The 119193-nt window shown below is 41.9% G+C and overlaps 2 protein-coding genes and 1 pseudogene across 2 annotated transcripts; 1 reads left to right on the forward strand and 2 right to left on the reverse strand.

Moving 5' to 3' along the window:
• Positions 1-10221: 10221 nt before the first annotated feature.
• Cavin4 (caveolae associated protein 4) lies at positions 10222-20028 on the reverse strand. Its single transcript, XM_027403109.2, has 2 exons — positions 19416-20028; positions 10222-13686 (listed from the first exon to the last, which is right to left on the reverse strand). The coding sequence occupies exons 1-2, from the start codon at positions 19821-19823 to the stop codon at positions 13006-13008; spliced, it is 1089 nt and encodes a 362-aa protein (XP_027258910.1). The 5' UTR covers positions 19824-20028; the 3' UTR covers positions 10222-13005.
• Positions 20029-20313: 285 nt separating this feature from the next.
• Tmeff1 (transmembrane protein with EGF like and two follistatin like domains 1) lies at positions 20314-100264 on the reverse strand. The gene is made up of 10 exons (XM_027403108.2): positions 100042-100264; positions 81869-81978; positions 75978-76107; positions 71476-71502; positions 69266-69362; positions 47604-47752; positions 45824-45889; positions 32334-32457; positions 24575-24733; positions 20314-21464 (listed from the first exon to the last, which is right to left on the reverse strand). Exons 1-10 carry the CDS (start codon positions 100214-100216, stop codon positions 21380-21382), a joined length of 1122 nt encoding a protein of 373 aa, XP_027258909.1. The 5' UTR covers positions 100217-100264; the 3' UTR covers positions 20314-21379.
• On the forward strand, positions 63389-63847 carry LOC100758371 (annotated as a pseudogene).
• Positions 100265-119193: the final 18929 nt, after the last annotated feature.

A 119193-nucleotide genomic window follows, 5' to 3' on the forward strand; every position in this document is an offset into this window, starting at 1 on the left:
GATGAGCTTTTAAAGTATCTACTAATTGTACAAATTAATAGTTGATTGTGGCATTTTCATACATGTATATAAGGAAACCTTGGCCCTGTTCACTCCTTTATACTTCTTGCCTTACTGATTCTCCCAAGTGCTCTTCTTACTATATCCACATGTATGTATTTACGTCATGTTTAATTCTATATTCTCCACATGAAAGTATATGATCTTTGTCTTATTTTGTTCAGCACAATGACCTGCAGTTTCATCCATTTTCCTGAATCATGACTTTGCTTTACTTTACAACTGTATGTATAATGTTCCATCGTTCTACCACATTTCCCTTTGCTTGTTTTTTGTTTTGTTTTAGTTTTTTGTTTTGGTTTGGTTTTTTGAGACAGGGCTTCTCTGTGTAGCTTTGGAGCCTATCCTGACACTCACTCTGGAGACCAAGCTGGCCTCAAACTCACAGAGATCCACCTGCCTTTGCCTCCCAAGTGCTGGGATTAAAGGCGTGTGCCACCATGCTCGGCCACATTTCCCTTTCTATGCATCTGTTGGTGGACAGCTGGGCTACTGTAATAGTGCCAATGTACACAGACTCAGTGACTTTGAGTATACGCTGATTTCGATTCCTATGGTGGTTTGAATAAGAACAGCCCTCACAGGTTCATATATTTCTCTATTTGCTGATCAGGATGTAGCTCTCAGCGGCTTCCCCAGCACCACGCCTGCTGCCACCACACTCTCTGCCATGAAGATAATAGACTAAGCCTCTGAAACTGTAAACAAGCCCCCAGTTAAATACTTTTTTTTGTGATGGTTACTTTGGTAATGGTGTCTCCTCACAGCAATAGAGCAGTGACTAAAACAATTCCTTTAGTCACATTCCCAGAAGTGACGTATCTGGGTCATATGATTATTCTATTTTTAACTCTTTGAGAAACCTCCATACTTACTTCCATAGTAACTGGCCTAATTTGCATTCCCATTGACAGTGTGTGGTGATCTCCTGTCTCTACCTTCCACATCCTCACCAGCATTGCCATCCTTTGTTTTCTTGATGATAGCCCCTCCTAGTGGGAGTGAGATGGAATTGCAATGCAGTTTGGATTTGTATTTCCCAAATGGTAATGATGCCGAATACTTTTCATTAAGAGAGCACACATTTTTGGCCAGCACACCTTGGCCTGTACGTAGAGAGATTTCTGAAGGAGGAGCAAGAACTGCTGAACTGGCCAATTATGGATGTTGAAGCAGGCCAGGAGGGAACAGAGGAAGCAGTAACAATCCACAATCCAAAAATTAAATAAATAAATAAAACAGTAAACAAAAATACCCATCTACTCCAAGTCCTGCGTGGACTGAAAGAAGGACACCAAATAGCAAGGCTCATATGCTAATGTACCCGAGCTCACTGGACTTACAAAGAAGAGCTTCCTCATAAGGAATGGCTGAAGCAGCAAGCTGGGCCAGCTGTCACAACTCCTAAGACAAGCGATTGACAGCAACAGCTGTGCAGAGTCAATTCCTGGTATAGGAAGTGCACAGAACACAACAGCTCTGAGAGCTTAGCCAGCTTATCAAGGACATCAGGTGCAAGAAAACTGCATTCATTCCACACAAACACTGCCACAGCTAGCTTGGGGCTGGGGGCTTTGTGCCTTAAAATTTACCAAGGTAAAAACAGCTTGTGGCAATTTATCATGCTTTTAAACCTCTGCCATTTTTAAAAAGCCAGCCTGGCTTTCTGAAGCTTCATGATAGCCTTAATTCAGCAGCAGTTTCTAGATCATTTGGGAGCAGGGTCCAGATGAGGAGGTAAGTGACACTGTACATACTCCAAAGGACCCATCCCTACCTTCAAAACTGTGGTGTCACCAGTGGTAGAACTTGAATACCTCAGGGTTGAAGTAACTGTCAGCAACTACACTCACTACTTAAATACAAAACAGGCCATTAAAATGCTCCCTTGGGGCACTGGAACTGTAGATGGGGAGTAAAGCTGCTGCTGCTGTAGTGTGTGTATACATATGCATGCTTGCACACATGCTCATGCACTGTATATGCACATATGTTGTACATATGTAGAGAGCCCAAAGAAAGACATTAAGTGTCTGTTCTCTGACTCTTTGGTTTATTTCCTCAAGACAAGGGTCCCTCACTGAACTTAATCAGCAAGACCCACGAAATCCTCCTACCTGAACCCTTCCTAGCGTTGGGATTACAAACATGCATGGCCACATACAGCTTTTATGTGGGTGCTGGAGATTTGAACTTGGATCCTCATGCTTGTACAGCAAACACTCTTACCCGCTGAGCTATCTATTCCCCCAATGCCTGGCTGATGCTCTTTAAATAAACCCAAGATTTATTTATAATATTTTCTGTGCATAAGAAATTGCTGACAATGCCAGGTGGTGGTGGCTCCTGCCTTTAAGCCCAGCACCTGGAGGCAGAGGCAGGTGCATCTCTGAGTTCCAGGCCAGCCTGTTTTACAGAGTGGGTTCCAGGACATCCAGGGCTACACAGAGAAACTCTGTCTCATTTAAAAACAAAAAAGGGAATCGAGGGAGGGAAGGAGGGAGGGAGGGGGGAAAAGGAAGGAAGGAAGGAAGGAAACTGCTGAAAAGACCATTCCATTATTGGGGGGGGGGGCATGCTTGTATTCTAAATATGAGAAAGAAAATATCCAGAGGCATTTGGAAGAATCTGGAGTATATAAACTGACGACATGACTACTCCATGGTTATGGAGGAGGTTTTTATTGTAGATATTAGGGAGAGAACAGCAGAGGCATCTAGAAAAATCCACAGCAGAGACAGAAAATAGTACATGGCCAGCAGACTGGATCTAGCCAGAAGAGAATCGAAAGGAGAGGGCAGAGAGGGGGAGTGTGTAGGGGTAGGGAGTAGAGGGGAGGAGACAAAAAGAGGATCAAGAATGAATAGCCAAAACAGCAGGGTTATAAGGAGAGTGGATAGCTGCAGGGAGGGAAACCAGGAGCTGGAGAGGCTTAGGGTGGGAGGGGGGCAGCTGAGAAGAGCCAGGATACCAGCATGGATTCTGAAGTGTGTAGTGGGTACTTGTGATTACTGAGGGAGCCTGGAGGCCAGCATGTACTTTGGTATGCTAGTAGGGACCACAGGTAGCCATTTATTCCTTCTGCAATGCAAAGGGAAAAGACTCCTTTTGGTAGAGAGAAACCAGCTTCACAAGTTCCTGAGGAATGCTGGGTTTTGACTATCTATCAAAATTTGAAGAAATAGAGTTTCCTTTGGGCAAGACACAGAGAAGAGAAAAGGAAGTAGACTGGACATGGCCAAGGCTATATGTGAGAGAAACAGACACAGCAGGAGAGCAAATAGTGGAAACTGGGAGTGAGTGCAGTGTATAGGGAACAAGCAAGTATCTGGGAAGAGGGGAGCCTAGCAAGGTGAGAAGGGCCAGGAGGCTCATGCGGGGTCTTTGATATGTGTAACAAGTACTTGTGAGTAGGGACTGAGGGGGCTGAAGGCCAGCATGGGCTTTGATATGCAACCACAGGTATATGTCTATTTCTCTTCTGGTAGAGGAAAGGGAAATGACTCCTTTTGGGGTTGGAAACCCCATTTCACAAGTATCTGTGGAATGCTGGCTTTTATCTAACCACAAGAAATCCTCCTATAGTCCATAATGAGCTCATGGATAGACATATGGACTGTCTGTGACATAACATTTTCTAATCTGGTGGTGTGAATAATACGGCTGCTGTAGGCCCATAGGGAGTGGCACTATTAGGAGGTGTGGCCTTGTTGGAATAAGTGTGACTTTGTTGGAAGAGGTGTGTCACTAGGGAGTAGGCTTTGAGGTCTCAGAAGCTCAAGCCAGTTCACTTCTGCTGCTGCTCATCTGATCTCAGAACTCTCAGCTCTTCCCTTGGCTATGCAAAGGGGCAGTCTAGCCAGCTTCTCCCAACAAACTTTACTGCCAGGCATAAAACCTTGCCTGTCCCATCTGCAGCAGATCTGCTCTCTTGTCACTGGGAGTTCTAAGTCCACTCTGTCTCCTTAAATGTCCTGTCTGTTTGCTGTAACATGAGAATCAGAGATCACAATGATGTTCATAGCAACATTACTTGTAATAGCTAGATCTTGGGAACAGCCTAGGTGCCTGAAGAATGGATAAAGAAAATGTGGTATATTTACACAATGGAGTACTACTCAGTGGTAAGAAACAATGACATCCTAAAATTCACAGGCAAATGGATAGAACTAAAAAAAAAAATCCTGAGTGAGTTAACCCAAAACCAGACAAACAAATATAGTATGTACTCACTCATAAGTGGACATCAGACATAAACCAAAAGATACCCAGCCTACAATTCATAACCCCAGAGACACTTGAACCCTCTTTCAGATATAGATGGAAGCAAATGCAGAAAATCCACACTAACCAATGGACCAAGCTCCTGGAGTACAATGGAAGTAAGGGAGGAGTGATAATATGAACAAAGGAGTCAAGACTATGATGGGGAAACCCAGGGAATCAGCTGACCTGAGCTAGTGAGAGATCACTGACTCAGGTCGGACAAATGGGGAACCTACATAAGACCGAACCAGACTCCCTTAATATAAGTGACAATGGTATGACTGGGACAATATATGAGGTCACTGGCAGTGAGTCCAAGATCTAACTCTAAGGCACAAACTGACTTAGTGGATCCCATTCTATATGGAGAGATTCCTTATCCAACCTAGACACAGGGTTGTGGGTGTGGAGAGGTGCCTTGGTCCTGCCTCAACTAGATGATAGAACAGACTTAGTAGGCTTCCTAGGGGAGGCCTTACCCTCTCCGTGAAGCATATGGGAAAAGGGGGGGGAGTGCAGGGAGCAGGAAGAGAGGAGGGAGGGGGGAACTGGGATTGGAATGTTAAAAACAAATTAAACGCAAAAAACAGCTGGGCGGTGGTGGCACATGCCTTTGATGCCAAAACTGGAGAGGCAGAGGCAGGCAGATCTCTGTGAGTTAAATACCAGCCTGGTCTGGTATTTTGGGACAGCCTCCAAAGCCACAGAGAAACCCTGTCTTGGAAAAAAAAAAAAACAACAACAACATGGTCAATTAGGTCCACAGGGAGTGGCAATATTAGGAGGTGTGGCCTTGTTGGAGTAGGCGTGGTGTGTTGGAGCTCACAGTCTCTTCCTGCTGCCTGTAGATCAAGATGAGGAACTCTCAACTCCTTCTCCAGTACCATGTCTGCCTGCATACTGCCATGCATCCCCCACGATGACAATGAACTAAACCACTGAATTGTAAGCCAGCCCCAATTAAATGTTTTCCTTTATAAGAGTTGCAATGGTCATGGTGTCTCTTCACATCAGTGGAAACTCTAAGACAGTATGCTAATAGGCACCACAGATAGCCATTTGACCCTTCTGCCAGTGATAAGGACAATGGCTCCTTTTGGTGAGGTGAACAGGGTAACTTTACAAGTTCCTGAGGGATGCTGATCTTTATCTAACTGACAGAATTTGGGGAAACTGAGTTTCTTTGGACCTGACAGTTATGAAGACATAATGAACTATTTTTAAATCTCCAACTCCATGAACCAGAACTTCATTCGCTTGGTCTCTAGAGTTGATACCATCAATATTCTTCTCTAGAGCTGAGATACAATAGACCTGCACACAATGTCCACTAGATGTCAGACTTGAGTTGCATTGGCATTTCCTAGGACAGAGAAAGGCCCCAGCTCTCTAATTGAAAACATCTGAAGTCTGGGTTGTTTCCTTGAAAATACAAAAACAAAGCCAATTATGGCAGTTACCTTTCTGTATAAAGCAGAGTGATTTGTTTTTTAACAGTAAAAAGGCAATATAACAAGAGTATGTCACTGATCTTTCCAACATGCTCCAACCTGTCTCACTTCAGCCACCCCTCTTTGAAACACTTGAAACTCTTCATACATCCTTGCATGATTGACACAGACCTAAGACAAAATAGCCACCACATTTGAAAAACCTTCCAGATCCCATAAAACAGCTGTAGCCAGCTCTTTCTTCCCATAACACTCTACTTAAGTTTTCTTGGTAACACCTGGGAGTTCAGATACCCTCAAGTTATATTCACTTCCTGCTACTCCCTGGAATTAGTTATCTGGAAGTAATGTGTTGAGCCTCGAACAGTGTCTGAGTTATGGGTGTTTGTCCTGGTTTTCTTTCTGTTGCCAAGATAACAACTCTCACCAAGGGAGACTGCAGCCGGGGTGGGGGGTGGGGGTGGAAATCTTACATTTCCCTCAATGACAGAAGTCCAGACATGAACTCAGGGTAGGAACCTGAAGGCAGGGCTGCTTGTTATTTATTGCATGCAGCACTACCAGTCTAATCAACTGACACTCTATTTTGGCTGAATTATAAAGCTGACTTAAACAGAACTCAATGTCAATCAATCAATAAATAAAATAGTTAACTTTAACTCAAGATATTTACATAAGAAACTGTACTTTGACTGCTGGTCTTGGCCCACACCTTTAAGCCCAGTACTTGAGAGGCAGAAGCAGGTAGATTTCTGGGCATTCTAGGCCAGCCTGGTCTACAGAGTGAGTTCCAGAATAGCCAAGGCTACACAGAGAAACCTTGTCTTGAAAAACAAAAAGAAAATAGAATTCAGAATATTTATCTAAGAAATATTTTAAAAAGACATTGAACTCTGGGAAGTAGGAGACATGACCTGTGATAAACAATGCTTGCTCTTTCAGGGCCTCTTTTTCATTAACTATTGCTACATGCATATAATGAGGTAAGGTCTTCCAATGCACATTTGGAAGTATAATGTGGGTTTGGGTTTTGACTTTTTACTCTTTAAATGTGTTTTGCTTGCATGTATGTGTGTGCATAACTGCATTCCTGGTGCCCCAAGAATTCAAGAGGAGGGTGTCAGGTTCCCTGAAACTGAACATACAGGTAGTTGTGAGCCACTACATGGGTGTTAGAAACTGAACCTCAGGCACTTTGTAGGAGCAGCAAGCTGAGCCATTCCCCACCCCATATTTTCATGTCTGTGTATGAGTGAGTACAGATGTGTGTGTGTCGTGACATCCATGTGGCAGTCAGAGGACACCATCAGAGTTCTCACCTTCCTCCTTGTTGAGGCAGGTCTGTTTGCTGCTGCTGTGTTGTGCACTCTAGACTAGTTGGCCCACGGCTCTTAGGCAATGATCCTGTCTCTATCTCCCAGATTCCCACGGGAGTGCTGCTGTTCCCAGTGTGCACCACCACACCTGGCTTTGTGTGTAGGTCACCAGGCTGCTGCAGCAAGTAAATTTATCCAGAGATAGCTCCTGGCCCCAGATGGCTTTTTTTTTTTTTTTTAATATGGGAGCATCTTCTTGAATATTTACTCTTAAAAACAGATTTTCCTGAACTACTGGTGGTTTTTTATGTAAAAAAAGATGAATTTCAATTTCTGATGCATTTTCCTCATGAATTTACAATCTGTGGTTTTACTTGGGTATTTCCTATTAAAGATTTAGTCCTATAGTTTGACAGTTGACAATGTTCCCTTGTAAACCTTCCCTTTCACTTTGAACTATAACCAAGAATATGCCATGCTAATTCCACTGATTTATTTATTCTCCTTATGGAAATATTTCAAGTAAATGCAGCTACTTCAAAGGTGTTAACACAAAATTGTCACCCATTTCAACGAATTTTATTCTAAAATGATTATCTATGCAACCAAGGCTTGACAGTTGAAAGCTTGCTCTCATGAAAGGTCTAATGGGATCCTAATAAACAATGACTATTGGCTCCCAAGATTACTAGGAACCTGGCGGTTCAGCAATATGACATAGTGGGCAAACCTTGGTGGACTCAGCAAACCCTATCATTGTGACGCATATTTTTGTATGTCAGTTCCTCTGGAAGTAAATTGAGTTTGGGAGGGGGAACTGAGGAACAGGTGTCTGAGACTCCTTGCCCTTCCTGGTTAATGATGTTAAGAGTAACCAGTTTCCTTGAAAGAAGAGCTCAGTTTGGGATTTTATCAGCTATGAAAACTCCTCCTTTCCAACAGTCATTTTCTTATGAAAACACACCACTTCATCTATCTATATTTTAAGGAGGACATCAGGCTGGTCTTTAGCTTAGTTGGTATAGGGCTTACCTAGCAGTTATGAAGCTGTGGATGGAAGCAGGAAGATCAGAGGTTCAAGGTCATTCTTGGCTACATGCATAACAAGTTCCAGGCCAGTTGGGAATACACGAGATACTACCACTCTCCCAAAAACATGCACCTCTCAGTCTCTCTCTAAGCTATGATCTATAATGTCCAATTTGCCAGCCCTCCTCCATCGGTCCTCACTTAAGATCAGCACTGCAGTTCAGTGTGTCCAAAACAGACCTTAGTTCATTGGGTTACGTTAAAAAAAAATATTTTTCTAAGTGTGTGTGTTTTATCTATGTGTATATTCATATGTGTGCATACTTGGTGCCTAGAGAGTTCAGAAGGGAGTCCTGGATCTGGAGTTCGGGTCCAGCCACCTTTCGGGTGCTGGAAACCAAATAGTGAAATAGTACCATGGGGGCTCACCCACCAAGCCATCTCTCCAGCCCCATGGGCTAGCTACATTTTTAACTCTGCATATTAGGACCCCAAAACAAATAAGGCTGTACCTTCAAGCTGAACCTTACTTTCATATGTAGTGGATTCTGTGCCCTAGTTCCAGCCTCCCCACCGCCTGGTGGGGCTGGGGTAAGCCTGGGGGGGGGGTGTTTCCATGCCAGCTACTCTCAGTGGCTGTGACAGGCCTGTGCAGCTGATGAACTGGAACGCCCTGCTCCAAATCTTGTTTTCTTGCTGCTGTCACATTAGAGCAATGCACTTTCCCAGTTTGACACAAAGCCCTATCTCCTGTCATGGCTGCATGCTACCTTTACCAACAGAATTTGCCAGTTGCCTGCCCTCCTTTTGGGAGATTTCCTGCACACATGCAAAGCCTGTAATAAGGACCCAACTTTGGTCTCCAATGTGCTGTGAAACCTTGTATGGCGTTTCCATCAGCTAGAACTTAAAAGGGGGAGAATACATTGTACAAATGCATCTTAAATCCCTAATACAGTCTGATGTATTACGCTATGATTCAAATCCAAGGTGACAAGCACCAAAGGATCATGGTGAAATGAGGCTCTTATGTAACCAAGGCTGATCTGAACAGCTGAGCACCTGAGCATCCGACCTTGGCCTGTGTAGCAAGTTACAGCAGCTTTTATTGCAGTCTAAATGAAACAAAGTACTGCTTTAGCTGGAATTTTCAGGTGTCAAACGATACACAAGAAGAAAGCTACCCATGTTAAGAATCGGGAGTTGCTTCACTTTGGAACACACAAGAAGTAAGCAGAACTCTGGTCTTGAACAAAGAATAGAAGGGAGAGCGCACAGTGGATTTCAACCCACAAACAAGGCAGCTGTAGTTGTCAAGGTCGTGGATGTACTGAAGAGAGGGCAGCACAATGGGGAAGGAGGTCCTGCAGCAGCATGGGCAGGCAAGTCCTAAGAGACTCACAGCTATTCTAGATCTCCCGCACTGCCTGAGGCTGATCTGGGAGGGCTGTAAACACTGGGGCATCAGCTATTCAAGGGAGTCACAAGAGTGACCCAAAACTGAGCAGGAAGCTCCTTCACTATGGAGAGGGCACCAGCACACCAAAGTGAAAGATGAGGAAAACATGGTGATCCTCCCACTTATTTGGGTATCAAAAACTAAATTTTCTTACTAGAGTTCAAAACCAGAAGCTATGGAAAACCTGTCCAGGAATAAAAATAAAAGGGGTCCAGTGATTTTATTTAATCAAACCACAGTTAACATGGTTCTGGGGAATATTTTGCACAACATGACTCATGCTCTTTAGCAGATTAGAATCACAAAGAGGGGTTGGAGAGATGGCTCAGCAGTTATGAGTACTTGCTCTGTGACAGTGAGGATCAGAGTTCGAATCCCAGTACTCATAGAAGCAACTCACCTTTAAAGGTGATCAGAAATAGGAAGATGGCTGGAAATTGCTAGCATCTGGCCTAAATGAGAAAACAGAAACACTACCTCCAGGGAGAGACCCTGCCTCCAAAGAACAGTTGACTAGAGGGCAGAATGAGATGCTAGGGGTCACCTGATGGCCTCTTCTAGCCTACACACACATAAGTATATACTCACACACAGAGACACGAATAAATCTTTAATTAAAAGAATCACCATGACCACCAGACCTGTTCAAAAGCAACCCCTTTAATGTGTACGAAAAGCAAAGAATGAAGTCAAAATGGTTGTATTTTTCTTGGGCTTCTGTTTTTCATTCATGAAAATTTGCCTTGGGGGAACAAGTCCACTCACATTAATATTCCACATCATCTGTTTCTCTAACCTGTAAGCAGGAGCCAAGCCATTGCTCACTTGGGACACCTGGATCATCACATGCAGGAGATTGCCCCCCCTGTCACCCCTGGAAGAGCTTCAACACCAGCTCCCCAACCCTGGCACCTGAGACTGCTGTTCTGCTCTATCTCATGAGAAAGGTGGTAAGTCCTGCTAAGGGTTTGACTTGAGTAAATTATTTAATCCCTGATATCTGTGCCTCTGCATTACAGACGAGTAAATAACCCAGTGTTTCTGGAAACGTTTACAATAATGAACACCAACTAGAAAACCCCTTATGGTAAATGAATTCTGCAGCCCATTGTCATTGCACCAATAAAACAGGGTGGAGGTACAAGAAATCATGGATGTGGAATTTAGGAATGTCCTAAACATGGAAAGGCATGAACACATTTACGACATGGAGGGAAAATTCTGGTAGCAAAATTAAAATGAAGCACAGGATTACCATGAGCCCCAAGCGACATGAAGCATTCACAGTTTGTGCCTCACCAACCCAAGCAAGGTGCAGAGCTGGTCAGGGCTACACACGGGTGCAAAGCCTCCAATGATGTCAAGTCTGGGTCTGAGTCAGTAAACAAAAGCTCCAGATATTTGCAGAAAAGTATTTCAGCCCAACTGAAATAAACTGGAAACCAACAACTGTAACCTCTCCATATCCTTCCTACCTTCAATTTACTACTTCATCCTTCATTTGCATATTGCTGTCTCCATTCATCACTGGTTAAAAGATTTACAAGCACAACCCTGGCCTCACATTTCATAATAACATCATTTCACATTCAAATTTATTGTTGGGCACCCAACCTCCTTTTTTTTTGTTTTTTGTTTGTTTGGTTGGTTTTTGTTTTTTGTTTTTTTGTTTTTCGAGACAGGGTTTCTCTGTGGCTTTGGAGGCTGTCCTGGAACTAGCTCTTGTAGACCAGGCTGTCTTGAACTCACAAAGATCGGCCTGCCTCTGCCTCCCAAGTGCTGGGATTAAAGGCATGTGCCACCACCACCTGGCCCCAACCTCCTAAGCAGTTACAAAAATGTTTTTGGAATTATTCTTTCAGAGTTTTATTCAATGTTGTACATGCTTTAGTTTGCAATATAAAAAGATACCAAGATGCCTGGCAGTGGTGGCACACATACACTGGAGGCAGAGGCAGGCAGATCTCTGAGTTGGAGGCCAGCCTGGTCTAAAAAAAAAAAAAAAAAAAGCAAGATGAACATGTATTTAGGCCACTTGTGATCCTCCTGTCTCAGCCTTGTTGGTGCTGGGGCAGCAGGCATGCACTCACATGCCTGTATATTTTTAACTACTACATGATTATTCAAAACTAAGCTGAATGTGAGGGGAAAAAAATCCATCAAAAATTCTACCCTCTTTTCCACATCAAAAAAAAAAAAAAAAAAAAAAAAAAAAGATCCAAAGACTTCAGTGTGCAGGAAGTGCAGAATAGGTGTGATTTTCCTTCAGCAGCAATTTGTACTTCTTAACTGCACAGATGGAAATCTAGAGCCACCTGGAGTCTGAAGTCCTGCAAAGTCGCTGTGACAAATGCCCATGAGCACTGCATGTTAGTCCTAAAAGTTTCACTCTGCAAAATAGGAGTATCGGAGGTCATTTCTATGCCCACATCCTGGCAGACCTTAAAAAAACCACTTCACAGCGGAGCCCCAGACTTCCACCTCATGCTATGCACACAAAATCTGCACTAGTCTGCCCCACATCCAAATCTAAAGGCAATTAGAGGCAGATTTCTAAGGAATATGTTAGGACCCAGCTAAAAATCCAAGGTTAGTGTCAGCCTTTAATGAAAAATTGCTCCTCCAAGCATTTATTGTTCACTCTTCAAGCTATGAAAAGGCTTGCCAAGTACAACTTCAGTTTCTGCTCAACTCGGGCCTCAGTGCCTGGTGCCGAGGGCTTCTTCACAGATGTAACTGTTAAGTTCTGGCTTAGAAGCACCATGTGGTCTGTGCTTCTCCACTGGATGTGTGTCTTGTCCCCACACTTGATGACATCCCTCAGATCTCAAGTTTTCCAAGTGCGGGGCCATCAAGCCCTCCCCATATCCATCACTGGAAATTAATGGCAACCAGCCGATTGTCTCACTAGTAAGAACGTTATGATGCCACAGCTAAATGATGAAGCCCAAAAACTTCAATTATCTTCCCTCACACAAGAGCTTCATAAGGGGTATGGCTACTGATTCACTAATCAATCTCCCGTTGTGAACATCTGCATAATACAATACACTCATTAGCTACTCCCCTTTGTGACTGGACTTGTTGATCCTGACCCAAATCTAGTTTGCTAGTAAACGATGGGCACCGATTTGTCCCTCCTGTGTTACAGATGACCAAGCATCTAACTGACCTGAGCCATGCAACTATTTTCTAATTGGCTAAGAGCTGCCACAAAAAGGTGTGACACTTGAGAAAAAAAAGCTGTCAGAGTCATAGATTCTCGGGGGGATTAGAATTCCCATAAGAAAGTTGTACATGATGTTTCTATAATCTTTAGGATTTTAAAGAAATGAAGCTTTTGTACCATTTGCCTTTCTACTATGTATGACTAAAATGGCTTCACTATTGTGACTTGAGATTGATGCTCACACTTAATGCCTCTCTATGAGGACTGCTTTAAATCCAACAGGAGCGATTCATCGTCATCTACTCTCACCTGAGGCTTAAAGGTCACCTTCAAAGGCTCGGGAGTTGGGGGGTCCCCTCCTTCTTGGGGAATGTGCCCTACCTTGTCCACCTCCTTTTCTGTCTCACTGAACTCATCAGGATGGAACTCATGGATGGGCCCCAGGGCCAGGCTACCTGCGATGATGTCTACACCCATCCCTCTGTCTCCCTCGTGGCTCTCAGCCTTGGAATCCTTTGGTTTCCTAAGGCTGCGCATTTTAAAAGCCTCCTTTGAGGGGGCAGCATTTGAAATGGATTTCTTAAATCTCTCCCCTGACTGTCTGAGCCTCTCCCCTGACTGCCTGAGCCTCTCTCCTGACTGCCGCAGCCTCTCTCTCCTCTCAGGCGTGACTATTCTAGTTCTAATTCCACTCACTTTCTTGTCAAAATTCTGCCGTGTCTTCTGCATGTTTTCTTTGGAAAATGCCTTCTTGATATGATCAATGTGCTCCTTGCCTGACTTCCTAAACCTGGCAGATCTGCTTTCTTCAACAGAATATTCTTCATCTGATGAGAGATCTATCGGGGGATCAAAGATTTCTTCATCCTCCTCCTGGTTCTCAGGCAGGCTTCTGTCTTTAACCACAGCCAAGGATGAAGGGCACTGGATATTCTCCTGTAGGACAGAAGAGCGACAGGTGAGTGCTTCCTGTGTGGCAGGCTTCAGCTTTTACCTCTGGCAATACCTCCAAACCTCCTTCACAAATGTTTGTCCCCTTGGTCTTTTTCTCACAAATATTGTTTCTTTGCTTCTCCACTCCTAAGATGACAAACTTTTCTGTCTAGATACAGCAAAGCACCTTTCACTTAGAGGTGCAAGCCTCAAGGCCCACCCATGATGCTCTCCACTTGCATCTCCTTCCCTTTCTCTCTCAGCACCAGTGGCCATTTGGGTGCCACACAAAGCAGAGACCTCAGAATTATCACCTCCAAATACAACTTCTCCCTCTTGTTCCATGGTCAACTAGTCATCAAGTTCTACCAGTGACAGTACAAAATGATTTGTTTGCTTTTCACTCCTCCACCCACATCTTAATTCAGCTCCACATGACCTCAGGTCTGAACTTGGGCTGTCAATCTCCTCCAATCCCTCTCCTCCTAGACCATTATCCTTCTAGACCTTCTAGACCATTATCTGAGAATTTCCTGAGAACTGTTTTTATAGCACAGTCTGGTTATAACTCACTTAAGACTTCCAAGAGTACATCAGTGCTCAAAGAGAAAACCCCAACCTTGTAGGATGCTTAGGAAATCCTTGACCTAATCCTACTTTCCCTCTTCTCCAGCCCAGAAACACTAACCATTCTCAAGGTCCTCAAACACAAAATATTTTGAACCCTCTACAAGAGGAGTCCACCCTATGGCACCCTGGATGTAAATCCCAGGATGACTATGGATGTTGTCCAACATATCTGCAGATAGAAAAGTCATATCTCAGTGTCAAGTAGACACTCACCCTCTACACCTTCATATATGTGGCTGTTTCCATCTCCAATACCCCTTTTCCTTTTTTAGCTTTACAAATGATAGCTTTATTTAAGAATCAATTCAAATGTCCCACCTTGCCCCAAGAAGAGAGTTAAGGAGGCCAAGTCAAGAGAGGCCCCATGGCCAATAGTGAGGTCAGAATCTACTATTCTGACAGGAACACTTCTCAAGGTTTTGAGGACAGCAGGACCACGATTTGACCCATGTTGTCACTCTGCTGAAAGCAAGCCACAAGGGTAAGACAAGCAAGAAGAATGACAGGACAGTACTGAGTTTAGGCAAAGGGAAGGTAGATCAGGGAGGCTGAGTGTAAGCAGGGGAAGGTGTGAAAAGTCTTCTGACTGCAGATGTGCTTTGAAGGTCAGAACCCACAGGACCTGCTGCTACATCAACAGAGGGAGGGATCTACCATTAACTCAGACAGGTACAGAAGCAAAACAGGGGAGGGAAGGTGAGACACCATCTTTGGAATGGGCAGCGTGTATGCAGGCAGAAAGGGTGAGAAACTTCAAGTCAGGAGGGAGGTAAGGACTAGAAATATGCATTCAAGAACCATTAATACAGTGATGAAATTAAGAGTCATGAAACTCTTGCACTAGGGAGCTCTCAATTGGTGAAGTGTTTGCCACATGCTCAACCCCCAAAACCCACGTAAAAAAGCAAGGCATAGGGGAAGCATTTGGGCTCAGTAGGTAAAAAGTACTTGCCAAGCAAATACTTTTCAGATCCTGAGTTCAGATCCCAGGGAAGGACAAAATCAGTTCCCAAAAGTTTTCCTCTGGATTCCATACACATGCTGTAGCACACTTGTGCCCACACACACACACACACACCCCAAAGGCCAGAGATAAGAAGAGATAACAGACAACAGAGTGATGTTTCATTCAAAACTCCCCAGAGACAAAGTATTCGAGGGGTATCTCAAAATTCAGAATTAAACTGACTTTAGGAAACTATGATAGATGATATACCATTTCCAGAAAAACTTCAGGTCAAGCAAAGTCTCCTGCAAAATGATTCATTTTTAGTTTTATTTTGCTGCCATGGTGGTCCATGACTATACCCCAAATTCTCTGGAGGCTGAGGCAGAAGGACCACAAGTTCAATACCAGCCTGTTAGAAGAAACAAATGGGAGGCTGGGGGGAGAAAGGGGAGGGAGGCAATGTTTAGGTTTTGATTTTAGAACATTTGGAGATTTTGAACTTAGACATGAGGGAAGAAGACAGAACACCAGGAGAGCAGAACCCCAGAGGCTGAGGGCAAAGCAGTCTAGGAGAAAAACCATCTCTGCCAAGAGTGTCAGAAGATAATCAGCGAGAGGCAGGCCAGCACAGGGCACAGGAGGGTGCTTGCACACACCCTAAGATGTAACCAGCCCAACAGCCAGGAAGGCATCCTTAGAATCTTATTCCTTAGTTTAAATTACATTTTTGGCTACAGGATCTGAGTACCATGAGCCTCCCTCTACCCAACTAAAGAGGCAGAAGTGGGTGTCTCATAACTTTCTGATGAATCAGTGAGAGGCAGTGAAGTTATTCCTCTCCTTCCTGGCACCTGCTACGAGGAGCAGCCTCAGCAACCATGTGGGCTGGGCGAGCCTGAGACAGTATAATTAGACAAGGAAAGAGCCAAAGGGTATTGCTTGGTAGGTAGAAATCCCCACAATCCTGCAATGAAGGCATCAGACAGAGGGAGACGGGACTCACACACCCTTATCTTCAAACACACCACAGACAGTACAAAATCAGGCTTAAAGCCCAAGGTGAACAGAGGCAAAGATAGAAGACCTTGCCTGAGAGTCTATCACAGCTCCTATGAGTCCTTGCTACTGTGGGTTAAGGGCAAACACTCTGTACTAAAAATAGAAGGTTGTAGGGGTAAATTATAGTTGACTTCTGAATACAGTCACATTTCTGCATGAAAATCCAGGTAAAATTAGCTTATTGTTGTTTTTGAGACAGGGTCTTACATAGCTCAGGCATGCCTTAGACTCACTGTATATTTTAATTCCCAATCCTCCTGCCTCTCCCTCACAAGTGCAAGCACTATAGGTATACAGCACCACACCTGGTTTAAAGTACCATTTTTGTAACAGAATGAATACTGTGGGGCAAAGTAAAATAGAACTGAACTAATATGAAAGTAACACAGTTAGGGACATTTTGGACGCACAGAATTCTGGGACTTATCAAACTTCAAAAGTTACTCCGTAACCACTACCAAGTAACTGAAATCATGAGAAGGTATGCTGTGGCTCAGGCCATGCACAATGAGAGGGGTCACCAGTGTGAACAAGTGTTCAAGGAGAAATGACCTGTGTTAGAATGTCACACAATTTTCAAATGCCAACATGTAGAACTTGGCAAAAGCTTAGTTATATACAACTGCAGTGAATAGGACACTAATATTTTGTTTATCTGATACTGTTTTTATTATTATCCCTTGTTACCAAGTTAACCTTGATATCAATAAAAAAGATTATCAACAAAAGATATATCCAGGGGAAACTTAAGGAAAATCTCAAATGGAAATGAAGATATACTTTAGCTGAATGGCTAAAATTTCAAAATAATTTTAGAAGGGAAAATCTTTAAAAAAAAACTGAGAATTAATTATAGCTAAATTTGATCGTACAGATCTATATATACATTCTAACATATAACATAATAACAAGTATATGAGTCTAAGTCCTATGTCCATGAATCTTCATATTTTCCCTGTACACTTATAAAAGATAGCAAATGCTTTTTTTTCTGACAAACTCTTGCATAATTTGAACAACTAAATTTCACAGATGTTTCAAGATACTCTACCTTAAAAGAAAAGAGGTTTGTCACTAACTAGGGCCTCTTAGTTCCTTTATAGAACTATAGGATCCAAAGACGGGGAAAATACCAGTAAGTTTACAGGGAATAGATACAAATAGAAAAACAGAGATAGAATTACATCAGTATATGGGACCAGCTGTAATTTTTGTTTCCTTACTGTAGCTTCTGTCAATCCTGTGGGAAACCTGGTCCACTGCTTGGCAAACAAGTGGGACTCCAAGTGTACTTCCTGACATACCACATGCAAATGAAGGGTGAACACCCAAGGCAGTGGCTAACACCCCTGGAAGGTGAATGGATTTACTCTGCAGTTCCATGCCGAGCTCACCGCTGTCTGCTCCAACACTGGAATTGACAGCTGCAACCAGGTGACATTTTTAAGACCAGAGAAAGGCCTCCAGGAGACTAGAAGGATGATGGTAAAAGACACCAGCCCACTCTTCTCTCTTTGAAATAAGCACCTCATCCCTCTCCTCCCTATTTTTTCCTCAATAACCTGTGAACTCTTAAAAACAGATCCAGAAGCGCCTCTCTCCCTTTCCAGTGTAACTTGACCACTCAACAGAGAGAGCTCTGGGGCACTGACTAATGCACAAACACCGTGAAGGTTATGGGCCCTGATGTTACCACCAACTGTGTCCTTATTTCATTTTGGTTTTTATTCTTCTAGGGTTCATGTGCATGACCTTCACTTTTAAAAGCATATAGTTGGGCATACATTAATGGTTTTATGCTTAGAACAAATTATCTGACATGAAATTTGGGGGCCAGAAGACTTAAGAATTTTTAAAATTCATAATAACACACTATCAAAAATGCCTTCCAAAGTGTTGTGCCAGCTAATTCTCCCAATAACAGAACAGGGAAGGTCATTCTTCTCTAACATTCACACTCTGAATTTATAGTTTGGTAATGGCCATTGTTTAGATGGGTAAGAAAAATAGCTCTGTTCTCATCTACTTTGTATTCTATAAACTTTCATCTCATCATTATTTTCAATGTGGAAAAGAGTTTAACTTGTCCCTTTTAATTTACAGAAGCTTAAAAATAGACTGTCGACATTATGTATTGCCTTGGGTATGTTCCAATTTTTTTAAGTTTTGAGCAGTTATAGGAACTTAGCAAAAAAAATGCAATGATGCATGCAATTTATTAAATCAGTTAAGTAAAAAAGCTTTTCTACTGAGTAAGGAATTATCTATGGAACTTCTTTATCTGTATTATTGTAAGAATAATATAAAAAATAAAACTTAAGCTGGAGTGGTGGCTCATGTTTATAAGCCTAGTACTTGGGAAGCTGAGGCAGGAGGATTGCCACAGTTTGAGTCCAGCCTAGATTACTACAGAGTGAGGATTAGGTCAGCATGGGTTATAGGCAAGACTATCTCAAAATATCAGCAGAAACTTGAAGAATAAATAAATGGCCCAATTTTTTAATCAGAAACACGGTCTTACTGTGGCTAATACAAAAAAAAAAAAAAAATCCAATGGGCAAATATGTTCCGAGAAGTTTTTGGGTTTCTAGGCTCTCTATGATAAGAATAAAACCATGACTGTGGGAGTGTTAGTTCCTAATTTGTTTTCTTTTAGGGGGAAGTTGTATATCAAATGCAAGCCTCAGCCATGTGGTGAGTGTTTTACATCCTTTGCCCTTCCAAGTTTCTTCTTTTGTGTAACAAAGATGGTTTTTAAACTTGAGATTTCTTAGGGCCCTTTTTGGTCCCAGCATTCTAAAGTCTACTGGGTCACTGTGCTTAATAGGATTCAAACGACAGAAAGAAAACTGACAGTATTAAGTTTCAAAGGCAAGAAACAGGTTGAGCCACAAGCACAGTTCACATTACATGACCAGTAAGAAGCTCAAGACATGGTTGATAGGGCGTTGGTCAGCAAGAAATGGCTCTATTAGGTGGCAGCCACTCCATACCACAGACCGTGGCTGAGACTCGACACTGGAAACTGTGACTCGATGATGACAAAGAATGAAAGAGATTATAGTCACTAAACTGAACACAAGTGCAAGCTTACCTGGAATATTACCACACGGAATTTGTTTTTCTTCATTATTTCTTCTTGCTTGGTTTCTACTTTGGTTACATGAACCTGTTGCTTCTCCACCCGGGCTTTCACATCTTTAATGTGAGCGCTGACTTTCCGGGTCTTCTCAAACAGCTTGTTAACGATGTAGCCCGTGTTGCTGTGTGATTGTGAGAGCTTCAGCAGGTCAATCTGAACAGACTTTATAGCGTTTTCCATTTCCCTGTGTCTCTCTTCTATTCTCTTCTGGCTTGCCTGCACACGGTCTACGACAGTGGCCACCTTGTCCAGCACAGTCACAATCGTAAGAGCAGCATCTTGGTCTTCGTCTTCAGTCACACTTGACAATCGATTCTGGTGGATTTTGCTAGCATTGGAAGCAGACCCATTGTGTTCCATTTTACTTCTTTCTTAGCAAAAGATGTCCTACAGCAATCAATTCCTACACTCGAAGCCAAAAGTCAGCTTGGTAGCAGGCAAGGAAGCTGCTTTAAAGGGCTAAGAACCGCACCCTGGAGAGTGGTCAAGTATTTATAACTACAAATGCCCATCCGTGACTGCCCTGCAACACGAGCCCTTGCAAAGCACTGGGGCCAGTTCCAAACATGCTTGCAGACTGACTAAGGACCTCAAATAAGACTGTGTGGGTGGAAAGGGAAAGCTGTGTGAAGAAGTTCACTAAAGCCACTATGTTACTCATATGAAGCCTATAAGCCAAGTAGCTCCAAACACTCAGCAAAGTTTTTCTCTTTGGATCATTTCAAGCAATAGCATGTATAAGCAAAGAGAAATTTTGGACTGCAATCTTCTTTTCTGTTAATTTCACTTATTACACGTACTAATAGATCAATACCAAAGAATACAATAAATAAACACACAAAACCGACCATATAGTGAAAACATTATATTATAACATGCTTTTCCAAATCAAATTATTAAAATTAATATTTAAGTTTGAACATAGTCTTTAAATTCTACATGCATAATTTTGACTAGCCAAACTACACGACTAGCCAAACTACACGTTAAACACCTCAATACATTCTACTTACATTTCAGACCTTTAAACACCAACAATCTATTAATAGAGCTACTACAGGACAAATTTGAATTAGAGGTCTTAGGTCATTTTTAAACTCACTTCCAGAGCACCAATCATTAACAATTATTTCTGCATTGTATTCACAAACACTGATACAATTTGTATATTTATATTAAAACAAATACCATGTTTAAAAATGAATGTGTATTAAAGTAGTTTTAACTGATATGTAGGTTTTATTCCAATCTGCTCATTAAATAGCCTATCTTGACAATATCTAAATCTATTTTCAATGATCTGCTCCATCATTAATTCCCAGGTATCATTTCAAATTATTAGAATTACGTCTTCAAAGAGAGAAATTGTCAATTCCAGTCCATCCAGCTTATAAATATGTTACATCTAACACACACACACACAGCTTTGCAACTCATGCAATAGGGGCAGTGTCTAAAAAAATCAGGTACTAAATCTCAAAAACATTTAAATATCTATTTAAACACAGTGTCTTCTAGATTTTTATTTTTTGTAAGAAAAGTAATCTGTAAACATCTTTCCTTTTAGTTCATGCTTTGCCATTTGCTGTGGTCATTGGGGAAGAAGTATGACTTTATAGCCACTGTGAAGTGGGTCCATCCATCTTTGCAAAAATATTACATTCCATGAGTAAAGAACAATTCTTAATATTACCATGTGGTACAAATTGGTGAAATCAATTTCTGTATTTAAAAACATAAAACAGAGACTACTAAACAGTCCAAAACTGCTGTAGCTAAATATTCTAAATACGAGCCAACAGTACTACACTAAAAATGTCCAAAAATAAGGCCTCTGAAATAAATATTTCCGTTCTTTAAAAAAAGACATAATAAATGTACATCACATGGTCAGTGTGCATATAAAAGTCAGGAGTTCAAACCATTCTGGATGAAGTGTCTGAAGTAAAATGACCTAAGTTTTGCTTCTGTCGGCGTCCTCTATTGTTCTTGGGGCATTTTCTGTTGCATGAAAATACAGAAAGGAAAAAAAAAATTTAGTTAAGGATATTTAAACTATGTCAAAGCAACACACAGTTCACACTGTACCCGGTTAGGAAATGAAACAAGACACTGTTTAGTTCAAAGCAAGATGAGGACAGACATAATGGCTGTTTGTTCTTTGCTAAATAGCTGGGAGTTGGGAGGGATCACACTCATGAGTTAGGAACAGTGCCTGCACTGCTGATACACAAGTCTGAGAGGGACGTCTGCCTCTCTGGTCTGGCAGCTGCTCAGTTCGGGTGACAGATCGCTGTGATGGTAGAAAAGATGCTGACCTGGGTAGTTTTCAAATTGTTATCATGGTACCAAACAGCAAGAAAAGCTTAGCTAGAGACCAAGTAGCACTGCACTGATAATGTCAGGTGGGATGCACTGAAGTCTTCTAACTCAAGAAAAACATTCAAAAGGAGCTAGTTTGCACCCAGCTGCAGCATGCCACAGACGGCAGGTGCGAGATCCCTGAACTCTGCTCTTATATTACAGTAATTGTGGCCCTAATATGGAATGAATCTCCAGACAAGAGAATGCATTCATGGAGAGTAAAGGCAATGAAATGAATGCTGGTCGTTTTGAGTTTGGATCCTATGGTAGTGGTAGTAACTGCCTGTTGTGATTAGTAGCCACCTGTGCAAATTCAATGCTCCTTAGTAGAGACAGTGTCTGGGAATGAGTTCCTTTGCTCTAATGTTCAGTTTCATTAGAGCTTTTATTCAGTTTCAAAGAGGACTGATTTACCTTAACTTAAAAGCCTTAATGACAATGTTTCTGATGGTTTTCAAAGGATTTTCTCTCACTAATCCTTATAAAAATAGTCTGATGTAGACAGGGCTGGGATCATATCCATTTCATAAATGAAGGAGCTGGCTGACAGGCGGAGCAACAGGCTTTAACTACCACTAACCCACCATGACCGGGAGGAGTTCCAAGTTCCTGGGACCAAGGTTTTTTCTTCTATACACTAAAGAGTTTGGCTGAAACATGTTCAAAGTCCCTGCCAATCTGTCATTCTAGGAGTCTGAAAACATAAAAGAAGATTCCAAGCATAAAAGAAGAAAACATGACTCACAGATAAGTGGGCCAGAAGGAACATCCATTTAAAGGAAGATTCCTCACAAGCAATAGCCATTGTAGATGAACAGCTGTCCCTTAATGGACTACATGGGAGAGGCGTGCCTTAAAAATTCAGTGGTGTGGTCCAAGAACTGAATCACAATATTCCACATACAAGACAGCAAGCCATTTGGGAGCAGGGTGGGGAAAGGCTGTGTTCCTTATATCACAATAAATGTGGCCCTAATGTGGAACAAATGTCCGGACAATGTGTGGTCCTCTACCAATGCCCTAAGTGGTCTCCCCTTATCACACATCTTCCCTAGTCCCATCAGTTCTGCACATGAACTTTAATATGGTTCAAACACACTAAACCTTGACAAAAGCAAGTTTGGTTCTGTCCCCCTGCAGCAGTCAGATCTGGCTGACCTATTCCCAACAGGACTCAGCACAGCCCTGCCTCTACATAGTTCAGTTGAAAGAGGAATGACTGAAGAATCTCGAAGCACTGAATCCAAACCCAGGCACTTCCCCCTTTTGCTAGCTGAATGGCCACAGGCAAAGTAGTTAACCTCTGAGCCTGTATTAAATGGCCACATCTGGCTAGGCTGTTAAATATCCCTCCCCCCATCTTTTTTTCCTGTTGTCACTGTTTGTTATGCCATTATGTCCCTACTTTGATCTACTGCCCAATTTTATGCTCAGTAGTCTTGCCTAAAGGCAGATCATCTGTTCTGCAGAATATAGCACGCTGACTTTAGTACCTAAACTTCCTGAAAAACATCAGCTACTCAGAGAATATTTTTCCATCATTTCTAGATTTATCATTTTGGCCCCAGGGTTCTGGGACTACTTACAGGTCTCTTTCCAGGCCTTGCCTAGAAGGCCTGTGCATCCAATCAGCTTGTCAATACCTACTTGATATGCTATGACTCTCTGCCCCCACAAAAGCAGGAGAATACAAAGATAATGTTCATGTAACATGAGAACCAAAACTTAAAGGAGGTAGGAGGAGGCAAGGAAGAGGCTCAGACAGGAGATGGAAGAGCAGGGCACACTGCTCTGGCTTTTTAAGTTCCAGTTTGGTCTGACACATTTCTACTCAGTTTGAAAAACACCCATTTACTGTCAACTGCACTGCAAATAAATCTTTTGACATACAATAAATGCTTTTTTTTTTCTCACATTTACCGGTGTGTGTGTGTGTGTGTGTGTGTGTGTGTGTGTGTGTGTGTGTGTGTGTGTGTGTGTGTGTGTGTGTGTGTGTGTATCAGAGGACTACTTTGAGGAATTGATTCTCTCCTTCTACCACATGGGTCCTAGGTTTGGTGGCAAGAGTCTTTACCCGATAGCCATCTTGGCCCCTGTGCTTTTTATTTTTAACACAGCGTTTTTCAACCTTTTACTTACCACTGATATGAGGAATAGGAAGTGATGTTGAGTCAATGATGTAGTCAGAGGTCATCTTTAAAGCTGATGGTTGTTTTCTTACTACACTTACCACAGGTAATATCTCTCTCTCTCTCTCTCTCTCTCTCTATATATATATATATATATATATATATATATATATTATATATATATATATAAAACCTCAGACCATAAAACATAATCCTGCAATACTTAAAGCATTGCTACATAGTCCTTCCTTGAATGTATTCCAGAAACACTGCTACAACCACTGTCCTTGAATTCAGCGGTCCTAGTAGGTCCTAGTATACAGTTCAAAGATACCTACCCTCCTTGATTTCATGGACTGTTCTCACACCTTCTCTGCCAATAACCCAGTTATTTCCCTAACTCTGGTAATGAGTTCCTAAACACATTCTAAAGAAGCAAGACATGGAGAAGTCAGACCCACGTAGAAATTTTGTCCATTGGACCAGACACTGGAACTGTACCTGATGAACTGGCCAGCTTAAGGCCCCTAGCCCAGGGCATATGTTTTTTAAGGGTTCTCTCTGATTTACAACATCTAGTTAATAGTTTAAAGTCGACATTCTATGGTCATTACCTACCTTGTTATGCACATGACAATTGCTACTATAATGGCGATCTGTACAGCTCCAATAATGGCTGCGATAAGAACGTGAGTGAGCTTCTGCCTACTTGGTACTACATAGAGAATACTAAAGTCCGTCTTTTCACAGTGCTGTCCAGTGTAACCAGATTCACATCTGCAAGGGGGAAAAATAATCCCTATGAGAATTACATTTACTATAATATTTTTTATTCTTTGAAAATGTCACATATGCACATGATATAGTTTGATCATGTTCATCCTCCCTTAATTCCTAGGTCTACCCCCACCCCTCCCAACTTCATGTCCCATTTTTTCCCTTGTTCTTTATTGTTAACAACCCACTGGATTCAATTTGTATTGCCCATATACACATGGGTGTAAGACCATCCACTAGAACATGGCCAATTTACCAGGGACCATACACCCCTAAAGAAAATGGACTGTCCCTCTCCTAGCAGCCATCAATGTCAACAGTGCTCAGTTAGGGGTGATGGCTCGGTGCCCCTCCACTAGTTATACTGGAAAGTTGACTGGACTGATCTTACACAGGTCTTGTGCAGGTAACCACAGCTGCTGTGAGTTGACAAGTGCAATGGGCCTGCCATTTTTCACCTGTCTTCAGCAACCTCTAACTCTAATGATCTGTCCACCCTCTCTTCCACAATATTCCCTGAGCCTTGGAGAAAGAGGTGTGATACAGCTGTCTCATTTCTGAACACATCACATATACATGAGAAAAAAAATTTTTGAGACAAGGTCTCAGCATGACCTAAGCTGACCTAGAACTCTTGATTTTCCTGCTTGCACATCCCAGAAGGAGTGATTATTAGTGTGTACCACCATGCTGGAAGAAATCACAAACTTTTACATTGTCAGGTTTATCTTTTTTTTAATTAAATACAAAGAAACAAGACAGCCTACACAGGAGTAGAAAAATCACTTCACTACCATGGGGAAGGATGCTATATTTTTACATTTCTGTTTTGAGTGGTGATCCTATCATCTACACTTATCACATCAATTTTGAAGTTACTAAACTGTCCTTATCAGCACCATTTGAACTAGAATCGCAATTGTCTTAAGAACTAACTAATCCATTGTCAGGTTTCACACTTACAAATGAGATAAAGAATCTAATGAATGTCCACTTTTCCACTTAGTTATTCTTTAGGATAGGTACCTTGGAATAAGATTACTGAATTAAGAGAAGAAACATTCACAATTCTATGGACATAACACCAAATTATATTCAAGACAATTCTCAGTGTGAACAGCATAAATACTAAATATGCAGGGGAGATGAAAATGAGTTATTACACAAATAGAGTAAAGCAGTCAAGTGGATGCCAATCTTAGAAACTTTCTAATTCCAACCAAAGGTAAATACAAAGACACCACCGCCAGCTGGTGATGATAATTTGATAGGGAAACACTTAGGATATTTAACAGACAATTCCTGTTTTAAGCGGGCAGAAGTGAAATGGATAATAAGCAAGATTTCACCTGGAAGCCATGAATAAAGCAGATGACATTTGGGGCATACAGTTGTAAACTAATTTCTGTCATGTTGTAAACTCACTGGGCATGCGTGTGTGTGTTCACTGTTGCCCCCCACTTTGTTATGAAAGGATGTGAAGCAGTGCTATGGTAAAGTGCAAACAATAGAAAAGAAGCCTGGGTGCTGGGCAACACGTGGAGCCAGGGTGATGTGGGCTTGCTCATGCACTCTCTAGGGCTCTTGGACTCCTGTCAGGAGGTTCTGCACTGGGTTCTCAGCCTCAGGAAATTCAAACAAGTGAGCTGATACACTGGCCATGGTGTGGAGTTGAGAAGCCAGAAGTAAACCACACACCTGTGGTTAACCACCACTTGACAGCGTTAGAGTGAGTCAGGGATGAGGGAACAGTGTCTGCAAATCTGAGAAACTGAGGTAGCACATGTAGAAGAATGAAGCTGACCTTCTGCCTCCACACAACCTCTGAATTAACTAAAAGCAGGTGTGCTGATTAGCTTTGGTCAGCTTGACAGAAATTAGAGTCAGCTGAGAGGAGGGAGCCTCAATTGAGTGACTGCCTCCATCAGACTGGCCTGTCGGTTTGGCTTTCTTTTTTTTTTTTTAAATCCTTGATTGATGTGGGAGGTGCTTGCCCACCATGGGCAGTGCCATTCCTTGGCCGGTGGGTCTGGGGGATGTAAGAAAGGTAGCAGAAGCAATGTTCCCCGTGGCTTGTGCTTCATTCCTGCCTTAGCTCCTGCCTTGGTTTCCCTCAATGAGGGACTATAACACTTAGAGGCCTAAGGTGAGATAAACCCTTTCCTTCCAAGTTGCTTTTGGTCGTGGTGCTTTTATCATAGCAGTGCAAAGCAAAGTCAGACAACGGGTCACAGGTCTGAACATAGGAGCTAAAGCTGCAAAGAAAGATCTTAGAAAAACAAACATACAAGGTTTCGGGACCCCAGACTGCAGATTAAGCAATAATTCTTAGACATGACACCAAAACAAAAACAAAGATGAATTGGGCTAAATCAAACCTAAGATTTTCACAGTTAAGGGCATTATCAAGAAAGTGAAAAGGCAGCCTACACAAACAAAAAACACAATTACAAATTATGTATTTGACAAGAGGCTTCTACTCAGAACATGTAGAGAATAAGTAGCTGAGGAGGCAGGTGACCAGCTATAGCCCCACAAGCCTGACGATCCAGGTTTGATCCCTGGGGAAACTGTCAAAAGCAGTTGCTAACATCTGTAATCTGTAATCCAGGGAGATGAGGAAACAGGCAGTTGATGGGCAGTTAAGACAGACTGTCCTGAAGCTAGCCTGGAATATACAGCACAGCAGCAGCAGGAACAAGAGAGACCTTGCCTCACAAGGTGGATGTCAAGAACCAACTCCCTTCCACAAGTTGTCTGCTGACCTCCACAGGCACAAACACCCACACGCGCTCGCGCGCGCGCGCACACACACACACTCGCACGCACGCACACACACACAGAGTAACTGTTTTTAAAATAAAGAAAATATAACTTAAAACATACATCCAAAAAAAAAAAAACACTAATTAAGAAAGGGCAAAGGATCTAAACACCATTTTCTAAAGAAGATATACCTTGGTCAAATATAAAATCCTGAAATCCCAGCATTCAGGAAGTTAAGCCGGGGGTGGGGGAGGTGTTTCAAGTTCTAGAGCTACCTGAGAAACGCAAGACCCTGTCTCAAAAACAAAACAAAAGCAAGCACAGACAACAAGCTACCACCACACACCCACAGGCTACCTGGATCAGAAAGTAAGGTGACTACAAATGCTGGCGAAGGTCTTGCAGAGGATGGGAAATGGGAAATAATGCTTTGAAAACAAACTTGTAATCCTGGAGAAGTTAAACAGTTAGCATTTGACCTGTTAATTCCACTCTTAAGCATTAACCCAAGTAAACCAAAGCATATGCCCATACAAAAACAGAAGTGCTCAGGGCAGCATCACTCAAAACAGTCAAAACATGGGATCCAATCCTCACAGAAAACTGCTCTGTAGCCACAGGAAGGAACCAAGTGCAGACACATAGCAAGAATGCTGGTGAAGCTTAGAAACAGCTCCCTGACCCACCCCCGGTGTAAAAAGCCAGACATGGAAGACCATACTATATCATCAAAGTTACAAGAAATGTGCAGAATAGGGCTGAGAATGTGGCTCAGTTGGTAGAGCACTTGGCTAACATTCATTCGGCCATGAGTCTGATTCCTAGAACCACCTATACCAGGCACAGTGGAACACACTTGTCTTCCCAGCACTCAGAAGATAGAGGCAGGCAGATCAGGGATCAAAGACCAGTCTCTGCTACATAGTGACTTTAAGACCATCCTGGGATACATAAACCTTGACTCAAGAAAGAATAAGAAATGTCTAGAATAAATGACCTATAAAGACAGAAAATAGACTCCTGGTTCCTGGCGCTCAGGTCAATAAGCAGATTTGCAAACAAAGGGTAAAGGGCATGGGATTTCAAAACTGTGTTAAAAATTGTTGTGGTGGCACTGTATTAAAACTATTGGATTGGAAATGAGGGATAGAGAGGGAGAACAGGGGAGGCCAAGGAAAGGAAAAGTAAGGAGAGGAGAGGAACAAGAGGGGAGGGACAGAGGAGAGGGAAAGAGTACTGACACAAAAAGCAATCTCCATAAAATAAAATCAAACAAGTCATTTCAAAGGAGCAGTTACTACCGTTATGAAACTCAAGGGAACTTCCCTTCATGGTCCTCATGTAAAGAGGGTGACTTCTAACAGAGAGAATATCGTTCTCAACAACACAGCAGCAATAAATCCAATATTACAATGAAGACCCATGGGACTTTTAAAACAATGTCCTTCATGGTAGGCTAATGGCTCAAAGTCAAAGCTCAGTAAAATCAAAACAGCTCCACAGAGAGCTATAACAATACCCTAGATGTGCTGCTCTCAGACAGCCCAGCTTAATTCATAGATTAAAACCAGAATATCAAAAAGGACCTTTAGACCACACAGTAGTCACATCATCCCCCTGGATATTACTTTCCTCAAGTGACTCACACTCTCCAAACATCTAGAGCACAGAGTTCTAAGTTGCTATTGCTTCTTCTGTTACTGAAGACAGATCCAGGGGTTCAGCCCCACTGGTAATTCATTCACTCCCATGGCTTTGAACACTGATTCATCCACTCATCCACTGAGCACATTTACTGGGTAACTGCCAGGTTTCAGGTACTACAGCTTCCCATTCAGGGAAGCAAGGCAATAAAGGAACAGAATCCCAGGATCTGTAGATGCACTAATGGGTAAAGCACTTGCCATTCGAACGTGAGGACTGCATTCAGATCGGGAACAGTAAACTATGTTTCTCAGAGATCCCATGGGGAGATGGGAAGCAGAGACGGGAAAATCCCCAGAAGCTGCAGGTCACCTAGCCTGGTCTACCTTGTCTCAAAGGAAGTAAAAGATAAAGATATAAGATTTGAGATGATCCTCTGACTTCTACATGCAGGCCACAGCCTGCACATGCCTGCATTCCATACACATACAGACACAAATATTTTAAAAAAAGCTTATCCTCTAGCAGAAGTCCAAAGGCATAATAAGTAAACTAAAGGGTTATGTTAAATGTGTGTGTGTGTGTGTGTGTGTGTGTGTGTGTGTGTGTGTGTGTGTGTGCGCGCGCGCGCTCGCGGGCATGCTCGAGAGTGCACGTGCATGCACTTATATGTGAAATATGTGAGGGTGTGGCACCTGGACTGAGGATGGTATTGCAAGAAATTCTGGTTAAGATATATTCTGAAAGAGAATGCCTAAGAGGACTACCCAACTAATAAGGTGGGGAACATGAGATGGAGAGAGAAATCCCGTGGTATTCTGTCTGAACAATTAAAGAGACAGAGTTGGCTTCCACTGGGACAGAAAAAGTTATAGGTGGAACCAAGGCAGTAGAGGTTGGGGCAGGAGTGTAAATCAGGTTTAGTTCAGCTGACGCTGGGCCAGACATCCACTGGGAATGTAAAAAAGTCACAGACAAGAACCTCACATTCAAGAGAAAGGACTGGGATTTATGTAGATTAGATGACATCTACAAAAGACCCAAAGACTGGATCCAGTCACGTAGAAAGAGCACAAGATGGAATCAAGGTGCACTACCACATGGTGAGGTCAGAGGGCAAAGGGGAAATCAACCAAAAGTAGACAATCCTCGAGACAGGAGAAAACAAGAGAGCTTCATCTTAGAAGCCAAGTGAATAACACAAGACACCTGGGAAACGCTATCAACCACTTGAATGTGAATTTAACACTAAGACTTGACCACTGACTTCAGCCATAAGAACAGGCTCAGTAGGATGATGGAAACAAAAGCTTACTGGAGTGAGTTCAAGAGAGACCTGAAATGACAACTGGAGACAGACCACAGACAACTCAAGTTCTGTGAAAGAAAGGAATGTGATGGGTTTCTTCATGGAAGAGAAAAATAGTCATATTTATAAACGTGTAAAATACATTTACATTATGATATGGAAGAAAGAATTCTGCTTGGCAACAGTGACAGCCTGTGGAAGACCTCTTTGTAGCGCTGGTTTTTTCAGTTCACCTGGAAACAAGATCATCAGCTGCCTGCTGGGAAGAGAGAGGAAGTGCTGACCAGTACTCTGAGGAGAGGAGGCATCCCAGTGGAAGCTGGAATGGACTAGACTGCAGATGAAGCAAGAGAGGAACAGAGGCAATACAGGGATCAACTACAGGAAATGATGGACGCAGAAGGCCTAGTGGGTAGGGGGATATGCTAGAAATGAAATTATTCTCAAGCCTACTACTTCTACTTGTATCTCCCATGAGTTTTCAAATCAATTATATGAACAGCATCAATGGATACCCCATAGGCGTGGTATACCTGCAAGTGAAACTGAATATATCATTTCCTTAAAACCTTACTGCTCTGAAATTCTCTTCAGTTTTGCCATAGACAGAAGCCTAGGAGACTCTGCACCCTTCCTCCCTCTTCCCTCAGCTACCTCTATGTTTTGTTTTATAGTCCCAAACTGTCTCCCTCTATGTTTAGTTTTATAATCCCAAACTATATCATGTACATGTACAGATTATTGCACTGTTCATATTGCATTTTGGTTACTAAATATTTTCTGAAGATATCTTAAAAGATGTCCCATCTGAAGCCATCAGGATTGAACTTCTGTGAAGAGTTTTATAGCACTGTAGGACAAACAAAGAATCCATGTGTGCTTTACATTGTGTAGTCCATTTTCTTTTATATAGTTGCTGTTTTGAAATGTTTTGGGAGGGGGCCATATAGAGAAGCTGGCTCCTTCAAAGACAAAGAGAATGGTCAGTTTGGAAAAGGCCAATGGTTGTACACAGAGCTGTTCAACCATTAGCAGTGAAAGCACTTGCTCTGCCTTTCATCTTTATGCAGGAGGAAAGGGAAAGGGAGCTAAAGAAGAGGGACCCAGGGGTCCTCAGTGCCAATAGCTTCCTTTTACATCCAAGAAAGCAAAGAGTCACTACCCTGTAGGGTAAAGAAAAAGTAAAATTCAACATCTCCCCATGTTTTGAGGTTCTACCCAACTCTCAGGAGTGAATGGAATGACAGCAATGCCCCATCCCCTTGTCTGTGGAAACCTGGCCCAAGACAGCATGCAATTCCTGGCAGCAACAACAACACACAGAGAGAACAGTAAACAGCACCAAGATCCTTCTTGGGTGTCAGAGAATCTGAGGTCTAGTTTCTTCTAAGTTCTATTTCCAACTTGCTGTTGACCTTGAACAGGTTTTCTCTGGAATGCAAGAGTTGAATACTTATACTTTTTCCACTTCCCTCTCACAATTCACACCTGGTTCTTCACCCCCACTCCTTTATTTTTAGAAATCTATTTTAGTATACGTTTTATTTGAGTTATTTCTTCTCTATTCGTAATATATTCTTCAGCCATTCAACCACCTTGTGACAGATTGCCGGAAGATCAAAATAGTGTTGGAATATGGCATATTAATATTAAAATGTCATCATAAAGATGTTAAGCTCACAACCTCCAAACCCTAATTCAGCCTGTTCCTTATCTTTGCATGCCAAGGTTTTGAGAATATATGGATGATCTGTTGGTTTATTTTAAACTTATCTATTGCAGATAACACTACTTTTTTGGGTATTACTTAAGTCTATAAAGAAGCAACCACTGATGGGGCCAGGGGCGACTCTCACTCCTGATTATGAGCCGCCAACTTACCTACAAGAAGCCTTCTGAGTAGAGTAGATGAATTCACACTTCCCATGGATGCAGTACCCATTGAGGTTTTCAGGACAAGGCATGTGGCTTCCAATATAAACATCTTCCCTTTGATCACCAGCATCTTAAAAGAACATAAACCAGGTCACTAAATACTGAAAAGAAAAATGGAAAATGCAGACCTTTCCAAAAGCTCAGAAACAAAAGAATTCAATCTGTCAATCACCAAACTGGGCAATTTAGAAAGGAGACTTATCAGCTAGGGTAAGCAAGATCTAAGGTCCCTGTGAACCATGACTATATTAAAAACAATCTGAAAAAGACAAACATCTTTGCTAAACTGTAAATGCCAGCTCTTGAAGTAAGTTCACCCTGGGGCAGAGATGGTCTACACAATATTGGCTTTAGAGAGGTGAAGCTACTCACTTACCTAGCACCTATGAGGCACCTATGAGAACCATGGCATTGGCAGAGAGCAAGTTAAGGGATTCTAAAACTTTAGGGCAAAAGATTCAATTTTGAATGAAAACTACCAACCATGTGTATTCTCAAATAATAACAGTTGCAGTCAAGCACGGTAGCCCACACCTGTAATCTCAACACTCAAGGCTGATGCAGAATCAATCCAAGTTTGTTTGAGGCCAGCCTAGGCTACATGATAATACCTGGTCTTAGAAACAAAATAGGGAAGGAGAGAGGAAGGGACAACTGAGAAGAGGGTGGGATACCTTTGTCAACTTTTTCATATAGTATTTTTAAAGTGAATGTTCATTGTAAAAAAAAAAAAAAAACAAACTTCAAATAACAGAATGTGACAAAAATGTCTTGCAGACTCTGAACATGTTTGTTAACTGTGTCACCATTACCATTCTTTCTACTCTCTTTAGCCTTAGAATGCATGACTGTAAAATCAGGATAACAGCCTATACTTCATGCAGGTTTGAAAGGATTCCGTAAGATAAATAATGCCTTACAATGCCAATAAAATAGCCAGCAATCTGTATGAAACATCACATAACAGTAAGGGGCTTATCTCTGTAAAACACAAAGTATAATAAGATCTGAAGAATGTTAATGGAAACAGATCAGGAAGAATCAAACCAGGAGGGCTATAGGCACTTTCATCCCTATATTCTAATGTCTTTTGGTGCAGGAAGGTCCCCTGCAGGCTACCAAAAGAGAAATGAAAACAATACATCCATAAAACCTGCCTTAAAATATGCTAGGCAATGGTAGCATAGAAACCTGTGGGAGTAGCCACCAATGTCTGATTTGACTTAAGACCCATTCCATGAGTGGGAATCCATGCTCGACACTGCTAGGGTAACCAAGAACCAGAAACTAGACAGTCCAGAGACCTAGCATAAAACCAAGTACTACTGGTCTTAAAAAAATTAAAAAGTATCAATAAAATGACTCCTATAGATATTCTACTATACCCATAGACCAGGGACTTATTCAGTCATCAGAGGAGCTTCCCCAGCAGTAGATGGAAACAGAGGCAGAGATAACAGCCAGACACTATGTGGACAGAAGGTCTAAATGAGATGCCTCCTTCAAATTCCTCCCCTCAGTGCTCAGGGAACTCCATGAAAGAAGAATTGTAAAGAATTTTTGGATAGGAGCCAGAGGGGATGGAGCAAATCAACTAAGCAAGAAGCATATGAGCTCAGAGACCGAAGCAGCAGGCACAGGGACTACACAGATCTGGACCGGGTCCTCTGTGTGTATATCACAGCTTCCAGCTTAGATTTTTATGGGAATCCTGAGTGTGTGAACACACGGAGTCTCTGTTTCTTGTGCCTTACACTGTGACTCTTCTCTTGTTGGGTTGCCATATCCAACTTCAATATGATGGGTTTTTCTTTATCTTGTGTTTTATTTTGTCATGGTTTGTTGCTATATCATTAATTCTCTCCTCTGTATAGAAGACTTAGTAGTCTCTCTCATAGGATGCTGAGTACCAGAGTTCATAGATTATCCTGAAGCTCTTTGAATATACTTTCACAAATGAAGCTTAATAGCTGTGATAAAAAGGAAGACAGAAAGAAAGAAAGGAAGGAAGAAAGAAAGAGAGAGAGAGGAAGAGAGAGGAGGGAGGGAGGGAGGGAAGGAGGGAGGGAGGGAGGGAGGGAGGGATAAAGGAAAACAAAGAAATAGGGGCCGAAGAAAGACAGAAAGGAGGAAGTATAAAACAGAGAAAGAAAGGAAAAGACAGAGAGAAAGACAGACAGACAGTAAGGAAGACGGAAGGAAGGAAGGAAGGAAGGAAGGAAGGAAGGAAGGAAGGAAGGAAGGAAGGAAGGGGTTATACAAGTGTGGACACAGGAAGCTGAAGGGGGTAGTGCCAAGTGGGAAAACTAAGCTCACAATACAGATGGAAGGAGGAATTCTACATTATATTAATTTATGATAGAAAGAGAAATGAACTAGAATCCAGGCCACAAATCTTCAATCTTAAACTCATCTCTGTTGCTTTCTTTGTGACCTCGGTCACACAATTGGCCAAACATAATGTTACTAAGTCCTGGGCACACAAAAAAAGACCTATCTTGACCTGCAAGGAGTCCCACAACCTCCTTCAACTCCCAGATGACAGTTCTGCTGTGGCAGAAGCAAGCACCTCTTCAGGATGCTACAGCCTGAGCAGCCCTCCCCACTATATAATCATCACAGAGAGGAACACCTGTTTGGACTTTAAAATCATCCCGTAAGACTGAGCTCCTTGGGAATCTAGATATTCCTGCTGTTTGTCCCTGCATAATCTCCAACCTGAGAAGCAGTCTGTACAACATAGAAGGACATCTCAGGCATTAGGCGGTTTGGATCTGAACTCTGATTACAGTACTACCTAACTATGTGACCTAAAAGCACAGCTTTTCACTTCCTAATGTGGGTGAATTTGTACAGAGCTTTCAGTCTTCTTCTAGAGTTATTTATGAGTGTTTTACCGGCATGTATTCGTGAGCATCAAATGTGTGCTCTGGGGCTGGCAGAAGAGGGCACTGGGTCCCCTGGAACTGGAGTTACCTGGATGATCATGAGCTACCATGTGGGAACTAGGGACAGATTGTGCTCTACAATAGCAACAAGTATTCTTAACCACTGAGCCAACTCTCCAGCCCCTTGTACATAACTTTTAAAAATGGTCCTTGGCAAATACTAAGTGCCTAATACATATTACCAGCTGTTACTCTACACTTAATAAATGTTAAGGAATGAACGATGACTTTCACTTGTTGACACACTGTGGTATGAACACATCTGGCTTTGTGTGTTGGGAGTGTATGCCAGTAGGGGAGCCTCTGCTCCATAGGTTTGAAGTCCTAGGTTCAATTGCAGCAACAGAAAAGAAAAAAAATAAATAAATTTATGGATTTAATCATCTCTGCTTTCCATTTTAAAAACTATCCCAACAACAAAATAAAAGGTTTCCACATTGAAATTCCCATTCAGAAAGAAGCTGCTTTTAGCAGTCCTGCCCTGGGTCTCACAACACAGGCTGGAACTTAATTAACAGATTGCTTGTTTACAAACACTTGTGATCAAAGCAGAAGGCATGCCTCAAGCAATCAGCACTGATGAGAAGTAGTTGAACAGAAACCAACTAAACTAAAACAAATGTACTTTTCTTGCTTCAGTTTTAAACCAAAAGTGCCATTCGGCATTCCCACTCAACATGGAAGTAACAAGGAAGGCAGCCACTCCCCCACTTCATCGCACTTCTCAGAAGATGGAACTGAAGAGTGGGACACCATCAAAGTGTATAATCAAGAGACTACAGAGTGAGATTGCAAACCCAACTACTTAGTAAAATCCTGAAACATGTATAGCAATGGGACTGAGTGGCCCTGTAGAGGTCAGGTAGTGTCCTAATAGAATATAAGAAAATCCTATACACAGCAGGAAACTTCCAGGCATAATGAAGAAAAATTAATGTACAAAGATTTATTAAATGAATTCATAAGAGAAAGTGGTCCTAAGCTAAACACGATGTGAAGCTGTAGAAAACAAGACATAGCTAATAAAGCTGAGAGTCTGCCTGGCAGAGTCTAAACTCAGCATTGCACTCAAACCAAAAGTATTCAATACACTCTACCCCCATGCTATTCTGTACACAGGCTCAGGGAACGTAATGCATACATGGCCCTGACCCACAAGAACTTCCTTCCCATCAACTTAAGTAATCAGCATAGGCACGGAAAGACGACCAACAGCAGGCCCACTATGGCAGTTTACAATTAAGAGGAAATTCACAACCAAAGCTGCTGAAAAAGACCTGACTGGGCAGGACTGAAGATAGGACCTCAAAGTGTAGAGAGCTGTAGATAGCCAGATGGCAGACACAAAGAGAAGACACAGTCTGCACAGCATCTCAAGACTCAAGAGCAAGGACTGGATCAAACCACTGAAGAGTATAAATCAAAGCTGGGGAAACTGGCTGACACCAGATTATGGAAAAACTTGGATCTCATATAAGGCATGGTTTCTTAATCACACAGATTAAGAAATGCCCAAGACCTCTTAACTGGAGAACAGCTCAATGAAAGCTAGGTTAATGTAAAATAAAATTCACCTAAGAGTGGTTGCCAATGGCTAGTAGCAAGGGGGAATACCCAGTGACCAACTGCTAATGGACATGGTTTCTCTTAGAGCAGTGATTCTCAACATGTGGGTCACAACACCTTTAAGGGTCAAACAACCCTTTCACAGGGGCCATCTAAGATCATTGGAAAACAAAGATATTTACATTATGATTCATAACAGTAGCAAAATTGCTATATTAAAAGGTTGAAGCATTAGGAAGGTTGAGAATCAGTGTCACAGAGGGTAATGTAAATATTATCAAGTTAGATTATGGAAATATTCATACAACAGCATGAAGTTAAACTACTAAATTCTTCTATGTTTTAAAGGGGTGAATCTAATGTTTTATGTGAATTACATTTCAATAAAGCTATTTAAATAGCAACAAAGGGCAAAAGTATTAGAAGACAGGCAACTATTTAGAACAGCAGTCCTCAACCTGTGGGTTGCAACCCCTTTGGCAAACTTTTTAATCTCCAGAAATATTTACATTACTATTCATAACTGTGGCAAAATTAAAGTTAAGAAACAGCAACAAAAATAATTTTATGGTTGGCAATTCACCACAACATTATTAAAGAGTTGCAGCATTAGGAAGGTTGACAATCACTGAGCTACAAATTAATAAAAGCGAAATATAATAAATACCTGTAAACTCAGCACCTGTGAGGTTAAGGCAGAGTGATGGAGCGTTCGCATTCGAGGCCAGCCAGGGTTACACAGCAAAACCCTGCAAGCTAAGTAGCTGCTCAGAGCACTTACTTGGCATATACAGGCCTTCGATTCAATCTCCAGCAAAACACACACACACACACACACACACACACACACACACACACACACAAAGCTAAAGCTAAGCCAGAGCTGTCCAGGAGGAATAAAGAGTAGGGCACACCCCATAAATATACAAATGCATACACAAGTTAAGCAAGTAAGTAGTAAGTACATCTATCTGGAAGGTGTCCAGACTGTATGAACTCAGACTCCCAGACCTGAAGAGTCCATAGAGGACATTTGGCCTGATGCAGCAATTCTTTAGTTTAACCCTGAGAGCCTGTTTCTAGAGGACACTTCCAGAGAAGCTCATCATAATGCAGTAAATTCTGAGAGTGTTGAGTATTTCTTTTCTTTTTTTTTTTCTAGTGCTAATCTTTTTTTTTTCATTTTTATAATTGTAATTAGACCAATTTCAAATTAGAAACCTGTTTTACATATCAATCCCAGTTTCCTCTCCTTCCCATCCTCTCTTGCCCCCCAACCCCCTATCCCAACCCCTTTCTGCTCCCCAGGGAGGGTGAGGTCCTCCATGGGGGATCTTCAAAGTCTGTCATATAATTTGGAGCAGGACCTAGTCCCTCCCCCGTGTGTCTAGGCTGAGAGAGTATCCCTCTATGTGGAGAGGGCTCCCAAAGCCCATTCATGTACTAGGGATAAACACTGATCCACTACCAGAGGCCCCATGGATTAACCAGACCTCCAAACTGACATCCTCATTCAGGGGGTCTGGAACGGTCCTATGTTGGTTTCCCAGCTGTCAGTGTGGGGTCCATGAGCTCCCTCTTGTTCAGGTCAGATGTTTCTGTGAGTTTCTCCAGCCTGGTTTTGACCGTATTTCTCATGCAATCTCTAGCTTTGTACACACTTCCTAGTGTCAGCTCACTCACTTCCTACTGCCTGCCAGTATTGTATTCTGAAGGTCAAATGTCCCATTCCTATTTGAACATGTTTATTTTACAACTATCTTTAAGAGTTGTTTGTATACAGGGGCTGGAGAGATGGCTCAGTGATTAAAAGCACTTGCTGCTCTTGCAGAGGACCCAGGTTCAATTCCCAACACTCATGGTGGCTCAGAACGGTCGGTAACTCCAATTCCAGGGGATTCAATGCCCTCGTCTGAACTCCACGGGTACTGTACCCGTGAGGTACACAACATATGTTCAGGCAAAACAGTCATACCATAAAATATGAATAAATATTTTTTTAAAAATGGTACCCAGTACAGAACAGAGCCATCCTCTTCACTAAATGTTCTTAATAGAGCATCATGTAAATATCTCTAAATCTGAACCTAATGATGGGAAACCCAACAGAGAGATTAGAAACTGAATTAAAACTGAGATCTAAGGTCATCCAAAAGGTGCTTCTTAGGGCTAAAGAGATGATGGCTCAGGGGTTAAGAGCACTGGCTGTTCTTCCAAAGGTTTTGAGTTCAATTCCCAGAAACCACATGGTGGCTCACAACCATCTATAATGAAATCTGATGCCCTCTTCTGTCTTGCAGGCATGCATGCAGACTGTACACTGCATACATAATGAATAAATCTTTTTTAAAAAGTACTTTTTAGTATGGATTTTGGTTTATTGATACAAATTTAAGATCAATTTGTTATATGTTTTGTTTTTTTTTTTTTTTTTTAAGTGCTTTTTAGAGAGTACCATGCTCTGAGGACTATAGCAGATTCCTGGAGTTTGAGACAATGCCAGAATAAACAGAAAATAAGGACAAAGTCTCACTAAGCAGCTAAGTGAAAAGCATGTTCAGGGAAAGGGCAGCTAGACAGCAAGTTTCCCTGGGATTCAACTGAGAGTAGGGAAGGGTTCTGAAGGGGACTCAGGAAAGAGCAGCTGGAGAGCACAGGATTCTTACAGCTGTAAGACAAGGACAAGAGCACCAGGGCTCGGGACGCCAGCTTCCTTCTGCCACTCTACACGAATGAAACACTTAGTTTCAACTTTACCAAATGCAAAACGAGGACAGCATGACTGTTGTGAGGACTCGAAGATAACTCAAAGGCACAGGAGCACACAGTAGGAGAACACTTGCTTAGAAACTGCTAAATGGCTACTGGTGCTACTCGAGAGTCACAACAGGAATCAGGAAGACAGGTGAGCTCACAGATGTTGGAAAATTAAGCCCAGTCAGCAACCAACAGTGAAACTGCAAACTGCAGTAATAACCATGGATTCTAAAAAAAAAAAAAAAAAAAAAAAGAAGAAGAAGATCCAGGAAGCCAGGGTTTGATTTTTCAAACTGATCCCAACTGTCTCCCAGATGTGATCACTGAGGCTCAGAAAAATCGGGTCTCACAGCCCTAAGTGATGCTCAACTGACTTCACAACACAAGCTCTTGGCTATTAAACTATGACTTCACACGTTCCCTGGAAGATGTGTGGGAGATGGACAAAAGCATGATGTTCAAGCCCTGCTCTCTAGACTAAATAAACGAGATTGTTCCAAAAGGGAAAGATAAAAAAGCTTTGAAGACACGATAAAGCATGACTTCAGAAACCAAAGCAGAGATGCAGCCTTGGCACAGAGAAGTGGGCACAGAAGGATCCTGTCTGAACAATGCCCTTAGGCAAGTGGTGACAGGCTCCAAAAAACAACACTGTCAACTGCTGGTGTCTGAACAATGCTTGAAGTGTGTGCAGTATCCACAGTACATCTGGCCGCCCAGTGATTCATTCCACAAAGAAGCTTCGAAAACAAATCTGCCATCAACAGCCATATTTTGACACACAAAGGACAGTGAATTCTAAGTCATGATGTCATAAGAAACAAGTGGCCTATCTGCAGAGGACTGTTCTACCAGTCATCCCACCTGAGCCACAGTGGGCAACCCAGATAAAGCATGAGGAACTGAGACATGTACCTCCAGGGTAAGCTGCTGTGGCCACACCTCCATCAGCACTTCACCCAGTAACTCCAGGGCTCCCTGTCTCTACAGAGTTTAAAACTTTAAATGCTGCGTGTTGTTTCCCAAACTGTGCCACTCTATACCTTAACCTTTACAACACTTACATTTCTCTCTGCGGACTTCCCCATCCCAGTCTCCTCAAATCCCAAACTGAGGAATATCTATCTAGTAAATACACTCCTACCTTCCCTCTAAGACCTCTCACACTGCTATAAATCCACTGCTCTCCATCCCAACCGTGACCCTCCCTTCCCCAGCCATTATATAAACTCACCTACCTCCTCAACTGTTCCCTTAGGAAAAAAATCCTTCCATTCTCCTCATGTACCATGCCCACTCTACTTCCTAGATCCTCTTCCTGCCACTTCCCACCCTCCACCTTCCCCTGACATGCTGGTGACAGTTGCCTCCAGGCAGGCCTTCCAATCTTTCCCCACAAGAAATCTCCTCTTCTTAGGAGCCCTTGAACAGCCCCTAACAAGACTCTCCACCTGCTTCACAATACACACTCGGGATCCTATCAGGGAATCTAGCGCCTGTATCACTGGCTTACTGTCTTTAAAAGGGCATATCAAAAGAAGCTGGATTGAGGGCTGGAGAGATGGCTCAGAGGTTAAGAGCACCCGCTGCTCTTCCAGAGGACCTGAGTTTGATTCCCAGCAACCACATGGTGGCTCACAACCATCTGTAATGAGATCTCGTGTCCTCTTCTGACCTGCAGGAATATATGCAGGCAGAACACTGTATACAGAATAAATAAATAAATAAATAAATAAATAAATAAATAAATCTTTAAAAAAAAAGTTGGAGGCTAGCCTGGTCTCAAAAAAAAAAAAAAAAGTGTACTTCTAGCTTGGCGCATGCCTGTAATCCCAGCCCTCGGGAGGCAGAGGCAAGTGGATTGCTGTGAGTTCAAGGCTAGCCTGGTCTCCAGAGCGAGTGCCAGGATAGGCTCCGAAGCTACACAGAGAAACCCTGTCTTGAAAAACCAAAAACCAAAAAAGAACCACAACAACAAAAAAGACTAATGAGTCTCAAGAACAAGTTCAAAGATAAGGTGAAGGCTGGAATGAGAAGTGTGAGTGTCTTTCTAATTAAAGTGCCACAGTTCAATATCGGCTGTATGAAGGTCTCTTTGGGTTACAATGTCTGTATCATAAAGGAAATTCCTGGGTAACTGAAAATACTGTCAACCACAGTAGGGTCTGAATATACTGAGTATATTCATTTCAGGTTTGAAACTATCTCAAAAACTGTAAAATTAGAATCATGCTGATACTGTGTACTGAAGGTAAATAGAATAAAAATGGCAATGAAAACCAAAAGTGGGGCTGGGTGATGGCTCAGTGGTTAAGAACAAGTACTTCCCTTTGTAGAGGACCTGAATTTGGTTGCCAGCATCCACATTGGGGAGCTCACAACTTGAATTCCCGTGGGCATCTATACTCAAGTACACATATTCACACAGAGACACACGTAAAGGAAAAAACCCGCAAGGTTGGTATTGGGTACATATGGTTTGTTACATTACTTTCTTGACATTATCTATGAAAGTTTCTATAATAAAGTTTGCATTTATCCCCATATTCCTCATAATCATCACACCTGTATGATTTCAAGATCTTCTAATGCTTCTGTAAGCAACCCAATTAAACTCACTGAGTTGCCCCTCTCCAAAAGAAAAGAAAAAAAGATTTTTCCAATGGGCATTCCCCTCTAAGTTCATCATTCCTGTTGGTGCAGTGTTACTGCTTTCTTTAGCAGGCCCTGTAAAAGTACCTCCTACCTACTTGGTCTGGGCTGTGGAGTGCAGACACAAACATTCACTACAGGCTCCTATCAGTGCTTCGAGAACAGAAAACAAAAACAACCTTTTAAAATGTCTCCTTACTAAACACTCACAGCCTGCCATCCATCTTAACTATAGAAACTGTGGTCAAATCACCTGACTGTCTTCAGTTCAAGGTGATTGACGCCTCATCTTGGAATGCCTTCCTGTAGCATGTTAAACTTCTGGCCATCCTGTCCAGTTATCTACTCTTAACCAGAGGTTTGTCTCTAGATTTATGCTGAACAGTCTCCTGGACGAATTCCACATCACATCAAATTCCAAAATGCAACTGATCACCTTCACCAACGACTCCTTCACCTTACTTCAAATACCTCTCCCCTTTCCTACCCAGCATATCATTTCTATAAAAGGAACGAATCGTCTACGTCTTTATACTTAAGTCTCAATATTTTTAACTCTCTCAGTCCCACATCTAAGCAGATGCCTGTCCACTTTAAGTCTGCCAAATTCACCTCTCTGCCTTTGCCCGTGTACACAATAAGCATGGTGTTCCCTCAGGTATCACTCATTCAAGTGGTTAATGTTGGAGCCTTGTCTTTTACATTTATATTATACTAATGGTCTTTGTCTTAGATTTTGTTCTATTGCTGTGAAGAGACAACGTAACCACAGCACTCCTATAAAAGCAAGCATTTAATTGGGGCTGGCTTATAGTTTCAGTTTTAGACCATTTTCATCATGGCAGAGAACATGGAGGCTTGCAGGCAGACATGATGCTGAGAAATAGATGAGAGTTTTACATCTAGATCCACAAGCAGCAGAAAGGAGGAGCCACTGGGCCTGGCTTGGGAATTTGAAACCTCAAGGCCCACTCCCAGTGACACACTTCTTGCAACAAGGCCACACCCCCAAATCCTTCTCAAGTTGTGCCATCTAAATATATGTGCCTCTGAAAGCCATTCTTATTCAAACTACCACATCCCTATATTTCAAAATAAAGTCTCAGTTCTCCAACAGAACAAATCTGGCCAAGCTACTTTTCCCATCTACCTCCCCCTCCTTCCTCTACCTCCCTCAGCACTCTCCAATACATCCTGCCATAACATTTGAGTATCTCTTCTGATGTTCTTTTAGCCTCCTTAAACACCCTAGGAGTCCTGTTTAAGATCTAACTGTAGGTCAAAGTTTTGTTTAAATTCTATCTTCCCCATGGATTTTCTCACATCTTCATGGTCCCCCATCAAAGAGCATTCTGTCTTTTCTAAAGACCATTAACACTTTCCAACTCTAATACAATCATGACAGCATTTGATTTCTACATTGTCAGACACTGGTTAAGCACATGTCATACTATAGTGCACATCCTAAAAATTCATGCCCTATACTAAATTATCTTTCCTTCCACAAGTAATGTTGACAAAAGGACTGACATAAAATAAATCTATAATAAATAAATATCCTCTAATTTCATTTAAAGTTATATGGCATTTTTTATTTGCACAGAATTTTTAGTACCTCAAAAGTGGCACAGACAAGATTATTAATACGTAGTCATATTATTGTATGACTTTATGAATATTACACAGGTGTTTGGAATACACAAAATTTCCCAAATTGCCTTAAAAATGAGTTACTAACTACTGAAAAATGGTCTTCCTAGGGTATATATCAGTAGAGAGAATAAAACTAGAGCTGGTCTGCTATGGCTCTGGTGGGAACACAGCTGATTTCCTATTTTAAATACAGCACTTTGTATCAGCAGAGAAAACTGTTTTTCAGGCCCTCATGGGTTATAAGAAATTCAGCAATTCAAGTAAAGGAAGTAACATATTATTCAATTACATTAGTTACTATTTACTGAGCACTTACAACCATGTTAGATTCTATTCTAAGCATTGATGAATAATCTTATTTAACTTTGATAAATTCTATGCAACAGGGACACTTAAAAAATTAGACATATGGGCTGGAGAGATGGCTCAGCCGTTAAGAGAACTCACTGGCTGCTCTTCCAGAGGTCCTGAGTTCAATTCCCAGCAACCATATGGTGGCTCAGAACCATCTATAATGAGATCTGGTGCCCTCTTCTGGTATGCAGGCATACATGCAGGAATGTATACATAATAAATAAATCTCTTTTAAAAAATTAGACATATAACGAAGATCACATTATTTTTTTTCCTTATTGTGGTCTGTGGATCCAGCGAGGGTTCAAGGCTGCCAAGGTTGCTGCTGAGCCCTTGGTGTGTTGAGACAGGGTCTCTCTACATAGCTCAGGCTAGCCTTGATCTTGCTACACAGTCTCATGATTCCCCTTCCTCAGTCTCCCAAATGTCTTCCATATCACACACTTTTACATTCATTTTGTTAACATGTTTTAGAATTTCATACATGAGTGTTGTACTTACAACATCTCCACCCCTCTTGTCTCCTACAACTCTTCCATGCTCCCCATTCCCTCTCAAATTCATGACCTTTCCTTCTTTAATTACAAAGGAGTGGAAGGTGTGCTTGTGAGGGGGCAGTTATACACAAATGGTGATCTAGGAGTCCAGTGATGTAACTCCTCTTCCATTAACCAGATTAACATCACTGAGTCTCACACTTGTCATTGATTGAGTGCTCTTCATACTACTACTTGTAACAAACTATAAAAATGATCCCTGAAAGCACAGTCTTTGTACTACTACTTGTAAGAGTCAAATACACTAATGCATGTGGCCATAAGACAGGAAAGAGCAATGGAGCTTGAGCTCAAGGACCCTGGATTCTAGTCTCTGCTTTGATCTTTACTCATCATGAGACTTTGTCAAATAAATCATATGGCTTCTTTGAGTCACTCTGAGTTGCTACTGATTGCCAGACATTCTACTAGGGTTAGCAGCAGAAAGCAAAGATGGTTTCTGTACAATCCACACACAACACAGGATCTGAGCTATAGATGGAAAGGGGGGAAACTATAGTGGAGTAGGGTAAGTGCTCAGATGTGGGGGAGGGGTATGTAAAGGCATCTAATCCAGATGTAGGGGTCAAGGAGTGACTCTCAAAGGAAATGATTCCTACACTGAGACTAAAGAAGTTGAGCAGGGGTTAGTCAGACAAGGAAGTGGAGACTTCCAGATAGAAGGAATGAGGTTCAAAAATGTGGGCATGGAGGGGAAATGTCAACAGTAGATTCTAGAAAACTTCACATTGGAAGGAATAATTAACATCAATAAGAAGCATACATGGGAGTACTTCCTAAATGGAGAGGAACCTTAGCTGTTTCAATAAACACTAACAATCAATTGTGTCAAGTGTGTCACCACAGCAAGCTACGTTAAGGGGCTGCCACATGGAAACAGAACCACTAGGGACAGAGAATGGTCATATTTCAAAATTTGATTTGAACCTAAAAAATCATAACTCAGTACCTTTCACATCCGGTCGATATTGCAGCCCATCATCTTTCTTTCCCAATAAACTTGTATCATCTGTGTCTGCAAGAAAAAGCAGTTGTCACGTTAATAAATACATGATGCTGAAGTCACACCAAAGGACTCACAATTACCCCAGCTGCTCTGCCTCCTTTTTAACTGTACACCTACCTTGCTCCTGCATTTTTTTTAACATTTTACTCTTCTAACTGGCAGAAATACATTTATCATATACAAAACAGTATTTTACATCTATAACACTGTGGGAAAGTTTCCACCATTCTCATCATCAGTGGTCCCTTTTCTGTCTCAGATCTCAAATAAGCCCAGGTAGATCTCTGCATGATGAATGGATTTCATTTGGACTTCAGCTCAAATGACACCTACTTTAAAAATCATTGCTGTGTAAACTAAAATAACATACACCCCTTGGAGAACCTCTCTCCAGGGAACCACTGAGCTCAAGATTTATCTTTTCCTACCGTGTTTTTCTGGAAACATGAGATTACAATCGATATGGGATCTCTGCTATATTGTCAAACAACATTAAGACCCTTTTCATGTGAACTGGATTGGACTGTAAAGACTATAGGGAACCATAATAAACACCTGCTGAGAGACACAGGCTTCCACCTCCAACACCCGGTGAGAGAGGCAATGGGAGGTAGTAGTTAGGTATGGATAGAAATTATTGAGAGGAATAAAATAAACTTAAGGCTCCGCCACTCCAAAGCTGTATAAATTTCAATTAAAACCCTCTGGCTTGCCCATTGCTCTGAACTGAATGTTCCAGGAAGGAATTCAAGCATTCAAGCATCCCACCTAAGGTCCAAATGTACTGCATGAAATAAACTAAACTGTACCCCAAGACACAAGCCAAGAGGAATGTCTACCTATGGGATCTCTCTGCTAGGAAATGGCTTCCTCCATTATGCCCACGCCTACCCTACCTGGAAAGCCTCTGAGGACCTTCTTGGATCTGGAAACTGCTCAAAACAGATATGGGAAGTGTGTCACAATTCATTACTAAGACAAAGTAACAAACTCACTTTTACAACCTTGTTGCACTGGCTCAAATAAAAGCACATGAGTTTAGTAAGCCCCCCACCCCTGCCACCACCATCACCAAGAACAAGGGTAAAAGAAATTGAACAGAGCGAAGCAGGACAGTTTAGAACTGATCCAGTACCCCATCCCACAGGGTATGGGGACAGAAGCCTAAGCCACTGCTTCAAAGACTGTTAACATTCATAGTAGGAGAAGAAAACCCATTCTTAGTTCATGTTTGCTAAATCATAATAAAAAGGAAGAAGGGCAAATGGAATTTTTCCTTTACATTCTGTAACTTTACACTAAAAACTATAATTGTATATAATGTGTGAGGGGCGGGGAAAACAAAGGCAACTATGTGAACACAAAGGTAACTACTATGCTATGAGGGAAAGTGAGAATATATACAGCAAATGTATAGTTTTACTATAATTGAAATAATCTAACTTCTAGCTCTAACTGAATTTGAGATCACCTTAGAACTATAAATACATCTCACACTGATTCAAATACGCTCACATCAGGCAAGGATAAGTTTAGTAACCAACAAAGGCACATGGTTGATGTCTGGAGGGTGTGAAAACAAAATGTCTACACTATATCAGTTGAAGCTTTAAAATATATAGTAATAAGACCAAGCCTGAAGACTTACTCCTTTCAGGGTTAAGGTTAGAGTACCAATATGTGATATGCAAGACATGTTCCTGGTGGACAGAAGGGCTTTTACCTGTGCAGTGGCCAAGATGTCTTATGTCAATCTGTTCTTGCTTTATACAAGATGCTTCCCGAACAAAACAGGGATTGTTGTAGGAACTCCCGTCAGAAGCACACACTGGGTTAAAACTGTACCCACTGCAGTCTATATTACATACACACCTGTTGAGAAAGACAACAAAAGACACCTGTTGAGAAAGACAATAATGTCTGCATTGGTCAAAGAAAGGATTCACAGTACAGCAAGAGCAAATAGTGACTCCTGTCTTTCTCACTGCCTTCTGTAACACAGTAGGAATGATACTATGTCATTAACCAATCTTCAGTGACTTGGATGCCCAACTAAAAATGTGTCTCAGGTATGTATTGAGAGTATGTTAACCCAGTCAGGAGTCCTTAGAATTTTCATTTTTAGATCAACTGTCAACATTAGTAATAATAATAATAAAAGACAGCACCATGGAAAGAGCACAGAAGAGTGGGTCACAGTTTGAATCAGCATTTTCCTCAAAGTCTTATTTTACCCACCTATGTAATAGATGATAATATACCTACACCAAACAGTTGAGACAATTAAAAAGATAAGTATGAAGTATGCAGAAAGTGCTTTCCAGCAATACATCAAGGGTTCACAGAATCCAGATCCCACAGCACAGAAGCTAGGCACACCAGGCCATGGAACTCCTCCCACCAAGTACAATGAAGCCTACCAGTGGGGATGATACACAGTCTCTAAGCAACAATTCACTGCCCTTCTACAGAAAACAAATGCTGGATAAAGCACTTTAAAACTTCCTCTTGGGCCAGTTACAGAAGCAAATAGATCTCCTCTAGAGAAGCCCAACTTCATCCTAGGTCTTTGTGATTCTCCACAACACAAAAATAAGAAAAATAAGCACCCTTCCAAACATTCATGCACCTGTAGGTGTGCCTGTGTGCCTGTGTGTGTGTGCACACTCACACAACACTTCAAAAGAACTAAACACAACTTCTATGAATAAACTAGTACTAGTAAAAACAAAGATTTCAATAGCCAGAGTTAACACATCACAAACTAAAGGAGAACTGGAGAAACACAAGGCAGAGAATCGCTGAGACCACAACAGAGGCACATATGAAAAACAGATTAAAAAACATAGACAAGAGTCAAAAGAGGTGGAATTAGGGCATGGCAATATACCTAGTAATTTAGCTTTAAGCTTTCTAAAAATAAAAACCGAAATTTATCTACATACCTAAAAATCCCAAGCAGAATCTTAAAGTGGACAATCTATGCCCTCTTCTGGACTCCACAGGCACCTGCACTCACACATGCACACACCCACACAGACACCATATACAATGAAAGACAGATATGTTAAGACCTAATGATATAAAAATTGAGAAAAGAAAATGAACAGCGAAAGAGATGCACTTGGTGTGGGTAGAGTTAACATCACATACAAAAGACTTCAGGACAAAAGGGATCATAATACAGAAGTTAGGAGGTTCCTTTGTAATACCAAATCATTTTATTAACAGGAAGATTGTCTAATGTTTCAGGATAGTCTCAAAATCTACAAAGCAAATATTGACAAGACTACTGAGAAGAATACATAGCTCAGTAACTCAAAATGCCAGTGAAAATGAAATCACTGTCTGTCACAGAGTGAGAGAGAGAGAGAGAGAGAGAGAGAGAGAGAGAGAGAGAGAGAGAGAGACTCAATACTGATATTTGCTTAAAATACTTCCCCAAAAAAAGTTAAGACGAGAAGAAAAGATGAAACAAACTTAGCCTTTTGAAGATGAATGATGGTATATGGGGAAGGGTCCTCTTTAATATTTTTTCCTTTTCTGTGTGTTTGAAGATTCCTTTAATTCCTGATACTCTACAAGCCAGATGTGAAAAGTAAAACTAAAGACTAAAGGATTTGGAACATTAAAGAAAAAAAAAAAAAAACACTGGCAAATCTGACTTTGAAATAAAAAATTGATAACTATATCTCATATAACCAACAAAAAATAAGTATCCAGAACACATAAATATAAACCAGCTTCTTAAAGGATATATAGTTGATGGGAAGGAGGGAAGAGAAAACAAAAACACAAGATTATAAAGATGTGTAACCTAACAGGGTTTATTATTAATAACCATGAAGTTGGGAAGTAAGGCCACAATCACAATATCAAAGTCACGAGTTGATAAAAATGAAAACTGTATCAAGCATAGTAGAGGATGAGGAACAGGTGCTGGTGTGAGAGCCTATTGGAATAACCACCTTGGGAACTACTCATTCCCATGAATAGCTAGACTTGTATTTGTTCAACAATGTCACAATTCAGTGGATTTCAAAGTCTCTTACAGGTGTGCACCAGGAGACATTAAATACACAGCGGTTTTTCATGAGAAGACTGTAAGTGACCCAAATGACAACCTGAGATAAAATAGGGCCATAAAAAGATGTGGTACCATCAATCAAATTCGACACAATGAAAATGAATGGACTCCAGCTATGCAGAGTGCCCTAAATGAATCTCAAAAGCACTACTATTACATACAAAAGGTCAAGAATACATGTGTTATTTTGTCAACTTGATACAAGTCTCTGGGTCATCTGGACCCAGACAGGCCCATAGACAAGTCTGTGGAGCATTTTGTTGGTTAGAAATTGATGTGGGAGGACTCAAGGAAAGCCCAGCCAGCTATAGGCAGTACCACCCATGAGCAGGTCTTGGGTATATAAAAAAAGCAAGCTAAGCAAACCATGGGGAGTAAGCTGAGGCAGGAGCAGCACTCCTCTGTGGTCTCTGCTTCAGCTCCTGCCTCAGCTTCCTTCGATGATGGGCTGTGATAAAGACATGTAAAAGCTAAATAAATTAAACCCTTTCTTCCCCAAGGTACTTTTGGTCGTGGTGTTTATCACATCAATGGAAAGCAAGCTAGGACAATGCACATAGCATAAAAATGCACACAGTTTAAAAAAAATAATAACTGGAAACGGTGGGAGAGATGGCTCAATGGCTAAGAACACTGTCTGACCTTCCAGAGAACCTGGGTTCTACTCCTAGCACATACATGGTGGCTCACAGCCACCTATAACTCCAGTACCAGGGGATCTGATGCCCTCTTCTGCCTTCTGTAGGCACTGCACGTATGTGGTACACAGACATACATGTAGGCAAAAACACCAATACACACAAAAATAAAAATTTAAAGAGGAAAACAGTAAATAAATAAACAGCAAAGTAATATATATTTTAAGAGATATACCACATAGACTAAAATTATAAAGAAATCAAGGGAACATTTTACACATAAAGCAGGCTTTCAAGTAAATGGAAGAGTCAAAGGGAAGCTTGCAGTACTAGTAAATGTTACAGCTTGAATAGAAGGGATCTTCAAAACACTGTGTGTGAAGCCTTGGTTCCTAGTACAGTGGAATTCAGATTCATAATTTGACAGCACTACTGGGTTTCAGTGGGAGTTAGGAAGTAGGGACCATGTGGACCTTGTCCCTATCCCTTCCTGTCTCTCTGCTTCTCATCTACTGTAAGGTGAACTGCTCAGCTTCATTATGCCCTATCTGCCTGCTACTCACGTTCCCATAGCAACAGGGCCAAGTGACCATGAACTTCAACCTCTGAAGTAGTGAGCAAACAAAGCTTTCTAAGGTTTCTTTTCTCTGGTATTTTATCAGCCATGAGAGCAACACTGTAAATCTCTATTCCTTGGTTGGGAGGGAAAAGTCACAAAAGCTTGTTTTATTTTTGTGCTACTCCAAGTATATAAGCCTTCTTGAGAGAAAAAGGAAAAAATAAACTTATAAGAACAACATTGATGGCTGGACGTTGGTGGTTTATGCCTTTAATCCCAGCACTCTGGAGGCAGAGGCAGGCGGAACTGGCCAGCCTGGTGTACAGACTGAGTTCCAGGACAAGCTCCAAAGCTACACAGAGAAACCCTGTCTTGAAAAGCCAAAAAATAAAAGAAAAAGAAAAAAAGAAAATCACTAACAAGTAAAACAATAAATCTTGTTATTATTTAATTAAATTGAAATTAGTAATTATTCAATTTCTAGAATACAGAAGTTGGGAGAAGAACCAAAGACTGTGCCTAGAAGGTTAGCTAGCTAATCAGCAAAGGTTGAGTTGAGATGAGAAGAGGTACAGAAAAATCCAGAGAACTACTACCAACTTTCAAGAGTGAAAACATTTGCACAATCATTTAGCTCTCTATTTCTCCTCCCTCTCTCTCTTCTTTTCCTTCCCATCTCACTCTCCCTCCCTCACTGCCCCACCACCCACCCACCCACCCCACCCACCACCCCTGCCTCTATGGGCACTCTAGAAAGCAAAGGGCTTTAGGAAGCCATCTCCTCCCAATCTTGCATCCAATGCAGGGTCCCCCAGATCAAGATCTAATATGCTGTTCACACAGCCTACCAGTGCACTTGTAGTGATGGACAGCTTCATATCTCACCAGGCATACATTTCATGGTTGACTAGTTTCTCCCCCAGAATGGGCCCAAAAACTGCATGCCAATTTCTTCCCCCTATTGATATGGTTTGATTATGAAGTGACCTCCTGTGTTAAATGCTTGATCCCCAGATAATGGCACTATTTTAGATTTGAGGAATTGGTATTAACTTTGGGTTTGTGTGACCTTGCTGGAGGAAGTGGGATACTGGAGGCATGCATGTGATGACTTTAGCTCCTTCTCTCTGCCACTGTCTCTCCCTCTGTCTCTCACCCCTTCCTGGATGTCATGAAGGGAACATGCTCCTCCTCCACACGATCCTGCCACCATGATTTTCTACCTCAGAACAAGAGGCTAGGCAACTGTGGGCTAAAATCTCTGGCACTGTTAAGCTATGCAAGCCTTTCCTTCTCTAAACTGCTCTCTGGAGTTTACATCACAACTACAGAAAAGCAATGGATATGATTGAGGCTACATGTAATAATCTCAAAATATCTTCCAAGAACACCCTGTACATATTCATAAATAATCATAGTACATATAAGTTCTCATTTCTGTAAACTGGATCTCAAGATTATTCATCACACACCAATGTGATGGTTTCTAATTTGTAACATTTTTGTAATAAAGTTTAAAACTTTTAAAAGATTATTCAAAGATCACTCATTACTGTAGTATCCAACATCCCATCCCCCCACCCAGATTCAGTATCTTATGAGGCCACAAACAAAGCATGCATACAACATAGAAATGATTACCTTAATTATTCTAGCTACTGTAAGTAAACACAGGGAAGACAGCATCAATATTTCTTACGATTACATCTAACCTTGATCCGTATCAAGGTTCTTAAACATATTCACTTCTGCATGTAACTGTTATATTATGGAACCCAGGACTCCAAGGATCTCTATCAAATTTTAGGTTATCTCAGAATGTTAACATAGTTTGGGCTCTAATTCTATCATTTAATCTCTCCTTGACTGACGTCCATAAATTAGACAAGTATATTACACATTTTTTACTAAGTCATCAATAAAACACCGATGAAGATAGAATCACATATCCTACCATTAGAAAACTACCTTCAGAACTTCCAGAAAATTCAATCCACCACTGAATACCTATGGGGAAAAAAAACTGTGGGCTATGGATGTGGATCAGTTACTAGAGTGCTTGCCTGGCATCTACAAAGCCCTTGGTTTGAGTCCTAGTATGGCATCAATTAGAGTGATGGCACACGCCTGTAATGCCAGCACTGGGAGGAAGAAGCAGAAGGACCGAAAGCTCAATAGCATCCTCAGCTACAGCATCCTCAGGAACACGAAACCCTGTCTCAGAAAGAAGAGGAGTGGAGAGCTAGGACTACACCTACCATCTGCCTGCCTTTCTGACTCATGGGTACCTCAGGCTGGCAAACATCTCTTTCTAAGATTTTTAGATACTGCAATTAAGTCTCTGCTCAGTCCTGATACGGGAAATCTTATTGTACTACCACCACCACCATGCCCAAAAAAAGAAAGAAAATGAGGTTAGCTTGACTTGTTCCTGGTAAGCCCGTGCTGTTCCTAGAAATCTCAAAGTGTGCTGGGAAACAAAGTTAATGAAACAGAGGACTTAAAAGAAATCCAATGCTAAAAGTCACTGGGGCTCAAAGATCATGCCTCGACCAGAACCAAGCTTTTCCATTAAACAAATACCCAATGGCTTCTCCCACTACTCAGACAAAACCTGGTGTATTAAATTAATTTCGAAGCTATTTATCATGAAAAGGGTCCCATCCCCTGACCTCCTTTGTTCTTGTTTTCCTTTTCTTCTCCAGGAGGAGGATGCTGGGGAACATGGCATAAGAAAGATGCCTCACTGTTAGCACGAATGCAGAGCCTGATCTAACATCACTTTCTACCACAGCCCATGCTCCCTGCCATAGAAAGCACGTATTGGTCTATATGAAAATAAGACAAGCTTTTAAAATACTCTCCAAATTAAAAAACTCTTGTACATGTGTTTATCCCTCAAGGCAAAGTAACATTTGAGAGTGACTATTATGGGACCAAGGACAGTTGCTGCACACTGGGATGTAAAGAAGAGACAGTGAAAGACAAGAGGTCAAGCCACCAAGAGAACAGATGAAACCAATTTCAAAAAGCAATCTGGCAAAGTTAACAGACTTTCTGATAAATTCCTATTAGAAAAGGAAACAGAGTTAAAAGTAATAAAAGGACTGATCAAAAAAAAAAAAGGCGCACTCTCCCTTTTTTGCCACCCATCCCTACAGGAATGAGGGAGATTTATGGTAGAAATGAAGCATTTGAGAGAGGGGATGAAGCAAAACAACCAAGGGAAGGGATGAAGCAAACAGCTCCACTACAAACAGTCTTTCTACCTTAGGACAGATCAATGGAGAATATTGACAGAGGACAAGAAGGTGAAGAGAAAGGAGAAATAGTAAAAACTACATACATAGTTGTATGTTGGGGGCATACAACTAAAGCAGAAACCAAGACACTACTCACGATCACCTTCATCACGCATTAAGAATAGTCTTACAGTGCTAGAAGTATAACTCATTAGGCAGAGTGCTTGCCTAGCATGCACAAGGTTCTGAGTTCAATATCCAATGTCACATAAAATGTGTATGCCTGTAATCCCAGCACTTGGGAGGTAGTTTTAAAAATCAGAACTTCAAGGTCATTCTCAGCTACATAGGGAGTTCACGGCCAGCTTAGATTTTATGAGAGTCTGTCCTAAAATGGATGGATGATAGATAGATAGATAGATAGATAGATAGATAGATAGACAGACAGACAGACACAGACAGACAGACAGACAGACAGACAGACAGACAGACAAAAAACAAAGGTTGCCAAACTACAGCAGTGGGCCAATGAAGACTGAAGCCTGTGTCTGTATATATATAAGCTAAATAAAATTTTTCTGTTTATGTGTGTGTGCTTTTTATGTGGATGCTTACAGGGGCCAGAATTGGGTCTCCCCTGAAGCTGGATTTACAGGCAGTTGTGAGCCACCAGACATGGAACTAAACTCTGATACTCAGGAAGAGCAGCAATCGCTCCTAGCCACTGAGCCATCTCTCCAGCCCCTAAGAAGGGCTTTTATATTTTTATTTGTAAAGGGGGAACCATACAGACCACATGTAGCCTGCAAAGCCTGGAGGACTTACCATCTAGCTCTTTGCAGAAAAGGGAGCCCACCACTGGTTTACAAGATAAAAATGAGGCAAACTGAAGTAGCAATAAAATAGAAATGGCAGCAAGTAGAGAGAGCTGAAGACCTGCTCAGAACCATGAAAAGGGTTGGCAAAAAAATGTCAAGATACTGCGCTAACCTTGTAAGAAACAAGTGACACTGTTTATGGTGAGCATGGGGATCAACCAGGAACTGCCTTGAACTAATGTCTGGCAGAGACAAGTGCTCCTCGGTGGGATGGAACGACCGCATCTACTTCCAAGAACCATGAGCAAACCACTGCTTTCTAAGCCATCTAAGAAATGAAATTAACATCTAAGCAAAGGCCATCTCAGTGAGGCAATGAGCAGGAGAGGAACATATTAAATAGCAAAGGCTACAGACACAACCGTTTACAACTACAGATGTTCCAAGGCTGCCAACAGCTGTGGAGGGGCATGATGCCCACAGAGCAGAAGGTAGAGGCATGAGAAGTCACTGTGAGTGAGAACCCCACAGCATTTGTCAGCCACTCACTCCACTTACACCTTGGTACATCACAGTCACATCATTTCACCCTGACAAATACAAATGCCAAAACAAAAATACAACATTTTAAAGCCCAAGAAGAGTGTGTGAGACGACATTTTCTCTGTTCATTTGTCACATGAAGTGAATTGCAGAGCATGGACCCTGTCACATGGTCACATTAGGAAGTCTTCCCACCAAACTGCTCCCTTTTCTCTCTGACACACCAGGGGCTTTCTCTCCTCCCCAACACTTTTCTCGAGAAATCTTCCTGCTCAGTCCCTAACTTCTATGTCTTTCCTTAAGTGTTAAAATAATGGATGAATAGGAAATTATTCTTATAAAAAAATAAGTCGGGACTGGGGAGATGGCCCCTGAGAAGTGAGGTCATTTCACGGGATCATCCTGCACTGTAATCTCCTCTTGATAGATTTTGTAGAGTATTAAACCTCCCTTTAAAATGGAGAATATATATATGAGAAATAAAAGGCAAAGTTATAACAAAGTAAGATCAATAAAGTCAAAAGTCAGTTGTTTGAAAAGATTCAAGTCAGGAAAACAGGCTGAATGGAGAATGACAAAGGAAAATGAAAAACAAAGAAGAAAGAAAACAGTTGGGGGCTGGAGAAAAGGACCAGGGTTTGGTTCCCAGCACCTACATCGGGCAGCTCACAACCACTGGTAACCCCAGCTCTAGGAATCCAACACCCTTCTTGTGCCCTCTGCAGGCATGCACACAGACACACATAAATCAATAAAACACCCTTTTCAATCAATCAAAGAGAGTCTGGAGGAGGGTTGGGGAGACTGTTCACTGCTTAAGAGCACTTGCTGCTCTCTCAGAGAACCCAGGTTTGGTTCTTATCACCTACAATGGGGCTCACAACTGTCTCTAACTACAGTTCCATGGGATCCAACACCCTCTTCTGGCCTTTACAGCACATGATGCACAGACATACATGTAGGCAAAACACCAATGCACATACAGAAAATAAAAATAATAATTTTTAAAGGGGTCTAGAGAGATGGCACAGTGGTTAAGAACATTTGCTGCCGATAACAGAGTTGGTACCCAGCACCTACACAATGGCTCACAACCACCTGAAACTCCAACTCCAGGGGGTCCAAAGCACCTGCACATACAGACACATAAATGCATATTCCTAAATAAAAAAAATCTTAAAAAGTAATCAAAAGAAACTATGGTGGGGCCAAAAAAATGACTAAATAGGTAAAAGTACATGATGACAAGCCTGAGGACCCGAGTCCAATCCCCGGAACTCACTTAGTGAAAAGAACCAACTCCTGTAAGTTGTCCTCTGACCTCCACATATGCACAATGGTGTGTGTGTGTGTGTGTGTGTGTGTGTGTGTGTGTGTGTGTGTGTGTAGGAAGGTGCACTCAAAATAAAATCAATAAAAATATTGTTAAAAGCCCAAAAGATTCGTCACTAATAAAGAAAATATTAATCTAAGAATTCAGTGAGGACTATACTTAAACTATAAAGGTTTTAGAAACTTTATGGTTGTAAATTTGAAAAACAAGGTGTAATTAGTAATATTTTAAAGAAAATATCAGCTATCAAGTTTGATTCCCCACACCCAAAATACTATAATCATAAAAAAACTTAATTAGTTGTTTACCCAGAAAAAGTCTTTTACATACATACACACATGCATATGGCTACCATCATACAGCCAGGTGTGGTGGCACACACCTAAAGTTCCAGTACTCAAGAGGCTGAGGTAGGATTGTAACTTTGAAAACAGCTTGGGTTGTGCACTAAGATTATTTCAAAATAAGCAAGCTCTCTCTCCACTCTCTCCTCCACCCCCAACTCTCCCTATCCCCCACCCCCCCTCTCCCCCACCCCACCCCCACACACGCACACATATGACAAAAAGTAACTGTTGCATTATAGTCGGAGAATGTATTTTGTGGCTTGGAGAGATGGCTCAGCAGTTAAGTAGAGGGATGGCTCAGCAGTTCTTAACTTGGCTGCTCTTCCAGAGGTCCCGAGTTCAATTCCCAGCAACCACATGGTGGCTCACAACCGTCTGTAATGAGATCTTGTGCCCTCTTCTGGCGTGCGGGCACACATGCAGACAGAACACTGTATGCATAATAAATAAAGCTTTAAAAAAATATGTGTTTTTGAGGCCCTCCCAGGTGTAGCAGATAGGAGTGAGCTTACCTCAGCTGTCTTTATTCATGTGCCTCTGTGGAAAAAAATATTTTTGCCACGTGCAACTTGTCTCTGTGATTATATACAGCTTGAACTCATGAGAACTTTACTTAGGTTACCATTCTCAGCCCCCAGGGTATAAACAGTCTGATGTTCTGATTAAAGTTGGCTATTGCATGAAACTTTAGTCAGCCTCACTTTTAAGCCCTACTCTCCCAGGTTCACACCACCAACTAGAGCAGTAAATAAGGAACAAATTATAACACTCAACAACAAAAAGCCAGTAAAGGAAGAATCCATGATTCCCTGTAAAGACAGAAAAATATTTCCCTTTATATAAAATACTCCCTACTATGCACAGGTGTGGAAGATGGCAATCATAAACAAAAACATGACGCTAGAAAACCAGTGAGCCCTGGATGCCAGGCATCTACTCGGGAGGGAAAGGCTGGAGGAGCAGGAGCTTGAAGCTCTATTGGGCCGCTGTGTGGTGAGATTCTGCTTCATAATGAGAGAGAGAGAGAGAGAGAGAGAGAGAGAGAGAGAGAGAGAGAGAGAGAGAGAGAGAGAGAGAGAGAGAGAATATGTTATACATCCACACATCAGAATCCTGTCAGAGGATCCAGGTTTGGTTCCCATCACCTGGTGGCTCACAACTGTCTATAACTCTAGTTCCAGGGAATCTGACACTCTTTTCTGTCCCCCACTGACACTAGGCACACACATGGTACACATACATATATTCGGGCAAACACATACATATAAAGTTTGATAAATCTTTTCACATTTTTTTTAAAAAAAATGCATCCTGCCAGATATCTCAGCTGAAGGGGGGGTTCAACAACAACTCCAACTTCCTTAATGTCATGAGAAGCAATGTCGTAAACTCACAAAGCCAAAAGCCAGGCTCTGATTCAGAGGCTCTTGCTGGTTCTTGTTTTGCAAGCTTTACAGGTAACTACCCATTTATTCCCTGGTGATTGACACTACAACGCTGACTGTTTTAGTTTATACCCAGGTACACAGGCGTTCCCTAAATGAATGTGATGTAGATATTACAATAAAAATTTTAACTGAGGTGCAGAATGTGCTGTAGTGTGCTGCAATGACTTTATAAAAGAAAATGAACAAGGACATGGGCCTGCTTACACATGCATAAAGCACCCCTGGAAGATTAAACAAAAACCAATCACAATGATTGAAGACAACTGAGGGACTGGGAACAAGGAAGGGAAGAGATCTTATCCTGTACAGCCCTTCAAAGCTTTTCAATTTTTAACACTGTGAATTTCGAAGGCATAAATGCATGCATACATACGTAAATAAATGACTAAATAAAATGACTTCTATGATTTAAGGATAATATTCTGGTAAACTGCAGCTTCCATTCTTTAAAATTGGAACAATACCTCCTAACACTGCTGACAGAATCAAATAAGATTTGAAGGGGGACCCTTTGAAATATTTCAAATGGTATGCATACTTGCAAGGCGTCATTGTTACTATCACTCAAACACATCTAACCCTTTTCATTCTTCCTTCCAACTCTGCACAGAAAGTACTATTTCATCTCAATATAGTTTAGTTAGCAGTTAGGAAAACACTGACTTAAAGGAATTCAGGTGGGCTGATTTAGATTTAACAAAACACTTAATCAAGCCTGCCACATTAAATCCTCACACGCAACTCTAAGTGAATAACAGATCCAAACCACTGAGTGCTATCAACTTAACAAACCTAAGGACCACCCTAAGCTCCCAACCTGTGGTGGTTTGAATGAGAATAGCCCCCATGTTTGAATGCTTGGTGCCCAGTTGGTTGAACTGTTTGGGAAGAAGGTGCATCACTGGGGGGTGGGCTTTGAGGTTTCAAATGCCCATACCATCCCCAGTGAGTTCTCTCTCCTCCTTCCCTCTCTTTCTCCTCTCTCTCCCCGTCTCTCTCCTCTTTCTCCCTCTCTCCCTTTTCCTCCTTCTCCTGTCTCTCCCCATCTCTCTCTGCCCTGTGGTTAGATCTCAAGAGCTCTCAGCAACTGCTCCAGTGTCATGCCTGCCTGCTACCATGCTACCAGCCATGATGGTCATTTATAAGTTGCCTTGGGCGTGATCTCTTATCTTAGCAATAACCTTAAAGCAAAGGGCCAGGTCCCAGGGACTTCACAACCTGCCAGTGACCCCACAATATAAACATAGTGTCACAAAGATGTTGTTCAAGACCAAGGAAAAACTCATGGAGACCATGGAAAATGCTTCCAAAAAGAGGTGGTAACATTGTACCTAATCTGCACCACATCTCAATCTAGAAGGAATATGACTTAAAATAGAAAAACAGTCATGGGACTCCAGACAGAGTACTCAAAGTGAGGCAAGAAAAGTGTCCAGGGACACTATAAAAGAACATTCAGGTGACAAGAGGCTGTGGAGATAGGAAACTCTGTGCCTTAAGGACAAAACTATCAAGAGATTTCACGTCCCATAAAATACCACTGAGTAGTATTTATTTTCTATTGCCAGCAGAGAAAGAAGTTAAAATTATTTTTCTATTATAATCTAAGGGACAACAGTAGAAATTCATTAAGCTAACTGACTTTTATTAACTGACCACTTCATACATGTTTACCATGCATTTTGATCATGTTTACCCCCCCTTGGTTTCTCTTACACTCCCTCTCATTCCCTCTGGAGCCCTTCTTTCCAGGAAGGCTCCATCCCACTTTTCTGTCTTTTTCTTAATGACACATTGAGTGTAATTAGGGCTGCTTGCATGAGCATGGTTATTACTGGATCACAGGCAACTTACCAAATGCTACACCCCTGAAGAAAATTCACCACTTCTCCCTCTCCCACAGCAGTCATTAACTGCCAATAGCTCCTCAGCTAGATTGGGGGAGGAGGGGAAGTGTGAGCCCCTTATTTTTAAGTCTATTATTCTGTATGTCCAGAATCAGGCAATGCTAAATGACAGTACTCACTGTCCTTTCTGTGTGGAAACAGAGCAGAAAAGAAGAAAATTATGAAAAATACATAAAGCTTTTTAGAAAGGAAGGAAATGCATAGTATTGCTCTCTTTTAGCTAAGGGAAAGATGTCATTGCACCTAAAAGGGAGAGTATTCACGCTGTAATGTAGCCCCGAAACCTGCCAGAACAGAAATTGGCAACATGCAGACAAAGATGTCCAGCAGGTGGATTAGGCTGCTATCGATGCTGTCTGCACACCACACACCTGCACAATTCTCTAAGCAGCTCTCAGATATTTATATCATGCAGGGGTAAAAAGGAAACCGCAACCCCAGAGAGCAGATTGCATCAAACAGGCAGAAGAGCAGAGACCATTTCCACAAAGCACAGCACACAAAACTCAAAGAGAACTATTTGGGTATTTTTACAGCTCTCCTGTATTAGCTTCATGTATGGGGAAGTCTACAAATGTCTCACACCATTCCTGGGCAGGGATTTGGGTCAGGTACATAAAGGCACTAAAGGCAAAAAGGATCCTATCATTAGTAACCACACCGTTCAGAGAAATGGTTGGTAGCTGTCTTGCAGCAATAACGAAAGCCTTGGACAGATTAGAAATGCCATTGAGAAAAGGGAGATGGGCAGGGGAATAATACTAAGAACACATGGTTTAGAAATATAATGCTATAAAGGCCATGCTGATTGCAAGCTTTAAGACTGAGGTGGCCATCTAAGAGGTCCCTACACTTCACAGCTGTCGCAATGGAGTAATAAAACCTCGCCTACCAGGGAGTTGTGTTTTCGGAACCTTACCGATATACCTCCAGATACAAATTGAAAAGGTAAGTAATGATGAATGCAGTCACTAAAACCCATGCAAAGCTCACAGCATCCCAGGGGAAAAAAGTCTGCCTCGGGAAGAAGGGAAAGTACCTCAGAAGTCACTTAATCTGGACAATTTTTATTTTTAAATTACGTGTACTTGTGTATGTGGGTACCTGCATATGAGTGTAGATGCCTATAGATGCCAGAAGAGGGAGCTGGATTTCCCTAGAGCTAGAATTACAGGTGGTTGTGAACTAACCAACATGGGTGCTGGGAAGTGAACATGGGTCCAGTGCAAGATCAGAGTGTTCTTAATTGCTGAGGCTGAGCCATCCCTTGCCCCAGTAATCTAAATTACAAATGGCCTAAAATAGCCAGCAAGTGAGCAAGCATGAAGGGACACGCAATAGCGATCACAAGTGTTGCTAAGAAGAAACAGAATGAGCTCATTTGACATTTAAGTTATTCCTACACTAGATACTGTTCACACGGGTGCATCATTTCCTGTTTGAGGAGGCAGGGAAGCAAACGTCAGCTGAGTTCACTGACAAGACACACTGGTGATGCCCATCCATAAGCAGCACCTAGCAACCTGACAAAAGAGAAGAAAGCTTCCTGTTTTGCATTTTGGGTTGTTTTTAAGACAGTCTCATGCTATTGCTGTCCTCAACTTCACTGTGTAACTGAGGATGACCCTGAACTTCAGATCCTCATGACTATTTGAGTGCTGGGATTGCAGGCACAATTCTCCTAACTCTGTTTATGAAGTGCAGGGGATTGAACCTGGGCTTAGTCAAGAACTCTACCAACTGAGCTATCCCAAGACCCAGAAGAGAGAGTGTGTGTGTGTGTGTGTGTGTGTGTGTGTGTGTGTGTGTGTGTGTGTGTGTGAGCGCGCATGCGGTGCATCGGTTTACAGGTGCATATACACATGTATGCTTGTGCATGTGGAGGTCAAAGGTCAACTTCCGGTGTTGTTCCTCAGGTGCCATCACCCTGTTTGTTGAGACAGTCTCTTCCAGGGAACTGGAGCTCACAGATTAGAATGTCTGACCAGGGAGGCCTGGGATCTGCATGTCTACACCTCTTCAGGGAAGGAGTGTAAGTATGCACCACCACACCCAGACTGTAGGTGTTGAGATCAATTGTCCTGTAGGTGTTGAGATCACACTCAGGTCCGCACACTAATGCATCAGGTACTTTACCAACTAAGCTATCTGACCACCCCCCTCCAAAATATTACTTTAAAAACAAATATAAGAACATAGAACATAGAATGGCAGAATGGCACTTCAAGTATAACAGTGAAAATGCCAACCAGACCCCTCTAAAAACAGCTTGGAGCTACACACAGCACACAGGGCAAATTCTTTGTCATGGGCCTGTGCTCTGCTTCTGCTGCTTCTGGGCTTATCAGGACACTACTTCTCTGACTTCCTACCAACTGCCAGAAAAACTAGTAGGAAAACTGGGTAAGAACTTCAAGAACATGCTAAAATGTATATACTCTGCTAGAGAAAACAAGGAGAGTCAGACATGGCGGCCCATACCTGTAATCCTAGCTCATGGGAGGTTGAAGCAGAATGACTGGGAAGTTCCAGGCTAGGCTGGACTACCTTGTCTTAAAAAGGAAGGAAGAAACTTTTTTCGCCAAGATGGCGCCAAAAGCTTAGAAGGAAGCTCCTGCCCCTCCCAAAGCCAAAGCCAAAGCCTTGAAAGCCAAGAAGGCAGTGCTGAAAGGCGTCCACAGCCACAAAAAGAAGATCCGAACGTCACCCACCTTCTGGCAGCCCAAGACCCTGCGGCTCCGGAGGCAGCTCAAATACCCACAAAAGAGCAAGCCCAAGAAACAAGCTTGACCACTATGCCATCATCAAATTCCCCTGACCAGTGAGCCAGCCATGAAGAAGATAGAAGACAACAACACCCTTGTGTTCATTGTGGACGTCAAGGCCAACAAGCACTAGATCAAACAGGCTGTGAAGAAGCTCTATGACATTGATGTGGCCAAAGTCAACACCCTCATAAGGCCTGATGGAGAGAAGGCGGCAAACGTTCGGTTGGCTCCTGATTATGATGCTCTGGATGTTGCCAACAAAATTAGGATCATCTAAACTGAGTCCAGCTGGCTAATTCCAAATATACACTTTTTCACCACAAAAAAAAAAAAAAAGGAAGGAGGTTGGGGACATAGCTTAGTGGGTAAATCGCTTGCCAAGCAAGTGTGAGAACCTGAGTTCTAATCCCCAGAACCCCCAGAAAGCCAAGCATAGTAGCCCCAGTCTGTAATCCCAGTGTTACTGGAGATGAGGGGGAACAGGGGAATTCTAGAAGCTCAAAGGTCAAGTAGGACACATGCAGTAGCAGAAAAAAATGCACAGGAACCCCCCCCAAAAAAAAGATGGAGGTGAGAGCTAACATCCAAACAGTCCTCTCCCTGGCCTCCTCATGGGTCATGCCTTGCAAACATCCAAACACATATCTCACACACAAACACAGACTTTAATGGGGTGGGATGTGGCTGAAAAAATGACTCTGTGGTTAAGAGTGTTTGTTGTTCTGTCAAGGGACCAGAGGACCAGACCACCCACCCACATTAGGCAAGATCCAGTATCCTCCTGGGTCCTCAGAAGGCATCCATACATACATGCACAGACACACACACATACATAAATAAAAATAAAATACAACTTTCTCTTAATAACAGAAAATTAATTTCCATGATACCACTATTCCTTCTTCCAAAGTCTTGGTTTCTTTGTGTGTGTGTATCGATTAACAACAGAAAGAACATTAAGTGTAAGAAACCAGATAGATCATGCTGCATTTCTTCTGACAGGAACGATATTAAGTGAGAAAAGATAAAACATTTTAATGGAGAACCATATCTAAAACTATGCAAGATATATAACTATGATAGTTATGTTTGAGAACATTATCTTTCAAACCACATGTCACAGAAGCAGTGGATTATAAAGTCAATTTGTGAACCACTATAGTATCAGTTACTTTGCTCACTGCTATGGAAAATGCCTGACAAAAAACAACTTAAACAAGGAGGGTGTGGTCGTTTGAATGAAAATGGCTTCTATAGGCTCATATATTTGAATGTTTGGTTCCCAACTGGTGGATTATTTAGGAAGAATTAGGAGGTGTGGCCTTTGTTGGAGGGGGTGGGCTTTGAAAGGCAGGCCCGGTCCCCAACACCCACTCTGTGTGCCTCCTGCCTTCGGATCAGGATGTAAGCCTCAGCTACTGCTCATCAGGGTCTTACCCAACTGCCTGATGCCAAGTTCTCCCCCATGATGGTCATGAACTGTAAGATGCCAAGTTCTCCCCCAAGATGGTCATTAACTGTAACAATTAAATGCTTTAGTTTATAAATTGCCTTTGTCATGGTGTCTTTTGACTGCAATGAGCAGTAACTAACACAGAGGATTTATTTGGCTCACAGTTAAGGAGCAGACCATCATGGTGGGAGACTTGTGGTGGCAGGAGCCTGAGGCAGCTGGTTGGTCACATTGCATTCTAAGTCAAGAAGCAGGGAGAGATGAATGCTGTCAGCTTTATCCAATTTATCCAGCCCAGAGAATGGTGTCACCACATTTAGGGTAGGTCAGTCTAGAAAACTCCTTCACAGATGTGCCCAGATGTTTGTCCCCTATATGGTTCAACCACTATCTCAGTTCTTTTTCTATTGCTGTGCTAAGACATCATGACCAAGGCAACTTACAAAAGAAAAGAGTTTAATTTAGGGCTTACAGTTCCAGAGGGTTAGAGTCCAGGACCATCGAGGTGGGAGCATGTCAGTATACAGGCAGCATGGGGCTGGAGCAGTAGCTGAAGAGTTTACATCTTTAGACACAAGTGTGAGGAATATCATGGGCTTTTTGAAACCTCATATCCTGGTCCCAATAACACACATCCTCCAACAAGGCCCCACTTCCTAATCCTTCCCAAATAGTTCCACTAACTGGGAATGAAGCATTCAAAAATATAAACCTATGGTGGCCATTCTGATTCAAACCACCATTTTATTTGAAAACATTAGAAATATTTTAAATGCATTACATTTAATAAAAGTAAACATCATTCCACAGAATCCTATTCAATATGTTTTAAGTACAATGCCAACATGTAAGAAGCGTGTTGGTTAACAATGCCAGTGTATTTCTTTTTACTTTTAGATTTTATTTTATGTGTATGAGTGTTTTGCCTGCCTGTGTGTATGTTCACCACATGTGTGCCTATTGTCAATAGAGATAAGAAGAAGACATTGGATTCCCTGGACCTAGAGTTACATATATAAGCCACCACATGGGTACTGGGAATAAAACCCAGGTCCCTCTACAAGAGCAAGTGCTCTTAGCCATGAGCCATCCCTCCCAGCTCAGGTGAACTTCTTAAAAATGAGTGCAGTTTTATTAAAAAAGAAAAAATCTGAAAGCTGCCACAAACATAAAGACACATAAATCCCAGGATTCTGGAGGCAGAGGCAGGGGTAAAGACAGAATGTCTAAAGCCAAATGGGGCTGTATAACAACAGATTTGGAAAGTCACTATAGGAACTTGCTTCCTCTTCAGATAGCGTTAGTTCACAGCTGAAGCCAGCTTAAGTCAGAAAGATCATGAGTCTGAGGCCAATCTGGACAACTTAATGAGACCCTGCCTGCAAAACAGTCAACAGACAATGGCTGTTATGAATATTTCCCCAGGCCAGCCTCAAATTCACAGAGATCTGACTGGCTCTGCCTCCTGGGTGCTGGGACCAAAGGCAGGTGCCACCATATCTGAGGGTATTTTTATCCATCAATCTCTACTTTATTTCCCTGAGTTGGAGTTTCTCACTGAGCCTGAAGCTCATTGTTTCTGCTAGCCAGTGAGCTCCTAAGATCTGCTTTATCTCCATTCACCATGCTGAGGTCACAGACACATGCAGATGTTTTACATGTGTGCTAGGGTTTCAAACTCATGTCCTTGTGCTTGCAGAGCAAGCAATCTTACTTACCAATGGTAGATAACAGAGGGAGAGTAGATGGCTTTTACAGGAGTCTGCTCCCACACCAACACACAGACATTCCCATATACACATAATTCAAAAGAAAATATTGTGTAAAACACAAAGCTATTAGCAACTGTCACATTTCTGAATGTCAGTTTTCTGTACCAGAAGTTCTATGCCTTGAAGGAGCTAAAAAAAAAAAAAAAGAAAAAAAAGAAAAGAAAGGAAAAAAAAAACCTCCACAGATAGCTTTCTTGGAATCAAAGCCCATTTAAAAGTAAATTAGGAAAATTCAACAACATTGCTATTATTTTATAGATAAAAGATTAGCCTATAAATAAAATTTTCTTTTGTTGCACCAAGTAAGTACTTTAGCTTCACCACTCATTTTCTGGACAAAGGTGTCAATCATTTCCTGAGTGTTTTCCTACTGTCCCATCATTTCCTTGCCTGGCCTTGGCTATTCATCTCAGTCCATGTGTTCCTCTGCCTGCTGGTAAGCCCTTCTCTGGTTGGTGCCCACTTCCCTCTGCTGAGAGCTGGTTTCTGCAAAAACAGTGGCTGCAAAACTTGCAGACAAAAATGCACACACAAAATTAATTTTCTCATATGGGGAATGTGCTGCATCTTTGGGGAGGCAGTCACATAAAGGTGGGTATTTAGATGTCTTATTTGGAGTCTCTTTTGAAACTAAATGGAATCTGTTCCAGTTTCAAATCTTCTATCTCTTTCTGTTTAAGCATGAAAAAATGACAGCTGAGAAATGTGTAAAATGGGGCTGAATAGAGGTATTGTTAAAGGAATAAAAACAGACCAATATATTCAGCCAATCAATCATGGGCAGCTATGTAGTCTATGAACACTATTATAAAACTGTCCTAAAGAAAATTACTGAAAAGAATAATTACACACACACACAAGCACACATACACACAAGTACACAGGAACACACACATGTGCGCGTGCACACCCACACCCACACACACACTGATGTTTCATCAAGACTTATCAATAGTAACATTTGGAAAGACAGTGCAGTGTCTAAATTCTGTAAGTACATATCATTGCTCTCTGTTCTGTGGGTCACTGTCTGCTTTGGATTAAAAAAAAAAAAGGTTCTCCCACATCAAACCACTATGATGAACATAGACACAATCCAGTCCTGTAAACAGTGTGCAAAAGCAACACATTAAGATTTCTAAATCTGTTTATCTTATACACACTAGGTAAACTACTACCAAGCATTTAATTTCACCAAATACCAAACAGCTGACATTATGCCACAAACACTGAATATGGAATGGTCTTGACTTATAAGCTCACTCTGGGCATTAATGCTAATTAATACAATGTTCCAATGAAAAACATTTAAGCACTGAATAAAACATAGGACCTAAAACCAAAAATATGTACACAAGGAATCAAGCACAACTCTCTGTAAAAAACGGGCATTTCTGAATACACACTAGAGCAAACAGAGGAAATGGAAGCAGACAACATCCAGCTGTCAGGCCTTGAAGCCATCATCGGAGCTTTGAAAATCAAATATGCACCAATTAAGCACCATAGGAAAAGGGAAGAGTGAGACTGTGAATAAGCAAACATGACACTGATGAAAGGGGAAACCAAACTTGACCCTGATAAACACCAGTGTTACTACTAGTCTACCAACAAACACTCCTTACAGGGAACCGGCAGGAAGCTGGATGAGTCTGCAAACCACTAAACTCACCGTGGTGAGGGTTGAACATGGACAAGAAAAACAACATGAGCTATACAGAGTAAGTTTCAATGAAACAAAATAGTTAATACAGCTAAATTTTTGCAAATTTTCTGAATTTTTTTGCAATGTACTGAGATAGATGATAAGTTTTTGCATAAAACTACAAGAGAATGGGCTGGAGAGATGGCTCAGTGGTTGGGAGCACTGGATGATCTTCCAGAGGACCCGGGTTCATTTCCCAGCATTCACATGGCAGCTTACAAATATCTATCTGTAACTCCAGTTCCAGGGAATCTGACACCTTCACACCAATGCACATAAAATAAAGTTAAATTTAAAAAAAAAAAAAATACAAGAGAACAAACAGAAGCTGTTCATTACCAATACTAACAGAGTGAAATGGGACAATTCAACAGTTTTTGATGAATAAATCAATATAAACATTTTTTTAAAAGAACACTGATAAAACTCAAAAACCTGTAAATGAATTAAACAGTCACTGTATTACATCAATTTAAAAAAGTCAAACAGGGGCTGGAGAGATGGCTCAGAGGTTAGGAGCACTGACTGTTCTTCCAGAGGTCCCGAGTTCCATTCCCAGCAACCACATGGTGGCTCACAACCATCTGTCATGAAATCTGGTGCGCAGATATACATTGAAGCAGAATGTTGTATACATAATAAATAAATAAAATCTTTAAAAAAAAAATCAGACTAGCATTCAGTTTGAAATGCAAGAACGCACGCGCAGGACCTCCAGACCCGGACAGAAAGCCCTTCCGGCAGCTTCCTTTCTCGACAACTCACCCAACGTTCTCCGCATCCTCGTCACACTCAGCTTTGTACTTGCACGGTCCACATTTGGAATGTTTCCTGTGAGCCTCTGCTCCTGAGCCCTCCTCCTCTGTTTAAACAGAAAAGTTAAACTTTCAAAAGTTGCACGGATCCTTTCTAGACACGCTTCAAGTTTTCAGAAGTCACTGTCTTGTTTTGAAAGACAATGCACCCAAGCTTCTGGAGAGAATCACTTCCAAAAAGTCCTCCAAGTTGGAGTCCAAAACTGCTGCTACTCCTAAATAACACAGTCCGCAAGGCAGCGCTGTTTGTAAAATAACTTCCCCCTCAAGAGGCCTGTAGAAGCTGATAGGTCCAGACATGCTGGACCACACTAGAACATGATCATCACCTTTTCCTCACATCAGCTCCACACCCCACTTTCTAGGTACATAAAAACGAACTCCAGAGTTAAAAGAAATATCCGTCTCCAATTCTGGACAAGGGGTGCTCTTACAAAGCCCCTCCCCCTTCTCTACTTGGCTCACTTAGTGCAAACACTCAGATTCAGAAATCTGTGAGTCTCCTATTTGCCAGCAACAAAAGGAGCACGTCATTACCTCCAAAAGGCTCACATCCCCCAAACAAGGGCATCCTGCACGTGTGGACCTCAACTAGAGTGGATCCTTGCAGCTCTCTGAAAGAGGGCCGAAGTCAGCTGAGAGGAAGGATTTCAGCCTCGCAAGATTTGGTATGTCATAGCTATACCAGGGCACCAGTCAGTGACCAAAATGTAAGTCCACAGATAACACCTAACCTTCCCGTGTTTACCATCTGCCTGCTCTCTGACTGCAAACACTCCTCAAACGAAAATGAATACCCAGATTGCAATGACCATAATAGTTAATAACTTTGAGACCTCAGAACCATAGTGAGATCCAGAATGGCTGAACAAACCACCAAACCTTTCCAACACATGCTCCCTTGAGGGCTGAGAACAACCTACATTCTCATCAAGACAGCCAGGACTGTATTATATTAGCAAATCATGGGAACATCTGAGTTTCCTAACTAAACAATGACCATGGGGACCAGGTCATGTGATCTCTTAAAATCCTTTGTTGCTCTCAGATCTAAAATTCATGAAGTTGGCTTTCACACATGATTACAAAGCTCCTGCTTAAACTCGTCCATTTAAATCAAATCCTATTGTTCAGTCGCTTTTATCACTTTCTTTCTGGCTACAACTCCCATCCTTGAATTCCTCCCCATAAATGTTCTATTCTCTATAGTCCTTCAAAGTTCCTTCCAACTCGGAAACTTAAGGAAGACAAAGGAAGGAGTGGCCTGGCACAAAGTTTTATATGGTTACGATCACAACTGTGGTTTATATTTGGACTAAACTTTCCCATTAAGTGTTCTTTTAACATATCCTCAGGGTACCTCTAATATTACTTTGCACAGAACAGATAGCTTCATTAAACTGTGACGAAGACATATCCTCAGCTCTGGTCCTTTAATACTATTAACAAATAAGACATTTTAAAATCAGAAATAATTTTAAGACACAGGAAGTTTTAAAGGTTTAAATTTAATTCTTAATTCCACCAGAGTTGTTTCACGAGCTTTCCCTCATCAAGGCACAACTTACTCTGGAATTTTTAACCTTGTTATTCTTTAAAAAAATTCCTTATGTTTAACAAAAGAATTGGAAGCAGAGAAAAAAAGTGATTTGAACACTATGTCTCATGATAAAAACCACTTGTGTGGACATTCCTGTGCAGAAGTCAGTTTGTGTAACCTCGATTTAACAGGAGCCACGATGGGCTCCCTTTAGTCTGACAAGAAACCTTCAGTGAAAACTGTAAAGAACCAAGACTGTCTGTAAAGGTAGGAATGGTGGTCAGGTGCCAGGGCTTCCTGCAAGGTGGTTGGTAGCAATGAGCCCACAACTCTGCACACACAAAAGGTCCTTGAGCTGCAAACTTCAAATGAGTGATCCCTACGGTGCATGAATTACATCTTGGAGTTGTTAAAAAAAAAAATCAAAAGAAAACAAAGACCTTGAAGAAGTATCTGAGCTGGGCTTGGAGGATCATGCCTGGAATGTTAGCACTTCAGAGGCTCAGACATGAGGACCCATGTGAGTTCAAGGTGAAATGTGCACTACAAAGTTAGTTCCAAGCCAGCCTAAGCGAGGAGATGAAATTCTGTCTCAAAATAGCAAAGCATTTGAAACTCACCTCCTTCTCCAGATCCAGAGCCATTATCTGAGAAGAAAAACAGCAAATGTAAACATTTCTCCCGGAAATCCCATCTTTTCAGATAGTAACATTTACCAAAAATAAAACTGACATCCATGATATTCCCCTTTGAAAATTTCTGAGTTAAGTTTATTTTCATGTCTACTGAGTAGGTAACCTAGACAAACAACCATCAGTATAGCATTTCTTATATACTGAATATATTTCTATAACTCCGAAGACAACACTGCCAGGAAATACCGAGATCCCATGCACCACCACTAAAAAATACTATGAACAGCTAAACAGAAATGATTAGCCCCCTCATTTAAAGGTAAAGGGAAATTTTAATTCTGTTAGGGCTGGAGAGGAATACTGAACAAACTGCTTTTACTAGAAAGATAAAAGCTGAGTCTGGCTCCAAAAGTCTTCTTAATCAAATCTGTGGATACAGACCAGAGGCCAAAAGGCTTAAAAAAAAATCCCTAAGGTTTAGCTAGGAGAACCTCAGGGTTGAATCTGCATAGTACTGATAAAATTAGCTTCCTCTAGGAAATCTATTCAGGATAAATCTCAGGGAGAAAACAGCCTAAAATGCAATTAGTGCACAAATTTAATTTTTTTTTGTGCTGGGCCTTATATACACTAGGCAATCACTCTATCACTGAGTCACATTCCAAACCCTAAAATTTTATTTTATAGTTCTAAAAGACCCAACATATAACATGGTGAAAATAGGGAATTCTGTCATATCATCAGCATGAAGCTGTAAAATTAAAAAATAAAACAGAGGTGGTAGATGACAATTTAGCCAGAACTAAATGATATCTGGACCCAGGGAATTAATTCTATTTTTCAAATAGTCTAGAATGGAAGAGAGCACTGAATAACAGAACAATACTGGCCCCTTCCCTCCAAACTCTGTCAAGCAATAGTCAAAGCCCCAGATACGCAGCACAGAGGGAATTAGAAAGCACAAATCACAGGCAGTGACAAGTGCATAAGCTCCATGTCCTTTCGTGAAGAGTTTTCAAATGCATTCAGTTTTGATCTAATCAACCACTTAAGGATGTCTCCTCAAAGGAAAAAGAGAATGAGAACTGAATTTGTGAACACTACCACATTTTCTTAGGAAAACTAACCCTTCTCCCTTTCATTCAATGTACATTAATTGGATATATATTAAGTGTGGAGCACTGTGATAAATGCTAGGGTTACAAAAACAATTAAGACACATTCCTAGTACATGAGACACTCACCCTAAACCTTTTTTTGCAAGCCATGTCCAACTTTAATAAATATTAAGAATCTCACAACTTCCTTGGTCATTAAGAATTCCTAAGTACATTAAATACCATGACTACTCCATTAATACTGTAGCATTTTCCTTGTAGAATTTTATACATACCCATGAGGCCATCCCAGCTCTGAGATGGACACATGACCTTCTGGTTGAGAAAGCACTTATGTGTCTGTAGACATGTATGTCAGATAAATGAAATGCTGCATCTTACATGCGTAAGTACATAGAGGATACAACACACTTCCCAGAGATGTCACAGGAGAAGAACTTCAGAGGAGACACAATTTAAGCCCAATCAGAAAGCCTAAGAAAAGATTTTTCTTGAGCAACTGAAAAATTTCTAACTCACAGAAGAGGAAACTTTTAAAGCCCAAATGACAAGAAAACATGGCCCAGTCAGCAAGCATCAACATAGCACCTGATGGCCTTGGCATTCCCAAGCTTAACAAGCCCAGAAGACTTAATACCCATGGAATGATTTAAGGAAACAGAGTTCAGAGTCTAAGCGACCTGCACAAGGTTACATGGTAAATAAAGGCTGGGAAAACTTCAACGTGAGGTTCCTGGTTCGGTGTTCTTTGCAACCTACCACTCTATCTCCTGCTTAAAATTCACTGCCCATCAAAGCACTTTGTGTCTTAAGCACATGCTCCTCATACATGATTAATAGGACATCAGAAAGGTCTGCAGATACGTCGAGATCAAACCTGTGAATTGCAATGTACTCAGAGAAGTACTGAGGACATCACATGACAGCCTAACAGCAACACCACATGACAGTCCAAGAACACAATACTTTCTCTCCACATCTAGTTATTTTGTGTACAAAATAACTTGTCCAAAGAGGTCTGATTTCTGAGCAGTAATTTATAGCCTACCTGATAACAATGTCTGTTTGGAACAAGCTCTACATCAGAACTGAAGAGTGGGCCAGTCACACTGCACAGTATGAGGGCCAGCTGCACTACCAACATCAAGCCTGAGGATCTGAGTTTGGACCCCCAGCATCTGTGTAAAGAACCTGATGCAGCAGCATGCTCCAGTAACACGGTCCTGGGAAGGCAGAGAAAGACAGATGCTTGGAGCCTCCTGGCCAGTCAGTCTAACTATACAACAGAGGTTTCAGATGCAGTGAAACCGTATCTCAAAGAAAAGGTGTAGGAGCTGGAAGAACACTCAGCGGTTAAGAGCATTTACTGTCATTACAGAGGACCTGAGTTTATTTCCCAGCACCTGCAACTTCAGTTCCAAAAGATTCAACCCCCTCTCCTGACATTCTAGGGCTCTGCACAGATGCAGTCCACTTATAGACAAGCAGGTGAAACACTCAGACCCATAAATAAAATAGTAATAAAGGAAGAGAGCAGATGCCTCCCCTCTGGCTTTCACACATCCACACACGGAGGAGTGTTTCTGCACAGATATGCATACATCACACACTCATACACACAAAAGAAATGAAAAAAAAAAAGAAAGCTAGACCGGGTAGTTTAGAATGGGAGCTTTGGGTAGTACGGTTGGTGTTAGAGGATGTAGAGCAGTGATTCTCAACCTTCCCAATGCTACGGCCCTTTAGTACAATCCCTCATATTGTGGTGACCCAACCATACAATTTTCATTTCTGCTTCATAACTGTAATTTTTCTACTGTTATGAATTGTGATGTAAATATGTTTAGAGACAGAGGTTTGCCAGAGGGGTCACAACCACTTAACCACAGGTTAAGAACCACTGATCTAGAGTCTAAAATCAACAACATGGACAATCCACCAACCAAACTCACTTATAAGTCAGCACCGCAGCTCAGCTTTCCCGGTGGACAGCACTCCAAGAGGAAGTAACGCTGTCCGTGACTCCCTGAAGAGGACAGCAAGGCATTCCATGTTCGGACCTCTCCCAGAATCTGCCCTATGCATCCATGCTTTGGCCAACTTTAAGTATATCTTTTCCCTGTGATAAACAGTAACTATAATAGCTTTTAGTGAGTTTTATGAGTCCTTCTAGAAAATTACACCAGAGGACAGTTTGGGGAACTCCTTGAACTCCACTGGTAATGTAATTGAGAGGAGTGTTAGGGACTATGCCCACTAAATTATAGGTGGCCCTAAAACCTTCACACTGAGTAAGAGGGAGGACTTTAAATACTGTAGCATAATAAGAAAAGGAAATAATTGGAGACAGGCTCAGTCTCCATCTTTACCACTGGCCTCTACACACTAATTCTAGTTACAGCATCTAACCAGTACCACCACCTGTAAACTCAAACACCTCTAAGCAACACACAGTAAGGCCTCCTGGAACCAACCACCAGCAATTCAAAAAGGAGAAAGGAGAGGGTAAATAAGGTGGCTTGGGATGCCAGGTGGAAAGAAGGAAAGAATTTGGAAAGAAATAGGACCTGAAAATCTCATAGAGGCTTTCTAGAGACACTCATCTCAAAAATATAAATGAATGAATGAATGAATGAATGAATGAATGAATGAATGCCTATCTCATGCCAGCTCCCAGCTCCAAACTGTATTTGTTCAATGTCTGGGCTATCAAGCAAAAGCTATGTGACATCCTCACATAAAACAGGCATACAGTCAATATAAAAATCACCCCATTAAGAAGCAGTAACATTCGAAAATAAGAAGTCTACAAATTTTAGCTAAGCAAGCCACTGCCATCTTCCTTTTTACCATGACAAATACAATAATGAAACTACAACAAAACAGTAAGTGTATACTTTCTAAAGGCAAAGGAAGCCGTTTAAACTCCATTTGAACTTTATAGCTATGAATTCAGCTTTACAACAGTCTTATACAGAGAATGCATGTGTCTGCTTTTAGGACAAATAACTGTGTTTCTGGTAATTCTATGATGTATGTCTCTTCAAGAAGTATGTCACAAAACCATAATTCAGCATGACCATAAATCTATGCTCTTTGTACTGTGTCATTCAACAGCCCCATTTGGATCATACCTGTGTATTTATATTTATGGTACATAAACTCTCCAAACTTCTGTTTCCTTGTCTATTGAATGATACCTGATAATTTATAGTAATAATTTGATATTCTTAAAAAAAAAGAAGCAGTAACATAAAATATGGATAAAACTCCCCCAATCACCATCAATCCCTGCAGCAGTATGAGTCAAACACTTCTGGCTCAAGTTTTTAGAAAACATGGTGGAACCATGGCTAACATCATACATACCTGAGTAGCAAGGTCCACGTGCCACCACTGTTATGTCTTTCTGGTGCTTACAAGCAGCCCTCCTGAGAAAACATTCATTCTGATAAGTGTCCCCATTTGATCCACAAACAGGAATGTAATTTGTATGGCACTGCAAAAAAAAAAAAAAAAAAAAAAAACAAATGTACACTCTCAGAACTAGGTGTGAATAGTAATGGCATAGTTCACACTCATGAATGCAAAAGCATAGGTTTCTGACACTGTTCCACTGCTGACACAGGTTGTCCCTGTGTTTGATTTTTAACAAAGAGGACCTGCCTCTGCCTCATAGATTTTTCTCATATTCATAATAAAAATAACTACCAATTATCTTTATGAACTGGACATTCCTGTGCAATCTACTTTGTTTGTTTTCTAAGAAAACCCATAGAAGTATTAAGAGGAAAGTCTTGACAGTGTTTATAAAGAACTGCTTTGGTGATGTCACTTCATCGTTAAAATTCCTTTACTTAGTACACCTCGTAGTAAAGTCCCAGGGAAGGAAGACACAAAGAAATACACCACCATCTCTGTTCTCAGAGATATTATAATCTTGTTAGAATAGGAAAAAAAAACTGTAAAGCTAAATCGTGTTTGGAATCATATGATTTGGAATCAATTGGACAGGAAGTACCATGCCCGACCGACCTCCAGTACAAAAAGCTAGGGTGTTTAAGGGAAACCTCCTCAAAGAAAGTAGAATTCAAACAGCACTGAAGGATAAACAGAAATGAGGAGGATGAAGATAAACAGTGATGAGATTTGAAAAATGACACTGGCTATACATGCTTTAAAAAGTTTAGAAGGTCTACATGTCAGAAAGAGCACAGACTGGGGTAGGGGGCTGGAGAAATGAGTCAGCTGCAAAGAACATGTTCTGCTCTTGCAGAGGACCAGAGTTCAGCTCCCAGCACCCATACTGGACTGCTCACAACTGCCTGTAACTCCAACTACAGGCAAACCAATACCTTCTGGATTCCATAGGCACCTGCACACACCCACACAGAGACACATATGCATACACATAATTTTAATTTTTTTAAATACATCTTTTTTAAAAATACTATAAGTGAATTTTCAAAATCTGGGGAAAGCATCACAATAAAATACAAGCTATCATTGTTACTTAAATAAGTAACAATAGTGCAAATGTTCTTTTAAAATGGGCCAAAAACTTTACAGAAATATTATAAACAGCCAATTAATACATAAAAGTAATTGACCTTCATTAGCAATTGAGGTTGTATACTGAAAATGAGAATTGGGGGATGGGAGTTCTTGAGACAGGGACTCACTATGTTTTTTTTGTTTTTTGAGACAGGGTTTCTCTGTGTAGCCCTGGCTGTCCTGGAACTCACTCTGTAGACCAGGCCGGCCTCAAACTCACAGAGATCCACCTGCCTTTGCCTCCTGAGTGCTGGGATTAAAGGTGTGCGCCACCACTGACCAGCAGGACTTACTATATAGTCCAAGCTAGTGAGGAACTCTCTCCTGCCTTCAGTTCAGGGATTATAGGCATGTACCAACATACACAACTTACCCTCTAAAAAAAAGTGCTATTTATCCATGAAACTGAACACAAATTTTTAAATATAAAATGAAATGTAGTAAGAAAACACATTGCATTCAGTCTAATTTAGAAAATATGCATAAATTCTAGGAGAAAATGTCAATATATTTTCATATCATATCTTTAATTTCCTGTATGTCTCAATTTTTCTGCAATCAACAACATTTACTTTTACTACTATCTTCTTTTTTAAGTAGTTGGTCTCAGTGTATTAAATATAAACATGACATATTAGCACAACTTCAGCAACTATTAAAAAATATCTTATAACCAAGTTGATTTTAATATATGTTCAATACCAGCAAAATCTTACACAAACTTTTATTAAAATTAAATTTTTATTTGGAGGGCTTTGTATATGAAGCTGCTTATGAATATTTTTAATCCAACTTCATTATAAGGAGATACAAGTGCCTGAGTACTATATTGTCTTCTAACATGATCATTCCAAAGCATGTAAATTATGAAATATTCATATCATAAATGACCTTTATTTTTCTTTTATATTAAAATTTTGCACCATATTCACTTCTTTAATCATGTGTTTATGTGGGTTACATTATGAATTTCATTTTAAGGTAATAGAAAAATGAAACATAAGCTACTGGTGATTGAAAGAGCTTTGAGTTTGAAAAGACTGGAATCCTTAACATTTATAAAACACTATCCCAGTAAGCACTGGACACCAGCTTTAAATGTCCCCTACACTTAAATATTCTAACCACCAATGAAGCCCATGACAATGCCAGAGCCAGGCAAGTGAAACCAGCATATGTTCCCCATCTGTCTAAAGGCAACTGTTATAGATCCTCTCACATAATGTTATGAGGACTGAATAAGGGAAAGCTACCTATGGGCTTTATATCCAGTCATGGTAAATTTTCAGTAAATATTAGCTGTGATTGCTGTTGTTTCTATCATTTCAAAGTCTTGAGTATTTGCATAGGAGCACAGCTGGTAAGTAGGGGAGTCACACTTGCTCCCGAGTGAGGTACTGTAGACACTCTACACAAATTATTCAGTCTCACCCACGAATCACTTGGTGACGACGAGCAAGGGTCCTAACATCCCTGCAATCATGTCAAGCACACACCTCAGAGTGAACCTGAGACAGGAAAGTAGATGTGCTGTTCCTTCATCATTCTTGGGTCTCTCTCAGAAGCCCACCCCGCCCCAGTAAACCTAGGAACAAATGAAGAGATCTAGACAATGTTACAACATTCAGACTGATCCTATGTCTAACCTCTATTCTGCCACCTTTGATGAGGAAAGAAACCTTCCCTATTACTTAAGACTGTGATAATTCTGTCAGCTATCTGAAGCTGTTTGAAGGATACAGCACTATTCAACTCTGAAACACATTTGCTGTACAGCTACTGTGTGCCAGGAATTGTTTGGTTCACAATAAAATAAGAAAATGCTGCTGGGAGAGTTCACCTTGATTGTCAACTTGACTGATTGATAGGTACCTAGACGCTTAGTAAAGCACATGTCTGGATGTGTCCTTACACAGAATATCATAGTACCACCCAACAGACTGGGGGCCTGAGGAAGATTAGGACCGAGAGGAAGAAATCCACGAGCACTGGTTCCTCCTCTCGATTTCCTGGACACCATGATGTGACCTGCTCGACTCTGCCACACCAAAATGGACAGAACCTCTGAAAATGTACACCAAAATAAGACTTTCAAATAAATAAATAAATAAATAAATAAATAAATAAATAAATAAAATAGACTTTCCCCCGTGTAGTTGTTTTGCTTGGGTAATCTGTCACAGCAAGGAAAAGGAAGACTAGCATAGCTGTGATGGTTAATTTCATGTGGCAACTGACTAGACCCTGGGGTGCCCGGATTTGAAGTTATTTCTGGATGTATCTGTGAGGGCATTTATAAATGAAATTAGCACTGGAGTCAGTGAACCAAGTAAAGCAGGCTGCCCTCCCCCGGGTGATATGCATTATCCAATTAGTTGAGAAACCAAACAGAACAAAATGGTGGAGGGAAAACTTTTCCCTCTGACTGTACTTCGAGGTGACTGTACTTTTTTCCCCAGGTGTTTAGCCCTTCATGTTGTGGTATCTCAGCCTCTATAATGAAATAGGCTAATTCCTCACTAGTCTCTCCCTCCAACTCTCTCACACAAATTCATGTGCATGTATCCTGCTGTTTCTATTTCTGTGGAAAACTCCAACACAAAGGTCTAGTAAGAGTAAGAGACTGTGGAAGCTATTAAAAACAGACACAAACACAGGAAGACAGCCCACAGAACTCTAAATACAACGAGGAAGAAAAAAGCCTGGGGGAAAGTTAGAGACACTATGTTTTACGGGAAAGATGGACTCTTAATAATCTTTCTACACATATAATAGTAAGTGGCTTTGTTTATATAAGTATCAAGATAATGGCTTTTATTAGCCAACTAACAAAATTTGCAGTTATATGCAATTCTACTTTCTGTGAAAAGAACATAAGCCATCCCCAGAAGTTTAGCACTGAAAGCATGCAGAATTATAAACAATCTTCCAAATGAGTTGATTATCACTGTTAAGATTTACACAGCCAAGAGATAGGCCTAATATACATATCAAGTCATTGTTTTTAAAGCTGCCAATAATTTGGGTTTTATGAAGAGATCTATAATCTTATAGGAAGACAGCAGAGCAGTCAAAGGAAGGATTCCTCAGCAGGAGGGAAAAAAATGCTATAAGCCCTTAGGCGGTTTGCCCCTACATCTTCAGCATTCAGCCTAAACACAGTATACAGCAAGCCTGGAAAAGCATCTACAGATCTCACTCCCTCACTTATATTTCTCTTCCTGTTTTGCCACAGGTTAAGAACCAAAGGATTTAAGACAGATCATGGAAAGATTTTTTTTTTTTTTTAGCTGTTCAAGGACACTGAAAAGGCTACTTTTTTAATATAATCTTTAAAAACTCAAAGGCTTGCAAAAAAATGAAGGAAAGCAGAATATAAGGCCAGCTCCATGGAAATGAAAGAGCCCCATGGAAAGGCAGGCACAGAAGGAACTGATATCCCCGGCCAATGGGCAGCAAGGGTGTGAAGTCAGCCAAAGCAGGCTAAGCAAGCTTGGAAGAAAGTGGCTATTGTAGAGCTGCCCCACAGAAATATAGCTCTGTGTGAGTGAATGAAAAGTCTCTTTGACCCTGAGAACCTGACTGGGTGGTCAATAGCAGTACACACAGCTACCCTGCCCCATTATTTCCATTCTCTACTCCTTTTAATGGGAATAAGCGTCGTGATGATTTGTAGTACGCCCTCTGTGTTCTTACTACTTCTTACAGCTATGAAGTGTGCCTTCTTTGTTCAGATGAATCCTGGTGAGGAAATGAGGACATACAGTTGCTGAGGTCACTGGGTTACCAGAAACACTAACTCTACTAGGCCACATGCCTGCTTTCTGAAGGCTTTCCTCTCCTCAAAATTCAAAATGGCAGGCTTAGTTGTAACAAGACTAAATGAAAACCAACCAAGCTCCTTCTATACCTAGTCTCCGATTCTAAATGGTGGGGGGGGGGGGTCTTCTGAGAAAACACAGCTAGATTATAATTTAACCAAAAAGCAGCAATCAAGAGTCACTCTCTTGGGGCTGGAGGTGGCTCAGTGGTTAAGAGCACTAGTTGCTCTTTCAGGGGACCTAGGTTCAAGTTCCAGCACCCACATGGCAGCTCACAACTGTCTATAGCTCCAGTTCCAGAGGATTCAACACCCTCACACAGACATACGTGCAGGCAAAACATCAATGCACATGAAATAAAAAATAGCAAGTCACACTCTCCACTTGTTTGCTTTTCACACAGTAACAGCACAACTAAAATCCAAAAGGAAATGTTAAAACTCTTGGGTTAAGACTCTAATTGCCAGCCCATCTCTAACCCTGGCTATCTCTGAGGCTCTACTTCATCCTGGCTCTAAAGAGCCGCAAAGCAACAGGGGAAAAGGGAGGGAAGTCAGGCTAACAGAAAAGGGAAATAGTGCCAACCTGCTCACTAAGAGTCTCTGCTGCAGTGCCTGCCCTTTCCCTGTGTGGCAAAGCTCACACTTGGACATGGCTTTAACATCTCTCCCCACATGTTCATATCCAGTGTAGTTAGTCTGACGTCTAATTTCTGGAATGAAGCACAGAAAGAGCAAATAACAGGACTTCACCTGGCAAGAAAGAACTAGGGCTGTGAGCTGAACTTCCTGTGGGGCTCAAGGTGCTGTGTGCTTTTTATTTGAAGAACATAGTATTATTATAAAATAGGGAGAAAAAATTAAAAGCTAATTTTGGTTTTCTCACCTGAAATTGGCACGCACATTTCAAACCATCTCCATCTTCTTTGCAGACACCTCCATATTTACAGGATGATTCATCACACACTCTGATATCAGATTCTCTCACATTTAATTCTGCAAGAGAGGAAAACATTGTTTCATGTATATACCCAAACATATACACACATACAACACACAACACACACATACATAATGTATACAGATTAATAAAAGAACAAATGTATTGTGTATCTTATTCACTGGTATAATATTAAAAAAAAAGTAATGTGTGCCAGAGAGATGGCCCCAAAGTTAAGAGCACCTGCTATATAAACATGAAGACTGAGTTCAGATCCCAGCACCTAGACAATAAGCCAAGCATCGTACTACACCTGTAACCCCAGCACCAAGTGGGACACAGATAGGAGGATCTCTGGGGCTTGCTGGCTTCCAGCCTACTAAGAAAAATGTAAAGCCTAGATTTAGGGAAAGACCTTCAAAGGGATAAGTAGAAAGTGATGTGCCACCAAGGCCCTCTTCCAGCTTCCACATGAAGGCACAGACAAGTATGCACACACACACACACACACACACACACACACACACACACACACACACACACACACACAAACACACACCCTTAAAAAATAAAAATGTAAAATCAAGTTCTTGTAAAACTCAAAATGTCAGTATACCCCAAAGAAAAATCTTAGGCTCTACCCCTAAAAGGAACTCACTCCCCAAAGAAACCTCAAAATGCTAGGTTTTAACATAATTCCCAAAGATAAATCTATGGAATTTTTCTATTCCGGCTTGCTAAACACAAGATAATCTTGCTATTGTCTTGCTAGTTTAGATTCTTTGTCTGATGATCAACTTAACTCTAAAGGTAACTGTTTAGACCATCAGTATTCATTCTAGGCAATTTTAGTTACAAAGAATTATAAAATTAACTTGAACTTCATACAATATGTAGATATGGAACATTTATGAACACAAAATTAAGGAGATTGAAATTTTCTCTCCCATTAAAACTTTTAAATGACTGAGTTAATTCTATCATAGCAAGCACAGTCCGTCACTGACTTTGTTTCTGCTCTAAGATTGTCACCCTTGACTGGAAGCAGTGCATTAAACGTCCTCAGAAAGCAATGCATGGCTTCCAGGTTAGTGCTAAGTCAAGTGGAACTAGGTAAGAATCACTGGGATGCATTTCCCTATCTCCCCATTGGGAACAGGAGCACAAGGATAAACGTACACACACAAACAATAAACGAATGTCTACCTTGAAAACCAACTCAGTCAGTAAAGTCATGGTCATGTGCATGTAAGCCAGAGGCACCAGGGGCCGAAATTAACCCCTGGCAGGCTGCAGCTCAGTGGCTGATGAAATCTGGAAAAAGTACAAAAGGTCTCTTGCACTCTACATCATGATGAGGTAAGACCTGGCAAACAGACCCACTTCCCAACAACCCACTAGCCCTGCATATTTTCTCTTCCTGATTTTCAAAGCAGGGCTTCTGGCCTGAGTCAAGGAGACCCTGATGTCTAGTGATTGGCCTCTCCTCGTCATTTGTTTACAACACTCTGGAGGGGCATCCTCAGCATGTTGCTTCTAAGGGCTGACAACTGGAGAACTGAATCAACAGTACTTTCATGAAGTTTGTACTTTCTAAAGCACCAACCACTGCACTGGGGTAAAAACAGTTTGTAAACCTTAAATGGGCTCCAAGGTCACAGAAATAGATCACAGTTCAAAATTTTTGCACTTAAAACAATTGTCTTACTGTTCTGTTCTACAAACTATTCCACCCACAGAAGATGGTTCTAAATTCTATCTGGGGCTGTAAAAGTCTTTGGTTCTTGGCTCTCTTCTCTCAATTTTTGCTTGTCCTTCCTTCCCTCCTTAATAATAGATTTAGCTTTGAAGACCTCTTGGTATGGGATATAAAATTTAAAGCAGGTCCAGTTCTAAAAACTACCAAAGACACAGCTTCAGACCCAAAGAAGATGCTGTTGTCTATAGTTAGAAGCTGCCACACATAAGATGAATACAGAAAGAAAGATGGGTGCCAAGAATCATGAGGTCACCATACACAGTAGGTCCGCTCCTTTAGATTATTGTTGTAGGAAATAAATACATTTTTTTAAATCAAGCCCTCTTCTTATAAGCTAAGTAAGTCACAGGTGCAAGCCATTAAATATGATCCCACTAATGATAGTTACATACAAACTTAGGACAAACATTTCTAAGCAAACAGCTTACATCTTTTGTGCTTCCTCAAACACTTATTAATTTGTCCAAAGTACCATTACTCCCTGGGGCTCTACCTCCTAACAAACATGCTAACCAAAGCCTTACCTCAAACTCAATACAGGACTCTCAGTGTCCTTTTTAGGCCTTCTGCACAGTATCAGGCAAGAAGAGGGCACTCTGCTACCTGTCAGTGATGACGATAATTACACACCTGCCTTCTTGAGCCCAAAATGGAAGTTCAGCAAAATAGATGCGCTGTTACTAAGGCCCTCAAAAATCAGCTCTCCACATAAAAAATATTTTACACCAAAAAGCACTCAGAGGAATGGCTCAAAACAAAAATACTTTGCCCTGGTTACCAATCTGTCCATCATCCAATTCTCACAATGTAAAACCTGTCTTCAATCTCATTAACATTTCAAGACTGGGAAACAATGCACCGGAGGGGCAGGAACCCTGCTTAGCAGGATCAGGAGCTGCCAGCAGCTCAGGTTGTTGGCACCACTCACTAGAGATTCAGCACACAGTTCAAACCAGTACCCCGAAAGCCCTCCAGAATGGTATGGCTTTGCTAGCCCCTTTCCAGCATTCAGAACCAAAAGGGAGTAAACTCCTTAATGTGACCAAAGAACTTGGGGCTTCTCAATCTGGGCTAGATGTTTGGGGAAAATTATTGATAGTCACTTGGCTATCCTGAGCACTGATGGAATGTTGAGTGACATTTTGGCCTCTACTTACTAGGTGCCAGAGATCCCTCCAGCTGTGACAAGCCAAATGCCTTCAGACTTTACTAAATGTCACCTGGGGAGACAAGATCACTCCCAACTGAAAGCTACTGTGAAAATGAAATCAATGGCATTGCACTTTATTCTTCTCTAACAAGGATGTTTGGTCCTTCAGCACTGTGACATGATGTCATCTACAAAGCATGCCAGGCCACCTTCATAGCTATCGTAGGGATTTGTGCATCCCATGAGTTGCAAGTAAGACACATCCCCTCAACACCAATCACTATAAGCAGTAATCTCCAAGATCTTAGCATATAACTAGAAACATTTGCCATTTCGGAAGAGGAACTGACATACAACTTTATAGCAAGCTAAGGTTCAAAGTAGAGGTCCCAGATGTCATCACACCTTAACTACAGAGAAAGTGGCTTCCTCAGCCACTCAGGTACCAGACTTCCTCTCTCTGCCTACAAAGGCATTTTCTCCAAAGTCAACAAAATCTCATTCTAATGATATGACAACCTTTTTTTCCTTAGGTCTTCCATTTTTTCTTTTTGCATTTACTTATTTGGGCGGGGTCACAGGTACGTGGAGGGGTAGGATAAAGAGAGAGGACAGGAAGCGCCAGGTCTTGGAGGCATCTGGGATCTCTCTCCGGGTTCAGGCCAGGTCTTGGAGGCATCTGGGATCTTGGTGGCTCAGAGCGCCTGTGTGAGTATACCTTCTTAATAAACTGCCAGTTAATAACCTATCCTGTGTTCGATCTTGTTCCTTATCACCCAAGTGTAGGTAGGTTCCAATGTCACAAGGCTTGTCTGTAAGCACCTTTACCTACTGAGCCATCTCAATGACCTTCCAACTCTTTTCTTGATCCTTCTATAGCAGAAGACAGTTTCCCTCCCACTCTAGAATAATCTTTATTATCCTCCAATTCTAGCCACTTCTCATTCGATCAATCCTTTTCTTATTATATACTGTCAAGTCCAGAGCAGTGCATTATTAACTACCCAGATTAATCAAAGTTATACCATTCTTTGAAGCCTACAGACACAAGGTCTATGGCCCAAGGAATCCTCAAGGCTACAGACACTCTGCAGAATGACAGGAGCACATCAGCTCCCATCACAGGAGAGTGTCTTTATGTTTCAATGCCACCCAACCTAATTAAGTCCACATACACGTTGTTATAATTAAATTGCTTCAACATTTCATAGGAGTGAAAATCAATTGTTCTCATAAAAGCTAAAGTAGGAAGGAGAGCTGGAAAAGATGAGCTATCTCAAAAACAAATAGACTCACATTTACAATTCTGCATCCACAAATCTTTAGGTTCCTTTCAAAGGAATGAAAAATGGAATCTGTAATTAATTATGAATATGTTTTATTGAAGGAGGAAGAAACTATTCTCAGGGGGAAATTCTATACCTGTTCTCAAAATATCATTTAATAAGTATATATGTTCAAGTTAAAATAAAATATACCATGCATTCATGAATCATTTTGTGATTCTTCACTTAAAGTAACTTTCTCAAAAAAAACAAATATCTGAACCCTACCAAGCTGTACAGCAAGAGGGCTCTTACCACATACAAAAACATTCTGTCTCCGGCCATCCATCATGCCATCTTCTTGGATTGCTTTCTGGCAGCATTCTCCATCATACTGCTAACTTCAAAACCTGCATAGCTTTCACATCCATATTAATGCCAAATTCACTTGTTTCCATCCCGTTTGAGTTCCAGGCTGCAGAACTAGGGAAAGCCCTTTCTGTGACTGCTCCTGAGGCCTCATTAACATTGAAAGCTTTTCTTCATCTCTGGTTAAATCCCAGCCAATTCTTCACAAGGCATGTTTGAAGATGTTACCTTGTCTTCAGAAACACAATTTCAACTGCTTTAGAATCTATGTGTTACTTGTGTTTGGAGAAAACAACCCTTTACAGAAAAGCACAGCCATCCAGACAACAGCCCCACATGGGTGGTTTCAGTTCCCAAATAATGTTCTGGAATATGTATGCAGCTGACAGCTAAGCAATCCCCTATCTATGCTGAAAACTAAAAATATGGAAAGGTTAAACATTTACAATATCCCCCTCCTGAAAGTGTAGTACAGCCACGGAATATTATATACCAATTTAAGGATTCATTTTACATAATACATAAATATTTCATAATGACTATGTGAATGTTTAAATGAAAAAAAGAACATAAAACTATACATGCATGCCATTGTATTTTTATATCCATACAGGAAAACCCAGTTGGGAAAAATTAAAAAAAAAAAATGGTAACAGCAACTGCTTTCCACCAGCTCAGCAATGAGTGACTGTTAGTCTTTTTAGGTTTCCACATTAGCTATTATTTAATGGGGGTGGGGAGAGAGCCTCAATGTGATTTCAAATCAAACCAGAGGCAGTTTGCTACATCATGTGCAAAATAGGAATGTGGGGGTCAATCAGGGCCAAGTTCCCATGCTTGGCCTTTTTGATTCAATGAGATAACATGTTCCAAGCATCAGTGCCTCAAATAAGTAGACACAGTATACAGCAAAGATTTGCCCCCTCACAGCAAAGATCTGCTCCTTCGCTAGACATGACTTCAACTCCTAGCCCATTTGAGAGTCAGGTAAATCAAGAAATAGATGTAAGCAAGGTGGTGGTGGCACATGCCTTTAATCCGAGGGGAGGGAGGAGGCAGGCGGATCTCTGTGAATTCGAGGCCAGCCTGGTCTATAAAGCAAGTTCCAGGACAGCCAAGTATACATAAAGAAACTCTTGTCTCAAAAAAAATGAAAAATAAATAAAAAATAAAAGAAACAGATGTAACTGTAAACTTCAAGTTCCACCAAATCATAAGAATTAGAAATTAAACCTTCTTTAACTTGTTGGCTAAATTAACATTATCATTACAGTTTCTATCTTCTCTCGGGATGTGGTGGCGGAGAAAATGAACTTAGGATTCCATAATGCAAATGCAGTCTACATTGATATTGAAATGCATTAATAAGCAGAGATGACTACAACTTCTCTAAGCTGTCTTTAAATCAGAGAAACTGCACACGTGCCACACAGTTACCCATCCCCAGTACTTTTCATACATTCTGCATGCTCCTGCCAAACTTATCTTTGTTAAACAACACTTTCATACTATCAATCCTCCGCCTCTGCACCCACATCTTTCCCTGATGCCTCCTTCACTTCTAAAGGCCTGTGTCAGGATGCTCCAGGCAAGGTGACAGAGAGGACACTGCTGCAGGTTCAGAGGGGAGAACAGACCTGAATCCCAAGCAGAGTAGAAAAAACACCTAGTCCTGGCCAAGGATGCTGGACAGCAATGCTCTCTTCTTCCCCCCGGTTCTGGTCTCCAGGGTACTGACACTAGCTTAGCAAACCTGTGTGTTTTCCTCTCCCAGATGCATAAAGTGAACCTATTATGGTGCTTATTAAAAATAATGATGACAAATCTCTGCATTTCCTGACATGATGCATCTAGCTTTTTTAAAGGCTTGTTTTTATGTGCAACCTGCAGACTAGAAATGTAGCTCAATGGTAGTGCAGTTACTTAGCACGCACAAAGCCCTGGTGCACCAAAAAAAAAAAAAAAAAAAAAAAAAAAAAAAAAAAAAAGTAGAGTAACTTGATTTTTTTTTTAATCCAACCTTTCGTAACGCCTATAAGATTTCTCAGGGGCCAGACAGAGATGGCTCACTATGTAAAAGCACTGGCCATTCGAGTGAGGACCTGAGTTTGAACCCCTAGAACCCACAAAAAACAGACACACAGTGCAAGCCTCTGTGATGCCAGCATGTCTTTACTGACACAGGAGATAGCGACAGGAGAATCACAAGCTCACAGGTCAGCTAACCTGGCATACACAAAAGAAAAAAAAAAAAAAAAAACAGCAAACAGATCAGGTCTCAAAAAAGGTGGACTATGAAGACTGACACCTGAGGTTGTCCTCTGACCTCCATGAAGGAACCATGCCACACATGAATGAATATGCACTCACACATTAATCTATGAAGTACAATTCTTTCTTGGGGGAGATTTGGAGTTTCTTTACTAGTCTGTTTTTCCGAATATTATTATTAATTTTATGGTGACCTTATACTACTTTTCAAATCAAAAAGATTGTATGCTACAGTGTGGAGAAGCCTTGAAATACACTGAGAAAAAGAAGCCAGACACAAAAATGCTTATTTAAAGCGTCCAGAACACAGAAAGCCACGGGCACCATCCCTCTATGAGAGACAGGTGAGTGTTAATAGGACTGGTGGTTCCTAACTAGCAGCACTATTCAGGCTTCTCTCTGAAGTGATGGACATGTTCTTAGATAAGGGAGAATGATAATACTGGGCATATAAAACCCATGGAACTTCAGGTTTTAAGTGGCAAGAAAGATATTTCCCCTTCTGTAAATCAGATTAAATCACCATGCTACTTAAATTGGGGATTTGAGACAACCAATGAACTTGTACTACAATGTGGCATTTAAGGTATAGTCTGGTACTCCAATAGTCTCCTGGTTTTCCCACTTATCAGCTATGTGACCGTAGTAATTAACCAATCTGTAGAAGAGAGACAGGACCTCTCTTAAGAAGCTAGTGGAGGATTAAAGACACAGAAGATGCCTGTCTATGCAAAATGCCATGATAGTATTAGACACCTCCTTGTTGTTAGCATCTGTGCTGGAAACCGTATGAAAAATGAGTATTGAGCCAACTATGAGTCAATATCCAGCAAACCTCTCATGGCCATATACATTAAAATCTTGGGTTTAGCCTCTTACCAAACAGTTTCATTTCTAGGAAATTAAAATAGAAAATCAAAATATGAAACAATATATAGAAAACCTTTTCCAACTTTTTTTGTTGTCCTTGGTTGTCTTTTGGCAGGGTCTTCTGTTGCCAGGATTGTCCTAGAATTCTAAGGCTCAACGGATCCCACAGCAACAGCCCTCCCAGTAGCTGGTCCATCCACATGTGCTTCAACATCAGAACATGCTCATGTTTCCAAACACCAACCCAAAGTATCCATCTGTTAGCAATTAACTAAATTATTTATAAAAATTTATCTGGCTATTAAAGTATGTGAAAGACCAGTAGGCTGGAGAGATGACTCAGTGGCTAAGAACACTTGCTGCTTTTGCAGGGGACCAGAGTTCAGTTTCCAGCACCTATGTCATGCAGCTCACAGCCATCTGTAACCCCAGCTCTAGATCTGATACCCACGTCCGGCCTCCATGGGTACACACACACACACACACACACACACACACACACACACACAACACACACGGGGGGGGGCACGTAAATAAAATAATTCATAGAAAGAAGACCAAGACCCACCATGAGGTAAAAAAAAGCATGATAAAAATGACACATGGATATACTCCCATTTTTGCATTGCAAGTACATTTATTTACACACATTCTACAAATGCAGTTAATATACTGCTTCCATCAAACATTTTCCAAAAGTTAATAAATCTGAACATACAAATATTGGCTGGCTTCTGCTTCTATTTCTAACCTCTGATACTTAGTGTCTGTAACACTAAGTAGAATAGGAGGTAGCCAGAACCCAAGAACTTACCCACAGAGACAAATATATATATATTGACACTGGAGAACTTGGTACTAACTGCTTTAAAAGAAAGGGAAAATTTTTGATAGGGTCTTACTATGTAGTTTTGACTAACCTGGAAATTTCTATATTGACCAAACACATAGAGACCCACCTGCTCCTGTCTCTTGAGTGCTGGAATTAACCATTTAAAAAACAAATAGACCTGAGCAGAAATGAAACTTAACAACAAAGTAACCTAACAAACAAAATGTAAGATTGAAAAAAGTTCACGGCTTAAACATATAATTCTAAAATACAAGAGTACTACACCAAGTTCGTAAACCCCTGATCTCTCTCTAGAGAGAAGCTAATAACAGAATTAACAGTAACACATAAAAATAGTTCTGTTGCATATTTAAAGAAGCCTAAATGGTTGAAGTCACCACCTCACCAACTTAAAAAGAAATTTAATTTTATAATCTATTAAAGAATCTACATATATAGGAAAACTTTAAGATAATAAACATCAAAAAAATGAAGATGGCTGGCTGTAATAGAAAAAGGGAAATAAAAATGTTGGTGAAGAAATGAGCTGGGTGGTCGACCCCAGACTACTGCTGTCTGGGAGGCCAGTACAGGACTGATCCAGACTCCTGAACATGGATGTCAATGAGGAGGCCTCTGCACTCTAGGGGGCCCCAGGTAGTGGATTAGTATTTTTCCCTTGTGTTAGAAGGGACTTTGAGAGCCCACCCCACGTGAAGGAATACACTCTTGGCCTGGGGGCCCAGGCCCAGCCCAGGATGATGTGGTGGACTTTGGGGAGCCCCTGTTGAGGGCCCTAACCAGCCTAGGGAGTGGAGGGTGGATGGGGTGGGGGTGAGGGGAGGGAGAGGGAGAAGGGATTGATATGTGAAACAAGCTTGTTCCTAATTTGAACTAATCAAAAAAAGAAAGAAAGAAAGAAAGAAAAAGAAAGAAAAGAAAAGAAATGAGCCGGGCGGTGGTGGCGCACACCTTTAATCTCAGCACTGGGAAGGCAGAGGCAGGTGGATCGCTGTGAGTTTGAGGCCAGCCTGGTCTAGTCTACAGAGCGAGTGCCAGGATAGTCAGGGCTACACAGACAAACCCTGTCTCGAAAGAAAAAGAGAAAGAAGAAAGGGGGAAGAGAGAGACAGAGAGAGAGTGAATGAAAGATGGGTAGGTCACACACCCATCACTGCCATGCTAACCTAACTCTTACCTTTTGGTTGCCTTTTCTATAAAACAGGAAAGCTCCTGCTGGCCCCTCCAGCCATACCCAGGTCACTGAACATCCCTCTATGTTTCCTAGTGTCACCAAGCTAATTAACGTCACTCTACTCATCATCTCCTTACTTGAACAGGGCTTTCTTCCTAGATTTCTAATAACACTAACAATTATGAAGTTTCTTTTGGGGAAGACAAAAATGACAATGTTGACAGATCCTGTGCTTAAAATAATATCAAAAAAGAAAAAGAAAACAGATAGGTCAGCATAGTGGAGCAACACAGTGATCCAGGGAGGTGAAATAAGTCGGTCCAGGCTTGGCTCCATAGGGAGGCCCCGCCTCATGAACATAAGTAGGAGTCAGAGCACCTTGCCTGCAGGGCCCTCCTTCCCACCCCCAGCAGCACAAAAACACAAGTGATAGAGCAGCATGCACATCATGATATCATGAGTGAATAGGCTGAAGGCCTGTGAGAGCAGAAGGATCACATCCTACTGGGAAACAAATCCTAACTCAGAAAAACTTAAAAGATAAATCCAGAAATGATTGGACATTATAACCTGAGAAAAGGCTTTAAATTGCCCTACAAAAAGGTTTAAGTTATAAACAAAAGCAAAAAGTATGACAAATTATGAAACAAAGTTTAATGTACATTTCCTAAACAAAAGAGCAAAAATTCCTGTTGAAAAACCTATGTCATATTTGAAGGTTCCCATATTTTATTAACAGATGACAAAACAAAAATTAAATGTTCAGGGAGGCTAGGGAGCTGTCTCAGTCAGTGAAGTGTTAGGAAACATGAAGACCTGAGTTCAGATCCCCAGCACCCCATAACAGCCAGGTGTGGAAGTGGCTATCTGTAATCCCAGCACTGGAGAGGTCAAGTTGGTGGATCCTTGGCCAGCACAGCCCCATCAGTCATCTCCAGGGACAGTGAAAGACTCCGTCTCAAAAATTAGGCAGAAAGTGACTGAAGAGACACTCTACATCCACCTCTGGCCTCCACACAGAGACTATCCTTATGAACATGGGCACATTTGTACTACACACACACCACAGAGAAAAAAGTACAGACTAATATGAAGTGAACTAGAAACAAATGGCTCAGTGGTTAAAAGCACATGCTGCTCCTCCAGAGATCTGGGAGTTCAGTTCCAAGCACCTACATCCAGAGGTTGACAACTGCCTGTATCTCCAGCCCTAGGGGATACCACGCCCTCTTCTGGCTTCTGTAGGCACCTGCATGCATGTGCACATACACACAAAAATAAAACAGATATTCAAAAACTAAATCAAATCTCTCCCTTTATGGGAGGGAAGCCAGTTTAGCAGAACTAGGTTCATAAAGAAAATAGACAGAAGGACAGACAAATGGAGAATAGGTAAGAAAATAGCAGACACACAAAGTAAGAGCAACTATGGAGAAATGTTTGTGAGATCTCAGCTAGAGAATGTGGGTGCACTCCTGCCACTCCCTCTTCCGAAACTGAGAATTTTCAGAAGTTTAGTAAAATAAGAATTAACATAAAAACTGAGAAGACAAGGAACTTCTTTTCCTAGAGTGTAAATCTTTCATAAAATTTGTTCTCATACAACGATGTCAAAATCCACCTACTTTTAATATAGTCAAACCTAGAAAATCTATACAGCATATTCTCACACCATAACACAAAATCATTAAGCAAACTGACACACCTAAGTTCATGTAATTTACAATCATAAGTGGGATAAAACCGTATTTTAAAATTGGAATGTTAACAAATATAGAAGGGGGGAGGCAAAGTGTAGAAAGAGGAAGTGCCAAGGCAAAATGAAGAAAATGCAGGGAAAATATAATAAAAAATATCATTAGGGAACTTTAAGGAAAATATTATAACTGGATAGCACAGTAAGTTTCAAAGACAAAGAAGAGGCAGATTCAAGAAAAGGGTTAAGAACAGGAAGAAAACAAAATCCTGAGTGAAGCTGTTGCTCCCCTGAAAATACACTGGCCACTGATGGCCAATCCCTTCCTTTGGAAGAGTAAAGAGAGAATGCTAGCTTGGGGGTAAGGGAGCAGGGCACATCCCACGGAAGGTCACACACAGGCAGAGGGTGTGCAGGCAGGAAAGCTTCAGAAGCTGATCTCTGTCATACCTGGTGACCATGATGAGATCTCGGCCTCCTCCGGGCCACATTAAGTGTGCCACAACTCATAATTGTCTAGAGAGAGATCCAGGGTTACGGCAGACGACACAGGAAGCAGACTAGCTGCTGGAAGACAGAGGAGTGAAGAGAAGAGTAAGAATGCCACGTCTTACTCCTCACTGACCCATTGTGGCTATGTGCAAATGAGGGCCCAAAGTTGCCAGTATCTCCAAGTCTACAAGAGACTGAAATCAGATTTTGAAGTGAAGCTTTCAGATTTCAACGGTTAACAACCAATGCAACTTTTTTAAACACCTTATAGGCTGAACCAGTGTCTCAATCTCCATGGTATTTTTTCGCCATGCTGTCCATTTCTCCTCCATGCCTTCCTGGCCAATTCCAGGCCATGTTGGAAGGCAAATACTTGAAAGAGGTGAGGGGCAACATGCCTGGGACCAGAAGGTTTCAGGGGAAGGAACAGCAACAGCAAAGGCCCCAGGGAAAGGTGCCCCTAGTGTTGTTTCCAGGTGACCTTCCACTATCCTCAAGGTCTGACTCAACTGCCCTTACTTTAATTCCCACAAATCAGGACTGTCATTCCTCAGCTCTGTATGCAAACCTTTCTCCAGGCACTCTGTGCAGGGGGACCTCCCTTTCTGAATGCACACAAGAGTGACTGGTAAGGAGGAACTGGGAGGTGTGGGGGAAGAGGGAACCATAATCACAACATTGTGAATTAAAAAAAAAAAAAAGCTACCTTCAGTAAAAGAAAAAAAGATGGCAAAATCGTTTACAAATGATAGTTTTGTGTTAACCACATAAAGACGTGTTCACTTCCCAACATCTCACCCAGACCTCTTCTTTGTATAGGACTCTGGGGAAACAGTTCCCCGTTTTCTTAAATAAACCACACTAACAATCCAGTTGCCTATGATGTCTGTGTTCCTTTCAGTAAAGCAGAGGTCTGAAAAAGACTTGTAATGTTTTCTGGGGAATTCAAAACTTTCTGTTGTCTTGGTCTCAAATCTAGTTCATTCAAAGGCAATTCTTTCCATCTCTTTCCTACATCAAGTCTTTCTAAGCATTTCACAAAACAGCTTTTTATATCTATATTCCTTAATCTGAGGGGCATTTATTAAATTACACTCAAGTACCATTGGTATAAACAAGCTTGAGAACAAACTGACCTGATCCTTGGTAGGCAAGAAAATAAATGGCACACAGGTAAAATGCAGCTTCTTGGAGGAGGTTTATCGCCTGGATATATGCAGTGAACCATCCAGGGTATGGAGATTGACTAACTTGAGACATCAAAATCAAGGCCAGGAGAAGATTTACATAGATATTTCCATTTACCAAATAAGATTTACAAATGACCAAGAGGTACATAAAAAGATGTTTAACCTCACTAGTCATTAGGAAACTGCAAATCAAAACCACGCTGACACACAATTTCACACCCACTAGGACGGTTGTAATCAGAAAGACAGACACAAGTGCTAGGGAGCATTTGGAGAAACTGGAAACCTCACACATTGCCAGTGAGAATGTAAAGAGTACAGAAACTTCAGAACATAGCTTTGCAGCTCCCTGATAAGTAAAAGATACGAGTTACCTCGTGAGCCACCAACTCCATTAAGTGTGCACCCAAGTGATGGAAACAGCAAGAATGGCTGCACAAATGTTACCACACCCATACACTAGAATATTACTCAGCCCTAAAAAGAAATGTAGTTCTAATACATGGATCAATGCTGAAAATAGCATATTAAGTAAAAGAAGTTGGGTACAGTGGACATCATAAGGTGTGATTCCACTTTCTTATATGTTCAGAATAAGCAAATCCATAGCGACACAACAGACTAGTAGCAGCCAGTGGCTCAGGAGAGGGGTTGGCTGTCAATAGTAGGTTTCTTTTCAGGGTGAATAAATGTTATAGAATTAGTGATGATGTTCGATTTTGTTGCTATACTATTCTATGGTAGTTTTTTTTTAAAAAAAAAATCTAATTAGTGTTAATTGAAAGGGGGAGAGGTAGACCCCAGATTTCACATTGTACACGTTTTATAAAAGAATAATAACCCTACTCTGACTAGCATGCCTCTGAGGGCAGGGATGGCCGCTCATATTTCCCTTAATATCTGTTATGTTCGAGAAAACTACACAGAGGCACTCAAGGTTTGCAAATTAATTAATAACCATATCTGATATATCAGAGACCTCAAATAGTACACTAACTAGAAAACTTATTGTCTCTTCCCCAGAATTCTGAATGACCACTGACAAGGTTCTTCTGTTAACTGACACTTATGCCATCTATTTGTAAGATTCTTACCATCCCATAACATCTAGAGGACCCACTTCTAACTTTCCCGATGTTTTTAAAACCCAGTTTAAATTCTCCATTTTACGTCTATTACTGAATGTCACTTGCTGGTAGGTGTTTTTCTACACATCCCCTGATCTAGAAATGTTTCATATCTTAGCCTCATTTGTTCTCCCAAATACCCCCAAAGCTCCCAAAGCCAAAAAGGAAAAAGGAGACCCACTATTACAAGTGGGAGAAGTGTTATCTAAGGTTATATAGTCTCTTGAGGTTAAGTTCATCTTCACAAATGTCACATAATTGCCACAATTTTTCTCTTTGGATAAACAGGGAGCTTACACATAAATGAGATTCTTAAGGGGTAGCTATAAATAAAAAGATGTAAAATCAAAGAAAAACAACAAAACACTAAGGCCTAAAGTCCAGAATGAGTGGGCTACTGTGCAAAGAGACTAATGAGAAGAGCCTACACAGATGAGAGAAGAAAAGGGCCTACTGCTTAGGGAAGATGCTGCCATAGCCAGAGATGAAAGGAAGGCACAGGTTGTCTTCAAGGAGCATGCTCTCCAAATTTGAGCTTAGCACTCTGAGGAAAGGCAGAACACCTAAGGCAAGTGGCATGCACCTGAACAGTTGTAGAACATGGAGCCCACTCCAAAATACATGCCCTGGGCAAACCATTTGTGCTCAGTGACACTGAGAAAAATTTTCAGATCATATTTAAAAACTAACTACTATTTGCACTATCTTGATAAGGAGCCAGAAGACCAGAAATTAATGAACACACCCTCCATTTAAAAAAGAAAAGAGGTAGGGCACACAGACACAGAAAAGCATCTATGGATAAACTTGTGACCTAGATGCTGAAATTTTCTAAAATAAGTGCACGTGTGGTGTGTGTGTGTGTGTGTGTGTGTGTGTGTGTGTGTGTGTGTGTGTGTGTGTGTGTGTAAGAGAGAGGGTTAGGGAAAGAACACTTAAAATCCTTATGTAAGCATGCTTTCTACATAGGACATTTGTTTTTCCACTAGAATAGAAAACAGAAAAACAACACAGTCTAACAAGATCCTCTGACCATATCTTTTAAGGATAGTCTGGTGAACAAGATGGAAAATATCAAACACCAAAAGCTTGAAAATCTATTAAACTCAACTAAGAGGATGCACAGCTTGTACATCAGGTTAACTTACATTCAACAAACTTGCAGTAAAATATTGCAGGTTCCCATCCTTCCCATAACCTATATAACTTCTATTGATAAAAAAAAAAACAGACTTATCTTCATATTTACAAATGCCACAAAGCTCTGAGTAACCCAACACACACACAGCCTTACAGAATCAGACCCCATTAAAGATTACGGAAGTCTTAAATAATGGACCAAAGAATAACAACAGGGAGTCAAGGCCAGTGCTCAGATTTTAAAGCTCAAATACATCCTGCATTAACTTCAGTTTACAGCGAAACGCCAGGGTGTGCAACCTCAAGCCATATTAACGTGTATAGCGTGCCCAAACTGGATTCACAGTTTCAAATTCATCAACTCAAATATGCATTTCCCTTGTGAATCTTTCTTCATCCCAGAAAGTTGTAACAAAAATCTGCCAGTATGCACTGGAGAAATGGCCCAGCCATTAGGGGAATTTGGTGCTCTCATAGAGGACTTGAGTTCAGTCCCCAGCACCCACATAGTGGACAGCTCAGTTCGAGGGGAATCGTCTCCAGCCCTCTTCTGGCCTCTGCAGGCTCTGCATTCGTGTAATGTACACATGCAGATAAAACACATAAAATAAAGATATTGGTTCATTAAAAAAAACTCTGCATATATAATTTAGTTAAAGCTAGTTTTAACTAAAGTATACCTTATCCCTTGAAAACATTTGACCAGTCTAATTTATTTGCATTTATATCTGTGACAAATATTCCTCAAGGAAGGCAGAGATATTAAACCCAAGTCTGTCTTAACTTAAGAAACTAAGAAAAATCAAGCAATTTGCCCCAAATTAGAGCTATGCAGCAATGGCTATGGCCTTCAGATGAACCACCTCCTTCCCACACCGTGTGAGTATCCAGTCCCCTATGTCCTTTCTAAACACTTATTCTTATGCACTAAAGAATCAGAAAGAGTACACAAAAACATCCATCAACAAAATACCATGCTTTGCTAATATTTGTTGAGGTTAGCCAACACACACACACACACACACACACACACACACACACACACTAATACACATAACACACCACCAAGTAAAATATTTTGACATAGTGTGCTCATTTACAAATGGTAACTATTATTTGTTACCTCAAAAAAGCCACTCTGATATACAAACAGCTTATATTCTTAAATAAAGGCTGATTACTTACTATAAAGCATTATCTCATCCCAATTGCTATTAGAAAAATAGAAGAGATTTTACGGGTGGAAATGCTTTTAGTGGGTATGCCATTGTTAACAGTTCTCAAACCCCTCCCCCCTCATTAAACATACTATGTGAAAATTACTAAAAAGGTATTTGTTGTTTGGGCTCCCCGAACCCCCGCCCCCCGCCGCCAAAAAAAAAAAAAAAAAAAAAAAAAAAAAAACTAAACAGCAGACCAGCATAAACCCTCTTGCTCCTAAATCACTGTCCCATTAACAAAGCCCCTTCAAGAACCCCCAGGTACAGGCAGACTAGCAGACTGGCATTGGCTGTCAAGTGCACCCTCCTCCCCACTTCAACCCTAGTTAAAAAAACAAGTGCTGGGCTGAGAAGAGATAAAGCCCAAGTGAGCAAGGGCTGGCTTACTAGGTCTGCTGGGCCAGCTGCAGGAGGACCTACCCTCCCCCAAAGAGAACCTGGAAGTATCTCCTTGCCCCGGGGCTTGAATCTCCAGGCACCTCTGGGACTCCTTTAGAAAGGATGGGGGGAACTTCACTGCCCGGCCCCCTCCTCCCCTAGCAAGCTCTTTGTTTCCAACAGCTGTGGGAGGGCAGGCAGCCTTGGAGTAAGGGGAGAGGTCACTCACTCCCTGGTTCCCCTGGCTGCCAATCTCTGGATCCTCCTACAAAACACACAGCACCATCCCCTCTCTTTCTACACCACTTTAATTAACCCGGGGTTACACCAGCTACACAGGGCACTCTCTGAGACCTAATTACCTTTCTTACCCAAACCCCACACAAGATGACTCCCTAGCTCCCTCCCTCTGTCAAACTGGGTTCACTACTGGACTTTCTTCCTCCTAAATGCATATTCCAGAGCGGTTACCTGAGCTACAGGCTTTGTCCATACACAACATAGAAAACACTTCCCGGGCCCTCCTGGGACTCCCTACTGACCAGATTCACAGTCCTGTGGACAGTGCAAGCCCCCTCTGCACCCCTGAACCCAAAGGACAAACATAACCACTCCTTCCTTTTACCCACATGACCTCTCGGAGACCCCGGGTGCCGTAAGGAAGAACCACCCAACACATGGTCAGTCCTCAGGCCCTTATCAGTCCCCCAGAATCTCGCCATCACACACACACACACACACACACACACACACACACACACACACACACACACACACACACACACACACACACACACACACACACACACACTCACTCACTCACTCTCTCTCTCCCCTTGAAGCCTGGCCGTCTTCCCTCCCTTGAGGCTTCACAACACTTAACACGCGCTTCCACGAGCACACCCACGATCGCTGCTCCGCCTGGCGGAGCCTCACCTGCTCACCACGCCGCAGGGCCGCCCTCGCCCGGCCACTCGACACCCACGGACTCACGCACGGCCACTCCCCATCCCCAACGCAGGTCCCCAAGCCCACACCACGAACTCGCGTCCTGCCCTCAGCCGGGCTCTCGGGACTCCCCAGCACGCAGGTCCACACGGGGTCCTCCCGCGGCCCAGAGCGGCGGAAGGGAGGAGCCCCAGGGGCGGGCGCCCGCCGCTCCTACCTGAGCAGTTGATGCTCTTGCCTCTGCCTCCGGGACAGTCCCCGCCACCGCCCGCGGGCTGGTTGGACGCGCGGCTCTCGGGCAGGCAGAAGGCGAAGAGCAGAAGCACCGACGTGTAGCCGCAGACGGCGAGCGGGGGCGCGGCCGGCAGCCGGATCGGCGCCTGGGCGCCCATGCTGTCGCGGCCGCACGGCGGGGAGCGCAGAGAGCGCCAGGCCGGGCGCACCGGCCCCGCGCCGCCTCCTAGCAGCCGCGCTGCCGCCCGGGGCAGCCCCGCAGCATCCCCGCCAGGCCCCGTCCCTCTGCGCTCCGGACGGCGTCGCTGGAGGACCCCGGCGCAGGCGAGGGGCGCGGGCGCGCGAGGGCAGGGAGCGCGCCGCGTGGGGGACACGGAGCTGGGGCGCGCGCGAGGGGCGCGGGGCGGGGACGGGCACAGCCTCTCGCTCGCAGGCTAGCCTTCCCTTTGTGTCCGCGCGGCCGTCGCCGCCGCGTCACAAAGACCCCGGCCCGCCCGGTGAGGGGCGCGTGACGGAGCCGCGGGCGGGGAGGGAGCGGCGACCCCGCCCCGCGCACACCCCCGGCGCCGAGCTCCGCCCATCCCGGGGAGCCATTGTTCCTGAGGCGGGCGGGGGCGCGGGCCGGGGTCGCCGATCTCTCTGGCTGGCCGGGCGGTGCCGAGGATGCCCGAGAGCGCTCCGGGACCCGAGTCTCTGAAGCCCTTTGTGAGCCTTTCCCACGCGCCTTCTAACCCTGCCCGAGCTCAGGTGGTCTTTCGTGTGTTTTCCAGGTGGAGGTAAAGGCAAAGGTGACTTGTCCAAGGTCAATCACGTCCCAAGAAATGGGCCGGATCTGGATTGGTACCGGAGTTCTCACTCCAGCTGTGCACTTCTCAAAGGGAATGGCTTAATCCCCAAGACTCACCCGACCACCGGGTTCATGGATAACTACATCCCTCGGCTGAATCTTAAAAGTGCCTTACCCTTTCCACGCATAATAGCAAAGATTTAGAGCGGATTTGCTATATCCAAGGCCTCAAGGAAGCTCTTAGCCTGCATTCTCTCCAGTTCTTTTTCACAGCACTAAAAAGGGTTTTCATTCTGATCTTCCTCAAGTGAGGAAGTTGGAACCAAAAGTCGCCCAGTGATCTGGTGCCCAGACCCAGTGCATGCTCTGAGAGACTGCCTGCCTTGCTAGGTGATAACTTTTCTCAGACTTTATAGGGAATAAGGCCGAATTCCTGGAAATTTTCTGCTTTTTTTTCAGTGTGTTATGTTGCCCACTTCAAAAGGAATTTTAGAATCCCATTGTAAAATTAAGAAACATGCAAAAAGCCACTCTATGAAAGCTACAATCTATCTCTTCTCGGCCTTTTGGAAGATCAAGTGAAGAAAACTACAATCTAAATATAAGTCAAATACTGAAAAGTCAAGACGAAAACTGACAAATAGGAAAAGTGCAGGCAATGAGTATATGAGAAAGGTTTGAGAACTGGAGAGACATGGCTCCACAGTTGAGAGCCTTGGCTGCTCTTACAGAGGCCCCAGGTTGGATTCCCAGAATTCACAGCAGCTCAAAACCCTCTGCAACTTCAGTTCCAGGGGATCAGATGCCCTCTTCTGGCTTCAAAGGGCTGTGTCAGCACATTATACCGACATACTCGCAAGCAAAACACCCATATAAACTTATTTTTTTTTAATCACTAAAGCCAGCCATGGTGGTACATGCCTTTAATCTCAGAGTTTGGGAGGCAGAGGCCATCCTGTGTCAGCTAGGGCTGTTACACACACATACACACACACACACACACACACACACACACACACACACACACACACACACGATTTAAAACCACTAGAAATAAAGGGAAAAACAGTAAACCGTAAAAAAAAAAAATTCCCCTTTGGATGAATATTAGCAAGAGTTAAACGATTGACAAACTTAGCACTATTCATTTATACATTTTGGTGGGAGGGCATCCTAAGTATAGGATGGGAAAACTTTAAATGTGCTTTCCTAACAATACCAATATTAGAATTTATGCTTTCAAGATGATTTAACAGAACACAACAATGAATAAATGAAGGTGCTCATTACAGCCTTTGTGTAGTAGTAAAACCAAACCACAGTGAGCATCAAAGAGACCTATGCTTGTCTCTATGAGTCTGAGTACAGCTTTTGATGGTGATTGGGTTAAGGTTTGATGGTGTAGAAAAAGGGAAACTAATGAGTATGCATAAGAAAACTCCAGGGACTGCAGACATATTTCAGAGGTGGAGTGCTTACTGCTCTTGGAGAGGACCTGGGTTTGGTACCACCACCCCATCAGGTGACTTCCAGCTGTCAATGACTTCAGTTCCAGGGGATCTGAAGCACATAAACTCATGTAGGAGTGTATTAATAATCTTTTAAAAAAAGAAAATCTTGTTTTTCTAAAATATGCATATGTACCACCCAGAGGAAGGTCAAGACTGCTACACTCCATTACATCACCACTGACTCTGGAGAAGAGGATTGCGGGTAATAGGTACTTGTCCTTCATATTTTTCTGATGAATTTTTTTCAATGAAAAAAATTGTCATAATTTTTAAAACTATTTGCTTTTAAGTTATACTTCTGTCATGCTTTTTATCTAAATAAATCTGCATCTCTAACATATTGTCTGTGGTTTGCCTCACGCTTCTGAACTGTTTGCCTGGCACTTCCTAGTGTCCTGAATCAGGAGTGATCCCAGCCCCTTCCTGCTCAGTCACAGCAGAGGCCTCCTTTGGAGTCCAGTCTCCCAGCAGCCTCTCTGCTAAACTTGACTTCATGGATGCTTCTTCCATGAACAGTGTCTTCATGCTCCCAGCCCCACTATCTGCCTTAAATTTCCATTTCTCTGCTGATCCTGGCCCAGGCAAAACTACCAAGAGGACACAGCCTTAGTTTAAATTGCTTAACCCTGGGTCATAGGTCACAATCCCATCTGGATCTTTCTCCAGATGAGGTAAGAAAAAGCACAGATTTCTCCAAAGTGTTCACATTGAAAAAGATTCTACTCTGGGGAGGAAAGATTTCTCTGACTGTAATCAGACAGTGTCAGAAAGGATTTTTATTTTTATTGTGTGGTCAAAGAAGGAGAAGGAGGGGGCTGGAGAGATGGCTCAGCAGTTAAAAGCACTGGCTGTTTTTCCAAATGACATGGGTTCAGTTCCCAGCACCCACATGGCAGTTTACAGCTCTTGACAACTCCAGGGGATCTGACACCCTCATGCATACCTGCAGGCAAAACCTCAATGTACATTAAATAGATAAATCTTTTTTAAAATTAAGGAAAAGGATTTAGGGGTTACACAGAAACCCCATCATACATGTTAGTATTTGTGATTCCCAAACAACAAATAACAAAAAGATGTGGGGCTGCTATGTAAAAATCCACCCAGAGAGCTTAAAGAGAATGTAGATTTCTGAAGAGCACTCCAGACAGTATGGAAGAAGTTTTAGTATCTATTTCTTTTAAAATTCTCTAAATAACTCACATGTCCTGCCAAGGTTAGAAACCCCTGACCTAACCTTGGTCAATCAGCTATTGCTCCTTAACAAACAACCATAAAATTTTAACACACTGAGACAAGAATTTTTCCTCCTAGCTCTTCAAGGCTAGGATTGGCTGATCTGAGGCAGCCCTGACTGGATGGTTTTGCTTCAGCTGCAGATCCAGCAGGGCTTGAAAGGAGCAGAGGCTTCCAGGAGAACTTCTCAATGTTGAAGGTTGTGAAAGCAGTTCCTTCCTGCTGCTTGTCTACATCTGATAAGATCCCACCAGCTAAAGCCAGTCCCAAAATCTAGATGACTCAGTGGGTAAAAAGCGCTTGGGGCTTTAGCCTATTTTCAGATCCTCAGCACCAGTTAAAAGCGGGGAGTAATGATAGGTGCCTGTAACACCAGCATTGAGGGCAGAGACAGATACATTTCTGTAATCCCAGGCCAGCCAGTCTTGCCATTTAGTGGCTCAGTGAGAGACCCTGTCTCAAGGAAATAAGGCACAGAGTGATAGAGCAGGACTTACATCCTCTACTCTCCATGGACACATGCCACAGGCATACACACACACACACCCCACAACCACCATCACCCACAAAATAATGATATATTATAATTTAAAATAAAATAAGAAGGCTGCAGAGATGGCTCAGTGGTTAAGAGCACTGACTGCTCTTCCAGATGACCCTGGTTCAAGTCCCAACATCCACATGTCAGCTAACAATTGTCTGTAACTCCAGTTCCAGGGGATCTGACACCTCACACCAAAGCACATAAGGTTTTTTTTTTTTTTTTTTTTAAATAAAGCCAATAAATGCATTTCGTAATTAATTAATTAATTGATAAGATAGTTACCAGTGGAGGAAGTCAGTCTCTGGCCTACACACACACACACACACACACACACACACACACACACACACACGATAGAGAGAGAGAGGGGGGGGTACAGAAGTGAGCCCCAGGAGAATGTGGAGTGGATATTTCTGAAAAAATACCTATCAAGGATCCTGTGTTTAAATATCATTTGCTATTTTTTTTAAAAGAATGTTTTCAGCTTCCAAGTAATAGAAAACTCAATCTAACTTAAACAAAAGGATCAGGAGCAGGGGCTCAGGGTTTTGTTGTTGTTGTTTAAGCCGGAGGCAGTGCCTTCTCCATGAGTTGGTTTTGTCCTCAGTAATGAAGCTTGACTCAGGGAGAACAGTCATTTCTTTAGGAAACCTTTGTGAGCAAGTGCTCCTTGCATGCCAGGCACCTCAGCAGTCTCTGGGGGCAAGAGATAATCCTGCCCTTGCTGTGTGGGGGCGGGGAAATGTTTGAAAATTAACAGTTATGACACAATGTGATAAATACTAAATATAAACGTGGTTAGGGTGAGGACCGAGGAAATGGCAAATCCTATTCCAGGCTTTCAGCCCTGCCAAAATCCCGGCTTTGCTGGACCTCCTGCTGACTAGCTGACTATACTGCTAGCTGTATAATGAAGTCCTGATAAATGTAATGAGACACCTTAGGGCTGACTAATTGGCCCTGGAAGGAGACAGCCACAATGCTTGAGCCAGAAACTAGGAGAGGGGTTATTTATGGTGGAGCATGGGAACAGCCTGAGATTGGCATCTAACCCAATTTAGAGTCTAGATCCCACTTCCTAGAGAAAGGGTGAGGGAATCTTTCAAAAGTGAAAGTGAAAAATATTCATTTAGCAAATTGGGACTGAAAGCCTCCCCGTCCTTGGGAATCCAGTGATCCTGTCCTTAGTTAGGAAGTTTAGGGTCAAATATCTATAACAGTTAATATATAAAAATAAAACTTCAACACTACTAAGAAATGCTGTGAAGAAAGGGGGCAGACAAGAAATTGTAAGGAGAGTGGAGGAGCCAGATAAGGAGTTCCAGATTAGCAAAGGGCCTGTTAGAATGTCAGCCACTGTTGAAAAGACCTGAGAGAGCAACTTCATTGACTTAACGGGTATTTCCTGAGAATCGACTATGGTTTAGGTACTGCTCTGGGTACAGAGAAACAGCAGTGAAAAAACAGAGTCACTGCTTTTCATGGCCCTTAGAGCCAAGTGGGGAAAAGCAGATAATAATAAAAATAGAAGACGAAATTGTTGGGTGAAGAAATGATGATACCCACAGTTCTCTGAAGACACTACATCCCAGATGACGTCAGGCCCTGTGTGTTTGTTGTCACTGATCCTCCTCCTAATCAACTTGTTAGTGTTATTTTCTTTTCACAGATGAGGAAGCAAAGTCATAATGAGGCTAAGTATGGGAGACTATAACAGTAAGTTGGAGTCATCTGGTTCCTTCTAGCCCTAAAGCCCCCTCCATACCACTAACTAGGAGGAGGAGAGCATCAATGATACAAGATGGAGTAAAGACTGGCACTATCAAGATGGCAACCAGACTGCTAGCAATAACTAAAAGATGTGGTTAAAAAAACTAAAAGATGTAGGTGCCCATCAGATGAATGGCTAAAGAAAACATATATGTGTTCAAAACATATATATGTGTTATCATTATGTAATTGATAAAAATAATAAATATATCCTTGAAAACAAATGATATCTTTTACTTGCAACAAATAGTTGGAACTGGAGGACAAAATGGTGAGAAAAATAAGCCAGACTAGAGAAAGTGCCTCATATGTTCTCCCATTCTTGGATGCTTAAATACATGAACCTATAAGAAGAATAATGATAACTAGAGATGAAGAAGGGAGCAAGGGTCAGGGGAGGGTAAAAAGGGTGGTTGAAGCAGCTGGTGGAAGCAGAAGCAGACACCCAAAGCTAAACCTTGAACTGAACTGAAATCCAGATGCAGAGAAGGAGGACTGATGAGCAAAGGGGTCTAGACCCCCTGAATGTGGGTGTCCGTGAGGATACCTATGGGGCCTCTTGTAGTGGATCAGTACTTATCGCTACCATAGTAATGGACTTTAGGAGCCCATCCCACATGGAGGGATATGCCCTGAGCCTAGACACAAGGGGGTTGGCCTAGGCACTACCCAAAAACTATGACAGATTTTGAAGACCCCCTATGGAAGGCCTCACCCTTCCTGGGAAGCAGAAAGGGTATGGGATGGGTATGGCATTAGTTGGAGGGGCAGGGGAGGAGGGAAGGGAGAGGGACCTGGATTGACATGTAAAATATAATTTTCTTGCTAATAAAAAAAAAGAAAATGTCTTTAAAATCTAAAAAAAAAAAAGAGGGTGGTTGGCTATGACTAATACACTATATATGCTTGGAAAATCTCCTTTTAAAAAATAAGACTACAGCTAGAAGGTGGATGTGTAGTTCAGTGATTAGACACATACCTAACATGGAAAGGCCCTGAGCTGGAGCTCCAGAGTCGATTTATTTTTATAGCCACCAAAGGGTATGCATAATCCCTCCTTGGCACACTACAAGTATGTTGAAAGATTTGGTTAGGATTCTCTGACTGCACACTGCTGAGAATCTTTTGAAAACATTGGTACAGACTCCAGTGGAAGGTGCTATTATTGTTACCCACATCCCTCTAATGATCCTCAATTATCTAGATGGAGGACAGGAGCCAAGGAGGCATTTGCAGACATCTAGTCTAGGTTCCCCTGAAGGAGATCAGCCCCCCCCCCCGCACGGTAACTCTGCCAGTCTGAAAGCCTTGTCACCCAAACAGTCCCCATGAATGGGTAGAGGGAGGAAACACCCCTAGGTTTTCCAACAGGCCTTCTTGTCATTCAATTGTTCAGCACCTCTCTAAATACAGAAATGACTTTTTTTTTTATTTCTAGATCTTCCAGCAAACAAAATTTCAGCTATAATTCAAACATTTCTCCAATGATTTTAGTTTATGAATGATTTTTGCCAAATAAAATGACTTCCTTAGAACAGACAATAAGAGGAAGTAGGAGTTCTAATGTGGTAATTAAGAGTATACACTCTGGATCCAAGCCATCTGGGTTGGGTCTTAGCTCCGCTAGCCCTATGACCCTGGGGAGTTTGCTTAGCTGTTCTGAGTCAGTTCCTCAGTCTACTTGGTGCCATTCCTAGCTATTTCACAGAGCTGTGCTAAGGATAAAGTGAGTTGATATGTGCAAAGTGCCTGAAACCATACTTTGTGCTTCATATGTATTCAACAAAGAATTGGCTAGAAGTAGTGCAGTAACTCCACGATGTATGTTGGTAACTGTGAGTGGCAGTTACCATTAGCTGTTACAACTTAAGCTAAGAGCTCTGTGTGTATTAACTTACATAGGACTACACAAAACCCACTCAAGGCCCAGGTAGCATCATCTATTCTAAAGATGAGAAAACTGGTTTGGAAAGAGTACATAATTAGCCCAGTTTTACACAGTATAAAGCAGGGTGTGGGCCTGGTCTGTCTTACTCCATAGCCTACACTCTGAATCAAACCCCAAAGAGTTAACGGTCAAGAGAGCTCATCTGGGCTGGTCACCTACTAGAGGGCAGTCAGGTGACTAGCAGAGGCAGCCAAGTGGTTAGGAAATAAAGTCAAGACAAATAGCCAGGTGGGTCAGGGAGAAAGACAAGAGCTGAGTAGTATGGTACACACTTCTAAACCAAGTGACTGAGAGACAAAAGCTGGAGAATATAGAGAGTTCCAAGTCAGCCTGGGCTACTTAGTGAATTCAGGCTTAACCAAGAATACATAGCATGCTATTGAGAGGGAGAAAGAAAGGAAAAATGGAAGAAAGAAAGAAAGAAAGAAGGAAAGAAGGAAGGAAGGAAGGAAGGAAGGAAGGAAGGAAGGAAGGAAGGAAGGAAGGAAGAACACACACACATGGTAAGGGAGGTAGGGAGGGAAGGAGACAGACAGACAGGCAGAGTTTAATTTCTATCCAAAGTCTAGGAACATAAAGGAACAGCATCCATTGAGCTCAAAATCCTGAAAGAAGCATCAAGGAGCTAGGAATTAGAGTGAATCAAATGCAACTAAATAACTGTTTTGCCACTGAATGCGTTTAAGTATGTCAGCTTGCCTCTGTATGTATACATATGTATTGAGCATATGCCATTTGCCTGTGTGCATACATATGTAAGAAGTATATCAGCTTGCTTCTGTACTTATGCATAAGTGCCAAGCATATGCCATTTTACTCTGTATGTACATATGTAAGGAATGAGTATATATAAGGATGCCTCTGAGAAGAGTATGCATGCACACTTGAATGCTTTAGTTGAGCTCTGTGCTAATACATGTACACATGTACTTATGCATACATAAATATATAAACCTCATCTTGTATTGCACATGTGAGTGTGAATATAATCAGGAGATTTAAAATTCTTCTTAGCTCCTAGTTGAAAATTACAGCCTAAAATCTAATGGCTTAGAGAGCTGGCAGCAAGGTCAATACAGTTGCACTTAACAGCCTGGATTCCCAATTAAGAGAGGTGCAAAGGTGAAAAAGCAAGACCACATTCTGGACTATTCCTCTCAGCACAGAAAAACAGTGATAGGATATAGAGCAACTTTGGCAATGGTGACTTCAACAATGATGAGAGCAGAATAAGGGCAGGGAGCATGGTGACAGTAGCTGCATTCATCATTAGAGTTGGCCCATTATATGTTAGGCAGTTGTGTGAGGCAGGGAAGACACAGAGGTGGACAAGACAGACACAGTCCCTGTCCTGTAGCCTAACAGAGAGACAGACACAGTCCCTGTCCTGTAGCCTAACAGAGAGACAGACACAGTCCCTGTCCTGTAGACTAGCAGAAAGACAGACACAGTCCCTGTCCTGTAGCCTAGCAGAGAAACAGACACAGTCCCTGTCCTGTAGCCTAGTAGTCAGACAGGCACAGTCCCTGTCTGTAGCCTAACAGAGACACAGACACAGTCCCTGTCCTGTAGCCTAGCAGACAGAGAGACACAGTCCCTGTCCTGTAGCCTAGCAGACAGAGAGACACAGTCCCTGTCCTGTAGCCTAGCAGACAGAGAGACACAGTCCCTGTCCTGTAGCCTAGCAGAGAGACACAGTCCCTGTCCTGTAGCCTAGCAGAGACAGACACAGTCCCTGTCCTGTAGACTAGCAGAGACAGACACAGTCCCTGTCCTGTAGACTAGCAGAGAGACAGACACAGTCCCTGTCCTGTAGACTAGCAGAGGAGTCAAGCTTTAAATAGTCACGGGTACAAAGGACTGAGAAACCATCTGACTCCTGAGGTACAGAAGTTGGAGGTGTGATGGAAACCTTCCTCAGAGAGCATTTCAACTGAGACTGAGACTAATGAGTTAGAAGGAAGGAGAGAAGAGAGATCATCCTATGATATTCTATGACATGTGGAAATGAAGTCTAGACTATGGCAAATTCAAGAGACAGGAAAACAAATGTATTATCTCACACATATGTGAAGTAAAAACATGTTGAGCTCATAAAAGTATCAAGTAGAATGGTCGTTATAGAGACTGGGACAACTCAAGTGTGGGGCATGCTGCTTGAGGATATACAATTACAGTTAGATAGGAAGAATAAACTCAAGAGGTCTGACATATACTATGGCCACTACAGTTAATGATTCTGTGTGTCTGTGTGTCTGTGTGTCTGTCTGTCTGTCTGTCTGTCTGTTCCCACCTCCATATCTCTGTCTCTGTCTCTCTCTGTCTGTCTCTGTCTGTCTCTGTCTGTCTCTGTCTCTTTCTCTCTGTGTGTGTGTGTGTGTGTGTGTGTGTGCGCACGCGCGCGCGAATGCGTGTGTCTGTGTCTGTGTGTATGTGGTGCTGGGGAATGAACACTGGGCAGTACCTAAGGTGTATCGCTGTGTTTTTTTCTTGAAAAATATGCAAAGAATGTTAAATGTTCTTGTACCCCCAAATGGCAATCTTATGCTAATACATGAATTAACTAGCTAAATTTGACCATTTCACAACACGTGTTTTGTGAAACAGCATTCGCAATAAACTCATGACTTTACCTGATCATTTAAAAGAAGGAAGAAAAGGCAGCTGCACCCCAAAGTCTAGAGAGTGAGCGGCACAGAATGAAGCTGGAGACTCCAAAAAGCAAGTGGCAGACCCTACAGGCCTTCTGAGTCAGTATAAGCATTTAAGCTTGGTTTTAAGATTCCAAGCTTGCATCTGGGACCGATGGCTCATGCCTGTAATTCCAGTATATGGGAGAATGAGACAGGAGGATCATGAGGCCTTCCTGTACTATATAGTGATTACGACAGTTTGAATTACATAGTGAAACCTTAACACTCACATACGAGAGAGAGAGACAGAGAGAGAGAAAGAGACAGAGAGAGAGAGAGTGAGAGAGAGAGAAGAAAGACACAGAGACAGAGACAGAGACAGAGAGACAGAGGAGAGAGAGAGAATCTCCTGCTCACATTGATGTTTGGAAAAGATCACTTGGCTATAGGAGTAAACTGTGAGTTGTGTGACTATCAGTGGAACTGGAAAGTGGAGTGCTTTCCTGGCACAGGTGAAGCCTTACATTCAAGCTATAGCACCACATAAATTTCAGTGATGCTTTTAAAGCAATCACTTGGTCTGCAGTGTGTGGAATGGATTAGAAAAGAAAATATATACAGAACAACTGGAGGATGGCTACTGCAATGTCCCGGGTGAGTGGTGACAATAGCTTGTGGAGTAGTAGGGAAGATGGGATGAGAAAATGAACTAAACAGATATGGCAGATAAAAGCAATAGAATTTGGTGACAGACTATATGTAGGAGGAGAGGGAGGGGAAGTGTCAAGTGATTGTTCAGTAGTATTTATAAAACAGCCAGCCCTGGAGGAAAAACAGGTTTAGAGAGGGAGTGGTGGGCTTAGTTCTTGGCGTACATTGAATTTGAGGGACTAATGATGCAGAACTCAAGTAGCCATTAAATTTATAGGTCTTCAAGCAAGAGAGATTTGCACTGGGCGTGTACAAGTGAGTCATGAAAATGGATATAATGACTTCATGTAAAGTAAGAGGGTCTGTGCTACTACTGAGAAACTCATTTGAAGGAACTGTATAGGAATTCTCAGACACTTAGGAGAATTAGAAAGGAACAGTGCCATGGTGACCAAGGAACAAATGTGTGTCAAGAAGTAGGATGTAGCCAACTGGTCAGATTCTGCTGAGAGGTCAAGCAAATATGAATACTGAATAGTTTCCAACTGATACAGTCACTTGAAGTCACCAGGGATCGCAGCAAGAACCACTTGGCAAAGTTGTATGGGCAGAATCTGGATTGGAGTTCAATGTCACATGAATAAGAAGTAGGAGTAGGAAATGGAGACAGAACATTTAGACAGTTTGACTGTGACAGGAAAAAACCCATGAGATGACCGTGGGCAGAGAAAGAACTGTGAAATATCCAAATGATGATGATAATGATTTATTGAGAGAAGAGGCGGGCACACAGCAATGCAGAATGGATAATCAATTGTGTGAGATCCTTAAGAGAAAAGTGGAATTCAAAGTACATATGGGCACTTTCTTCATTTTAACAAGTTGGAAGGTGGATAGAATGGGGGCTGACACAGTCTGTTGTATAGATAGGGTGTTTAGATGCCAGGGGCATTTCTGAATTCTGACATCTGTGCTTTCCTATGAGAAAGGGGGTAGGGCAGAGTAGGGATAAAGGCTGTAGAGAAGAGTGGTGACATAGCTTGAACCTCACAATAGTCTCCAACCACTCTCAGCCTCCTCTATCTCTCAGTTTTCATCAGTGTCTTTAGTGTGAGCAATTGAATTTCTCCATCTTATATAAAATGTTACTTTTAAAAACTGATCTATAACATGCATTTTATATAACAGCTACCACTTCAAGATAAATAGCCTGGCACCTCTCTTCTCGCCAGATCTCCCTGTTACACATGAATTCTGAGTCAGATTTCAAGAGTGGAAAAACAGTGCAGTGGCCATTGCTGATAATGGGTAAGAAAGCATATAATGTCCCTAGCAGCAGTCAGGGACAATCAGTAATGTCCAGAGAAGCAATCTAGGGCAAGATGCCTAGGAGAAGGTGATTCGGAGTCATCTCTCTCGGGTGGGCATTTCTCAGCACAGTGTGGGGCAGAGGGAATCTATTTTATGTGCATTGGTATGAAGGTATCTGATCTCCTGGAACTAGAGTTACAGATAGTTGTGAGCTGCCATATGGGTGCTGAGAATTAAACCCAGGTCCTCTGGAAGAGCAGCCAGTGCTCACAACTGCTGAACCATCTCTTCAGCCCCATCATTTATTGATATAAGGTTAATTTTTCAAGGTATGATAATGAGATTGTTGTCCTGTGGGATAATGTTCTTACGCTGAGTATATATTGCTGAAGTACTTTCTTTCCTTGTTTGTTCGTTTGTTTGTTTGTTTGCTTTTTGAGACAGAGTTTCTCTTCATAGCTTTGGAGCCTGTCCTAGAACTCACTCTGTAGACCAGGCTGGCCTTAAACTCACAGAGATCTGCCTGGCTCTGCTTCTTAAGTGCTAGGATTAAAGGTGTGTGCCACCACCACCAGGCTTGCAGAAGTACTTCTGGGTAGAGTGTCATAGTGTCCAAAACACTCTAGCTACAGAGAATAAGAGGAGGAAGAAGAGGGGGATGAGAAACAATTAAAACCCAAAGGAGCCTATTTCTTAATTACTCCACCAAAGATTTTCTTTTGGCTCTGGCTCTGAATAGTTTTATGTTTATTAAGCATAAACCCCACAGCTTAGTGTGCTAAATTAGATTGAAATCTCCAAAGGCATCATGGCAAGAAAGCTACTCTGCAAAGCTTTTTAGACATAAAAGGTCTTCTAATTTGTATAGGAGTACATGTATTAAAGGCCTTTTGATTTGTATAGGAGTACATGTAAAGTGGGTAAGTAAACCACACACACAAAAATTTAAAGAATGTTTCTTGAAATCAGAAAACTTTGGGGTCCAACACATCAAGATTGGAGATGTCCATCTCCTTATCTGTCACATGCATAGAGGTTACGAGAAGCCCTTTGACACTGGAATTGTGCTGTACTTGAAGTGATGGAGTCAGCATAGCATGGCGATGGCCTGTTAGCGACAGTTCTCAAATGTTACCTCAACAACATGAAAGTTTGCTAAACTTCCTGATTCCAGTGTAGCCTTCAGAGATCCTGATTCAGCTGATCTGGGATGGAGCCCGAACCTTGATTTATTGAAGCCCCTCCTCTCTCATTTTCTAGAGTAGTACTCTTGGTCTGAAACCCACATGGAGAGAGTTACTCTTTTTTTTTTTTTTTTTTTTTTTTTTTTGAGACAGGGTTTTTCTGTGTAGCTTTGGAGCCTATCCTGGCACTCGCTCTGGAGTCCAGGCTGGCCTCGAGCTCACAGAGATCCACCTGCCTCTGCCTCCCAAGTGCTGGGATTAAAGGCGTGTGCCACCTACGCCTGGCGAGAGAGTTACTCTTGCCTAAGTCCTTGCTACTCAACAGTTGGTCCATGGTCCAGCATCATCACCCGGGAGTTTATTAGGAATGCAAAAATCTGACTTGCTGAATCAAAACATGCTTTTATAATAAGATGTCCAGGGGTTTCTCATGCCCAATAATGCTTGTAAAACTCAGATCAAAGGCAAATCTAATTGGCTACTTTTTTTGACTTGGTCACTATCCTTAGTTTGCCACCTTTGCTGCCAGCTGACACCTTTCACCTCACTTGACTCTTTGCTTCACTGTGCTTCTGACTCCTGTGCCATGGCAGATCTTTTAAAAGCAGGTTAACAAACAGAGCTAAGTAGTTGTAATGCTTCTCCCCCATGCCATACACACAGTATTATGGCTTGAGCTGCATATCTAGTTGAGCTCTTCACTAGATACCTGATTTTTTTCTTCTTTCCTCTTTTTTTTTTTTTTTGACTTCTATTGAAGCATGACATTTGCCTTAAGTTTATAGTTCAGTGACACAAACTGTGGTTCATTCACACCCATCACTGGAGCTTTAGATACATGGTTTTGGACAAACCACTCACTCTCTCCAAGCTTCATTTTTTTATCTATAAAATATGGATGAAGGGCTGGAGAGATGGCTCAGAGGTTAAGAGCACCGACTGCTCTTCCAGAGGACCTGAGTTCAGTTCCTAGCAACCACATGGTGGCTCACCACCATCTATCATGAGATCTTGTGCCCTCTTCTGGTGTGCAGATATACATGGAAGCAGAATGTTATATACATAATAAATAAATTTAAAAAAAAAGAAAGAAAAAATATGGATGAAATTTGAGGCAGTAAATGGAAATCATATCGAACATGTCCATCACCCACAAAAGGTGTTCCATAAATGCTAACATTATTCTTTCTTTCCTAGTGCTATAGTAAATATCATCCACCAAAGTCAACTAGTGGGAACTGTGTGTGAGCATGTGCTTGTGTTTGCAAATGTAGTGTGTGTATGTGTGTTTATATGTATATGGTGTATTCATATATGTGCTTGTGTGTTTGTGTGTGTGTGAATATGTTTGTGTTTGTGTAATATATGTGTGTATGTATATACATATATCCTAGTTTGCTTTCTATTGTTGTGAAAGAGCACCGTGACCAAAAGCAACCTGAAGAGGAAAGGGTTAATTTAGCTTGCTTGTCAACCACGGCTCATCATGAATGAAAGTTGATGCAGGAACCCAAGGTAGGAATTTGGATACAGAAATTGAAGAGGGAGCTAAAGAGGAACGATGCTTACTGGCTTGTTCCTCCTGGCTGGCTCATTGATTTCCTATACAGCCCAAGACCACCTGGCCATCAAGAAATCAAGAAAATGCCCCACAGGCTTGTCTACAGGCCAGTTTGGTGGGGGTATTTTCTCAATTGAGAATTCCCCTTAGCAGATGCCCCCAGCTTTTGTTAAGTTGACAAAGATTAACTAGCACAGCTAGTGGGAGGTGGTGCACAAGCCATATAAGCAAGCATTTATGGAAGTAAGAGGTTGCCTTTGGGTGTCTTTGTTTGTTTTTTGTTTTTCAAGACAGGGTTTCTCTGTGACTTTGGTGGCTGTCCTGGAACTAGCTCTTGTAGACCAGGCTGGTCTCAACTCACAGAGATCCGTCCTGCCTCTGCCTCCCGAGTGCTGGGATTAAAGGCATGCGCCAACCCCCGGCCCCACCCCCCCCGCCCCGGCGCCTTTGGGTGTCTTTTTAAAAAGGGGTGTGTGTGTGTGTGTGTGTGTGTGTGTGTGTGTGTGTGTGTGTGTGTGAGTGAGAGAGCAAGAGTCTCATTGAACCTAACATATACCGATTCAGCTAGGCTAACTGGCCAATGAGCTCCAGGAACATGCCTCTACCCCTTTAGCACTGGTGAGGTGGTTTGAATGAAAAATGTGCACCCCTCTCCCAATGTTTGGCCACTAGTTGGTGGTGCTGTTTGGGGATTTAGGGTGTGGCTTTGTTGAAGTGTGTCACTAAAGGAGGTCTTTGAGACCTTAAAGATGTTATGATAATCCTTGAGGGGGACCTTGGCGGATTCCATGGTGGATGAGGGTGACCGATGCAGAGGAACAAACATGCCAGGCAGACAAAGCTTAAGTGAGAAGTTTTATTAGAAAGGGGAGGGAAGGGAGAAGGAGAAAGAAAAGAGGTAAAGAGACACAGAGACAGAGAGGGACAGGAGAGAAGAGGGAGACAGGAAAAGTCCTGACTGCCCCAGGGGAACCACAGGAAAAAAGAGAGGGAAAGAGAGAGTAAGTGGGCAGGGGTCCTTCTTTTAAAGGGGTCCTTTGCACCCACGTGCAGACTAAGCAACCATGGAACCTTGGGCTGACCAGGGTACTACCTGCGTGCATTCTGCCAGGTGACAGGGGCAAGCCAGCATAATGCCTGAATCCTTACAAAAGACATGTACCATTTCCTAGTTTGTTCTCTCTGCTTCCTGCTTGTGGTTCAATGTGAGACCTCAGTTTCTGCTCTAGCTACCATGCCCACTGCCCGTTGCCTCCAGTCTACCATCATGGACTCTAACCCTCTGGAACCATAAGTCCAAATAAGCTCTTTTTGCTTTGGAGCCTATCCTGGCACTCGCTCTGAAGACCAGGTTGGCCTCGAACTCACAGAGATCCGCCTGCTTCCCGGGGTGCTGGATTAAAGGCGTGGGCCACTAATGCCCAGCCCAAATAAGCTCTTTTATACACTGTCTTGTTCATCGTGTTTTATCACAGCAGGGGTACAGGTGTGTGCTGCCACACCCAGCTTGTTTGTGTGGATTCTGGAGATATACACTCAGTTCCTCAAGTTTTTGTAAAAAAAAAAAAAAGCTTTACCCACTGAATCATCTCTCTAGCTTGCCCTCAAGAATGTTTGTAATATGCAAAAACTTACAATTCTTGGCCTATCATTGCCTGAGAACAAAGCTTATAAATAGAAGAACTCTAAAAGAATCTGTAGAATTAGGCCTGGTATTCAATTGACCTTGAAGAATTGGTAACCTTTCAGCAGCATAGGTGATAGGGGGTGCAGGGAGGCTGGGAGCACTCTAGGCAGAGGGGTCAACAGGAGTGATGTCACAAAGCCAGACTATGAAACTGAATGATAATTGTGTTCAGTGTGTATCACTACCTGAGGAGGCTGGAAAGAGTTGAGATGAGGTGTCATTGTGGGTGATGACAGTCTTGGAACACACACTATCAAAACTGAGGTGTAGGGGTTGTTTTAGCTTTGGTTTTACAATCTGTAGGGTTGTTCCATACAAGTATTGTATATAACACTATAGCAATTGTGAGCAGGAATTTATAGGTGATTACATAACAACCAGGAGGTAAATGCTCTTTGCAAAGTCTCAGATTTGAAATGATGACCAAAATAGGAATCCTGTGTAATAGGATTCTTAAAAGGATGAGCCATAACCCTTGGGTTCAAATCTTTGACTCTTGGTGTAGAAACTATACATGTTGGGAAACACATACTAAAGTTAATAGTTCATTATGTGTCAGGCACTTTTCTAAATATATAGACAATGAGTGACTCAATGCTTCAACTCCTTTTCTTCTGATTTATTTTTAAAATTACATCTATATGAATGTCTGTGTGTGAGTATGTACCTGAGGAAACAAGAAGGGGACAGAGTTTAGGCAGTGGTAAGCCACCTGACACAGGTGCTGAGAACCGATGTAGGCACAGTACATGCTCTTAACCACTGGGCCATTTCTCCAGCCTCCAACTACTGCTGTTTTTATTTTGTCATGGTGCAAACGTGGCTATCATTCTATAAAAACTATACTTCAGATTTTGACTTCTGACTTTTTCCTGGGCTAGCAATGTTGGACAGCAACACTGAGCCCATGGCACCTTGAACTTGTGGATAGTTTCTACTTTCCATGAGTCTTTCTGGATATTATCCCATTATTGGTAAAGGGATCTGTATCAAACCCTTAAATGAACAATCCAATGAAATAATTTATATTGTTAATACAATTTTCAGTCCTCTCACCCTAAAAAACTGAAAGACAGTAGAAGAGAGTGGGAGATGCAGTTTCTAGATTTTCTGTTCCTTGGTTTATGTCATAATCCCAACTCCTTGGTATCTCACTAGCACCCTTCCCCATTGTAATGCTATGATAGATTGAACCATTGTTCAAAACTATTCTCCTCCTCCCTCTACCTTCAGAGAAGTCTACTTCCCCCTCTTGACTTTGGGCTCAGCCATGTCAATCTCATAGACCAAGGACAGCAGAAGCAGCAAACAGAACATGGACTATTCTGCAGCTGTGCATGGCCACTTGTACTTCTGCCCTGGGAATAACATCCCTGAATAGCTACAATCCATTTAGCCTGAGATCCTGAAGACCACAGGATACAGATCCACTCCTCCCTAGGTGTTGAGTGGTTTCGTGACTGCAGTAACTGACTCCCAATCTTGCAGAACTTCTAATACCAGCACATTCCAGTAATATTTGGAGACTTGTAGATAAGAATCTAGACCCAAGGGCTGGAGAGATGGCTCAGTGGTTAAGAGCACTGCTGCTTTTTCAGAGGACCCAGGTTCAATTCCCAGTACCCATAAGGCAGTTCACAATTGTCTGTAACTCCAATTCCAGGGGATCTGGCACCCTCAGGCAGACATGAATGAAGGCAAAACACCAATGTGCATACAATAAAAAATAAAGAACTAGATCCAGAGACTGAGGGTGTAGGTTAATGGCAGAGTGCATGTTTAACATGCAAGGAAGCCATGTGCAAGGAAGGCTCAGAGTTCCAGCTTTGTACCCCACCCCTTGGAAAATCTAGGTTCCTCTTGGCCTTACCAGCAGAGTGCCAGCCCATTTTCCTTCTTTGTTATGCTGGTTTTTGAACTAGGTGATGAGACACCTTATCTTCTACAGCTAATTCACAGCATTTCCTATTTCCACTATAACAAGAACCTTGGTTTGGGTGTTTTGAAGAGTTATTTTTGGGGGGTGAGGGGATAAGATGTGGTCTTACATAGCCTCAGCTGGCCTCAAACTTGCTATGTAGTTGGGGATGACTTTGAACTCAGACTGCTCCTGTCTCTGCCTCCCAAAAGTTAGTCACAAAGGTGTGAACCAGGCTGTCTATATCCTTTTAATTAAAGAGAATCAGCCTTTTAAATAACAGGATTTGAATACCCCTCCCCCCAGCAAGCCTACAGAAGAGGAAACTCAGACCAGAACTTAGTATCTTAGCAGACATTTTAAAAAATGTAGTCCAGGTTAATGGCTGGAGAGC

Source organism: Cricetulus griseus, chromosome 2 (genome assembly GCF_003668045.3).
Source record: "Cricetulus griseus strain 17A/GY chromosome 2, alternate assembly CriGri-PICRH-1.0, whole genome shotgun sequence".
NCBI lineage: Eukaryota > Metazoa > Chordata > Mammalia > Rodentia > Cricetidae > Cricetulus > Cricetulus griseus.

Coding starts and splice junctions, on each gene's coding strand:
- Cavin4 (XM_027403109.2), bottom strand. CDS start 19,823: ATGGAACACAATGGGTCTGCTTCCAATGCTAGCAAAATCCACCAGAAT. Junction 13,687..19,415: donor TCCGTGTGGTAATATTCCAG/GTAAGCTTGCAC, acceptor TCTGTCCTACAG/GAGAATATCCAGTGCCCTTC.
- Tmeff1 (XM_027403108.2), bottom strand. CDS start 100,216: ATGGGCGCCCAGGCGCCGATCCGGCTGCCGGCCGCGCCCCCGCTCGCC. Junction 81,979..100,041: donor CAAGAGCATCAACTGCTCAG/GTAGGAGCGGCG, acceptor CCTCTCTTGCAG/AATTAAATGTGAGAGAATCT. Junction 69,363..71,475: donor CTCTGGATCTGGAGAAGGAG/GTGAGTTTCAAA, acceptor CTGTTTAAACAG/AGGAGGAGGGCTCAGGAGCA.